At 37.9% G+C, this 121,896-nt stretch overlaps 1 protein-coding gene across 1 annotated transcript; it reads right to left on the reverse strand.

Annotated features, from left to right (window-relative positions):
- Nucleotides 1-23,539: 23,539 nt before the first annotated feature.
- Nucleotides 23,540-118,806, reverse strand: ND-PDSW (NADH dehydrogenase (ubiquinone) PDSW subunit). The gene is made up of 4 exons (XM_090381117.1): nt 118,548-118,806; nt 88,155-88,290; nt 32,733-32,872; nt 23,540-23,879 (listed from the first exon to the last, which is right to left on the reverse strand). Exons 1-4 carry the CDS (start codon nt 118,636-118,638, stop codon nt 23,770-23,772), a joined length of 477 nt encoding a protein of 158 aa, XP_090237243.1. The 5' UTR covers nt 118,639-118,806; the 3' UTR covers nt 23,540-23,769.
- Nucleotides 118,807-121,896: the final 3,090 nt, after the last annotated feature.

Below are 121,896 nucleotides of genomic sequence, written 5' to 3' on the forward strand. Positions count from 1 at the left end.
CTCTGGGGTTGCTGTTTCCCATGTGTAGTACTTTACATTTGTCAATGTTAAACTTCATTTGCCACCTCTCAGCCCATCTGCTCAACCTTTCCAGATCCTGTTGTAGCAGCATAGTGTCAGTAGTGTCCTTGACAACCCTGCCTACCTTTGTATCGTCTGCAAACTTCGATATTAAGCTTGACATACCATCATCAATATCATTTATAAATACAGAAAACAATAATGGACCCAGCCCTGAGGGACTCCACTAATTACTTTAGTCCACGACGAGCAGTGTCCATTGATTACCACTCTCTGTCTTCTCCCCCTCAGCCATTCCTTTATCCACAGCAGCAATTTGCCTCCAATGCCACACTGCTCTAATTTGTGCAGCAGTCTTCCATGTGCAACGGTATCAAAAGCCTTTCTAAGATCCAAGTATATAATATCAAAGTTATTCCCTGCATCCAGTTTCTTTGTGACTGCATCATAGTATCAAATCAAATTGGTCAGGAAAGACCCCTTAACAAAACCATGCTGTGTCCGAGCTATAACTGAAGTCTTGTCTAAATGATCCTGCAGTGCTTCTTTAACTAGTGCCTCCATTAATTTTCCTGGAACAGAAGTTAAACTCACAGGTCTATAATTACTTGTGTCAGCCTTTGATCCTCCTTTGTGGATTGGGGTCACATTTGCACATCTCCAGTCTGTGGATACCTCCCCTGAATCCAAGGAAGTTCTCATAATTATGGCTAAGGGTTTGCTTACTTCCTCTGCTGCCTCCTTTAATATAACTGGATAGATCCCATCCACCCTGGGTGCCTTTCTTGTGTTTATCTTCCACAATTTCTCCTCCACTTTACTCTCAGTTATTACAAGATTCTCTAGCTTACTGCTAGAGTTGAATACACGTCTGGCTTTCCCCTCGCTAAATAACTCCTCATGTGTGAATGTCGATGCAAAATATTCATTTAGTTTGTTAGCTACCTGAGCAGGATCAACTGTTGAACCATCAATATCAAGTGGACCAATCTGATTCACCCCCTTCCTTCTAGAGTTTACATAAGTAAAGAACTCTTTGCTGTTTTTCTTTGCCTCCCTTGCCAAAGATTTCTCGTAATCTTCCTTCGCCTGCCTAATCCCCTTGGTAACTTGGTTACAGATCAACTTGTATCTATCATAGGCTTCTGTGTCATGTGTTAATTTGTATGTATCCCATGCATGTTTCTTCTCTGCCATATGCCTCATTAGTTCATCTGACACCCATTGAGGCCTAAACCTTGAACAATATTTCTTAGTTGGTATGTAAAGCCTAGTAGCTTCCAAGATAAGTTCTTTTAATGCTTCCCATTTTGCATTTGCTGTTGGTAACATCATCAGTTGGTCCCACTGAATAGAATTTAAATACTGTCTCAGTCCATTGTAGTCGCCTTTTCGAAAGCAATAACCCTTCCCTTTACCCCTAATGGTAGTTACCTCTTTGAGTAAATCCCACTTCAGCACACTGTGATCACTGCCACCTAGTGGTTCATTTATCTGCAGATTCTTAATGCATGAAGAATCACTGCTGATAATCAAATCAAGAGTATTCCTCCCTCTAGTTGCCTCCCGAACATGCTGATGTAGAAAACAATCATCCAATAAATCCACAAAAGCCTTGCTAGTGTGTGAGTGACCAGCCCCCAAGTTCCAGTCAATATCTGGGAAATTAAAATCTCCCATTATAAGACTCTCTGATTTACTGGCCCATTCTATTTCCCTGTACAGTTTCTTATTATACTCATCAGAGTCATTAGGCCTATAGCACACTCCTACTCTCAATTTTGATCTCCCAATGCTTAAGTCACACCAAACTGACTCAACACTGCACTGTCCAGCGATGTCCACTGGCTTCACTTCCTTGGATTTTATGTATTTCTTAACTAATAGCATAACCCCTCCTCCCTTCCTATCCAGTCTATCCTTTCTGTAGACGTACTCCCCAAATTCCAGTTCTGAATTCCTTATATCTGTGTGACACCACGTCTCTGATATCCCAACAATATCTGCCTTTGATGTTTAGAGCAATACCTCAAATTTATTTACTAAACTCCTAGCATTGGTGTACATGCAACTATACATGCACCTATTTCTATTCTTAGATACCCTAACACAACCCATGTGTTTACTTGTACCGCAATGACTCCCAGCAGTCTCTGAAATATCCTGCATCTTGTTTTTCAGGCTTCTGCTCATTCCAATAGAAGCAGTGCAAGAATCTCTTTCACCTCTGCCAGTGGCTACTGCTAATCTATTCGTCTTTGTCTCCCCCCAAGCTAGCAGTTTTCCGACCCACCTAACACTGCCTCGATAGCATCAGCAAATATTCTTGCACCCTTTCTATTTAAGTGTATCCCATCCCTGTAGAAGCAATCTCTCCTGTTAACAAGTACAGTCCAGGCTGAAAAAAATTCTACCCCTTGAGCCTTGCCCACAATGTGCAGAATTTGATCTCTATACTTGTGCGTGGTCATGTTCCCATTACCAATAATGTGGAGGTCTATACAACCATACTGGCACCCCATACCAAGCAACCCACCTTGACCAACTAAATGTGGTCCTGTAGATATACAGGGTTGTTTTAAGTTCCTATTTCATGACACAGTAAGGGCCCAATATAAAAACTGACTGCAAGTGTACCAGGACTCATTTGTGAAGAGCATGCAGCACAACTCTTTTTGTCAGTCCAATTATAATGTCCAGCACTCAGTGGAACACACAACATAGCCTTCTTGCATAAAGTTCATGTCTGTATATATGATTTTGGGTGATTCTGGCTGACACCCACGTCCCTGCTGCAAAACATCCAGCAGACTCAAGCATTAAATGGAACTGATTCCACAACCTCCCAGTGGCCCTATGATATACCAGCCATCTACAACTTGGAAACTGTCTAACCTCCTGATGACTCTCCAAGTAGGACTGCAGCAAATCCATTTGAGATGACATTTTCAGATGTTTTATTATGATAAATCACAATTGTATGCTTGAATGTGCATGCTCTGTCTGTATTTGTTGGAGAATTTGGTAAATTGCATCTGCATTGGTCTGTGAATGTGCAATGTCACGGTCACGAAGGATATCAATACTACAGATTGTTCAACAAGTTGTGCAGTGATCTTAAATGTTTTGACTAGTGTATATGATGGACAGTCAAGAGAGGAGGGGCCCTTTGAAAAACAGATCACCACCTTGCAGTGCCCTACACTGAGTGATCAATGAATTATGACCACCTACCTAATACTTCTTAGGTCCTCCTTTTGCCCTCAGTACAGCAGCTATCCGACATGGCACTGATTCAACAAGATGTTGGAAGCATTCGGCATGGCCAATCAAGCTGTGTGTAATGCGGTCAGCAATGCAGGTATGGAGGTGATTGGTGTATTCAGACACTTGATATGCCTTTCCATAGTGTCCCACAAGTGCTCTATGGGATTGATATCGGAGGAGTTCGGAGGCCAATCGATATGCTGGAAGTCAGAATTGTGTTCCTCAAATAATTCTTGCACAACAAGTGCCTGATGGCTTGGTGCATTGTCATCTTGGAAGAAACCATCACCACTCAGGAAAAAGAGTAACATAGTGGTGTACGGTCAGTAAGCAGTTGACAATAGCCGAGACCACTGATACGTTGTTCCACATGCATCAGGGTTCCAAGTTCCTGCCAGTGAAACATGCCCCACACCATACAACTGCCTCCACTGGCCTGCACTTTTGATACCATGCATGATGGATGAAGAGCCTCATGTTGTTGACGCCAAATCCGCACACGACCATCCACAGTGTGGAGTAAATAACGTGACTTATCCGACCATCATACCTTCTTCAAGTCTTCTAACATCCAACTTGCATGCTCTTTGCACCAGGCGAGCTTTGCCTGTGAACCTTGGTTAATAGAGGATGCCGTAGGGGTTGTCTGCTGGTATAGCTCACATGTACGACACATGGTCATGCCAGATATTGTTCCAAGTTGGCACATGTTGTATTTGGTAGTCAACTCTTCAACAGTGCTCTGCCTGTTTGCCTGTACGAGTTGTTGGACCCAGCGTTCACCTCTAACATCAACCTTTCGCTGACCTTTGCAGTTTTGCCATTGGGTCGTTGTTTGACCATTTTGACGCCAGTCCTGATACACTTTAACAACTGCGGCTCTTGAACACCCCACCAGTTCAGCCGTTTTGGAAATCGAGGCACCCGCTCATCGAACACCCACAATCTGTCCTCTATCAAAGTCTGATAAATCTTTCCTTTCACCCATCATGCTTGGAATTTTACTACCTACTGAACCACTGACACCTTATCTATGCTACGTAGGTCGACCAACTGCGCACTCTCAGGCCTCATGTGGTCAATGGGTCGCATTCAGTTTTCATAGGGGTGGTCATAGTTCAGTGATCACTCAGTGTATGTCCAACTGCTTCAATAAATACTATATATAGCAATATGTATAAAATCCTTTATGGTCACTTTATTAAACAGGAACCACTTTTAGCAATCAGAAAGTTGCCTAATTTTAGGAATGTTAATGTTGAAATGCTGCTTATTGGAACCTCCTTTCCATTCACTCAAAAATACTTGAAAAATGGACAGAGGTAAATTGCAAACTGTGTAAAATGAAAATTTTCCACTGGCAATTTTAAAATAATACATAAAATACTAATTATATTAATTATATTTTATAAAGATAAAATATTAAAAAAATAATAATAATGATGATAACTATTTAATTTAGAAATACAGCCAGGCCTCACATAACATGAGTTCGATTAACTCGTGTTTCAGTTACCGCTATTTGAAAAAATTATACCACTTTTCGCTTTACACGATTCAAATTTCCAGTTAACGCGATCTTTTTTTTTTTATGCAATAGTTGAAAAAGATTTGAATCGCGCGTCGGACGGGCAATAAATAAATGTTTGCCTGCTGCCCGCCTCGGTGTGTTCCATCAACCACTGGAAGAAGACGTGTTACTTGTTTGTCTTCTGCTAATAAAGTCAATGCAGACTTGCATTTAAAAATTCAAATTTTTAAATGAGCCAGATAAAAATGTTACCACAAAGAAGATAACAGTAAAAGAACTAGATGAAATCTTTCGTATTGCAGAGAACCTCAAATAAAAGGTTTGAAGTTCTCTGCGATATTTATTTCGCCAGAGCCCAGAGAAGATTGTTGTCGGCTATCGGAAATTGATTGATGAAAAGAGAAAGCCAACACTGTTCAAATATTTCTGCAACAGTCATTTCTTCATTGTGTATTTTATGTCAGAGGTTCCCAAACTTTCTCGGTTCACGGCGCACCTAGACCAAAAGAAATACCTAACAGTTACGTTTAGTAGTTAGGTCCAAACAATTTAATAAGAAATGTTGAAACTGTGAACTACCTCAAGCTAGTAGTTTGTGCAGTGTCTGACAGATGTCAAGTATCGCTGTGTTTCCCTTGAAAATTTAAAATATTCCGTGGCGCTCAGTTTGGGAACCACTGTTTTATGCAATAAACATTTAATTTCATAATTATTTTCATTATATTTTACATTGTATACAGTTAAAAAGTTATTTAAAAGGTATTTTTAAAATTATAGACATTCCAGAAGGTCAAGGACCAATTATAATTTTTCCTATTAATTATTATATTCGATTAACGTGTTTCCGTTTTGTGCGATGCGCTTGCGGGACGAATTAATCGCATTAATCGAGACTAGCCTGTATGTTTGGTAATTTGTGCCATTTAAAGCGACTTTAATCAACATGAAATTGAATGCTCTCATAAATCATTTTATTAATTTGGATATAAAAATCTTTTATTATAATGATGATAAGCAGTGATTAGTAATGTTGAATTCATAGAAAAACACGTGGAAAAAAGAATTATTGCACTTTAATAGCACAAAAATTTTTTTTTTGTCTGTTTTTATTTTTTTCTTTCTTTCATACCAATGAAATATCAAGATAATATCAAACTTATGGGAAAAGCGTACTAGATAAAACTGCCCCATTAACAATTTGGTCACATCTTGGCTGTCTAGATCTAAACTAGACAGCCAAGCTTCATAAGGCCATTTTTAATATTTTCCCATCCTACCTCATTTTCTTTATGATTCAGTAAACCTCACTTTATGTTTGGACCATCAGTTTTCGTACTGCTAAATACAAGAACTGTATAATATTGAGGGGAGGAGGGATTGCACGTGTCAAAAAGTAATAAATCTTTACTGCATTCTAAAAAAAACAACATTTTGAAATGCAAGTGTATGATGCATTTAACAATTTTTTTGCAGCTGATTTCTCATTAACAGGTTTGTGGCTGAAGAGCAATACTTTCTGCCAAAATAAATCTACACTCCTTATCTTATCTAACTCATCTTTTTATCTACCAAAGAAACTAATTCCTTTAGTGGCATTGGAGTATTCACAATTCTCCCAAAATGTTAATTTTAGGACTTTAAGGAGAAAAATTAACTGCAGTATTATTCATGTAATTATTTTATACTGATTTTAAACATCTAGAAATGAGCACAGGGTATCTCATAATTTATTTATTTTTTTCTGAACTAGATTAGTGAATTGCCTTTTTCCATTCCAAAAGGATAAATTGTTGTCAGACTTTAGGAGAGCATGCAAAAACAAAACTAGGTCATGGTCATATTTTTCCCAAAAGTGAGATACAGTCAAATCTTCTAAATCTGCAAACCACCCAAGAATCAGCAAATCATTTCTCAAACAGTTCAGTCCCTGAATTTTTTTGTTATTCTAATTTTATTTTAATCAGTTACATCAACATATTCAGTGACAGAAAATCAGATTGAAAACAATGCTTATGCGATTCCAAAATTTGAGCATACCCTTTGGGACACAATGTGGCATCTCATGATATCGCAACACCCACTTTTCGAAAGCTCTGGCTAATGGGTATATTCATGAACATGATTAACAATTCATTAATAAGCAATGGATTTCTCAGAGTTTGTGTGTTTCCCAATTTGTACATGAAGCATTTAAAAAAGTGGTGATCCATGATTCACTAACTGGATTTACTGTTTAGCAAATGTTTTCATAACTTTTAGATTAATTGTCATTTGTAAACAACACCCAAATGATACCTAAAAGAAAATTAAGTGGTATAGAAGGTTGTGGCTGTTCAAAAATGTATACACAAGTCAAATTATTTATTGTGGATAAGGTTGTGTTGCCAATGATGCTCAACATTTAGACCAGTAAAACAGATGTGAAACATTTTCTGCTTTTAAAATATATCCCCCCCCCTCTACACACACTGGTATATTTATGTTTGAAATTTTAAATTGCTAGTCATTTCAGATCGAAGTGGATTGGATTTGAATTTTACCAGTGCAAAAGCGACTGAGGCTATGGTTTGCCACAATCAATTTCAGAAAAATGAATTAATGCATCAAATATTATCTATTTGGAACTGAAAAGGTTTGACACTTTCGACTCTACATTCCCACCTTGTTTCCAATAGTTCCTTCAGAATAAAATTATTCTGAAGTAAAGGTTCATTAAAATCTGCTATCCTTAAGTAGATGCAGAAAATAATACACACATCTGTTGTATAATGCTAAACAATAACACTGCAGAAAGCAATGATCTAGCCATGTTGTACGTCAAATTGTGAACCACAGGGAACATAAAATGCTCTCTGGTTCATTTTCTTACTTCTTGCTAGTAATTTTTGTGCTTCTAGCCCTTGGTTACATCCACACATAAATGCATAATGAGCATATCCTTGGTGGCAACAATCAGAAACTGATAATCCTAATACTTTCTCAACTTTATCAAGAAAACTTCTGTTAAGACAAATCCTTTTCATTGTCATCTGTTTTATAATATAATTAATCATAATTAATAACGAGAATAAAAAATAACTCAATAAAAAATAAAAAGAAAATAACCAACTTGCATGTTTCCATCCTCATGTAGTCCAGCTGATCTCACTACCCATGGTATTAACTTATTCCATTAATTAACAATGTGCTGGCTAAAAGAAAACTTCGTACAGTCTAATCTAAATCTATTTCCCTGTAATTTGAATTAATTGCCAAGAATCATTTTCACTTTATTTTACTATCTCCTCTGAGGGCTTTATGGGCCTCAATTAGAACCCCTCTAAGATGCCTGGTTGCCAAACTCTTGCCTACATATTCAATGTGCTTTTTCATACAGATGCTCTTTTGTGGATCTCAACGAAATGGGTTGGCTGTCTCTGGACCATTTCATGAAGCTCTACTTTTAGGTGCAGTCTCCACATATGTAGTAATCCAAGTGTGGTCTTATACAACTGCCTTTTACAATGGGATTACGGCCCCCCTATCTATACCAGCAAATGTTTGATAAATTATCAACGGGCCTTTCTTACTACCTGTCTACACTGCTCAGAAAATTTCATGTCTGACTATGCCATAACTCTCAAATGCCTTTCTTTCCTCCACTGATTTTAATTCAACCCAGGCAAGCATATAAGTTATTTTGGGGTTGCTATTTTCCAAATATAACACCATGCATTTTGCAGTATTAAAACATAGCTGCCACTCTTCTGACCATTCCTGAACTTATTTAAGTCGTCCTGAAGGACTTCGCTTGTTGCTCATCATTAACTGTTTTACAGCCCTTGACATCTGCAAATTTTTGATATCATGCCTTACATCCTTTTGTGGTATGTCATTTAAGAAATCAAAAACAGTGGTCTGAGCCAATCCTTGGGGAACCCACTGCTAACAGACCAATTTGAAGAGTAATCATTAATCACAACCCACTGCCTCCTCCCTGTAGCAGGATCACAACATATTCTAGCTTATATAGTAACCTCTTGCAGGGCCGTATTTACACATATGCTAAACAAGCTAAAGCTTAGGGCCTCGTATTACAAGGGGCCTCCCTCCACCTTAAAAATTCTCTTTTAATATTGTCACAGTGAAGCAGTGAAGGGTTCACTGTGATATATATGTTATAGCTTAGGGTCACAACAAGTTTAAACCTGGTTCTGACCTCGTGTGGGACTGAGTCAAATGCTTTGCTAAAATCCAAACGAATGTCAAAATTATTTTTCCTACATCCACTCGTGACTGATGCTGTCAAAATAGTTAACAGGTTGATTAAACATGATTTCCTTTAACAATACAGTGTTGTGTAGCCTTCAGGATTCCATTTATATCGAAATATACTTGTATTGCACTCTTTTTCACTGCTTCTATGATTTTTCCTACAAATGAAATCGGACTGGCTAGTCTGTAGATACACAATTTACTCTTAGAACTGCCTTTATGTATTGACCATACACCAGCACTTTTCAATCCAGCAGAATCTCTCCAGAGTCCAATAATGCTCTCAACCTCTTACAGCTCTACATTTTCTTAACGGTTCAATGCACACTCTTAATGCCTCCTTCAAAATTACTGGGTGTATGCTATTGACTACATAATTGCTTTTAGGCTTAAAAATCTTTTATTAATATAATATTAGCAGTAGCAAATGATGCAAGAAAGCATGCTTATATAGCATCAGCAAAAAAAAAAAAAAAAAAAAAAAAAACAACGATGCCTCCCATTTCACCTATTCATTCCCTCTAATAGTCTGTCTAGTTCTCCACAACAACAGATGGAAGTTTGTTCTAGCAATTAACCACCCGCTGGCCAAACACAAACTTCCGCACAACTATCCTCCCTTAATTTGAATCTGTGCCCCTTCATGTGCAATCTGAGCAAGACTGCCAACAGCACTGAGCCTGCTTAATCTATTCAAACCCCCAAAAACCTAAATCAGATCACCTCGCATGCCTAGACTCGTTGCCCTTCTTTGTACTTGTTTCAGCAGCTCTATATCTTCCTAAAATGAAGCCTCCAGACCTGTATGCAGTACTCAAGAAGTGGACTGACCATTGCTTTATGCAATGGGATAATCACCTCCTTATCCCTGCTAGACTAGCAAAATTCCTGTATATCATGGACAAAACACCATGAGCTGTCCTAGTAGCCTATCTGCACTACTCAGAGAACTTCATACCTGACTGCACAATTACCCGCAAGTCTTTTTCATTTTCCATTATTACCTTGAGTATAGTACCACACAGTTGGTATGTTAATCTGGGGTTACTGCTACCCACATGCAGTACAGTCAGTCCTCGTATAACATGTGTTTACACTACATGAATTCGATTATACGTGATTTATAAATAGGGGAACGATATCGTATATAACATGAACTGAATCCGCTTATGCACGATTCGCCTTTGTGTTTACAAGAAATGGCAGTCGAACGCGGAATCACCCCAACTGAACGCAACACGATAGGAATGAAGAGAAGATTCTGAATATGTATTTGTTTTTTATATCAGTGAAGGGGAAACACATTTCATCCTAATAACGTAAAAACCCACACAATTTCAGATATTGGTATTATTGCAAATGCAATTAGATCGAGTTTACTACCAGTTTATAACAGATTCCGCTAGCAGGAACGCAACTGGAAATTGTTTTTATTGTTTTATGTAGCAAACCCCCAGAAATGTGCTTTAGTAAAATGTGAGCTAGTGAGGTGTTCATAGTGTGTCTCTGCCTTTACGGTGTTGTTTATTCAGTTGCTACACACACACGCGCAGCTTTGTTTATGTGTATCAAGCGTGCCTCCTCATTTTGTAATTGTGCTTTATTCCCTAAAAATGAGTAAAATACTTAAAAGGCGTGAAAAGGAAGCGTCCTGGTGAAGACACTACAGATTCAGAGAGAAAAAGAAAAGCAATATCGATAAACAGAGGTGGACTGGATCAAAAATTCTTACCCAAGAAAATTTGTTGTGGCCTCATACTAGCATTTATGGCCAAAATCACACTGGTCTCCGGCCCACTGGGGTTTCCCCCAGTAAGGCTTATGGCCAGTCCGCCTCTGTCGATAGAGAAAAAACATCGAATTTTGAAATGCTTTGAGCGAAATGAAAGACCATTTGATATTGCACGTGCTACATGCCTAAATGAGGCAATGCCAAGAATTACAAAGAATGCAAAGAAAATAAAAACAACTTTCATAGCAGGAACAACTCAAAGTGTAATTAAAATCCATTAGATTAAGACACAAATAATTGGAAGAGATGGAACGGCTGTCATCTGTTTGGACAGAAAATCAAACACAAAACAAGTTTGCTTACGATAGAAGCAAAAGCATTAGCAATATTTCATTATGTAATAGTCGTAATAAAATACATAAGTATTTTATTACGATAATTTATTGTGTTTGGTAATGTTTTGGTTACAAATGTGTGTTCAATCTTGGGTAGTCGGCACATAACCCTATTTTTTCCCATAGGGCCTGTTTATATTGCACAAGGGTTTCTAGGAACACAACTATCGTGCTATACGAGGACTGATTGTACTTTGCATTTATCAATGTTAAACTTCAATTGTCATTTCTCAGCGCATCTCATTAATTTTTCTAGATCCTGTTGCAGTAGCATACTATAATTAACCACCCTGCAAACCTCTGTATCACCTGAAAACTTGGACATTAAGCCTGGTATAACTTCATCAATATCACTGACAAATATAGAAAACAACAATGGGCTGAACACCGAACCTTAGGGAACTCCACTAATAACATTAGTCCATGAAGAGCAATGTCCATTGATTACCATTCTGTCTTCTCCCAGTCAACCATCCCTTTATCTATAGCAGCATCTTGCCCCTAATGCCACACTACTCGAATTTGTACAGCAGTCTTATGTGCAACAATATCAAATGCTTTCCTAAAATCCGAGTATATGACATCAAAATTATTTTTTTCATCCAGTTCCTTTGTGACCACATCGCAGTATCCAATCAAACTGGTCAAACAGATTTCCCTTAACAAACACATGCTGTGTCTGAAGTATAACTCTGGCCTTGTCTAGATGATCCTACATTATTTCTTTTACCAGTGACTCCATTATTTTTCCTGGAACAGAAGTTAAACTAAGAGGACTGTAATTGCTCGTGTCACCCTTTGATTCCCCTTTGTGAATTGGTCACAGTTCACTTTACTGTTTCAGGTCTGTGACTTTATGTAGCACATGTAGAGTATTCTTTAATGCAAAAGAATCCACATCTGTATATACAGCATCTCCTCATTATAAAGGGGTTTTTGTCTGTAAAGATCAATATGAAGTATCTGTTCAATTTACCAACAATATTACTTCACCATCTGAGTTATCTAAAACTTTTCTACACCCATTACACAAGGGTCATATTGATTTTTCTTCTTTGTAGTCACACACACTAAAATACTATTTGTTCTCATTCTTTGTTTGATATCTCATATTAAGCCACTGTCAACTTCACTTTCTCTGTAGAACTATTGCATATACAGTAAGCGCTGGTTATACTGATCCTGTTTGCAAATTGAATTTTGATTCTAATAAACAGAGATTCTAATAAGCAAAAATTGACAAATATTATCCAGAGGCTATAAAAATAAAGATATAAAGCATAAATTTACACTTTATTACCAAAGGTTTGTTACCAATTAAAATATATATAAAAATTGGAATATTCTTCCGATTTTTACGTTCCGAACAAAATAAAAATAAATTTATACTTACGTAAGTACATAGGTTAATTAATATATATATTAATTAAACATAACACTTTGTAATATGATTATAATTTAAAATAGTCACTTATTTTAGATTGCTTTAAATTATCACTACAATGTCTATTTATAGATTTTTCAATATTGTATAACAGTCTATATTCATGATCACTCGCACCAGTTTCTTCCAACGCTCTCCTCAGGACGGCTATAGCTTCACAAATTTGCCGTTTTGTAACTGGAATTCGTTTGGGTTCATCTTTATTTTCCTCCTCCTTGGCAAAATTATCAGTAACAGACCAGGCAATTTCTTCATCTGTTAAAGCTGTAGTAACTTGTAGATCACTATCTATGTCCACCCAATCATTAAACTCCTGTTCACCCATGTCTTTAGGCTTTGCAACGTGATCAGTATCATGACTTAGTTGCCCACCATGAATAATTAATCCACATTTTTGAAACAGTTGCTAATGCAGGTTTCGGAAACTTCATTTCAGGCATTCATTGTCATATGAAGTGCATCTAGAACAGTTATCTGCTTTGCGATATCGGATGATGTTCCCAAACCTTCATCTATAGACTGGATGATTCTTCACCTCACATCGGATCTATAAAAGGTCTTAAAGGTTTTTATTATTCCCTGGTCAAGAGGTTGAATCAGTGATGTGGTATTTGAAGGTAGAAAAACTAATTCAATGTTTTTGAAAGTCAACTTTGGATGAACTGGGCAGTTGTCCAAGACCAATGCAATGTTTTTTTCTTTTCTTATCCAATTTCAAATCCCATTTATGAAGATAATCTTCAAATAAAGAAGCTGTCATCCAAGCATTGGTATTATTGGCATATCCAACAGGCAGCTGTTTTACTCCTTTAAAACATCTAGGTGATTTACTCTTGCCAATAACTAAAGGCTTCATCTTGATTGTTCCCGTCATGTTGCATGTTAAAAGAACTGTAATCCTGTCCTTGATCTTCTTTCCTGCAGATGCAGAGGAATTTTTAAAAATCATGCAGTGGTCTGGGGTAGCCCTGTAGTACAACCCTGTTTTATCTGTATTAAAAATGTCTTCAGGATTATAAGTGCTTAACACAGTTTTTCAAGAGGTTTTCAACCAGGTGTCAGCTGCAGAACTATCGGAGTCCTGTTTTTCTCCATGAAGTTTTTTGTAAATAATATCATGCCTCTCCTTTCATCTTGTCAGCCATCCATCCATCCATCACCTTAAACTCTTTGTATAGTTTTTCAGCAAAATCATTAGCTTTTTGAAGAAGAATGCTATGATTGATTGGCGCATTAAATGAGCTGGCCTGTTTGAACCAAACGAACAGAGTTCATCTACTGTTTGACATTTCCCTTCACGCTTCCTTTTTCTGGTTTCACTAATCACATTAGTGTTTAGTGGAACTACATAACGTGTGACGTGATTTTAACAATTTTGATAAAGATGACTGAGGCACTCCTAATTTTACTGCCTTCCCTTTGAGACATATTGCCTAAGTTTAATTTATCATACGTTTCTATAATTTGTAACTTATCTTTTACACTCAGATTCACTCTCTTTCTGTTCACTGACATTTTTTTGGTAGTAAAATTTAAAACACAGTAAAGAAAGATAAGCGTCAATCAATAACAAAGCACACAGCACACACAAATTGGAACTAACACGACACACGCAAGTGAGACAAAGTTTAGATATAGAAATGAAGAGCAGATTTCAGCGAAGGGAGAAACACATTTCACCATAATAATGTGAAAACATAGAATTCCAGCTATCGGTATTATTGCAAATGAATAAGATCGAGTTTACTACCCATTTATTGCACTAACAGAAAAGTCCAATAAACCTGAAACTGCAAATTGTTTTTATTGTTTTATGGTTGTGACCTCCAGAAATGTGCTTTAGAAAAATATCAGAGGCGTTCAAAATTGATTATTGGTTATTGATATTTGGTTATAAACCAAAAATGTGATTGTAGTAAACAATGAAAGTATATAAAATGAAAGTATAGTGCATTTTACTAATTTGGATCGGTTCTTTGAAATTTGATTCTATTGAGTGGCTGATTCTAATAACCAGTGATCACTATAACTAGCACTTACTGTAGTTCTACAGAGAACTTATAGCTGTACTTTTCACTTATCTGCAAATGTCCCATGATCTTTTTTTGCTATAGTAGCTCATATTCATCAATCTTGGCATCTTCCTTGCACTATATTTTATTAATGGTATATATACACTCATGGCTCCTGTAACTACTGCTTTAAAGATATTCCATAATCTAATGTATTAACCCTCTCTTTGAAAGCCCATAACAGTTCTTCACATCACTGATGGGATTTGAACCTGGGCGTTTTCCACCCGATGTGGGAAAGACAGTGATTATAACCACTGTATTACCCACAAAGACTATCAATTTCATATACAATAGAACCACATAAATCCAGCACATTTGGGACTAAGCACATATTGGATTTTTCTAAATTTCAGTTTTTTTGAAGTTATGCACATAGTCAAGGCATTCAGGGGTGATTAGTTATTTTTATTAGGTAATACAGCAGCTCAAGATCCCTGTAGTCACCAGCATTACATCAAAATGTTAACCCATACTAACAGATTGTTCCAGTGGGTAATATATTTGCCTCAGAAATGATAGTTGTTTGTTTGGGGATTTATTAGACACATCGGCAACTATGGCCATAGTGTGCCACAGAAATGATGGGTTCGAGTTTGAATTCTACCACCATGGTATGAATGTTATTATTGTCTAATATTTTTTAATATGAGGTATAAACAGTGCAATATGATTTCAATAATCGAATTTCCTTAAAAACTAAATGCAGACTACTGTGCTATTACACATCATACTGTAAGCTAGTATTAAATATGTTGCAAAATGAATAATTTTATATGTAGCAAATACATAGCAACATTGACATACAGTCTAGAACAGGGTTTCTCAATTGGGGTTTTGTGAGATGTCGCTAGGGGTTCTGCGAGAGGTCGATTGAAAAAAAAAAATAAATATAATTTTTTGAACTTTGTGTGATGCTAGCGCTCGCAGTGATGGGGTGTGACCGTGAAATTCAAGAAACCCTATATTTTCTGGCTGGTCTCTGCAGGGTTACCTGAGCACCCTGACCGAGACCATAAAAAAAAAAAAGTAGTGTGTGGGGTTTAAAGAAGAAAGGGGGAGGATAGTCAGAAATATGGGAAATTAGTTGAAGGAATCCCCAAGGAAGGTGAAATGGAATTCCACCAGGTGAAAAAGGGGTAAGGGTAAGATGATTAAAGGGCACTAGGCAAGGGAGCCTAGTGCGAGTTCGCCAAGAACTCTTGGCTGCAGTATTCTGCTGATAGATTTCAATCAGGTATTATAAGTCCAGTTGGTAATGTCTGAATCAGTGGTTGTTGGTTTCAGCAGATCTGCCTAGAGATGGTCAGGAATTGTCCTACATATAATTCTGTTACTATTGGTGGGTCTCTGGTATGGTAGGTATAACTATTGCTGTTGTGGAGCATCCTGTTCAAGTTTGTCTTTGTTGTGCTAGGAGGGTTCTTTGTCGCCATGTATGCCAGTGCACAGTAAGACAGTGTTCATTTGGTTAACCCATTCTCCGTTTTTGACACAAGATAGGAGAGGCCATTGTTAATTGGTGAGCACTGTATTGTACGGAGGGGAGAACAGTAGGCTGATGACATCAGCCTCTCAGTCCTGAATTACCTTCCCCAACTGCTGTTGTTGTAAACATTGCATAATATGGATTGTGTAGGTTAGTGAATTGTATTGTGAAGTTTTCATATTTTTTGCGATTTTCTCGTTTAGTTATTTATTATGTCCTTCTGTTTTATACTTTATTAGTGTTTCTGTTTTTCAAACATGTCTGACAGTCCAATGTGGTGATTTTTGAAGATAAGGTGTGAGATGGAAGAAGATTCTAGGTCTATGGACAATTTCTTCATCACTAACCTTATCTCTGATAAGGTTAGTGATGAAGAAATTACAATCTTTTGAGTCATTTCACTGCACTTGTGGAACTAGGGGCACAAAAAAGTCCTTCTTTACAATGAAAGCTACTTATCAATGGGTTTTTCTTCGGCTGGTAATCAAAGTTGACCTATTCCATTGTGTGTCATCTGTGGCAAACAACTTACAAATGCAGCTATGGCTCCGGAAAAGTTGAAAAGACACTTAACTACAAATCACAGCCATTTGACAAATAAAGGTGCTGATTATTTTAAACAGCTACTGGAATCTCAAAACAAAGAGTAAAGCCGTTGTTCAAAAATTCACATTCAAGAGGTTTAGTAGCAGAACTTATTGCCCAGAAAAGGAAAAGTCACACAGTTGGTGAGAACCTAATAATGCCAGCATGTAAAATTATAGTGAGTAAAATGCTAGGACAAGATGCAGTATGAGAAATTGAGAAGGTTCCACTCTCGAACAGTACGATAAGTCAACGTATTTGATGACATGCCACTGAAGAGGTTTTGTGTAATAAACCAAAAACAACATCATTCCCTTATGCAGGGAATAACTTTGATATTATATACTTGGATCTTAGAAAGGCTTTTGATACTGTTGCACATGGAAGACTGCTACACAAATTGGAGCAGTGTGACATTGGAGGCAAATTGCTGCTATGGATAAAGGGGTGGTTGAGGGGGAGAAGACAGAGAGTGGTAATCAATGGACACTGCTCATCGTGGACTGATGTTATTAGTGGAGTCCCTCAGGGCTCAGTGTTGGGTCCATTATTGTTTTCTGTATTTATAAATGATATTGATGATGGTATATCGGGCTTAATGTCCAAGTTTGCAGACGATACAAAGGTTGGCAGGGTTGTCAAGGACACTACTGACACTATGCTGCTGCAACAGGATCTGGAAAGGTTGAGCAGATGGGCTGAGAGGTGGCAAATGAAGTTTAACATTGATAAATGTAAAGTACTACACATGGGAAACAGCAACCCCAGAGCAACGTATCAACTCTGTGGTACTACACTGACAGTGGTAGAGAATGAAAGGGACTTGGGGGTGGTTGTGCAGGCAGATATGAAGTTCTCTGAACAATGCAGACGGGCTGCAAGAGTAGCTCATGGAGTATTGTCAATGATATACAGGAATTTTTCCAGCAGGGATAAGGAGGTGATTATTCCATTGTATAAGGCGATGGTCAGGCCACACCTAGAGTACTGTATACAGGTCTGGAGACCTCATTTCAAGAAGGATGTAGAGCTGCTGGAACGAGTACAGAGAAGGGCAACAAGATTAGTGAATGGAACAAAGGGGTGCTCTTACGAAGAAAGGCTTAAGTTTTGCAAATTACAGTGTCTGGAGACTAGGCACCAGCGAGGTGATCTGATAGAGGTGTATAAAGCCTTGAATGGTTTAAGCATGCTCAATGCTGATGGGATTCTTCCTCTAGCTCAGAAAAATCACCTGAGAGGGCATAAATTCAAATTGAGGAAAGACAGATGTAGGATAGACGTGCGGAAATTTGCCTTTAGCCAGCAGGTGGTTGGTTGGTGGAACAGACTTCCATCCCTTGTGGTGGAGGTTGATAGCCTAAATAAGTTTAAGGCTCAGCTGGACAGGTATTTTGAACGAACAGAGGGGTGAAGTGGAAGTGGGTTTTTTTTTTTTTTTTTTTTGGCTGATGCTGCATAAGCTTGCTTTCTTGCATCAAATGCCTCTACTAATGCTAATGCTAATCTCTAAGTTGATGAGTCAACAGATTTCACCAATAAATGTCATGCTGCAGCATTTGTAAGATTTGTAAATGATGGTAAAATTCAAGAAAACTTTTTCTGCTGCAAAAAGCTGCCCGAAACAAGCAAAGGCCAAGATATATTTCCTGTTTTGCCTTTATATCTGGAAACAAAAGGTCTGTCTTGGAGGAACTGCATTGGCATCTGTACTGATGGTGCCCCATCAATGGTTGGCTCCATGAGAGGTTTCGCCTCTCTTGTAAAAAAAACAGAAAAAAAGAAAAGAAAATCCTGATGTTGTCACATCATAATGCTTTCTTAAGAGAGAGGTGCTGGTGTCAAAAACTGTTGGAGATGAAAAGAAAAAAGTTCCCGATGATGCTACAAAAATGGTTGACTTTATTAAACAAAGACAATTTCACTTGAAAATGTTTAAAAAAACTGTGAAAACCTGGACAAAGAGCACATAAATCTTCTGCTACATCAGAAATCCAGTGGCTTAGCAGAGGAAGCATTCTCGACAGAGATTTGAGCTGAAAGGTGAATTTCAAGAGTACTTTCAAGAAAATAGTAGGCCAGATTTTGCTGAGTGCTTTGAAAGATGAAGAATGGCTGCAGAAACTAGCCTACTTTAGCAACATTTTCAAACAAGTCTCTGCAAGGCCCAGGAGAAAATGTTTTGATGTCAAGTGACAAGATTCTAGGATTTAAAAGGAAACTGAATCTTTGGAAAAATCATTGCAAAAGGCAATCTTAAAATGTTTCCACTGCTGCTTAAGAGTGAGGAAGGATATCAAGAAACTCTCAAGTCTTATTGAAAACCACCTGAAAGAACTGCAGAACAAAAGTGAACAGTATTTTCTCTCCCTTTCAACATGTGTGACTGGGTGAGGGACCCTTTCTCTGAATCTTCTGCTCAACCTAAGAACTTTACTCTCTTTTTTTGAGAGAAGAAGAACTTTGTGAGCTGCAGTCTGATTGTACACTCAAGATGAGATTTACTGATCTGCCCCTACACAAGTTCTGGATTTTTTTGAAAGAAGAATATCCTACTATTCATAGGAAAGCAATGAACATTTTGCTGCAGTTTTCAACTTCTTCCATGTGGGAGCAAGCTTCTTCTTTGTTTAACAAGCATCAAGAACAAGGACAGAAATCTTCTTGTTTCAATTTAAGATGAAATCCGTGTGTGCTTATCTGAAGTTCGATCCATAATTGAGTATTTCACAGGTTTTACATTCAAGAGATAAATTTCATTCTTTATTTTTAGTTTCAAAAATAACACTTTTTATGCATATATAGGCCTATAAAAGAGATCAAGAAACCAACACGTGTATAATTATTTTGTAACTGCTAGTCCTATATTTGAGCCTGATCAGATTTGATATTTTATCCTATATTTCACCTTGTATTTGATCCTGATCACTCAGTAAGAAAAAAGTTTTTTCAAAGTGTTGTATAAAATTGTCTTAGGCTATATTTTTATTCATATATTGCTTTGGCTTATGGTTTTAGGAGCTTTACTGTTCAACACTGTCAATAAATTTTCTTGTTGTAAATAACATTAATTAAAATCAATTTACAACCTTTATTTAAATTAAATCTGTCAAGCTTACCATTAGGAAAATTAAATCCTATTTTGGCTTATGCCAAAATTTAACAGAAATTTATTACATTTGCTTTATGAGTTTTTAAAATTTATGAAAAGGAGAGAAAGAGATCTTCAAGAAAGGTAAGCTAAGCTTAACTACCTGTTCTTTTTTTTTTTTTTTTTTTTTCAAGGTTGGCTAAAAAGTCATTTTTGGTTTTAAAGAGGGAAAAAAACTACTCTCGCACATACCATACCTCATTAGCATCTTGTATAATATAAATTTGTGATAAGAATTTTAGGCTAACTGGGATAAGGTAAAAAAATCAAGTAAGATATTAAAAAAGGCAAAAACTGAAGTTTCCTCTACCTACACTACTGATTTGCATTAGAGGTGATTTCCTTCGTGGAGAGAGAACCACACAAAAAGAGTAGGCCAATAAGTTGACCAACATAAACAGATACACGGAAAAATATCAATCTCTACTCAAAAAGAGCATTGACAGTTATTACTGGATTATTATATCTACAATTTACTGATCACACTAATATACCATGAGCTGTAGATATAATTTTTATGCAGGGGGTTCCCTGAGGCCTAAAAATTAAAATTATTTAAAGGGTTCCTCCAAGGTAAAAAGGTTGAGAAAGGCTGGTCTACAAAATATGTAAAATAAAAAAATTAGTTTTAGGAAATTATTAATGGAACATAATGCATAAATCTTGCATCTGCAAGTGCTTTTTTTTTTTTTTTTTTTTTTAAATTTGGCTAGATTTCTGCTTTGCCATTGTATGATCAACTACCCTCAGGGAAATACTCAGTGACAGATTTTTAAATGCCAATTTTTGAGGTTTTACTGTATATGATAACCCTATGGTGGTATTATACATGTGCACGGAATTATATATACAAAATGTGATATTTGAAAAATTTCTGGTCTATCACAGACACCATGAAGCAATCGAAAGTGTCAACTTTCATCAACATATCCACCCATATAGGTTACAGACTTTACTTTATGTGGCACTTCTTGTTTTGGAGAACCCTTCTGTAGAGTCCATTGCTTTGATCTTTTACCCACTCCTCAACCACAGAATAACATAGAATTAATATTGGCAAATGATACAAAGGAAGCAAGCTTATATCACATAAAAAAAAAAAAAAAACCCTATCCACCTCATCTGTCCATTGCCTCTAATAGTTTTCCAATGTTTCCTTAAATTAATTTATACTATCAACTTCTACAACATAAGATGAAAGTTCATTCAATGAAATTACTCTCTGGTTGAAGTATAAGTTCATTCCTGTCTAGATGACCTCCTGCATTACCTCTTTAACCAGAGATTCCATTTTTTTTCAAATTTTCATACATTTAACCTGCATAAGTTTATGTTCCATTATTGTGTTGTCATCAGCATTTAGTTTACTCAACCCATTAACTTCAATCAAGGTCGCCTTGTAAGTGCCTGCTTTCCAAGCACTACAATTTGCACAACTGAAATCTTTGGTGGAATGTCTTGTGTCCTTTACTAATTTTGTTGCTCTTCTCAGCACCCAAGAGTGTCACACACTTCTTAAATGAAGCTTCTAGATCAGCATGTAGTATACTCAAGAAGCACTGCCTTATAAAATGGGATAATCACTCCTCCTTACTGGCAATGTTCCTATATATCATTGACAGAATACCATGAGCTGTCTGCACTGCTAAGAGAACTTCATGTTCCAAGAGAAAACTTCTGTGCCAAGTTTTGCATCATCTGCAAAAGTAGACTTTAGGCCTGATATACCTTTATCAATAAAGCGTTTAGGGCGTAAGCCTCAAGCTATGGAAAAGTCTAGACTATGTATAAGTATAGTGCGAAAACATCAATAATACATAGCCAAATCTGAATGAACAGAATATTAGCAAAGCAGCATCGTTTTAAGTTATATCTCATATTGTGAATGCCTTCACAACGAGTTGCCATGATATGATATTGCACTACTTCGAATAAGTAATGCTTCACTTGAGGAGAAGACTAATGTTACTTATTCTTGGGGCTTACGCCCTAAATGCTTTATTGTCTAAGTACATCATACACCTCTCATATAGCGGAGTTATACTTCATAACTGTTTTGCCATCATTGCATCACTCGGGTACCTACCCACCCATCCACCAAAGAAGGGCCAAATAGCTCTGAAACGGTGCCGTCTGGGTGGTGGTATCCATCTGAGAATAAGTAACATTAGGCTTTTCCTCAGGTGAAGTGTTACTTATTCGAAGTAGTACAATATCATGGCAACTCGTTGTGAAGGTATTCACAATACGAGAACTTAAAACGATGCCGCTTTGCTAATATTCTGTTCATTCAGATTTGGCTATGTATTATTGATGCTTTCGCACTATGCTTATATATAGTCTTTATCAATATCATTAATAAATACAGAAATGGGCCCACTGAACACTGGGGGACTCTGCTAATAACATTAGTCCATGCAGTCTTTTTATTTTTTTATGTGCAACAGTATTAAAGGCTTTCCTGATATCAAAGTATATGACATGAAAATTTTTTTGCATTCAGTTCCTTTGTTTCTGTATTATAATATCCAATCAGAGTGACCAGATATGGTCACCTCTTAACAAATCCATGCTGTGACTGCAGTATAAGTTCATTCCTGTCTAGATGATCCTGCATTACCTTTTTAACCAGAAATTCCATTATTTTCCCTGGAACACAAGTTAAACTAACTGGTCTGTAATTACTTGTCACCCTTCAATCCCCCTTTGTGAATTTGGGAAACATTTACATATCTCCAGTCCATAGGGACCTCCTCCTGAATCCAAAGATGCTATAATAAGTTTTGCAAGAAACTATCCAATCATAATATAACAGCAAAAGTTTCACTTTTGGAAACTTACTGTTTAAGGAAGGTATGATGAAATTCTCATTGCACTACTGTTAGTATGATTTTTTAATTTCTTTCATTTTTAACTGATGATGATTTTAAATGATGCTCTGGACAGTTCTCTGAAATGAGAGATGTGCTATAATTACAAGTTGACAATGTTGCTTCACCATTGGATAGTGGTGAAACAACACTGTTACGCTGGAACATGGCGTGGTCTTTTTTTTTTTTTTTTTTTTTCCTTAAAGCAGAGCTGTACAATATTATATTTGAGTCTCAATGTTGTCTGATTTAAGTGGTTCTATTGTATAAAATTTAGAATGCAGCAGTGTTAACATGGTAATGACAGATCACCAGCATAAAGAATTACAGTAAGCACGGGGGGCTGTCCCAGGTAGGGGACAAAATTATTATAGCCACACCAATGATGTGGTTTTCTTATTGCTACATGGTGATTAAAGCTTAATGATTCCCAGAATACTGCTTTAGCTATCCTTCCCCTTCCTTTAGAAAATCTTGTGATTGCTCCTGATTAAGAAAATGTTTACAAATCAATTAGTATTTGATGCAGTATTTTTGCCACAACGTCAACAATTTCTGTTTATCTATTGTGGGTAACACTACATCTACGAGGGAGTGCTCTAATGAGTGATACCTGGGGAAAGTATGCATCAACTAGGTAGAACAAATTTTAACCAGGAGAAGCAGTCTCATGCTTCAACAATTTATTCTTCAACAAAAACAAATTTCTTAATAAATACATTCCCTAGTCAATTTTATCATATTTTAATGTAAAAATGCATAACATTTTTTTATGAATTGTTTTAGTCATTTAAAGGTTTTAAGGAAAAGAGAATACTGATTAAAATACAAAACTAGTTCATGATATATTTTCTTCATATATATTTCTTCCCTTTTTGTTTCTTACATAAACAATGCAGTGCTAAAGAGAAATATATTCTACATATGTACTACAGTTAACAAACAGATAGTTACTAACTTATTCTTCTGAAGCATGATTATTCTCACTATGGCGACGCTCCCAAACCATACGATGCTTCTGTTTCATATAGGCATCTTTTACAGTTCCAAATGCACCAAGGTCTCCATCTGGAAGGAAAATTCGGTTGTGGCATCAGCATCTTTAGAATATTTAAAAATACATATTACTGTACAACATGTCTCCTAATACTATGGATTTTAGTGTAGCAGAAATTATGAAGTACTCATAAAAAATAAACTGGATTTAGATGCACAAAATTTTGAACTATAAAAACATGCCCTTATACTAACAAAGTTGTGCTAACAAAATGAAATTTTTAATCAGTTCAAAATAATGGCTTCCAACAAAGAATTTGAATCTTTCACTTACGTATTTCTTATAAAAGGTTAAAAAGGTATAACAGGTTTCTATAGGGTTTCAATCCCCTCCCCTCAAATAAAAATGAAATGTGATAAATTTAAGTGAAGAAAATTCATGAACAACAGTTAATCAACTTACTGTGTGAGAATCAATGAAGTATTCTATTGCCTGAGTGATAATAGCTAATGCATCTCAGCCACTTTCTGCTTATGAACCCTTCTGGGCAGTCAATGAAGAGGTGCAGGTAAAATCCACAAGTCATAACGAATCCAATTGTCTTGAAACACTGAGGAATTTCTGTATGCTGATTGCAAAATGAGCCAGGTATTTCTCTTTTGTTGAAACCAAGTAGCCACCCGACTTAATAGCCCTAAATGTTAACCTCAAGGCATAAAAACCCTTATCCCCAGGGGACCCACATCTGGTGAGTATGGACTTGGCACACCCAGGGTCCTGAGCTGATTATCATCATTCTTCTCTCTCTCTCTTTCTCTCTCTCTCTCTCTCAGGGTAACTGAGAATTTTTTCTTTTGGCTGTTGCAGCAAAAGCCTCAGGCTTCCTTGCACCATATGGCTAATTGTAATAATAATAATACACCGAGGGAAGCTGTTTGGTTGATAGGAACCTCAAAGAAAAACAGAGAGAATCCAGTTAACAATTCCTGCATGACATTTTCACAGGATTCATATAATTTCTGTATGCCTGCATTGCTTAATTTATTAACAGATAAGAGACAAACAAAATTTCTTGCTGAGTTGATGATGTGATTTCTTATTTTAGGCATGGAAGATTTCACGTAGCTATGACTATTTCCATGATTTCTTTGATGAGTGATTCACAAATGCATTTATGACTGCACACTGTTCTGCTTGTGTTGATGATCAGGCAGATCATTAACATGGAACCAGATTCGACAGTTTCTTCTCCCAGCATAATACCATGTTTTCGGTAATGCTGCCTAACTGACTTATTCACAGAAATCATTCTGGATATTTTTCTTGGTTTTACAGTATTTCATGAAGCTTTGCTCATAACTTGCAGTAAACTACAATGAAAAAAAGAAATTACTATATCACTGAGATGAAAACTGGTGGGTAAAGGTACATGGGAGGATACAATTCCACTCTCAAATTATGGATATTCTCGATATGCTATGGAAAGAGTGTTGAGAGTCCAGTGCAGGTTCTCAATTTACATCACATAGCATATTCAGAATATCCACAATAAAATTAAAGATATTTATGAATCTTAAAACCTTTTAATTCTAGATTGAGACCTCAAACTTACCTCCAAATTAAATTGTTAAATTGTTTAAAAAAATAATAACACTATCTCTTTACAAAAAGTTTCAAATTGATCTGGATTCATTTTCTCATAATAGAGAGAATTTTCTACCAGTTAAAATTTATTTGATGTGTTTCAAACCAGATATAACTGTACCAACCTTAGCTATTCAAAGAGACTGAATTACCTGGAACAATCACTAGAAATATAGATGACACAAATTCTTTTTAGAGAATATTTCAATCTAAGCCCACATTAAGGTGTGTGGTATTTTTCTAGCATGCCAGTACAGTGGGTTTGATAATTGTATGATAGGGTTAGAATCCCAATGAGACTGGAAAAAGACATCTTATCCATTCAGGGCTATAGTTATTTTATCCGAGGCAGAGGAAGACCCCCCCCCCATGAATTATTTCATGTTTTTCAGTCTATACATATAAATTAAGCCACACAGAGAGAGAGAGAGAGAGAGAGAGAGAGAGAGAGAGAGAGAGATCTAGTACCATATGAAATATCATACCATGACCAAAGTAGTCGATATGCCAAGAATCCCCAGCTAACACTGATATTCTGTTCTGTAAATATTAAATACTGTTGCTTCATAAGCAATAAAACAGAAGAAATAAAAAAACTTATTTACATATTACGATCTGTATATTCCTAGCACCATACAATAAAGAACATATAGAGTAGACATTGAAAATGTAAATAAAATGAAACTGAACTTAAGAGAACAAAAACTAACAAAAAATATGAAGGATGATATGTTTCATATTCCAGTTTTATTTCATTTATGTTTAGCCTTTTCTTTTTCTCCCCTTTTCAAATTTTCTTTTCTTTTTTAAAGTCTCTATATTGTATTTTTTTTTCAGTCTACACATTGTAGTCATTACCAAATAGGAACATGCATCAAAAATGTATTTCTTTCTACCTCTGTTCCACTTCACATAATCCATGACTTTACTTTCTAGTCTAAATAATCTTAACTTTAATGTTGCTTTTCAAGCAACCCTTAGCCCTCCATTGCTTGCATCCTAAATGGAAGAAATACACTCACACATCTGTATAAAGCTAAAAAATCAACCTTTAGCTTTTTTACTGAATTGAAAATGTTCGCTTTTAGTTTCTGCAGAGAAGCCACATGAGTGGGGGGTTGTATACAAATGATGGTAGTCAAATGATAGCATCCATCATTTGACTACCATCTGTTAAATACCGAACAAAAAACAGATTTTTTTGTAACTAAAAGTATATTGAAATGGGGGAAAAAAAAATAAAGACAAAAGAAAAACCTGTATAATCATTTAGAGAAAATTGGCAACAAAGGTATATGGGAGGATGTGGTTTTATTTCCAAATTACAAAAAAAAACAAAAGCAGAAGCATTCTGTCAATGGCAACCAAGCAGCAGCAGTGGGTTAATATTTACAGATAATAAATTGAATGCAACAGAATTTAATTTTGCCTTAGAAGCAGTAGTTCTTGTCACATTAAATCACAATAATGTCAATAAAAAAAAAGGAAAAAAAAAGAGAGATTCCAGGGACCACCACTTTTTTTTTTTTGAAAATATAATACAGAACAATTCAAAAAGAATGGTACACTTTCATATGTTTATGAAGTAACCATTGAGCCCACAATCGTGTAATATGCATCAATCATTAAAAAAAAAACCTCTCACAATGGCATCCTGTATCACACAACACAAGTTATGTCAATAAATTCCTGCCATACTTTCTCCAATCCATCCATGTTTATGGCTGCTCCCACTGTGATGATCAGTTTTCTTAATTCCTAAAGATTATGTGGCAGTGGTGGTCTTATATAGATGACATTCTTCACACACCCCAAAGAGAGAGTAGTCACATGGGGGTCAGGTCTGGAGACCCAGAAGGGCCATGTGTGGAAGGACAGGTTAGTAGTGGTGGTAGTACATCCAATCCAGCAGTGTGGAAGAGTTTCAATTAGGTAAGGATGGCAAAACTGTATATACAACCATCTTTTTAAAATTATTTATACCAATGATAAATTTTGTTCCTATTTGGCAGATCAATTCTGAAACTGTAGAATGCAGAATTTATCTTCTTGTGGAGTCACCATTTTCGTATAAAGATGGCAAAAGAGTGAAACATTTTCCGGCATCAATTTAAACTTTGAGAGTTTTTCTAATGAATGGTGGATATTACATGATTGTAACCTCACTGGGTATTTCACAATAAACATATGAGAGTGTATCATTCTTTTTGAATTGCCTTGTATACAAAAAACATTAAATGTTACCGTTTAAATTCTAATGTCCATATTTTTTTTTTATATGAACCCCAAACATGAGAGGTATTAGAACCTATAGTACTTAGTACCATGCTTGGGTTGGAGGTTGAGAAGACGAAAGAAGATATTTGTTGACACTGGACATAAACTTCTGTAGACTGTAATTTTCAGGAAATACGTATGAAGGAAGGTTGTTCCAGAAAACAGCAGTTGAATGAATAAATGAGGAAGATGAAAAGTTGGTTCTGTGGGTTTGAAGTTGGACAGTAAATGGATGTTGGCGGTGGTGGTGGCGGCATGTGTTCGGACTGTTTTGAAAGAGAGAGCGGGAATTATAGAAGCCAATTCAGAAGAACAGTGCCCATGGAAGTATCTGTAGAAGAGGCATGCAGCAGAAACAGTACATCTATGAGAAAGCGAGTGAAGAGATTCTGTTAGAGATGAATCATTAATTAACCGAACTGCCCTCTTCTGAATGGAATCAAGAAGCTTGAGAGAGGTTTTGGGGGCACCATCCCAGATGTGGGAACAATATTCCATGGCAGGGCGGATTTGCGATTTATACAGAGTGAGCAGCTGTTTGGAAGAAAAGTAACGCCGAGAGCGAAAGAGAAAACCAAGTTTTTTAGATGCAGAGGAAGCAATATTTGTAATGTGCTTGTGCCAAGAGAGATTAGAAGTCAGGGTAATCCCCAAAAGAGATATATCGGAGTGTCACTAAAGCTAAACATAGGAGCAGAAAAATTCTTTTTTTGTCAAAATGAGATAAAGTTAGACTTATTAGCATTAGTAGAGGCATATGATGCAAGAAAGCAAGCTTATGCAGCATCAGCCAAAAAAAAAAAAAAAAAACCCCTTCCACTTCACCCTCCGTTCATTCAAAATACCTGTCCAGCTGAGCCTTAAATTTATTTAGGCTATCAACTTCCACAACAAGGGATGGAAGTCTGTTCCACCAACCAACTACCCGCTGGCTAAAGGCAAATTTCCGCACATCTATCCTACATCTGCCTTTCCTCAATTTGAATTTATGCCCTCTCAGGTGATTATTCTGAGCAAGAGGCAGTATCCCATCAGCATTGAACATGCTCAAACCATTCAAGGCTTTGTACACCTCTATCAGATCACCTCGCTGGTGCCTAGTCTCCAGACACTGCAATTTGCAAAACTTAAGCCTTTCTTCGTAAGAGCACCCCTTTGTTCCATTCACTAATCTTGTTGCCCTTCTCTGTACTCGTTCCAGCAGCTCTACATCCTCCTTGAAATGAGGCCTCCAGACCTGTATACAGTACTCAAGGTGAGGCCTGACCATTGCCTTATACAAGGGAATAATCACCTCCCTATCCCTGCTAGAAAAATTCCTGTATATCATTGATAAGACACCATGAGCTACTCTTGCAGCCCTTCTGCACTGCTCAGAGAACTTCATATCTGCCTGCACAATTACCCCCAGGTTTTCTCATTCTCTACCATTGTCAGTGTAGTACCACAGAGTTCATACGTTGCTCTGGGGTTGCTGTTTCCCATATCTAGTACTTTACATTTGTCAATGTTAAACTTCATTTGCCACCTCTCAGCCCATCTGCTCAACCTTTCGAGATCCGGTTGCAGCAGCATAGCGTCAGTAGCATCCTTAACAACCCTGCCAACCTTTGTATCGTCTGCAAACTTGGACATTAAGCTTGATATACCATCATCAATATTATTTTTAAATACAGAAAACAACAATGGACCCAACACTGAACCCTGAGGGACTCCCCTAATAATATTAGTCCATGATGAGCAGTGTCCATTAATTACCACTCTCTGTCTTCTGCCACTCAACCATCCCTTTATCCATAGCAACAATTTGCCACCAATGCCACACTAATCCAATTTGTGCAGCAGTCTTCCATGTGCAACAGTATCAAAAGCCTTTCTAAAATCCAAATATATAATATTAAAGTTATTCCCTGCATCCAGCTCTTTTGTGACTACATCATAGTATCCAATCAAATTGGTCAGGCAAGACCTTCCCTTAACAAAACCATGCTGAATTCTTGTCAAGATGATCCTGCAGTGCTTCTTTAACCAGTGCTTCCATTAATTTTCCGGGAACAGAAGTTAAACTCACAGGTCTATAATTACTTGTGTCAGCCTTTGATCCTCCTTTGTGAATTGGGGTTACATTTGCACATCTCCAGTCTGTGGGTACCTCCCCTGAGTCCCAGGAAGCTCTCATAATTATGGCTAACGGATTGCTTACTTCCTTTGCTGCCTCCTTAATATAACTGAATAGATCCCATCCACCCCAGGTGCCTTTCTTGTATTTATATTCAACAATTTCTCCTCCACTTTACTCTCAATTATTACAATATCATCTAGCTAACTGCCAGTTTTTACTTCATCTATGGCATTCCCCTTCCTGAATAACTCCTCATGTGTGAATTTAGATGCAAAATATTGATTTAGTTTGTTAGCTACCTGAGCAGGATCGTGAACAGTTGAACCATCGATATCAAGTGGACCAATCTGATTCATTCCCTTCCTTCTAGAGTTTACATAAGTAAAGAACTCCTTGCTGTTTTTCTTTGCAGCCCTTGCCAAAAAGGGCCGACCGGGCTAGCCGAGTGGGTAAAGTACCTGCCCGGTAACCCAAAGGTCGCGGGTTCGATTCCCGCCTCGGGCTTGGATCAAAGTACTTCAAAAACCTTGGGAGGTGCAATATGGCCACAGAAGCCGATGCACCAACAACTACCAAATCAAAAAAAAAAAAAAAACCCTTGCCAAAGATTTCTCGTAATCTGCCTTCGCCTGCCTAACTTCCTTATTAACTTGGTTACAGACCAACTTATATCTATCATAGGCTTCCATGTCACCCATTAATTTGTATGTATCCCATGCATTTTTCTTCTCTGCCATATGTCTCATTAGTTCATCTGACATCCATTTAGGCCTGAACTTTGAACAATATTTCTTAGTTGGTATGTAAAGCCTAGTAGCTTCGAAGATAAGTTCTTTGAATGCTTCCCATTTTGAGTTTGCTGTTGGTAACATCATCAGTTGGTCCCACTGTATAGAATTTAAATACCGTCTCAGACCATCACAGTCGCCTTTATGAAAGCAATAACCCTTCCCTTTACCCCTGATGGTAGTTACCTCCTTGAGTAAATCCCACTTCAGCACACTGTGATCACTGCCACCTAGTGGTTCCTGTATCTGCAGATTCTTAATGCATGAAGAATCACTACCAATAATCAAATCAAGAGTACTGCTCCCTCTAGCTGCCTCCCGAACATGCTGATTTAGAAAACAATCATCCAATAAATCCACAAAAGCCTTGCTAGTGTGTGAGTGACCAACCCACAAATTCCAGTCAATATCTGGGAAATTAAAATCCCCCATTATAAGACTCTCTGATTTACTGGCCCATTCTATTTCCCTGTACAGTTTCTTATTATACTCATCAAAGTCATTAGGCCTATAGGACACTCCTACTCTCAATTTTGATCTCCCAATGCTTATGTCACACCAAACTGACTTGGCACTGCACTGTCCAGCGATGTCAACTGGCTTCACTTCCTTGGATTTTGTGTGTTTCTTAACTAATAGTATAACCCCCTCCTCCCTTCCTATCTTGTCTATCCTTCCTGTAGACGTTGTATTCCCCAAATTCCAGTTCTGCATTACTTATATCTGTGTGACACCACGTCTCTGATATCGCAACAATATCCGCCTTTGATGCTTTGAGCAATATCTCAAATTCATCAAATTTATTTACCAAACTCCTAGCATTTGTGTACACGCAAGTATACATGCACCTGTTCTTTTTCTTAGCTACCCTAACACAACCCATGTGTTTACTTGTACCCCAATGACTTCCAGCAGTCTCTGAAATATCCTGCATCTTATTTTCCAAGCTGCTGCTCATTCCAATAGAAGCAGTGCAAGAATCATTTTCACCTCTGCCAATGGCTACTGTTAATCTATTAGTCCTTGTATCCCCCCAATCTAGCAGTTTTCCTTCCCACCTAACACTGCCTCGATAACCTAACTGCCCTCTTCTGAATGGAATCAAGAAGCCTGAGAAACGTTTTGGGGGCACCACCCCAGATGTGGGAACAATATTCCATGGCAGGGCAGATTTGCGATTTATACAGAGTGAGCAGCTGTTTGGAAGAAAAGTAATGCCGAGAGTGAAAGAGAAAACCAAGTTTTTTAGATGCAGAGGAAGCAATATTTGTAATGTGCTTGTGCCAACAGAGATTAGAAGTCAGGGTAATCCCCAAAAGAGATATATCATTTTGCCTAGGAATCGGAGTGTCACTAAAGATAAGCATAGGAGTAGAAGAATCCTTTTTGCGAGATCTAAGACAAGACTGAATTTTAGAAGGGTTGAAATCAACTAAGTTGTCTTTGCCCCACTGGAGAATTACCTGAAGATCGGCATTTAAGGAATTCGTAGCAGATTTTCGAGAAGTTGAAGCTGATTGAGCAGGACAAGGTTTCTCAAAATGGAAAGTGGAATGCAATGTGCTATCATCGGCAAAACTATGGATAGGATTTACAGTCAATGGAAGAAGGTCATTAATATACAAGAGGAAAAGAGTGGGGGAAAGAACTGGACCTTGGGGGACACCGGCATTAGTGGAGAAGTTAGAAGACAGAGAGCCATCTGCCATCACCCTCAGTGAGCGATCAGAGAGAAAACTGGATAACCAATTACTAAAAACAGTTGGCAAACCATAAGATGGAAGCTTGTTTAGAAGACCTTTATGCTAAACACGATCAAAAGCCTTTGAGATGTCAAGAGCAACTACTTGTGTTTCACCGAACCTTTCCATTGAATTAGTCCATAAATGGGTAACATAAGCCAGAATATCACCAGTAGATCGACACTGATGGAATCTATACTGGTGATCGTTGATATAAAAGTAATTTACAAAAAAAAAAAATAATAAAATATATTAATAAAAATTAATCATACATTTTCGATAATTCAAAGTACTGTAATAATAACAGAACTTTTTTTTTTTTTTTTTACACAGAAAAAAATGCAAACTCACACTTAATGAACCAATTTTCAACTGCATCTTCATAATCATCCACCAGTTTCTGACATCTAATTTTTTCATCTGGTCTTTCATATAGGAGACAGTCCTGTTTTCTCTGGCGTAGAATCACCAGAATTTCTGAGTCTACAGCTCTATTAAAAAATCATTCAATAATTATCATAGGGGAAAATCAATATTTATCAATTTTGTTTTTTAATTGAATAAAATAAAACCAGAACACGAACTCCATAGACATACATCCAAAATATATAAAAAGCCCATTTATCCAGCATCCAGCTAGGTCACAAGCAATTGACACATTTTCTACTGTCTCATTTACTATATCTAGCTATAGGTAGGAGTGCTAGTGATTGTACACAGTTGTCACTGTAGATATAATTAAAGCCTTGTGGGTCTATTTGAGTTTATTACTGTGAAATCTTTTCAACATTCTTTGAAAATGTCTCCTAAAATTTGCACATAACATACTGGAGAAAAAAAAGGAAGAACGCCGTGTTAATTTTAATACATAGATGAGAGAATGCCAAACAACTTGAGAAAGGTGAAAACTGAAATGAACTGGAAGAAAAAAATTAACATCAGTTCAATAACTATTTAGATATTTAGAATAAGGCAGAGAATGCACTTTCTTCTGAGACCAATAAAAGGCATACTTTACCTAAGTTAAAATCAGGATAATACAATTAATAGGATAAAATGATAAAAGAATGTTCACCCCTGCATTATAATTCTGTCTGCCTGCCTGCCTAACACTGTATTCCTTCCACTGACAGATAAACTTGGGCTTTTATTAGAAATGGAATCATTATCTATGAATTAATCTAAAATTACTAACTTCATTTTTAATTGAATAGTAGTAGTAGTAGTAATAACAAATGATGCAAAAAAGCAGCCTCATATAGTATCAGCCAAAAAAAAAAAAAAAACAGTTCACCCATCTGTACCCCCCCTCAAAGAATTTGTCTAATTCTCCCTTGAATTTATTTACCCATCCATTTCCACAACAACAGATGGAAGCCTGTTCCAACAATCAACCACCCGCTGGCTGAGGATAAACTTCTTCACATCTATCCTGCAACCATCCTTCCTCAAATTGAATTTATGCCCCTTCATGTGTGTAGTCTCTGCAAGTGGAAGCATACCATTAACAATCAGCTTACTCCATCCATTCAAAGCTTTAAACACCTCAATCAGATCTCCTGCAGGTGCCTAGTCTTGATTTGCAGAACTGAAGCCTTTCTAGGTAAAAGCACCCTTCTGTTCCCTTCATCAATCTGGTTGCTCTTCTCTGTACCCATTCCAGCAGATCTACATTCTTCCTAAAGTGAGGCCTCCAGATCCTATGGCCTTATAAAGCCTGATGTAGCCGAGTGGTCAAGAGCACAAGTGTAGTAGCACATGCTCTTTGAGTGGACTAGTGTTCAAGCTAGTGACTGCTAAATACAATTAACATTTGTATTGATTGATTTATTGTAAACTCCACTGACCTGGTAGTCGTGCCGGAGTATAAACAAGAACAAAGGGATAATCATCTCCTTATCCCAGCTAGAAAAGTTTCTGTTTATCATTGGCAAACCCCATGAGCTTTACTGGTAGCATCAAAGAATTTCATGTCTTGACTGCACAATTACCCCCAGTTTTTTCATTCTCCACAACCTTGAGTGTAGCACCACATAGATGATAAGTTATTCTGAGGTTACTGCTATCCATATGCAGTAACTTGCATTTGTCAATACAGCAGACTCTTGATTTACCGGGATCAGATTAACCGGGACACTTCAAGACTCCAAATAAAAAAAATCAACCAGAAATCATAAAATTCAAGTAATAACTGGAATAGGTATAAACAGATGTTTTGCAAGTCATAAATAAGCAACAAGAAGCATTGTTATAAGTAGTCACTGGGAGATTAGTGTTACCTATTATCTTTAGTTTAGTTTGTTTTAGTGAGTCACGTTGATTGTTGTGTTTCGTCGCACCGCAAAAGGACAAATTTTGTTTCGTTATTTGTCAGGGATGTTGGTATTTTTTTTTTTTTTTTTTGTTTAGAAATCGCAAAATTCATGGGCAAATGCAAGAGTTGTGCTTTCAATAAAACAAAAAACTTGAAGTTATTTAAAAGTTTGAAAACAGTGTATCCGTTAAATCTCTAATGAACTATTATAATGTTGGTGACCAAACCATACGCGACATTGTAAAAAAATAAAGGGAAGCTATTCAATTTAAAATGGACATCGTAAAAAATAAAGGGAAGCATCATACTGGACACGCGAGTAGTGCATGGTAAGTTTTTTTGTTTTTTATCTATTGCCATACTTTTTACGTAGTTTGCTGAACATTTTTCAACACAGTAAGTCCAAGACTTAGGTAGCTTCGGACTTACATTACATTAAACATTATGAGAAGCAGTGAAAGGATCGGCACCAATTAAGTCACATATAATAATCAAAGCTACGAAACACATATCAGTTTTTACAGTACAATAACATGCGTTTTTTTCTTCCTTTTATGTTTTCTTTTTTTATGTGCTACTCTGGCTACTTCACCGCTGTCACCAGATAATTTAATTGTAGTAATTAATAATATATAACTATTTTTCTTCATTCTTCTGAGGTTATTATGTGGTTTTTGTAATTTTGGCATATCAGGGATATAGTAGCAATATTATATTAGTCATTCCTGAGTTTATAAAACTTGACTTACATAAGAAGTCCCGTAACATACTCTTACGTATGTCAGCAACCTGGATTTTTGGATTAACAGGGGAAATCGATTATCTGGGAATTTTTTTTTTACCATCTATCCCGGAAAATCGAGATTCTACTGTATTAAACTTCAGTTGTAATTTCTCAGACTATCAACCCAATTTTCCTAGATCTTCTTGTAGTATCTCACCCTTATGACTGTTGTTAACCATCCTGCCAAACATTGTTATCATCTGCAAACAAACATACGTTCATCAATATCACTGATAAATATTGAAAACAACAACCAATGTTTGTTGATTGTTGTCAACAATGAACCCTGGAGAATTCCACTAATAACATTATTCCATGAAGAGCAGTGTCCATTGACAACAACACTGTCTTTTCCACTTAAAAACCATTTATTTATCCATAGCATTTTTATATATGTCAAGATTAAGCACATGTGGGAGAAGAATTTTTCAGCTCCAACAAACGGATAAGTTTTTCATAAATTTTTGCCATTATTTTGAATTTAGCTAGAGGTTTTTTGGTTACTACTTAATATACGTAGAAACTTTATCCGTTTGAAACTTGCCATCATTGTTATGGTATATTAGATCATACAGTATAGAGTAGGGTGTATCTTGAACTTGATAGCATAAGATAAATGTAAAACTTGATAGCGTAATATGTATCATTGCATTTAGGAATCTGTTAGCTTAGTGTAGTGTTGTCAATTGATCAATTAAATTTATTAATCTTAATTAATTTTCATTGTCAATCAATTAAATTGAATTTAAATGGAAATCATGAGCCAGACCAGAGCAGCAAAGCAACAGGCACAAAGTAGACGGAGTGCTATGGCTCGGAGGAGAACCAAAGAGGGCGATTCTCCAGCACATCATAGATTAAAAAAAATGTGCAACTTGTGAAATGTATGAGGATTTTCTGGAACAGGACATGATCTAGCCAAAGAGAATGTATTTGTGTGTGTTAGGTGCGGAGAATGTGAGAAATTAGGCACCAACTCAGTTGTTGTTATTATTTGGTTTTTAGGAGCATTAGCAACTAAGGCCATATTGCTCCGGGAATATGCAGTGGTCATTCCCTGACCTTTCTGCATTCTCCGTATTTGGTGGTGATGGGCTCGAACCCCGGTCTAATCACGAGGCGTGTGCTACGCACTGCTGCTCTTTCCCACCTGGCTACGAAGGCGCCACACCAACTCAGTGTTCTAATGGGTGTTTAGGAGAGTTGAGGAGCAGAATAGATGTCCTTGAAGAAATTAAAATGAGGGACCCATCAAGCTCTCAGCTGTCCAACTCAACACTAGCACAACTTTTGGGCATTTATTGGATGACTGTTTTCTACAGCAGCATGTTCGAAAGGGAACCAGAGAGAGTAATACTCTTGATATGATTATCAGCAGTGATTATTTGTGCATTAAGAATTTGCTGATAAAAAGTACCACTAGGTGACAGTAATAGCTGTAGACTGATGTGGGATTTAATTAAAGATGTAATACCATCAGGAGTAAAGGGAAGGGTTTTTGCTTTCTAAAGGTGACTACAGTGGTCTCAGACAGTTTTTAACTTCTATACATTGGGACCAACTGACGATGTTTCCAACAGCAAATTCTAAATGGGGAGCATTCTAGGAATTAATCTTGGAAGCTATTATGCTTTTCATACCAACTAAGAAATCCTGTTCAAGGTTTAGGCCTAAATGGATGTCAGACGAACTAATGAGACTTGTGGTAGAGAAGAAAAATGCATGGGATGCATATAAATTATCAGGCAACACAGAAGCCTATGGTAGATACAAGCTAGTCTGCAATCCAGTCACAAAGGAGGGTAGACAAGTGAAGACAGATTACGAGAAATATTTGGGAAAGGATGCAAAGACTTCTTTACTTATGTAAACTCTAGAAAGAAGTGGACGAATACGATTGATACACTTGATATCAATGGTTCGACTGTTGACGATCCTGCTCAGATAGCTGACAAACAGAATGAGTATTTTGCATATACATTCACAAACAAGGGGTTATTTAGGGAGGTGAATGTCAGATGTTTATCAAATTCTAACAGGGAGGTAAAGGATTTTGTAATAACTGAGACAAAGTGGAGGAGAAATTGTTGAAGTTAAACATAAGAAAGACACCTGGGGTGGATGGGATCTATCCAGTTATATTAAAGGAAGTAAGCTAACCCTTAGCTATAATTATAAGATCATCCTTGGACTCAGAGGAGGTCAACTGACAGGAGATATGCAAATGTATCCCCAATTCACAAATGAGGATCAAAGTGTGACACAAGTAATTACAGACCTGTTAGTTTAACTTTTATTCCAGGGAAAATAATGGAGCCACTGTTCAAAGAAGCACTGCAGGATCATCTAGACAAGAATGCAGTTAGTTATAGTTCAGAAACAGGATGATTCAAATTGTCTGATATTTTAATTGTACTTATTTCAACATTTTTCCCTTTTTAACAATTGTTTATCCTTTTTTACATACTGAAGGAACTCTTTACAAGTAAAAGAGAAATTCGCTGCAATCTGCAACTCTGCCTCGATTAATTCTCAGCAACTTCTGTTTCTGACATCTGTCCACTTTAATTTCATTAACGAAAACACCCTTTCTACAACAGCATTTGAGCCAGGAATATTTAACAAATATCCTACTATTCTACTGATATTGGGTAAATTTTCTTTAGGAACTTTGGAACAAAAATCAAGCCACTTGTGCACATTACTCCCAGTACACAACACTTTCCAGCAACTTCAATCTATTCTCAGAAAACTATTCATATAACTCTTCCAGATTGACACATTCTTGGAGTTGAAAAATATTAATTGCTGTTTCAAAATCTTGCTACTTAATTTCTTCTGTTTCCAGAGGAAAGTTGATTAACTTTCTTCTGGTTAACTATTTACTATTAACTTGGTGCCATTGCTATACGATATGTTATATCCCGTATTAGATAGCATAGCTTAGTATAGTATATAATATTATCAATTAATCAGTAAAATTTATTAATCTTGTTAAACTTCATTGTCAATTAAATTGTACTTTTTAACTAAACACATATAACTTAGATTTTACAAACGTAATACAGAAGTTATATATCAAAACTCTGAGATAATACTCAATACTGAAAAAAATTAGCATTAGCATTAGTAGAAGCATATGATGCAAGAAAGCAAGCTTAAGCAGCATCAGCCAAAAAAAAAATAAAATAATAAAATAAAATTAAAAAAAAAAAACACTCCCATTTCACCCCTCCATTCGTTCGAAATACCTGTCCAGCTGAGCATTAAATTTATTTAGGCTATCAACTTCCACAACAAGGGATGGAAGTCTGTTCCACCAACCAACTACCCGCTGGCTAAAGGAAAATTTCCGCAGATCTGTCTTTCCTAAATTTGAATTTATGCCCTCTCAAGTGATTATTCTGAGCAAGAGGGAGAATCCCATCGGCATTGAGCATACTCAAACCATTCAAGGCTTTATACACCTTGCCGGTGCCCAGTCTCCAGACACTGTAATTTCGAAAACTTAAGCCTTTCTTCGTAAGAGCAACCCTTTGTTCCATTCACTAATCTTGTTGCCTGTACTCGTTCCAGCAGCGCTACATCCTTCTTGAAATGAGGCCTCCAGACCTGCATACAGTATACTCAAGGTGTGGCCTGACCATTGCCTTATAAAAGGGAATAATCACCTCCTTATCCGTGGTAGAAAAATTCCTGTATATCATTAACAAGACACAATGAGCTACTCTTGTTGCCCATCTGCACTGCTCAAAGAACTTGATATCTGATTGCACAATTACCCCCAGGTCCTTTTCATTCTCTACCACTGTCAGTGCAGTACCACCGAGTTGATACATTGCTCTGGGGTTACTGTTTCCCATATGTAGTACTTTACATTTGTCAATGTTAAACTTCATTTGTCACCTCTCGGCCCATCTGCTCAACCTTTCCAGATCCTGTTGCAGCAGCAGCAGCATAGCGTCAATAGTGTCCTTAACAACCCTGCAAACCTTTGTATTGTCTGCAAACTTGGACATTAAGCTTGATATACCATCATCAATATCTTTTATAAATACAGAAAACAACAGTGGACCCAACACTGAACCCTGAGGAACTCCACTAATTACTTTAGTCCATGATGGAGCAGTGGTCATTGATTACCACTCTGTCTTCTCCCCCTCAACCATCCCTTTATCCATAGCAGCAATTTGTCTCCAATTCCACACTGCTCCAATTTGTGCAGCAGTCTTCCATGTGCAACAGTATCAAAAGCCTTTCTAAGATCCAAATATATAATATCAAAGTTATTCCCTGCATCCAGTTCTTTTGTGACTGCATCATAGTATCCAATCAAATTGGTCAGGTAAGACTTTCCCTTAACAAAACCATGTTGTGTCCGAGATATAACTGAAGTCCTGTCTAGATGATCCTGAAGTGCTTCTTTAATCAGTGCCTCCATTAATTTTCATGGAACAGAAGTTAAACTCACAGGTCTATAATTACTTGTGTCAGACTTTGATCCTCCTTTGTGAATTGAGGTCACATTTGCACATATCCAGTCCATGGGTACCTCCCTCGAGTCCAAAGAAGCTCTCATAATTATGGCTAAGGGTTTGCTTACTTCCTTTGCTGCCTCCTTTAATATAACTGGATAGATCCCATACACCCCGGGTGCTTTTTTAGTGTTTATCCTCAACAATTTGTCCTCCACTTTCCTCTCAGTTATTACAAAATCATCTAGGTCACTGCCAGAGTTTACTTCACCTCTGGCATTCCCCTTCCTGAATAACTCCTAATGTGTGAATGTAGATGCAAAATACTCATTTAGTTTTTTAGCTACATGAGCAGGATCATCAACAGTTGAATCATCAATATCCAGTGGACCAATCTGATTCATCCCTTTCCTTCTAAAGTTTACATAGGTAAAGAACTCTTTGTTTTTCTTTGCATCCTTTGCCAAAGAGTTCTCATAATCTGCCTTTGCCTTCCTAATCTCCTTTGTGACTTTGTTACAGACCAGCTTATATCTATCATAGGCTTCCATGTCACCCATTAATTTATATGTATCCAATCCATTTTTCTTCTCTGCCATATGTCTTATTAGTTCATCTGACATCCATTTAGGCCTAAACCTTGAACAATATTTCTTATTTGGTATGTAAAGCCTAGTAGCTTCCAAGATAAATACTTTGAATGCTTCCCATTTTGAATTTGCTGTTGGTAACATCAACAGTTGGTCTCACTGTATAGAATTTAAATACTGTCTCAGACCATTGTAGTCGCCTTTACGAAAGCAAAAACCCTTCCTTTACCCCTGATGTTAGTTACCTCTGAGTAAATCCCACTTCAGCACACTGTGATTACTGCCACCTAGTGGTTCCTTTATCTGCAGATTCTTAATGCATGAAGAATCATTACTGATAATCAGATCAAGAGTATTACTCCCTCTAGTTGCCTGCTGAACATGCTGATGTAGTAAAGAATCATCCAATAAATCCACAAAAGCCTTGCTAGTTTGTGAGTGACCAAACCACAAATTCCAGTCAATATCTGGGAAATTAAAATCCCCCATTATAAGACTCTCTGATTTACTGTCCCACTCTATTTCCCTGTACAGTTTCTTATTTTACTCATTAGAGTCATTAGGCCTATAGCACACTCCTACTCTCAATTTTGATCTCCCAATGCTTATGTCACACCAAACTGACTCGACACTGCACTGTCCAGCGATGTCGACTGGCTTCACTTCCTTGGATTTTACGTGTTTCTTAACTAATAGCATAACCCCTCCTCCCTTCCTGTCCTTTCTGTGCACATTGTACTCCCCAAATTCCAGTTCTACATTCCTTATATCTATGTGACACCAAGTCTCTGATATCCCAACAATATCTGCCTTTGATGTTTTGACCTACACCTCAAATTCATCTACAAAACTCCTAGCATCGGTGTACATGCAAGTATACATGCACCTGTTCCTATTCTTAGCTACCCTAACACAACCCATGTGTTTACTTGTACCGCAATGACTCCCAGCAGTCTCTGAAATATCATGCATCTTGTTTTCCAGGCTGCTGCTCATTCCAATAGAAGCAGTGCAAGAATCACTTTCACCTCTGACAGTGGCTACTGTTAATCTATTAGTCCTTGTATTCCCCCAAGCTAGCAGTTTTCCGACCCACCTAACACTGCCTCGATAGCATCAGCAAATATTCTTGCACCCTTTCTATTTAAGTGTATCCCATTCCTGTAGAAGCAGTCTCTCCTGTTAATAAGTACAGACCAGGCTGAAAAAAATTCTACCCCTTGAGCCTTGCACAATCTTTCCAGGGTCGAATTGATTGACAAGGCTCTCATCATATACTCCTTCCTATCGTGTCTGGGCAGAATTGCAGACACTTTCAAATTCAACCCTAATTCATGGCTTTTTTTTTCAACAGTGACCTGTACTTGTTAAAAAATATATATATAATGTTATAACTGCATTGGGATATAAGTTTAGGGTTACAATTTTGTACTGAAATTGAAATTTTATTGAAATTGAATCAAAATCATGACTCATACCAGACAAGCAAAGCAAAAGGCTCAAGCTAATGGAAGTGGTGTGGCTCACAGGAGAACTGAGGGGGGGGCAGATGCCTTCTGGATCACAGCCTTTTATAATGCACTGCTTATTTAATGTTTGTGGACAAGCAGGTTTAGTTTAGCTAGTTATGTGGTTTTTAGGAACATTAGCAACTAAGTACATATTGCTCCGTGGATATGGGGTGGTCATTCCCTGACTTTTCCGCATCCTCCATATTTGGTGGGCACAGGCTCGAACCCCAGTCTAATCAAGAAGCGTGTGCTACGCATTGCTGCTCCTGCCCACCTGGCTACGGAGGTGCCTTGCAATCAGGTATGGGACATGATATTGCCAAGGGGAATGTCTTTGTGTGTGCGCAATGTAAGGAGTGTGAGGAAAGGCGACAACTCAGAGTTGTTATGGGCCTATATGAGAACTTCAAGGACATGTTGGATGCCCTCGAAGGATCTAAATAGAGGGGCCCATCAAGCTCTTAGCTGCCCACATCAATTCGAGAGGTTGCATTTGATCATCAAGTAACACAGTGGCAACCCTCAAAGGCAGAATGCACTGGTCCCACAGGAACTAGTAGTTTTCGGTGACTCTATAGAGAAACAGGGAACATATTGTGTAAAAAGAATAGGTGGAACAGGACCAGGGTATGTCTGCCAGGGGCAAAGGTTGATGACACTGTACAGCAGATATCATCTTTTAAGGGCAAAAAAGGTGATATTGTTGTACACGTTGGCACTAATGATATTAAGAATAGCAAACTGGCGGAATTACTTAACAAGTACAGGTCACTGTTGAAAAAAAGCTGTGAATTAGGGTTGAATTTGAAAGTGTCTGCAATTCTGCACAGACACGATAGGAGGGAGTATATGATGAGAGCCTTGTCGATCGATTCAGCCCTGGAGAGACTGTGCAAGGCTCGAGGAGCAGAATATTTCTCAGCCTTGTCTGTGCTTGTTAACAGGAGAGACTGTTTCTACAGAGATGGGATACACTTAAATAGAAAAGGTGCAAGAATATTTCCTGATGCTATCGAGGCTGTGTTAGATGGGTCGGAAAACATTAGCATTAGTAGAGGCATACAATGCAAGAAAGCAAGTTTGTGCAGCATCAGCCAAAAAAACAAAAGCCTCCAATTTCACCATTCAATAGGCATTCGTTCCAAATGCCTGTCCAGTTCAGCCTTAAGTTTATTTAGGCTATTAGATTCCACAACAAAAGATGGAAGCCTGTTCCACCAATCAACTAACCACTGGCTAAAGGCAAATTTCCACACATCTATTCTACAGCTATCTTTCCTCAATTTGAAACTGTGCCCCCTCAGATTCTTAGTCTAAGCAAGAGAAAGAATCCCATCAGCATTCAGCTTGCTCAACCCATTCAAGGCCTTATACACCTCAATCAGATCACCTCACAGGTGCTTACTCTCCAGGCACTGCAATTTGCAGAACATATTGTGTAAAAAGAATAGGTGGAACAGGACCAGGGTATGTCTGCCAGGGGCAAAGGTTGATGACGCTGTACAGCAGATATCATCTTTTAAGGGCAAAAAAGGTGATATTGTTGTACACGTTGGCACTAATGATATTAAGAATAGCAAACCGCGTTATAAGCCTTTCTTGGTAAGAGCACCACCCCCCTTGTTCCCCTCACCAATCTTGTTGCCCTTCTTTTTACTCGTTCTAGCAACTCTACATCCTTCCTAAAATGAGGCATCCAGACCTGTACACAATACTCTAGGTGTGGCCTGACCATTGCCTTGCATAACAGGATAATCACATCCCTGTCCCCGCTAGCAAAATTCCTATACAGGTGACCCCCGCTTAACGCTGATCATTCGTTCCGGAAAAACAGAGCGCAAAGTGAATCCGCGCTAAGCAAGCGCCGCTTTCCCATAAGGTAACATATGTATTTATGAGCTGCGGTCGGTGCCATAGGATATTTCCTAATGAATAATAAACAGTAATGAAAAGATGCACAAATGTCGGTCAAAATATTTTATATTCAAATATTTGCACATATAAAATATTCTGCATTACATACGTATAATTATGTGGTAACTACTTGCGTATCAAAAGTAAATTTAAAATTCCAATTAAAATAATGAATTTAATTGATTTAATTTAATTGATGAATTTAATCATGAAAAATGTGTGGATTTTGAGTTGAACTTTGGCCCTCTTCCAAATAAACTAAAAGGGTATTAATTTTAAATCCCCCGCAGCGTTACCACCAACAATAAAGTCAACCGATCCTTCGCCGCTTTGAAACCTGGCATGTTTTTTTCTTCTTTCAATATGAAACTTCTTTTAGGCATTCGTTTCCACAAAAGTCCTGCTTCAGCTATGTTAAAAACTTGTTGAGAAGTATAACACATAATACCCCTCTCCAATAATTTTAAGAAGTTCTTTTTTGAAAGTTTCGGCTCCTTGATCTGCACTTGCGGCTTCTCCCTGGATTTTAAATCTATTCAACCAGCCCTTACCAGTTTTAAATGGTTCCACATTTTTTTTTTTCTTTTTTAGGCGAGTTTTCTTCAGATCATCATATTGGCTAATCTCTTTCTCTCTCTCTCTTTTTTTAATATTTAACTTAACTGAATTCTGCATTGGATATTATCTTCAATAAAATTAGTTAGTCTTTCCATTTCAATCTTAATAGCCGGCCTAGTCCTAGTTGCTTGCAGTGGAACAGCTATCTTTCCCGCTGCAAAAATTAATTCTTTATTTTTTTATAATTGTTCTTACAGTTAAAATTGCAAGTCCTAAATTATGGCACACATCCGCTTGTCGTTGACCGCAATCAATTCGCTTCAAAACGTCTAATTTAATTTTCAAATTCAGTCTTTTTCTTACATTTATTGTCTTCGTACTGCGCCCAGACATTGTTGCTTTTTAATTCCTATCAGTCATTATTAGCTCTTCGAAAATGTAACTGCATTGGCTGAATTAATTACGATACAATGTTCAAGTAAACTTTCCGTTACTCACGATGTCTAATACTGTACTGAGTGATGACTAGACTTCGGATAAATGCATATAACGCAAATATTACAAGCAATATACTTGATCAATTTTTAAAATGTTGATCTCGGGACTACGTAACAAGTCACTGTACTGCAATTAAATTAGCGTGCGAGAAAATTTCACTGAGTGTGGGAAAATTTCCCAAGTCGGTGTGGGAAACGTTTTAATGCTGTTTTGCTATTCATTTTCAAGCTATCGACTCCATCAAATGAAACAATTTCGTTAAATATGTCAAAAAAGTAATCTGTAAAAGAGCGTTATAGTCAGATACGGGTTATAATATAAGAACAGCGTTATAGCGAACCGCGTTATAACGGGGGCCTGCTGTATATCATTGACAAGACTCCATGACCTGCCCTGGCAGCTCATGCACTGTCTGCACTGCTCAGTGAACTTCATATTTGATTGCACAATTACCCCCATGTCTTTTTCACTTTCCACTTACCTGAGTGTAGGTAACCGAAGAGAAACATACCACAGAGTTGGTATGTTTCTCTTGGGTTATCGCTACCCATATCCAGTACTTAGCACTGCATACAAACTGCTAGCTTGGGGGGGGGGGTACACAGACTAATAGATTAACAGTAGCCGCTGGCAGAGGTGAAGGTGATTCTTGCACTGCTTCTATTGGAATTAGCAGCAGCCTGGAAAACAAGATGCAGGATATTTCAGAGACTGCTGGCAGTTATTGTGGTACAAATAAACCCATGGGTTGTGTTACGGTAGCTAAGAATAAGAACAGGTGCATGTATGCTTGCGTGTACACAAATGCTAGGAGCTTGGTAAATAAATTTGATGAATTTGAGGTGTAGGTCAAAACATCAAAGGCAAATATTGCTGGGATATCAGAGATGTAGTGTCACATAGATATAAGGAATGTAGAACTAGAATTTGGGGGAGTACAATGTGCACAGGAAGGATAGACAGGATAGGAAGGGAGGAGGGGTTATGCTATTAGTTAAGAAACACACAAAATCCAAGGAAGTGCAGCCAGATGACATTGCTGGACAGTGCAGTGTCAGTGAGTTTGGTATGACATAAGCATTGGGAGATCAAAATTGAGAGTAGGAGTGTGCTATAGGCCTAATGACTCTGATGAGTATAATAAGAAACTGTACAGGGAAATAGAGTGAGCCATTAAATCAATTAGTTTTATAATGGGGGATTTTAATATCCCAGATATTGACTGGAATTTGTGGGTTGGTCTCTCACACACTAGCAAAGCTTTTGTGGATTTATTGAATGATTGTTTTCTACATCAGCATGTTCAGGAGGCAACTAGGAAGAGTAACACTCTTGATCTGATTATCAGTAGTGATTCTTCATGCATTAAGAATCTGCAGATAATGGAATCACTAGGTGGCAGTGATCACAGTGTGCTGAAGTGGGATTTACTCAAAGAGCTGACTACCTCAGGGGTAAAGGGAAGGGTTTTTGCTTTCGTAAAGGCGACTACGGTGGTCTGAGACAGTATTTAAATATTTAAATAGACAGTATTCTATATATTGGGACCAACTGATGATGTTACCAACAGCAAATTCAAAATGGGAAGTGTTCAAAGATTATCTTGAAAGCTACTAGGCTTTACATACCAACTAAGAAATATTGTTGAAGGTTTAGGTCTAAATGAATGTCAGATGAGCTAATGAGACATGTGGCAGAGAAGAAAAATGGATGGGATACATATAAATTAATATGTGACATGGAAGCCTATGATAGATATAAGCTGGTCTGTAACCAAGCCACAAAGTAGTTTAGGCGGGCAAAGGCAGATTATGAGAAATCTTTGGCAAAGGATGAAAAGAAAAACAGTAAACAGTTCTTTACCTATGTAAACTCCAGAAGGAAAGGGATGAATCAGATTTGTCCACTGGATATCGATGGTTCAACTGTTGATGATCCTGCTCAGGTGGCTAACAAACTAAATGAGTATTTTGCATCTACATTCACACATGAGGAGTTATTCAGGAAGGGGTATGCCAGAGGTGAAGTAAACTCTGGCAATGTAGATGATTTTGTAATAACTGAGAGGAAAGTGGAGGAGCAATTGTTAAAGATAAACATAAAAAAGGCACCTGGAGTGGTTGGGATCTATCCAGTTATATTAAAGGAGGCAGCAACGAAAGTAAGCAAACCATTAGCCATAATTATGAGAGCTTCCTTGGACTCAGAGGAGATACCCATGGACTGGAGATGTGCAAATATGACCCAAATTCACAAAGGAGGATCAAAGGGTGACAAGTAATTATAGACCTGTTAGTTTAACTTATGTTCCAGGGAAATTAATGGAGGCAGTGGTTAAAGAGGCACTGCAGGATCATCAATAAGTCTTCAGTTATAGCTCGGACACAGCATGGTTTTGTTAAGGGGAAGACTTGTCTGACCAATTTGACTAGATAATATGATGTGGTCACAAAGGAAGTGGATGCAGGGAATAACTTTGATATCATATATTTGGATCTTAGAAAGGCTTTTGATACTGTTTCACATGGAAGACTGCTGCACAAATTGGAGCAGTGTGGCAGTGGAGGCAAACTGCTGCTATGGATAAAGGGTAGTTGAGTGGGAGAAGACAGAGTAATAATCAGTGGGCACTGTTCTTCGTGGACTAATGTTATTAGTGGAGTCCCTCAGGGTTCAGTGTTGGGTCCATTGTTGTTTTCTGTATTTATAAATGATATTGATGATGGTATATCACGCTTAATGTCCAAGTTTGCAGATGATATGAAGGTTGGCAGGGTTCTTAAGGACACTAATGACAGTACGCTGCTGTAACAGGATCTAGAAAAGTTGAGCTGATGGGCTGAGGATGGCAAATGTAAAGTACTACATATGGGAAACAGTAACCCCAGAGAAACGTATCAACTCTGTGTTACTACACTGACAGTGGTAGAGAATGAAAAGGACCTGGGGGTAAGTTTGCAGGCAGATAGGATGTTTTCTCAGCAGTGCAGATGTTCTGCAAGAGTAGCTCATGGTGTCTTGTCAATGATATACAGAAATTTTTCTAGCACTGATAAGGCAATGGTCAGGCCACACATTAAGTACTGTATACAGGTCTAGAGGGCTCATTTTAAGAAGGATGTAGAGCTGTAGGAACGAGTACAGAGAAGGGCAACAAGATTACTGATTGGAACAAAGGGTTATTCTTACGAAGAAAGGCTTAAGTTTTGCAAATTATAGTGTCTGGAGACTAGGCACCTGCGAGATGATCTGATCGAGGTGTATAAAACCTTGAATGGTTTGAGCACGCTCAATGCTGATGGGATTCTTTCACTTGCTCAGAATAATCCCCTGAGAGGACATAAATCGAGGAAAGACAGTTGTGCGGATGTTTGCCTTTAGCCTGTGGGTAGTTGATTGGTGGAACAGACTTCTATCTTTTGTTGTGGAAGTTGATAGCCTAAACAAATTTAAGGCTGAGCTGGACAAGTATTTGGAACGATGGAGGGGTGAAATGGGAGCATTTTTTTTTTTTTTTTTGGCTGATGCCGCATAAGCTTGCTTTCTTGCATCGTATGCCTCTACTAATGCTAATTTAAAACATTTATTTTTCTCACTGAAGTCAGTTTTTTCTAGGTATTGCAATGGATTTCAATAAAAATCACAGCATTCATCAACAATCTTTTATATTTAAATTTTAGCACTCAATGTAATCCTTCTCCCACATGATGGCCAATGAAAGTGAAAGAATAATATGTTCTGCGATTGTTTGATTTTTAGGAGCATTAGCAACTAAGGCCATATTGCTCCGGGATATGCGGTGGTCATTCCCTGACCTTTCCGCATCCTCCGTATTTGGTGGTTACAGGCGCGAACCCTGGTCTAATCAAGAAGCGTGTGCAACGCACTGCTGTTCCTTCCCACATGGCTACGGAGGCGCCTATGTTCTGCGACTTCTTCCTTCTTTCTCATGGTAGGCAACTGTTGAAAAAACGTTGCCAACAGTTTTTGAATAGTTGCAGCGTCATCTGATGGTTGTGTTAGCAACCAACTTTTAACTATATTTACAGGGATGTTTAAAACATTATTTTCATCGTAAAAAGGAAGAAACCTACTTACTGGCAAATAAAAAACATAAACAGTAAAATCATCCAAAAAAAACTGTAAAGCTTAAGGGACAAACGTAGGACCTGTCAACCCTAGTTAAGGAGAAGTCTTTTCTGACCAATTTGATTGGATACTATGATGTGGTCACAAAGGAACTGGATGCAAAAAATAATTTTGATATCATACACTTGGATTTTAGGAAAGCTTTTGATACTGTTGCATATGGAAGACTACTGTACAAATTAGAGGCTTTCTTTTTTTTTTCCTTTGGTAGTTATTGGCTCATCAGCTTCTGTGGCCATAATGCACCTCCCAAGGTTTTTGCAGTACTTTGATCCAAGCCCGAGGCGGGATTCGAACCCGCAACATTTGGGTTGCCAGGAAGGCGCTTTATCCACCCGGCTAGCCCGGTCGGCACACAAATTAGAGCAGTATGGCATTAAGGGCAAGTTGCTGCTATAGATAAAGGGGTGGTTAAATGGGAGAAGACAGAGAGTGGTAATCAATGGACACTGCTCTTCGTGGACTAATGTTATTAGTCTAGTCCCCCAGGGTTCGGTGTTGGGCCCATTGTTGTTTTGCATATTTACAAATGATATTGATGAAGTTATATCAGTCTCAATGTCCAAGTTTGCAGACAATATGAAGGTTGGTAGAATTGTTAATGACAGTAATGACAGTATATCTACTGTAACAAGATCTTGAAAAGTTGGGCAGACGAGCTGAGAAGTGGAAACTGAAATTTAACATTGACAAATGCAAAGTACTGCATATGGGTAGCAGTCAACCTAGAGAAATGTATCGACTGTGTGGTACTACACTCAGGCAATACAGTTCTGATATTGTTTGTATCCAAGATCCATATCAGTCTGCACGAGTTGGAGGTGGAGCCCACAAGGTTACAGGTTTCTCCACTTCATCCAGAGTTATTTATTCAAATGATGTATTACAAAAGACAGCTATAGTTGTTCTTAATTCTGACCTTCTGGTTACTTTATATACACAGGAGAATATACAGATTTAACTACTTGTGTTCTGATCTCTGCTCAGAACCTAAATATATATATACAGCATCAATCTAATTGTCCTCCAACTGAAAGAATCCATCTCGCTCTTTACAGATTTGATAATATATGCTCCAAAGTTGCATCTAAAAATCTAATTATTGCAGCAGACATCAATGCCAAGTCAAATTTTGGTTTAGTGGCTTTGCAGACCACATGGGATTGGCTTTTGAGGATCTCATTTTGAATTATAACCTTGCAATACAAAATTTACCAGGAAACCATACATTTTTTCAAATGTATGGTTTCCTGGTAATCAATGGAGAATCAAATATAGACATCACCCTTACCACCACTCCTTTGAATGGTTTAATTTTTCACTGGGATGTTATCCCTGGTCTAATTAACAGTGATCACCAAGCAATTGTTTTTGGTATCGGATCTAAACCTTCAGACCTGAGATCCCAACTTGCAAACCTTAGACACTTCTCACTGAATACCTTCAAAGAGAATAAATTCAAAGAATGTTTATCGAAAGTGTTCACACCACAGACCATCGAAAGTCTTAACTTTATGACGGCCTTGGAGTATGCTAATTTTATCCAAACAAATCTTTATTTGGCAATGGAGCATGCAGAAAAAAAGGAAGCAATCCAGTAGACCCTCAGTTCTTTGGTGGACCATTGACTTAACTAATCTCAGATCACAGGTATTGCATGCAAGAAAAGACTTTCAACGGCATAGACATTTATCTGAAAATGATGTCCAGATATAAAAAGACAACTTTAGGTCACTTAGGAAATCTTATCATAAGGTCTTATCAGATGATAAAAGATCATGCTGGCAAGACTTTGTGCAGGAAACAGGTAATTCTGAGCCGTGGGGACTCGTCTATACAGAATTACTAGGAATAAAATGATTTGTGATGAAATATATAACACAATTATTGACAATGGACAGGAATCCCAGGACTGGACCTCTACAGTCAAATCAATTATTGAAAACCTGTTTCCAAGAGATATACCTGAGCCAGACTCTCCTGAACAAGCTAGGATTCATGAGGAAAATGCATCTTACTTGGGTCCTTCAGATATCTTGCCTTTTACAATCTTAGATCTAGCCTCAGCTGTGGCAAAGCTGAACAGTAAAAAATGTCCAGGACAGGATTTAGTGAAAAACACCATTATTGTTAAGTTTTTTGATCTTTATCCCCATGTGTGATTGAACATGATGAATAAATGCCTTTTTGGAGTCAGTTTTTCATCTTCAATGGAAGACTGCCCTCTTAAAGATTCTCAAAAGCCGGGGGGAAATTACCATCAAACCCTCACGCTTATTGTCCTATTTCATTTTTGGCGAATTTGGGGAAGCTTTTCGAGCAAATGCTGGCTCCAAGAATTCAGAGCATGCTTGAGAATAAACATCTAAATTCCAACTCTCAATTTGGGTTTAAAAAAGGCAGGTCAATGGAGGACGCTATTTCTTCCCTGACAAATTACATTCAGAATACACCTGCAAAATACGTTCTAGAAGTGTTCATTGACTTTGAGGGCACTTTCAACTCACTTTGGTGGAGAGAGCATCCTTCGGTCATTAAGGTCTGCTGACTGTGATCAATACATATACGGTGTTCTTAGATCCTACTTTGATGAAAAGTTTGTAAACAGTTTGCGCCAAACATCTTACTTACATGGCCCAGATCTCCAGAGGATGTCCCAGGGGTCAGTTTTGGGACTGCTCCTCTGGAATGCTGTGTTGAACCAGTGGCTAATACGACAACATCCAGAGGTATTAAAGATTGCCTACGCAGATGATCTTCTGATTGCTATTGAAGGCCGTTCTTGAAAAATACTAGAAGAGAAAATGCAGCCATTACTTGACGATCTTGAAGCACGGGCAAGTATAAACAAGCTTAAAATCTTTGAGTAAATTCAATTTCGTGACTTTTAAAAAATCACTTCAATTATGCGAGATCCCCTAAGATTCACCTGAACCATTCACAACTACCATACTTCTCACAAACCAAATATCTTGGCTTATTATTGGACGACAACATGACCTTTTTGGCACATGCAAATAATTTGGTACATAAAATCTGAAATTTTACATCCGATCTAAACCTTCGGAAAGCTGCTGTAACAAGAATTTCTAAGAAAGAATGGGGTCTGAATAAGAAAACACTGAGACTGTATTAGAAGATGATATTCTTACCTATTGTCTCGTACACTACAAACATTTGGCATCAGAATGTTATTAAGGCTGCTGTGAAGAGGAAGTTAACATCAATTCAAAGATCTGTTCTTCTCACTGTTCACTCTCATGGTTTCAAATAATGCACTCCAAATCCTTGGTGGTGAAATGCCCATAGATTTATATATTTTATTCAGAGGCACAATCTACAAGTTTTTGGGCATAATATCAGACCCAGCAAATGACATTAAAGCAGAAAAGAAAAGAATCTGGACTGAGATAGCAGCTATTTGGCAGTCTAGATGGGACGAATCTGTGTCTAGACTGGCAACAAAAAAGTTCATTCAACAAGTGACTTTTGTGAATTCTCCGGGAATCTGTTTATGGTTCGCACCATCTATGACTACGCATATTTTTTACTAAAAGGTCACAGTTCTCTCAGGGCTAAGCTAGTTAGTTAGTTAGTTAGTTAGTTATTAGAAGTTTAATGGCGCATCAGCATCTAAGGCTATCGTGCGCCAACTCAGGGCTAAGCTCCATGAGATGGGGCTTGAGCCAGATGCATTCTGCACTTGTGGTCAGAATGAGGATTGGGAACATGTCCTGTTAATGTGTCCACTGTAATCGGAACTGAGATGACATCTTATAAATAGGGCCCCTAAACTATCGGTGGATAATGTTCATATCCTTCTAGAAAACGAACAAAATTTTACCACCCTATAGAACTTTTCAGTGTCAGTTTTTCAAAAGAGAACTGAACTTAGGAATCAACTTGTTTAATTAAATTGAAATCAAATTGGTGTACAAATTGCATGAGCTGCATTTTAATGAATACAACAGCCTACTGTGTTTCGTTGGAATACCACTTGCTATAAATAAGGCAGATATCAAGTAAACAATGTAAATAATAAAAATATCAATACTAGGAGGAAAGACCTTCTTGGAATACTATGGGGGGGGGGTGAATACTTGTAAATTGGAATACTTGTAACCTCCTGCTTGCTGGACTCTGGAAACAGATAGCATACTGATCCAACACCACATAGTAGTAGTAGTGGCATGTGATACAAGAAAGCAAGTGTATGAGCTTATGTAGCATCAGCCAAAAAAAAAAAAAAAAAAATTACAAAAAAAATCCCTCTAAATGTTTGTCCAGTTCCTCCTTATTTATTTAACCTCTCAACTTCCACAATGACAGATGGAAGTTTGTTCCAGCAATTAACCACCCGCTGGCTAAAGGCAAATTTCCGCATATCTATTCTACATCTGTCTTTCCTCAATTTGAATTTATGTCTCCTTAGGTTCGTAATCTGAACAAGTGGAAGAATCCCATCAGAATTCATCGTGCTCAACCCATTCAAGGCCTTATACACCTCAATCAGATCACCTCACAAGTGCCTAGTCTCCAGCCGCTGCAATTTGCAGAACTTTAGCCTCTCTCTCTTGGTAAGAGGATGCCTTCAATCCCCTCACCAATCTTGTTGCCCTTCTCTGTACACGCTCAAGCAAATCTACATCCTTCCTAAAATGAGGCCTCCAGACCTGTATGCAGTACTCAAGCCGTGGCCTGACCCTTGCCTTATACAGAGGGACAATCACCCCCTTTTCCCTGCTAGCAAAATTCCTGTGTATCATTGACAAAACCCCATGACCTGCCCTGGCTGCCTGCTGCATTTCTCAGAAAACTTCATATCTGACTGCACAATTACTCCCAGGTCTTTTTCATTTTCTACCACCTTAAGTGTAGTACCACACAGTTGGTACATTTCTCTGGGATTACTTCTATCCATATGCAGTACTTTTCATTTGTCAAGGTTAAACTTAGTTGCCATTTCTCAGACCATTTGCCCAAATTTTCTAGATCCTGTTGCAGTAGCACACTGCCATTACTGTCATTAACAACTCTGCCAACCTTTGTATCATCTGCAAACTTCGACACTAAGCCTGATATACCAACACCGAACCCTGTGGGACTCCACGAAGAGCACCCATTGATTTCCACCCTCTGTCTTCTCCCAATCAACCATCCTTTTATCCCTTGTAGCAACTTACCCTTAATACCATTCTGCTCCAATTTGTACAGTAGTCTTCTATGCACAACAGTGTCAAAAGCTTTCCTGAAATCCAAGTATATGATATTAAAAATTATTTTTTGCATCCAGTTACTTTGTAACCACATCACAATATACAATCAAATTTGTCAGACAAGACAAATTTTATTATCCGCATTATATAAGCAAAGCACATTATAACTCAATATAAAATTCAAATTACATGCAAAAAAATGCCACTTTTGGATTAGATAATATAAATCGTGATGTGACAGTCTCATTGTGACTGTTCACAACAACTTTCATCACTCCTAGTTTTCTTAACAAAAGATTTCCTAGACTGCATGGGAAATGATGAATTGTAAAACTGTGTATTATAGAGGCATAGTCTCAATGTGGCTGTTGACCTCATTCCTGATGCTTGAGGTTTTTGTCATCTTTATCCAGTAGATATCTACTGTGGAAGATTGAAAAGCAAAGTTTATAATTGTTGAGTACCTTTGACTGGGAGGATGACAAGGATCATTTATGCTCTTCCGTGGCAGTGGTCTCTTGTAAGGTTGATATTTCAAGTTGAGCACGTCTCTTTGGACCAGCTAATATTAATGGGCTTTGACAGTCTCATTATGACTGTTCATAAAAAACATCATCACCATTAAATTCTGATCAAATTTTCCTGAATTTGACTGCATAGCACTCAGTGCTTTATAGAGAAACAGTCTCATTGTGGCTGTTGTTTCCCTATTGATGCTACTGGCTTTATCACCTACTTCTAGTATGCCTCTTCTCGTGGAAGATTGTAAAGATGTATTTCATTGCTGTGTTCTTGGAGCAGAAGACATGAATATCAACATGCTTCCTGTGGCAGTAGTCTCATTATGACCACTTGCCACCGGCTATCCTTTTAAATGCTTTTGTATATAGTTACAGTTTTAACATTTAAAAACCTTGCAATATCTTAAAGTTAAATTTAAGTAAGGTAAAAATCAGAATATTTCTGAGTAAAATAATTAATAGGTTAATTTACACACATACACAGCTTTTTTTTTTTTTTGCTGGCTTCCTGGGAGTGGGATTGCTGGCACCCACTGGTATTGCACTATCTCCGGTGGGTGTGGGATTTTGTGTATTTCAGCACTACAGGTGATAGTGGACCCAAACCAACACATTAGACTGATACACGAGTGCCAATACTTTTTTGGGCCTGCTCTGCAGAGGTTCTGCACCAACACAGATGAACAAGATGGAGATGGGCAAATGCCTAGGAGCCACCAGCGATATCTCTCTCTCTCTCTCTCTCTCTCTCTCTCTCTCTCTCTCTCTCTCTCTCTCTCTCTCTCTCTCTCTCACACACACACACACACACACACACACACACACACACACACACACACACACAGTAGTGGAGAATGAAAAAAGACCTGGGAGTAATTGTGCAGTCAGATATGAAGTTTTCTGAGTAGTGCAGACAGGGTGCTGGAGCAGGTTACGGGGGCCTTGTCAATGAATATAGGAATTTTGCTAGCATTGACAAGGAGGTGATTATCCCTTTGTATAAGACAATGGTCAGGCCACACCTAAAGTTCTGCATACGGGTCTGGAGGCCTCATTTTAGGAAGGATGCAGAGTTGCTAGAGCGAGTACTGAGAAGGGCAACAAGATTGGTGATTGGAACAAAGGGGTACTCTTACCAAGAAAGGCAAATTGCAGCATCTGAAGACTAGTCACCTGCTAGGTGATCTGATTGAGGCGTATAAGGCCTTGAATGGCTTGAGTAGGCTCAATGCTGATGAGATTCTTCCTCTTGCTCAGATTACAAACCTGAGCGTGCATAAACTAAAACTGAGGAAAGAGTTATAGAATAAATGTGTGGAATTTAGCCTTTAGACAGTGGGTAGTTGATTGCTGAAACAGACTTCTATCTGTCATTGTGGAAGTTGATAGCTTAAATAAATTCAAGGAGGAACTGGACAAACTTTTAGAGCAAATTGGATGGGTGAAATGGGAAGTGTTTTTATTTTCCGGTTGATGCTGTATAAGCTTGCTTTCTTTGATCATTTGCCTCGGCTAATACTAATGCGGGTATTATTAATGTCAGGTGACAACTTTAATATCCACATTATATAAGAAAAGCACATTATAGTTAAAATATTTTATCATTTTTTTCGCCCAGTTTTTCTTTAACATAAATATTAGTAAATTTATAACTTTAACATAAAGATTAACATAAACTTTAATATAAACATTAGTAAATACAGAAAACCCTCATTAATTCGAGAATCTGGATTAGTGAAGCAAAAGATAGCCCTAAAAGGAAAAAAAAAGAAAAAACCTTAGAACACAAATAAATGGAAAATTTAGGCAGTACTGATGAAAATAAATAAAACAAAAGCCTTTATTTAAAAACTATAAAAAGACAATAGTTTTTATGTTGTTATTTGTCTTTTTATACATTTATCAGGTGGCGCTGGTGTCGCACACCAATGCAACTTGATCTTTGCTGTGAATACCACTTAAATACAGCTTCTTCCAGAAACACTCTTTTGACTTTTTTAATGTCTCTCTATTTAATACACTGCTTTTATCACTCCCCACATTGAATTTTAAAGGGATGTCTTTGTAGATTCTTTTTATTTTTTAATATCTAAAACAGACTGTTCGCCAATGCCAAATTCTTCAATTTTTTTTTCCTGGAACACCATTTTCAATTTAAAGTGTTTTCTTTTTATTTCACTTTTAATTCTTTAGAACTCATAATTATAGAAAATATGTTAACTAACTGTATACTTATAAAGAAGTATGCAAATGAAGCGATATAAGCAATAGCATTCATCCGACTCAGAGTCAATAACGATATTGAACAACATGCAAGACAATGTAATGTATGTACTCAACTGTGAACAGAAGTTTCATAATTCGATCCAGATTATCTGACATCCGGATTAATTGTAACCAGATTAGCGAGGGTTTACTGTAAATTCTTTATTTACTAATGTTTTATGAGCATACAGACTAAAAGACAAAATATTAAAGGTTATATCATTCCCTTTACATTCTACTAATATTCGATGCTGTTATGAACTTACATTTTATGCTCCTGTTCTAAAATAGTCATGTAGTGTAGTTTGCTGGAACTTCTGACAGTGTTTTTTTCAGTACATAATTCTTAATAGTGGTTAGATACAATAAATGAGGATGTTCACTGTCACTATGTTCTAACCACACCATCACCTCTTTAATGTTTTGAAACACTGTTAATTTCTGGTGCTTTTTCCTTAGAAAAGTCATTCACATCATCTTCTGAGCCACTCCGTACATCATTGGCCTGTTTTGTCGACTGTCTTCCCACTGTTCAGAGAGGCTGCAATTTCTTCCTTGCTCCAGTAATGCACAACTGAAGAGTCCACATCCACCTTAATCCAAGTAGCCAGATCATTTGCTCTAAGACTGCCACCAAGTACATTACAAGCAGCCTTTGCTTCTTGTTCTGAAAATGCTGCTAATTCAAGATTAGTATTAGTGTGTCTTTTCCAATAAATTTTTTCCAGCAGTTTTCAATGCTGTTGAGCTTACTTTCTCCTATGTTAATCCAATATTGTATGCAATGTCTTTCAGTGTTAATGTTTCCAGAAATTGTAGAACTTGAATTTCTAAGTTCAGAACACCAGCAAGCAGCTCACCATGACAGCAGGATTTGAAGGCTCACATAATGCCCTGATCTATGGACTGAATCATTGCAGTTAGTGATGAGATTTGTGTTTCTTTGGCAGAAACACAAATCTCATCTTGCTATCTTTCGATTTCAGATAATTTTCATCAGCCAAAGAATGAGCTGGAAAATAATCCAACAGTAACAGAGCCTTTACTTCAATTTTTTTGGAAAGCAAGTGGCATCTCACTGATGGTACAAACTCTTTCAAATCATGAAGCTAAAGTATCACTCATCATGCAAGCAATGGAGTTATTTTTTTTAAATCACAGGTAGAGATTTTGTGTTGATGTGTTAAAACACTGGGAACTTTGACTTTTACCAATGCACAATGGCTTTAGCTTGTGATTTCCAGTCTTGTTTGTGCACAGTAACACAGTAATTCTCTCTGTTAATTTTCATGCCCACTTTGTTGGGTGCCTTTTTACTATCTAGTGACTTGTCAGAGAGAAGTTTATAGTACAGCACTGTTTCACCATGGTCGTACAACTGTTGTACGACCCTTAACTCTTTGTACAACTATTGTATGACAGTTGTACAAATGTGAATTCACCATTTTGTACCACATTATGCAGAAATTCAGGAAACACTTCTACTGCTGTAAGTCAAAAATGCAGATTCATCTACAAGACTAACTTGGGATATCCCAAGACAAGCCTTCCATCTCCAAAGCTAACTTCAGAAGCTTTAAATGTGTCATCTCCACCAAGTAGCTTATGAAATTTAAGTGCCTGTGCTTTCAAAATTACACCATTTATTGGTACTCCTTCACTGTGCATCTGTAGAAACCACTTCTATAAGCACTGATCCACATCACTGTTTTCACAAAGTTTACTTTTCCTTCTCTGGAGGCCAACCATCTTCTCCGGAGTCTACAAATGAACAAGTTTTTTTTTCCTCTTTCATCCAAACATGGATTTTTCTTTCTGGAATTTCACACTTGCAAAATATGCCACATTTTGTTTCACCACCCTTAACTCTTTCAATGATCTTTAACTTTTATTCAACTGTATAATTTTTGTTTTGATGGCCATTACTTCAGTCCTACTGATTTACTAATTTTGCCGGGTATTTATTTATGATGGCCTGAATTTACCATGTTTCAAGAAAACTAAATCAAAACCAAACCAGCCTATCACAGTGGCTGAAGTGAAGTCACGTGGCTTCTCCGTAAATAACTTGTCAGTTCATATATATTCTTGCCTAGTTCAGCCCTCAGCAGTTTTTGCTAAATACAGTATGACTTCTAATCTAAGAAAGTTTGATTTGATTTGATTTGGTTTTATTGGCGCATCAGCAACTAAGGCTATAATGCGCCAAAACCTTGTCATAAAGATGGTTAAAATCTTTCAGTGACCTAACGAATTAGGTCACTAAGTCAGGGTATAAACTGTAAACGACGAATATCAGTAAACAAGGTAAAAATAATAAATCTTAAAATAATAAGATTTTTAAATATGATTAAAAAGGTTTACTGATTTCAGGAAACTAAAAATACCAGACACATGGTCATTGTCGGATAGAATCTAACTGAGTGTATAAGGCTCAGTCAGATGGTTAAAAGCGATAAAACGAGCATTACTAAAACTGGAACAGTCACATAAAATATGTTTAACGGATAAAATGGTGTCGCATTGCTTGCACATAGGAGGATCATCCGCCCTCAGCAGAAACGAATGTGTCAGATGACTGTGTCCTATGCGGAGTCGGGCAAGAACAACTTCCTCGCTCCGATTCCTGCGCAGACTGGACTGCCACGGTTCAATTACAGGCTTTATACGCTTTATACGATATAATTTATTCGCAGTCTGTCTATTCCACGAATCCTGGCATTGGGAATGCATCTTTTGATGTACTATTTGCCTGTAGTCTGTATAGGGGACTAACAGGCAGCGGTTATTATTGGGAATTGCTGATTTGGCTGCGGCGTCAGCCAAATCATTTCCCCTAATCCCAATGTGGCTGGGAATCCAGCAGAAGCGGATGTCATATTCGCGTTCATGGAGAACGTGAATCTTCTGCTGAATGCTAGACAGAACTGGATGAGGATTATACTTCACAGATATTAAAGGCTGTAATATGCTAAGAGAGTCGGAATATAAAATGAACCGTTGGTATTGGCATTCACTAATATGATCCAAGGCTAACTCTACAGCGTGCAGCTCTGCAGTAAATATGCTGCATTCAGAGGGAATCTGCTCTGATATAGTGCTGTCTGTAAAGACAGCAGCAGATCCCACATATGATTCTGACTTCGAACCGTCTGTGTAGACTGGCGCGAAGTCGGAATATTCAGTTCGGTGTGCTGAATGAAGCTGCAGGTAGACACATGATGGAGTGTCCGACTTTCCCCAGTTTCTAAGCGACAAGTCGCATGCCGGGACACGAGCATGCCAGGGTGGAAAGGGTTGCTTGGATGTCTGGGCAACCTTGTCTACCTTGATATTAAGTTCATTGAGTAGCTCTTGGAGACGAATACCAAAAGGACAATTGGCAGTCTTACGGGTATTGTACAAGTTTTCCCATCGTGGCTCAAAAACGAAGGGCCACGTAGGATGGTCTGGCAGGGATTTCAGTTTTAAAGCGTACTTTAAAGACAACTGCTTACGTCGAAACGATAACGGTGGTTCGTTTGCTTCGACGTATAAACTCTGGACAGGAGATGTTCGAAATGCTCCAGTAGCGATACGTATAGCCTGATGATGGACAGGATCCAGCCATCGAAGTACACTGTCTGTGGCTGAAGAATATACTTGGGACCCATAATCTAATTTGGATCGCACAAGTGCACGGTAAAGCCGTAGAAGGGTGCATCGGTCTGCATCCCAAGATAAGGAGGAGAGCGAGCGGAGCATATTAAGGGCTCTTGTGCACTGTGTGCGGAGTTGATGAATATGATCCAAAAAGGTTAATTTTTTATCGAATGTGAGCCCCAAGAATTTTGTGTTTGCTGCTACTGGAATAGCATTTTGTCCGAGCCTTAATTCAGGTTCAGGATGAAGATTACGCTTGCGACAAAAGTGTACGCAAACGGTCTTCTCCGGCGAGAACCTGAAGCCATTAGCTAGTGCCCGGGAATTCAGACTATCAATGGCTTTCTGCAGTTGTCTTTCGATAACCCTCATGTTGCACGACTGGCAAAAAATGCTAAAGTCATCAACATAGAGGGCACTGTTTACAGTTGGAGGAAGTTGTTCTGTGATGGAGTTGACTTTGATGGCAAAAAGCGTGACACTTAATACTGATCCTTGTGGTACTCCCTCCTCTTGGCTGAAGGGACGAGAGAGTGAGGATCCCACACGAACTTGGAAAGATCGATTGGCTAAAAAGTTTTTAATAAATATGGGGAGTTGCCCCCTAAGGCCAAGGCTATGCAGATCTTTTAAGATGCCAAATATCCAAGTTGTGTCATACGCTTTCTCCATGTCAAAGAACACCGACACCAAGTGTTCGCGTTTTAGGAAAGCATCCCGGATGGATGCTTCCAATCTAATAAGATGGTCCAAAGTGGACCGGTTCCTTCGGAAGCCGCACTGGATGTTGGAGAGAAGGTCATTTGATTCGAGATACCATATTAAACGAGAATTAACCATTCTCTCCAGGATTTTGCACAGACAGCTGGTCAGAGCAATAGGACGATAATTGGTGGTGACTTTTGGATCCTTTCCTGGCTTAGGAAAGGCAAGAACGATTGCCTTTCGCCAGGAGTCCGGAAACTGCCCTTCACTAAAGATTCTGTTATACAGAAGGAGCAGACAATCCATAGATTTTGGTGAAAGATGTTTAATCATGTCATAATGGATGCCATCTGGTCCAACAGCACTTGCTTTGGAAAGAGCGAGGGCTCTTTCCAGTTCCTGAATAGTAAAATCCCCGTTGTAGGGATAGAGGCCCTTGGACTTAAAATTAAGTGCTTCTCTTTCCAGTTTATGTTTCAGGACCAGGAACTCTGGGGAGTACGAGGATGTTGCGGAGATGTTAGAGAATGTTTCCCCAAGAGCATGGCTATTGCAGTTGGATCTGCAATAGTGCATCCATTATAATCTAGGATTGAAGAAGGGTGGGATGTATATTTTCCCTTCATTTTCCGGATTTTATCCCAGACTACCTTAGAGTTGGTAGACTGGTTAATAGATGATGTAAAACGGATCCACGATTCCTTTTGACTCTGACGACGGATGTAGCATGCTTTGGCTCGTGCACGTTTGAAGGCTATAAGGTTGTTCGTGGTAGGATATCGGCGGAATATCCCCCACGCTTTGTTTTGAGCCTTTTTTGCTGCTGTGCATTGTGAATTCCACCAAGGTTTGGGAAATGGTGGAAACCGGGCAGATGTTTTTGGAACAGCATTCGCAGCTGCTTGGACAATATTTTCTGTGATGTACTTAACTGCATCATTGATAGGCTCTTGACTGACTGTGCTAAGATCAAAATTTGCCTGATGTTGGAAGGCAGTCCAGTCAGCCTGATCAATCTTCCACCGTGGTAACCTGAAGGGAAGACATGATCTCCCGCTGTGTAACGAGGTTATCACAGGGAAGTGATCACTTCCGTATGGATTCTCCTCCACTTCCCAAGTGAGTGAAGGGAGTAGAGAAGGGGAGCAGATAGGGAGATCAATGGCAGAAAAAGTACGGGTAGGCATGTGGAAGAAGGTGTTTGTTCCAGTATTTAGAAGGGAAAGATCATTGTCATTGAGCATACGCTCTATGGCTCTTCCCCTTCCGTTGATGTTAGCACTACCCCACAGGGTGTTATGTCCGTTAAAATCCCTGAGAAGTAAGAAAGGGGGAGGCAGCTGCATTAGAAGATCATCAAGGTCTGCCTGGGAGATGTCAGTCCCAGGTGGCAAATAAATGGAGCACACAGTTAATAAAAATCCCACTGAAAGGCGAATTGCAACAGCCTCTATGCTGGTTGTAATTAGCAAGGGCTGCACTGGGGTCTGGTTACCCACAAGGATAGCCACTCCCCCGTGTACAGAGCCATCTGCAATTCTATCCTTTCGAAAAACTGTGATGTTGTGCATGGTGGGATCATCATTTGCCTTTAGATATGTCTCCTGCAAGCAAAAGCAAACTGGCTCGTGCTTTTGCAGGAGGGCCTTGATGTCATCAATATTTCGCCGGAATCCACGACAATTCCATTGTAGGAATTTAGCCATTATTTTGGCTTGGTGGGTCCATCAGGCGGCTTCCGAGGTGCTGAGGGCTTACTTTTATCAGTCTTGGATTTATCTTTTTTGGGGAAGAATGGATGCTGTCCCGTGTCCATTTCCTCCTCTGCAAAGAGTTCCAAGACTGAATCTTCGGGTACCTCCTTCTGCTCGACATCCATCTTTTCTTGGGTAAGAGGGGGGACTTCCCCTTTCTTATTCTTTTCTTTCATAATTACGTTTGTTATTTGTGGAGCATTAGGAGGTACTGATATAGGAGTGGCAGCTGATTGGTCCTTTTGTGCAGGTTTTTGAGAACTTAAGAGATACCGCGCGATGGGAGTGAAAGACTCCTTTGGAGGAATGGTCATGTCCGTCTGAGTTCCGACGGAACATCTCCCTGCTACCTTCTGGGCGTAGGTAGGTTTGTTGATATTCAGGGGTTTGACCGATTTCCTTGCCACCTGGTATGATATATTTAGCTCTGCCTTCAGCCGTTGAATTTCTTTTTCTTCTTTCCACCTCTGGCATGCTCGTGAATAGGCCGGGTGTTCGCCTTCACAGTTAATACAGGTGGGTTTTGCGGCTGAACATGCTGTTGTTTCGTGGTCCTTTGCACCGCATCAAGCGCATGCAAGGACTCCACGGCAGGCCATTTGAGAATGTCCATACTTCTGGCATTTGAAACACCATAAAGGGTTCGGAACGTATGGACGCACTGAACAGTTGATGTATCCAGCTTTAATCTCATCAGGAGGTTTAGGAGAGTTAAAAGTCAGGATAACGCTCCTGGTTTTAACAATTTTTCCATCCCTTCGCGCAGTAATTCTCTTGACGGCAGTAACTCCTTGTGGTTTCAATTCTAAGCAGATTTCCTCCTCAGTTACGTCGAGAAGGTCCCATTCCGAAATGACACCTCTCAATGAATTGAGTGTTCTGTGTGGTGTCACTGTTATGGGTATTCCTCCGATTGATGTTGCACGGAGTAGCTGCTCAGACTGCCTGTCAGTTTTGGTTTCAATTAAGAGGTCTCCAGAACGGAGCCTCTTAACTGATTTGGGTGACCCTGCTAACCCATCTAACCCTTTCTGTATGAAGAAGGGTGACATTTTGCCAATCGGTTTTTCGGTGGTAGAGTGTATAATTAAAAATCTTGGGACAGGCCCTGATGATGTTTCAGTTCGCTGCCTCTTTGTAGCAATAATGCTATCTGCCTCTAAGTCTGTATTTTCAGATAGGGACCGGGTTGGGGCCCCTGAAGGAATATGTTTATCAGGATTCATGAAGATTTTTAAATTGTTCAGTGCCCGGGCTCCCCACCCACCACGGAGCCCAAAGGGATGCCCACTACCCGGCATGCAATAAATGCGCTCGGGAGTGGGACGCCAGGGCTACCCAGACACTATACCCGCACCGCCGCCAGCCTGAATCCTGTCCCTCAGACCATGAGGGTAGGGGCGTGGCATTGTCACGGTTGACCCTTGCAGGCGAGCCTACTAGCCGAGCCTTCCAGGACCACCCGTCTTGTCGAAGCAGGGGCCAAAGTGGTGTATTGAAGCTGGGCCCCTCAACCACCAGGATCCCTCTTTCCGAATTTCCATGGGTCGCAGCGCACGGCAAACACGCCGGATTCCATTGATGTAAGCCTGGAACCTGGGCTGTGGGTGTTGGATCCCAGTGATGCTAGTCTGGAAGTTCAGCAGCGTCACTGGGAGGTCCCCTCACCGCGTACAGGTGCCCACGTCGAGGGGTCTAATCGAAGAAAGGATGTCATGTGGTGGTGTTCACAAAAATTTATTTTGCAACTCATTAGTTGCATTAGTATTAATGTAATGCATTAACTGTTATTCCCCTTCAGAAGTAGCTGTTTGTAATTAGTGTTTCACTGATATACTGTACTCTTTTATTGCATCTCTAGCTGAGTGCAGAAACTGGGTGTCTACAGTAATTAATCTGTGATGAGTCTTGTTGTTTACAAAAGTTACTGTGCAAATGAATACATTGAAGCAAAAAATATATAGCCAATTTTTAGCAAATTTCCCCTCTTGGAAATATGGCAGTAGGATGTACAGTAGGTACGAGTATAAACAGTATTTACTTTTTCAAGTTTCCAATAGGAAATTGTTAGTTCTTTGAACACAGTAATATTTTTTCATAATACGTTTTGAAGTATTTGAATGGAAAAGTTGCATTATATCATGGTTGCAGTGTAATATGAAAAATCATATTACTTTACTATACCTGCATTGGCACAAAACTCCAAGTGTACTAACATAACCTGCTAATAATGTTTTTGCTAGTGAAATATTTTATTAAGACTTATATTGAACAGTATTTACAAAATTTAGATAACTAGCTTATGCAGATAACCAGAAGATTCTATTTCCCAGCTATTCTGGATAATCAAGCTTTCATATTACAGATAATATAATACAAGTACACTAGACTCTCGATTTTCCGGGATAGATGGTAAAAAAACAATCTTGGATAATCGATTTCCCGGTTAACTCAAAAATACAAAAGCCCCCGACATACGTAAGAGATACATTCCAGGACTTCTTATGTAAGCTGAGTTTTCTGTAACTCAATAATGACTAATAACATATTGCTACTGTATTATTATTGATGAATCTGAATTCGACGCAATACTTGTTAATGTTTGACCATTTTCATACATCCTTATTATTTTAATTTTCTGATCCAAATCGATGGCGTTCTTTTTGTTGGTAGATTTACTTGTAGTGCTATCACTCTTAGTCGGCACCATGATAATGATCAAAATGAAATTTTCTGTAAAGAACTTCACAGGATTAAGGCAAAAACTCACTATTAATCACCCCACACAACTCACATTTTACTAAAGCACATTCCTGGAGGTCACTATCATAAAACAATTTGCACTTTCCGATTTACTGGGCTTTTCTGTTCGTGCATCTAATTATAAATGGGTAGTAAACTCAATCTTATTGCATTTGTGATAATACCAATAGCTGGAATTCTGTGGGTTTTTATGTTATTATGGTGAAATGTGTGTCTCCTTCAGTGAAATCTTCAGTCATATAAAAAAAACTTATTTTTTTAAAAATTTCTTCTCTTCTTTTCTATTTTTTTGCTTGTTACTCCGTATCTCACTTGTGCAATTTGTGCATGCCATGATTGTCGTTATTGATTGCTTATTATTTTTTTTTGTTTGTTTTAAATTTTACAATCCTAAAAAAAAAAAAAATTGGGTGTGAAAAAAATTTAAGTTGCGTAAGTCGGGGACTTACTGTATCAAAAAATGTTCAGCAACTTAATGAGACTCGTGGCAGAGAAGAAAAATGTACTAGATGCATATAAATTATCAGGCAACACAGAAGCCTATGGAAGATATAAGCTAGTCTGTAATCAAGTTACAAAGGAAATTAGGCAAGCGAATGCTCATTAAGATAAATCTTGGGCAAAGGATGCTAAGAAAAGCAGCAAGGATTTCTTTACTTATATAAACTCTAAAAGGAAGGGGATGAATCAGATTGGTCCATTTGATATCGATGGTTTGACTGTTGATGACCCTGCTCAGATAGCAAACAAACTAAAGAGTATTTTGCATCTACATTCACACATGAGGAGTTATTAAGGAAAGAAAATGCCAGAAGGTTATAAATTGTAGCAAGGTGCTTAATGATTTTGTAATAACTGACAGCAAAGTAGAGGAGAAACTGTTGAAATTAAACATAAGAAAGGTGCCTGGGTGGATGAAATCTATCCAGTTATATTAAAGGAGGTGGCAAAGGAAGGTGGCTAAACAAACCCTTAGCCATAATTATGAGAGCATCCTTGGACTCAGGGATGGTCCCCACGGACTGGAGATGTGCAAAATGTATCCCCAATTCACAAAGCGGGATTGAAGAGTGACACGAGTAATTACAGACCAGTTAGTTTAACTTCTGTTCCAGGTAAAATAATGGAGTCACTGGTTAAAGATGCATTGTAGGATCATCTAGACAAGACTGCAGTAATTCAGACACAGCATGGGTTTGTTAAGGGAAAGTTTCATCTGACAAATTTGATTGGATACTATGATGAGGTTATAAAGGAACTGGATGCAAAAAATAATTTTGATATCATATACAGTGGATTCCGGTTATTTGGGCCACTGGTTAATCGGGACAGCTGTTTATTTGGGCCAAATCTTAAAAAACAGAACCCAATTGAGAAAATAGCCAGGGTTTGCTTCACTTAATTGGGACAGCATGCCGTTTAATCAGTGAAGGGCAGGAGACCGCAGCACTGGAGATTACTCTATTGTCTCCGACGGTACCACGAGGCTCGGTCGAAATTCTGGAGGTCACAACCATAAAAAAATAAAAACAATTAGCAGTCACCTGTTTATTGGGCTTTTCTGTTAGTGAAATCTATCATAAACGGACAGTAAGCTCAATCTTACTGAATTTGCGATAATACCGACAGCTGGAATTCGGTGGGTTATTATGGTGAAATGTGTTTACATTTCCATGAAATCTTCAATCATATAAAAAAATTAATTTTCAGATCTTCTCTTCATTCCTATTTTTAAAGCTTTGTAACTCATTACTCCGTTCTCACTTGCGCGTATCGTGTGTTACTTGCAATTTGTGTGTGCTGTGTTCTTTGTTATTGATTGCTTATCTTTTTACTGTTTTAAATTTTAACCCCCACCCACAAATGTCAACTAGTTAGTATGTCCATATTATAGTACACATTAATTATTCCGATTATCACTTATATTCTTCCGATTTTCATGTATCATTTAATTTTTTAATTGGTAAGGTAATAAAGGGCAAATTTGTGCTTAATATATCTTTACTTTTATAGCCTGTGAATAATATTCCTCCTATTTTCTCTAATTAGAATCGCTGTTTAATAGAATTAAAATCCAATTCACAAACGTGATCAATGACCAGTGCTTACTACATCATATAGTGAATGGTACTTTACTATGATGAGTTTGTCATAACGTGATTTGATTGTACAGTGAACCAATTGTAAAGAGGGGGTCCATTGTGTTTTTAGCTATTTATGTGAAACTTCGGATAATTGGGGCAACCGCTTAAAAGGCCAAAATGCACTAGTCCCGATGTGTCCCAAATAACTGGAATGGACTGTACTTGGATTCCAGGAAAGCTTTTGACACTGTTTGCATGGAAGACTACTGTACAAATTGGAGCAGAATGGTATTAAGGGTAAGTTGCTACAATGAATAAAAGGGTGGTTGAGTGGGAGAAGACAGAAGGTGGTAATCAATGGATGCTGCTCTTTATGGACTAATGTTATTAGAGCAGTTCCACAGGGTTCGGTGTTGGGCCCACTGTTGTTTTGTATATTTATCAATGATATTGATGAAGGTATATCACACTTAGTGTCAAAGTTTGCAGATGATACAAAAGTTGGTAGGGTTGTTAATGGCAGTAATGGCAGTGTGCTACTGCAACAGGATCTAGAAAATTTGGGCAGATGGGCTGAAAAGTGGCAACTGAAGTTTAACATTGACAAATGCAAAGTACTGCATATGGGTAGAAGTAACCCCAGAGGAACGTACCAACTGTGTGGTAATACATTTAGTGTTGTAGAAAATGAAAAAGACCTGGAAGTAATTGTCCAGTCAGATATGAAGTTTTCTGAGCAATGCAGATAGGGCTGCAAGAGCAGGTCATGGGGTTTTGTCAATGATATAGAGCAATTTTGCTAGAAGGGATAAGGAGATGATTATCCCTTTGTATAAGGCAATGGTCATGCCACACACCTTGAGTACTGCATACAGGTCTGGAAGCCTCATTTTAGGAAGGATGTAGATTTGCTTGAGCATGTACAGAGAAGGGCTACAAGATTGGTGAGAGGAATGAAGGGATCCTCTTAACAAGGGAGGCTTAAGTTCTGCAAACTGCAGTGGCTGGAGACCAGGCACCTGTGAGGTGATCTGATTGAGGTGTATGAGGCCTTGAATTGGTTGAGCATGCTGAATTCTGATGGGTTTCTTCCACTTGCTCAGATTACGAACCTAAGGGGACATAAATTCAAATTGAGGAAAGGCAGTTGTAGAACAGATGTGCGTAAATTTGTCTTTAGCCAGCATGTGTTTAATTGCTGGAACAAACTTCCATCTGTCAGTATGGAAGTTGATATCTTAAATAAATTCGAGGAGGAACTGGACAAACATTTAGAGGGGATGGTTGTGTGAATTTTTTTTTGGCTGATGCTCATAAGCTTGCTTTCTTGCATCATATGCCTCTATTACTATTACTACTAACCTATGTAAAAAGTATGGCGATAGATAAACAAAAAAACTTACCACATACTACTTGCGTGTCCAATATGATGCTTCCCTTTATTTTTTACAATGTCCATGAATGATGGGTGTGAAGACAGCAGGGGTTGCAAGATAATAGGTACATTATCTCTCAATGACGACTTATAACACCGCTTCTTATTGCTTATTTACTACTTGCAAAACATCTGTTTATACTCATTCTAGCTATTACTTGAATTTTATGATTTCTGGTCGATTTTTTTTATTATTATTTTTTTTCAATTTGGAGTCTTGAACTGTCCCAGTTAATCCGATCCCGGTAAATCAAGAGTCTGCTGTATATAAGTATCCTAAAAGCAATCACTTTATAAATTGAACCAAATAAATACAATTAAAAAAAATTGAAATAGTTAATCACTTATACTAAAGATAGATTTCAGTGCACTTAACTCATTGTTGATCACATGGGAGTCATTTCAACGTACCGAGTCATCGCAAATTCAGACTATTTTTTCCCTACATTATTTATTTTGTTTATTTTCATTTTATTTAATGTTATATAATGTGCCTGGGTTTCCTGTTTTTAAATTCTGACCACTGGCCCCAGGAGTAAATGAATAAATAAGAATAAAATAATATACTTAATAAAAAAAAAATAAATAAAAAAAAAAATAATCATGTAAAGAAATGGAAAAATGTGGGTGTACATATTGCCTGTATGTTCTACATTAACCTGTGTTCAAATTTTTACACGTCATACTAGGTTAGATCCAAAAGTTGGCAACTCCAAGTTCATGTGCAGGTTTCTGGATGTGAAAATAACATACATTTGCAAGGGATTTAATTATTAACTGCTGAGAAATAAGGGAATTTGGGGATTACAACATAATCAAACATGAAACTCTTTGGGTGGAGCATAATGGCCGAAAGGAGGTCCTGTGGTGTTGTCAACTGAAGAGACAGGAAAGTTATAATTCCACTGTATACGGCAGCAGTGAGACTACACTTGAAATACTGTGACCAGTTATGAAATTTACACTTAAAAAAAAAAAAAAAAAAGACCCTAAGCATCGTGAAAAGATCCAAAGACAGAAACGAGCTCGATAATATCAGAAAAAGGGCACCCACATGAAGAGAGATTTTGAATATGCCAGTCAGAGTTCAACTAAGTATCTTAGAGGGGTAGAGAAATAAGAGAAGGTGACAATTTTTAAGTTGAATGATGCCATAAAAAGAAGCATAAATTTGAACTAAGGGGAAGGATTATATACTGGATTCTTCCAGTTTTTTGGTTAACCAGTGGGTTGTTAATTGCTGGAATAAGTTTCAGCTATGGGTAGTTAAGTAAACCCCAGAAGTCCAACCTTACATTCTTGTCATGGGTGAAGGAAGCAGCATGAAGTAGTGGTTTCCCTTGCAGGGGGAAGTACAGTAGGAACCTTGGGAGTCCTATGAATTGATGAAAGAGTTGAAGGAGATAAAATGGGACATGGACTGTCACAACAGCTATGGCCGCCAACTTTATCCTTTTGATATTGCAGAATGGCCATTAATTTTATCACAGTGAATGCGAGAGCAACTATACAAACAGAGTGGGCTTCCTAATAAATAAATCACAAAAGAATTAGATAACATTTATTAATAAAATATCAACAAGAGCATTGTATAATCAAATAAAACATTTATGCCCCAAACACAAGTCATATAGATGAAGAGTGATATAGATGGAAAATGCAATTAACAGTAGCAAAGAATTTTACATAATGATAATGGTTGATTTCAGTGTTAATTATTCATTTGCCAACAACTCAAGATCCTGATACCTGGATTCAAAAAATGTACAGAGAAAGTATTTTAAATTCACTCATATCAAACTTTTAATTTTGCAGACTTATTTCTAGTTTCATTGAGCTTGTCACATTTCTATTATTTTATACTTTTGTTAAAGCACATTCACCTATTTTATATTTCATTTTCGCTCAAATTATGTAAACCCTTTCTACCTTGGCTGTATTGGGGTATTGCCCTTACTTTATTGCATGGCAGTAAATGATTTTTATATATACAGCAGACTCTCGATTAACCGGGATACTTCAAGACTCCAAATTAAAAAAAAAAAAAAAAAAAAAAACAGAAATCATAAAATTCAAGTAATAACTAGAATAGGTATAAACAGATATTTTGCAAGTCGTAAATATGCGACAAGAGGCATTATAAGTCATCATTGGGAGATTAGTGTGCCTATTATCTTGCAGTCCTCGCTTTCTTCACACCCACTGCTCAAAAAAAAGGAGAGCCCAAATGCTTAGTTTGTTTTAGTGCATCGTGTCGATTGTTGCGTTCCTTTGCGGCACAAAAGGAAAAATTTGTTTCATTATTTATGTCAGGGATGTCGATATTTTTTTATAGTAAATTTATATTTTTTTTTTGTTTAGAAATTGTGAAAATGATGGGTAAACGCAAAAGAGTTGTTTTTTCAGTTAAACAAAAACTTGAAATTATTCAAAAGTTTGAAAATGATGCATCTGTGAAATCTCTAAGGAACCATTATAATGTTGGTGACCAAACTATACGCAACATCGTAAAAAATAAAGGGAAGCTATTAGATTTAAAATAGACACCGCAAAAAATAAAAGGAAGCATCGTATTGGACACACGAGTAGTGCATGGTAAGTTTTTTATCTATCGCCATATTTTTTTACGTAGGTTGCTGAACATTTTTCGATACAGTAAGTCCCCGACTTATGCAACTATGGATTTACGTAAATTTTTTTCGCTCAATTTTTTTTTTTAGAATTGCAAAATTTAAATCAAACAAAAATAATAAATAAATAAAATAAGCAATCAATAACGACGATCACGGCATGCACAAATGAGATAGGGAGTAACAAGCAAAAAAACAAGCAGGAAAGAAGAGAAGATTCTTACAATTTATTTATGGTTTTTTTTTGTTTTTTTTTTTTATGACTGAAAATTTCAGTGAAGGGGATAACATTTCATCATAATAACGTAAAAACCCACACAATTGCAGCTATCGGTATTATCGCAGATGCAATAAGATTGAGTTTACTACCCGTTTATAATTAGATGCACGAATAATAGTAAAGCCCAGTAACCCGGAAGGTGTAAATTGTTTAATGGCAGTGACCTCCAGAAATGTGCTTTAGTAAAACAAGTTCGTGTGAGGTGATAATAGTGTGTTTTCCCCTTAACCCTGTGAAGTTCTTTCCAGAAAATTTCATTTTTACCGTTATCATGGTGCCAAGAATAAGTGACAGCGCTACTAGTAAATCTACCAACAAAAGGAAAGCCATCGATTTGGATCAGAAAATTAAACTAATAAGGATGTATGAAAAAGGCCGAATATTAACAAATATCACGGAGAATTCAGATTTGTCAATAATAATATATTGTAGCAATATGTTATTAGTCATTCCCGAGTTACGTAAAACTCGACGAAGTAAGAAGTCATGGAACGTATCTCTTACATATGTCGGGGACTTTTGTATTTTTGGATTAACCAGGAAATCGATTATCCGGGATTTGTTTTTTACCATCTATCCCGGAAAATCGAGTCTACTGTGTGTATATATATATATTATTCTTTTCAATTTTGTTTCATTAAATTCCATTTTAAGTTTATTGTAAATAAATCTATTTGACTTGTTATAAATCTCTTTGACTGTTCAATTTTTCTATTTTAATCAATTTTTTCCACTGATTTTAAGACTTGTTATTCTCCCATTTGTTGTTAATCAAGATTTTTTTTCTCTGGCCAGCCTATTTTTCTCTGGTCACTTCCAGTGTTGAATTTATTTAGCACTTCCATATGATTTCATGATTTTTATTGTATATTTTTTATTGGTAAGAAAAAAGTCTATTTCATTGAAGACTAGTCCAGTTGGACTTCTTTGTGTTTGTTTACAGAGTTTTCATTTTTTTTTTTAAACTGTTCATCATATCCTTTTGCTTCTGTGAATTCTATTAATCGTGTTCCTCTTTCATTCCTCTCTCCTATTCCAAAACTTCCCACAGAGTTTTAATTGGCTTTTCCTTTTCTATCTTAAACCTGTCCATTCTGGAGAGTTTAGACTGAAGGGACAGACTGTCTCTGTCTGACAGTCTCGGGTAGAATTTGCTACTGATGAGATTCCAGATGCTAAGGAAGTCACTTTGCCCAGTAATCAGAGTTACAAAACACCAATTACTTTGTATTGTTACATTTACAATACAAAGTGATTGTATTTTAAATGTGACAAGCTCAATGAAACTAGAGATAAGTCTGAAAAATTAAAAAGTTTGATATGAGTGAATCTAAAATATTTTCTCTGTACACTCTGTGAATCCAGATAACAGGGGCAAGATTGGAAGAGGTGGCTATCTTGAGTCTGATGAATGAATAATTAAATCTGTCCATTCTGGAAAGTTGAGACTGAAGAGACGGAGTGGATCTGATATTGTATTCTAACTCGTAGGAAAGAGGACACGCAAACCAAAAACAATTTATTATAATCCAGGAAATTGTGAATCAGGTGTTGAGCCCTACACAATGAAATGAAAAGGCTGACACTGCCACAAGGGATTGGAAAAGCCAGGAAAATAATCAGCACAACAGCTGAAGCTTGGGTGACTTGAAAGAAAAGGAAAGCATATGGCTGTGAAGGACAATGCCAAGAGGGCTTCTCCTTGAGGCAGGCCTTGGCTAATGTTCTGAATACAGGTTGCAGATTTTTTAAAGAAAATAGGAGTGCAATCATAAAATAACTGATGAACCACTTTCAGCTGAGATCCTGAGATGTAGTAATAGGCCTGGATCAGAGACATCGGTGGATCAACAGCAACTGAGTTGAAGGCAACAGTGATATCAAGGAAGAAATGCAGAGCTACCTTTTCCAACAGGTTGTGCAAGTTATGTAAATGAGTTTAAGACATATTTCAGTTAATGTCTAGAAAGGTTTCAGGAGAATTTGTCTAAATGTTTTAGTAAAGAGGAGCAAATACAGACACCCAAAGTCATTTGGCTCCTGTGATTTTGAAGGCTTGGGGACAGGGGTGATTCTGTAGCATTTCCACTTATATAAGGTTGAGTGAGAGTGTGGTTGTATTATAAGGTTGAGTGAGAGTGTGGTTGTATTATAAGGTTGAGTGAGAGTGTGGTTGTATTATAAGGTTGAGTGAGAGTGTGGTTGTAAAGATTTGCAAAGATGGTTAGGAAGAAAAAGCTGCCAATTTTGAGGCAGCAGTTGGGGATAACATCTGGCTCATCTAGCAGCAGAGAAGTCTGGAATAGAATTGATTAGACAATTTAAGTCAAAAAATGAAATGAGATTTCAGACAGCAGGCCACAACATGAAGAATCCTTGAAAGCCGGCATTACTCGGGGGATGAGAGAAGACCAAATCTGGTAGCATAATATGCCAGGCCTCTAGCTGGAGGTCTTGAGGGATGGATGTGAATTGTTGTGAAAAGATTATCTCTCCTATTTGAGAATGATAAAGTTAATCAGTATTCAGGATTGATAAAATTAGTCAGCGCCATTTTCTATCCTTTCTGTACACATCATATGGTAAAATCCATTACAAGTAATTTCTTAGCTCTTGGGTGCATGATGCACACTCTGTTGTAACAAAATTTAATTATAGTGAATATTGCTAAAAATATTATTTTTTTAAAAAAATAATAAATAAAATAACAAAACACATACTACAGAATTAAAAATAATTCTAAAAGCATATTGTATTTATAAGAAATACTGTATTGTGTAAGACTAATAATCCATACTTTCAGAAATAAATGTGACTCATTATAACTTTGCACACATTAAAGTGTCAATTTTTGTTCTTAATATTTAAAAATTTTTCTTGTAAATTAATTGCAAAAATTCAACATTAGTACAATATCCTTCCCTATCTCTTCCATCATGCAGTATGATTGATGACTTTTTAGGTTATGATGAACATTGTGGCGAGATCCAATATTCCTTACATTTCGAGGGTACAGTTCTAAATCGGTGTTCGCAGGCCGGCCGCTAGTTAGTACACTGGACCGAACCTATTGGTAACTCTCTAGGAGGCTTCCGGATCAGCTAGTGTATAATCTTGCTACCTCTACTCTACAGATAGTGACTAGAGGGAGTCCGATTAGTGTGTATGCGGGGTGCATTGTCGAGGCCACGTTATGTCAAGGATCTGGGTATATTCTTACCATGTATACACCATATCCAAAAATTTCATTACTCCATACAGCATGTCCTACCCACTTTTTCTTACTATTGAATACACCATGAATTGTCAAACTAATAGAGCAAGATTATCTGCAAAAAGATCTAAACCTCCCAAGCACTTCCTAGTTCATTTTCACAAATATACGTGATCCCAGTTTAATCTCACTGATGTCCATTTCCACTTGCAGTCTGCCAAACCCCATGTACTTTTTCTGACAGAATCTCAGTTATCGGTTGATTCAACTACTACTCATCTCAGATGCCCAAATTATTCGCTGTATGATTGTTTTCGCCTCCAAGGTGGTACTTGTGCATATGTCCGTTCTGATATTCCCTGTCAGAGACTTGGCAATTTGGAATCTCCTCTCTTTGATCTTCTCTGGCTTAAAATCTCTCTACCTCATTGTGTCAAATTCATCTGTTGTCTCTACCGTTCTGCCAACTCTACTAATCACTTGGAGCTCTTTGACTTCCTCTCTTTGCAACTTGACTTTCTGCAGTCCAACTTTCCTAACAGTGAGGTAATTTTCCTTGGTGATTGTAATGTTCACAACTCCTGCTGGCTTCCGTTTTCTGGTCACACCGACCCAGCTGGTCGAGATGCTGAGGCTTTTGCAATTACTAATGACCTAGCATAGATTGTTCATTTACCTACAAGAATACCGGACAATCCTAATCATACAGCCAATACGCTTGATCTTTTTCTCACAACCCTTCTAAGTACACGGTCGAAGTAAGAGGTCCTTTAGGCACTTCAGATCACAACTTGGTGATTGTCTCTTCTCCATTGGAACCTTTATCTCATGGCTATTCCCAACCTCATGTTGTTTGGCATTACAAGAATGCAAAATGGGATGACCTGCGAGATTTCTTTTCTTCTTTTCCTTGGTCGGATTGCTGTTTCAAAACTTCTGATGTCAACATTTGCTCAGATCGTGTCAGTGAAATTATTCTTGCAGGAATGGAATCCATTATCCCACACGCCACTTTAAAATCTCGTCCTTTATCTAAACCTTGGTTTTCCAATAAATGTGCTAAGGCTGTTCAAGAGAAGAATGTTGCATATTGTAATTGGCTTGTTTCTAATTCTCCAGTTTCATTTTCTGCCTACACCAAATCTCTGCAAAAATTGTAAAGCAGTTATTAATCAGTCCAAACTAGAGTTTGAACAGGCTAAGAGTAGAAAACTTGCTTCTTGCCCTAATGGTAGCCGAGCATTCTGGTCTCCTGCCAAAGCTATCGGCCGCAACTTTTGCCCATCTCTGCTCCCACCTCTGTCCAAACCAGATGGTTCTGTTGTCACTTCAGCCAAGGATAAAGCTGAACTGCTAGCATCCCATTTTTCTTCCAACTCATGTATTAATGATCTTGGTATTAATGCTCCATTCAATGCCTCCTGTGGTCTTCCGTCAAAAGGATATCAGAAGGATTTTGATGAATCTTGATGCTAAGAAAGCTCCAGGTCCTGATAGTATTTCTCCACTTGTTCTCAAAACCTGTGTTCCGGAACTTACTCCTATTCTTTGCTGCCTTTTTTCACTTTCTTATTCCAAAGGTGTTTTTCCTTCTGCTTGGAAATTTGCTCATATCCAGCCAGTTCCTAAAAAGGGTGACAAATCCCTCCCATCCAATTATCGTCCCATTGCAATTACATCTATTCTTTCTAAAGTAATGGAGAAATCAATTAACCGCCAACTCTTAAACTACCTAGAAACCTTCTGTCTGATCAACGATCACCAGTATGGATTCCGTCAGTGTCGATCCACTGGTGATATTCTGGCTTATGTTACCCATTTATGGACTTAATTCAATGGAAAGGTTCGGTGAAACACAAGTAGTTGCTCTTGACATCTCAAAGGCTTTCAATCGTGTTTGGCATAAAGGTCTTCTAAACAATCTTCCATCTTATGGTTTGCCAACTGTTTTTAGTAATTGGTTATCCAGTTTTCTCTCTGATCGCTCACTCAGGGTGATGGTAGATGGCTCTCTGTCTTCTAACTTCTCCGCTAATGCCGGTGTCCCCCAAGGTTCAGTTCTTTCCCCCACTCTTTTCCTCTTGTATATTAATGACCTTCTTCTATTGACTGGAAATCCTATCCATAGTTTTGCTGATGATAGCACACTGCATTCCACTTTCCATTTTGAGAAACCTTGTCAATCAGCTTCAACTTCTCGAAAATCTGCTACCAATTCCTTAAATGCAGATCTTCAGGTAATTCTCCAGTGGGGCAAAGACAACTTAGTTGATTTCAACCCTTCTAAAACTCAGTCTTGTCTTATATCTCGCAAAAAAGATTCTTCTGCTCCTATGCTTAGCTTTAGTGACACTCCGATTTCTAGGCAAAATGATATATCTCTTTTGGGGATTACCCTGACTTCTAATCTCTCTTGGCACAAGCACATTACAAATATTGCTTCCTCTGAATCTAAAAAACTTGGTTTTCTCTTTCGCTCTCGGTGTTACTTTTCTTCCAAACAGCTGCTCACTCTGTATAAATCGCAAATCCGCCCTGCCATGGAATATTGTTCCCACATCTGGGGTGGTACCCCCAAAACCTCTCTCAGGCTTCTTGATTCCATTCAGAAGAGGACAGTTTAATTAATGATTCATCTCTAACAGTCTTTCCACTCGCTTTCTCATAGACGCACTGTTTCTGCTGCATGCCTCTTCTACAGATACTTCCATGGGCACTGTTCTTCTGAATTGGCTTCTATAATTCCCGCTCTCTCTTTCAAAACAGTCCGAACATGTGCCGCTACCAGCCAACATCCATTTACTGTCCAACTTCAAACCCACAGAACCAACTTTTCATCTTCCTCATTTATTCATTCAACTGCCGTTTTCTGGAACAACCTTCCTTCATACATATTTCCCAAAAATTACAATCTACAGAAGTTCAAGTCCAATGTCAACAAATATCTTCTTTCATCTTCTCAACCTCCAACCGAAGCACGGTACTAAGTACTATAGGTTCTAATACCTCTCGTGTTTGGGGTTCACATAAAAATAAAATAAAATAAAAAAGTGTATTCAAGTTGATCTAAATTAAATTAAGTTACTACTTCTATGATTTTTATTTTTTATTTTGACAAATAAGTGAACTGTTTTCTTCAATTTGAGCATTTTTCCTTGCTGCTAGAAATCAGTCACCTCGTAACTGCATCATTTCACATGATCCACTTTTTTTGGGGGGGGGGGATGCCTGTATGCTTTATCGAATTGGTTTTCAGTATAATACAATAAAGAGAGAGTGAAACTAAATTCTTTTACTATATTTTTTAAAACCTGCATTTCTTTCTTCAATTGAATTCTCATGTAACTGTATTTATGACTGAGAGGCATTCGCAACGTCATTTGTAATTTTAACTTTAGTAACCCAATACATTTTAGGCATAGATGGACTTTGAAAATAATTCGTTATACTGAATTTTTTGTCAGAACTATTTTGCTCAAATGAGATTTATATAACATTATTATTAAGTGAAGTCGGCTGGGACCTGGAAATACTTTTGTTATAGTGAAATCTTTGTTAAAATGGTGAAGGGATTTTATTTTTTTTAATTTAACATAATTTCCACATTGAAATTTCATATTCCCAATATCAGAGTGACAATCATGCTGACACTGTAGGTATAGCTACTTACAATGTCTGCATCTGACAATTTAACCAATACTTCAAAACTCATAATTTGTTTACTATTTTCCTATGATCAGTGTATAATGTGTTATGTAAATATAGGATTATTTGTGATTTTAGTAACTTTTAAACACAAACCCTGTACCAGTTGGTCCCATGGACCATTTTGCAGGTTATGAAACTCCTCTTTTCCACTTTAAAGTTATTACATTTCAAAATAGCAGCAATGCATCAATCAATTCCACCACTGCTTATGGTTGTCACTAAACTCTTAAGTCCTGGAAACCTTTCCCTCCCCCCCACCAATCTAACAGTTTTCTGTCTTTCCTAAAATTACCACGATAGCAACAGCAAATGTTCTTGAACTCTTCTATAGAAACAGTCCCTTCTGTTAACAAGCACTGACCATGCTGAAAAAAATGTTATTCCACAAGCATTGCAACATCTCTACAAGGTTAAACTGACTGACAAGGGCATCAAGCTGCTTCGTACCATGTATTGGAAAAATCCCAAACACCCAAATTAAGCTCTAACTCCCTATTTTTCTCAACATCACTTCACACTTGTTATATAAAACTTCATATTACTTGTACCCACCCATTGGACCAAAACGGCTAAGAAAGGAAGAGTATTGTTTTAAGTTCAATAGTAAACCGAATAAAGGGTGAAAGAGAATTGAGATACTGAAGGAGTCAAGTTTCTGATCCCCAGGTGACAAAATCGCAGGCTTGTAACTCACACTTATCCAGAAAACCAGGAGGATAACCACAAATAGAAAGCTCCTTTCTCACTTTAGAAATCTCCAATTGCTTATCTCTAACAGAACTGGAATGCATCCAGGCACAGGTAAACAAAGTAAGGGCAGTACTTCATAAGTGTCCAGGAGCATGCACAGACCCATAATTAGTAAATTGGCCTGCACACATAGGCTTCCTAAAGATAGAGGTTGTAAAACCTGTACCCACACATTGGACCAGAACGTCTAAGAAAGGACGAGTATTGTTTGTTTCCAGTTCAATAGTAAACTGAATAAAGGATGAAAAAGAATTGAGAGATACTGTAGGAGTCGAAAGATGAATATGGCTAAAACAAAAGTAATAATGAACAAGTATGCCACAGAAAGAGATATAATCATTGAAGGATCAGTAATTGAAAAGGTGGATTCATATACTTATCTAGGACAAGTTATTAACTGTAATAATGATAAATGGCTGGAAGTCAAGAGAAAGATTTAAATTTTGGATGGATAGCATTCAGAAAATATAGTCACATACTGAGGAGCAATATCCCAATTTGTCTGAAACATAAAATAATGAACCAATGTATACTCCCCACCAATACGTATGGAAGTGAAACTTGGGCACTCACCAAAAAGAATGGAAGAGAAGCTGAAAACTACACAGTGAAGAATGGAATGAATTATATTAGGAATCAAACTGTTAGATAAGAAGAGAAAAACATAGATTAGGCAGCAAACATAAATAAAGGATATTCTTATCAAAACTAAAGAACTGAAATGGATTTGGGCAGGACAAATAGCTCGAAGCATGATGAGAGATGGACTAAGAAAATAACAGAATGGTACCCAAGAGGAGCTAAAAGAAAACCTGGAAGACAACAACGGAGATGGACAGATGAAATTAATGAGTTCATGGGTAGTAAATGGATGGGAATTGCACAAAACAGAAGGAACTGAAAAGCTGCTGGAGAGGCTATCCTGCAGTGGATTAAAAATGGATGATGATGAGGAGTCGAGTTCTGATCCTGAGGGCAACAGCAAAGACATCATTGACATACCAACACCAGAGGGCGATGGGACAGGTAAGTTCAAAAATACACAACCTTCAAGTTCCTCCACAGCAATATTAGCTTTGATGGAAATGACAGGGGCACCCATAGCTGTGCCTTGGATCTGGCGAAACAGAGTTGTTAAATATGATCGTAATACCGGTCAAACACAAATTAATAGTACAAATGTCATCAATAAGAATGGGCATTGATAATTCATTGATAAAGAAGCATATATTGCAGGCCCAAAGATCTGCCCTCTTGTCTATCACTAGAGTGTGCAGAACTGTCTACAGATGCTCTCCAGGTGATTTCAGGTAGATTACATAGATTAGGCAGCAAACACAAATAAAGGATATTCTTATCAAAACTAAAGAACTGAAATGGACTTGGGCAGGACAAATAGCTCGAAGCATGATCTACAGATAGTTTTATCTGCATTGATATATTATACAAGGCATAATGTAAGGAAGATTGTCTTGAGTGTGAGTTCATGTCTGGAGGAGGGGAGGCGTATACCAGACAGGATGTTAAAGTGGAGAAAAAGAGAATATTGTCAGAACTGATGCTGAAAGTATGGCAGATGAGGTGGAAAACATCCGAAAAAGGAAGAGTTACTTATATGTTTCTACCTAAAGCGAATATTATAGAAGTAAGAAAGAAAGTCTGGCAACAGTTCAGAGTATATGCAGCCTTTCTTCTTACTGGGCATGGGCTCGTAAAGAGACTGTATGAGTTGGGTCTGGTGAGAGATCAGAACTGCACTTGTGGAGAGCAAGAAACATCAGAACACATTCTGTTTTATTGCAGCCAGTATGTTGATCTTAGGAATCAACTAGAATTATTATTGGGTGGCCTTGAGCAGAGTGTGTTATGGGCCATGTTTGTGGAGAAGTACAGATTTTGTTATTTTAATGAGTTTATACATCCTGTGTTTAAAAAAAGAGAGCATATCAAAGCTGGACAGCAGAGCCCATCTCCCAGTGGCAGGGATGGAAACCAGGTCCACTGGGATAGGCGAGGTTAACAATGAACATAATGTCTATCTTACTTGGCTTGAGCCAAGAGGCATAACAGCTCTCGTAGTTTATATTTTGAGTTATTTTAGTTGTGTTGAATTGTTAAATTGAAAGTTTATAATTTTAACAGCCAAGTTTAAGTGACGTTAAGCACCATGCCACATATAAGCCTAGGCTTGGGCAGTGGTACTTAATGGCATTTTGAATGAATGTAGTAAGAATGGGGAAGTGATCATGCCTAGTCTTCTGATGTTATACTAACCAGTGTATATATACTAGCTGACGAAGGAATGCCTTGCCCCAAAAGCTACTATTTTATTCCTTATTTTAACACTTTTATTGTATGTTAACACTTTTATCTTGTTTTATTTTTGTTTTAGTGCTTAATTTATGGATATTTCATTTAAGGATATTTTATTTTAATAAAGTCTAACTTAATCAGTTTGTTGATTGTGATAAGAAATTATAGTGATATGCAACCTGACACTTAAAGTTTGTTTTCTAATGTTCATCTAATGCAGGAGTGGCCTACTAAATTTGTGATGCGATCTACTTTTTTCCTTCAAAATGTGTTGCAAGCTACCATCTCAAAAATTACACTGCACAAATCGAGGGATGACTATATTTAAAATTCGTTGTGATCGACCGAAATTAAATCCGCAATTGACTGGTAGATTGCGATTGACTCGTTGGCCACCCCTGATCTAATGTATGTCCCTTATGTGTACGGTGTTACTGTCAGTTTGCAGAAGCTGTTTTTATCAGAAGCTCACAACAGATGACATTTAAGTTTTGTCCACTGCTGCAAAGCTTACTGCATCATTCCCAGAGGATTTAGATACAAAGAGCCATATGAGATGTGCCTGCTTTAATTTTGGTTTGAGAACTTTGGATCAGCAGTGTGTATCAAGAATTAAAGAGGATTAGCATTAATAAAGCCAGGCTCATGCAGGAGCCAAGAAGTTTAATTTCTTCCTACACTTTTTCTATTACTGTTTGTGTTTTATGCTCTCAAGCCATACATGAGACGGAGGTTTACCATTCATGTCAGCAAAACAAATTTAACAGTCTGTTACATGAATCTTATTCTGTTAGGAATACTCATGAGTTACACACGAGGAATAATTTGCAGTTTTTGAATCTGAGCAGGAAGGCAGCATATTTCACAGCATGAAATATGATATCCTCCCTTGGAAACCTCCCATCACTCAACAGTCTATGGGGGCAGAAGCTTCACTTAGCCAACTGCCTGAAGAGATAGACTGCAAATGAAATTTGCTTTAGAATTGCTTCTATCCTACAACATGTTTGACCTGCTGTTACCAATCTCAAGCGCTGCCAACAGGAAGCCCTTACCTCTTTATGCAAAGATGATAGCATTATAATCTTACCCACTGATAAGCGCCAACACACTGTTATTATGGATAAATCCAATTACATGTGCAAGGCCTTCTCCCTTTTACAAGATCGTGAGGTCCATGAACAAATACAGGATTCTCCCATTAAGGTATATTATTATTATTATCATTAGCCATATGGTGCAAGAAAGCCTGAGGCTTTTGCTGCACCAGCCAAAAAAAAATTTCTGAGTTACAGTGAGAGAGAGAAGTAGAAGGGAATCACCAAGGAAGAGAAGAATGATGATATTGAGTTCAGGATCCTGGGTGTGCCAAGCCCATACTTACCAGATGTGAGCCCCTGGGGTTATTTTGGAGAAGTTGGAATCTAAAGTCAATAAGCTTGTGCATGCCTGGTTTCTTTCTAACAAGATTACAAAAAATGTACATTGGAAACTTCATGCGACGGGTTCCCGGCTTCCACAATTTTATGGACTCCCAAAGATTCATAAACCTGGTAATCCCCTGCAACCTACTGTTTCTTGTTATAACACACCCACATATGAATTTTCCAAATATATTGCTAGGCTGTTAGCAATATATTTGGGGAGGACTGACCGTACTGTATCTAGCAGTGTGCACTTTTTACAGATTATTAAGGATTTTACCATTTCTGAGAGGAAGGTCATGGTTTCCTTTGATGAGGTCTCCCTATTCACTTCTCGCCCTATGCAACAGGCTGTTGCTTGTACAAGGCAACTTCTGGATGGGGATACTACCATGCAGGGCAGAACCTCGCTCTCTACTGATGACATTTGCACTACCCTTAATTTGTGTTTGACTGGTAGCATGATCATACAGCCATGGGTGCTTCTGTCAGTTCTGTCGTAGCTAATATTGCTATGGAGGAACTTGAAGGTGGTGTATTTTTGAACTTGCCTGTTTCCATAATCCTCTGATGTCAGTATGTCGATGATGTCTTCGCTGTTGTCCCTCAGGGATTAGAAACTCGATTCCTACAGTATCTCAATTCTCTTTCACTCTTTATTCAATTTACTATTGAACTGGAAACAAACAATACTCTTCCTTTCTTAGATGTTCTGGTCTAATGTGTGGGTACATGCTTTACAAAATTCACTTTCAGGAAGTCGACGTGTGCAAGCTAATAATTATGGGTCTGCACATGTTAGTATTAGTATTAGTAACGGCCGCATGGTGCAAGAAAGCCTATGGCTTATGCTGCACCAGCCAAAAAAAAAAAAAAAATCCGAACAAAACAATGATAAAAACAAAAAATAAATAAATAACTAAATAATAATAATTAATAAATAAAAAAAATAAAATAAAAAATAAATAAAAAGGAAATTAAACCTATCATCCTATGCGCTTCCCTTACCCGAAAGTACTATCCAGATGACCTTTGAATTTCCCCAAACTGTCGGCCTCTACCACCCATGAAGGTAACTTATTCCAGTAATTTATAATGTTCCTGGACACTTGCGTAGTACTGCTCGTACATTGTTTACCTGCGCATGGATACATTCCAGTTTCATTAGTGATAGGCAATTTGAGATTTCTAAGGTAAAAAAGGAGCTTTCTAATTGTGTTTTTCCTCCTGGTGTTCTGGATAAGTGTGAGTTACAAGCCCATGATTTTGTTGCCCGATCATATCCTCCCTGCAATAATGAGTTTATCCCCACTGCCTACATCCCCTACTATCCGGGCATGTCTTAGCATCTTGCTAAAATTTTACACTCTTACTATATATACTATATATGGTGTGTACAAGTTCATGGTAAGAAATCACATTTTATCATTTCCAGAGTGAAAACACCTATTCCTCGTTTTCTGTGACGTGGTTCCATTTACCATATTATGGGATGTGTTATGTTGGTGAGACTTCCAGGAGGTTAAAACAGGCTTTCATCCATTGTTGTGGAAGTGGATGGGTTCAAGAAAAAACTGGACAAATTCTTCGAGAGTACAGATGGGTGAAGTGCGGTTTTTTTTTTTTTTTTTTGGCCGATGCTATATAAGCTTGATTTCTTGCATCATTTGCTATTACTATTACTTCTATTTTGCAATACAGCACACTCAAGGGCCAACTCTTTAACAAAGATAAACAGAAATTCTCAAAATAAAAAATTCAAGTTTAATATAGTTTTATTTATATATTTATTATTTTTGTGAAAAGTACACAGTAAAAATGTTTTTGCAGAAAAGACAAAGAAACTCTTTGTTACTAATTATACTATGACAGTGAGAAGGGTCAAATCAAGTAAAAAAGATGGATTCTCCAAAGCAAATCTGGAGTAGCTATGTATTAGCAAATGATTCAAGAAAGCAAGCTTACAGAGCAATAGAAAAAAAAAAAAAAAAAAAACACGCTAACCACCACCGCACCAGTCTATCCCCTCCAAGAATTTGTCTATTCTTTCTTGAATTTATTCAAACTATTCACTTCTGCAACAACATATGGTAGTTTGTTCCAACAATCAACCAACTATAGTTGAAGGCAAACTTCTGCACATCTGTGCTCCAACCATCCTCCTCAAATGTAATATATCTATACTGTACATTGTAATAACAACATTACTTAAAATCTTATTGTTAAAAAAGTTTAAATATTGTTGTTACATATGTATGTGTATGTATTTTTTTTTAAATTTTTCCATCAACTGTCATTTTGACTTTAAATTACATTTAATAATATATTAAGTATACATTTTATACAATATAATAGCATAGCTTAATTTAAGCTATTATGGTACTCACCTTTTTATAATCTGCATTGATTTTAGAATAAAATGAATGATAATTTTAAATTTAAGTTAGCGTGAATAAGTTAGGATTTAAAAACAGAATTAATTGTTCTGTTTTTCAATTGTTCCAATTCAATTGAACCCAATTCAAGAACTTCAATTGTTTCAATTTCAACGTTGACAACCAAGGACGAAGACATGCACTTCTACTTCCTTGCGCATATTTTAATTCTGTTTTTAAATCCTAACTTATTCACGCTAACTTAAATTTAAAATTATCATCCATTTTATTCTAACATCAATGCACATTATAAAAAGGTGAGTACCATAATAAATTAAATTAAGCTACGCTATTATATTGTGTCAGTTATAAATGGTACTTTAAGAGATCTACAATTTTCGAATTGTATATATTTTACTTAAATCTTATGTTTTTTTCAGTTGATCATCGTGAATTTTTGGGGTGAGAATTTCATTTTTTGGAATGCATCCTACTATGATTGAATACTATGATGTAGTCACAAAAGAATTGGATGCAGGGAATAACTTTGATATTATATATTTGGATCTTAGAAAGGCTTTTGATACTGTTGCACATGGAAGACTGCTGCACAAATTGGAGCAGTGTGGCATTGGTGGAAAATTGTTGCTATGGATAAAGGGATGGTTGAGTGGCAGAAGACAGAGTGGTAATTAATGGACACTGCTCATCGTGGACTAATGTTATTAGTGGAGTCCCTCAGGGTTCAGTGTTGGGTCCATTGTTGTTTTCTGTATTTATAAATAATATAGATGATGGTATATCAAGCTTAATGTCCAAGTTTGCAAACGATACAAAGGTTGGCAGGGTTGTTAAGGATGCTACTGACGCTATGCTACTGCAACAGGATCTGGACAGGTTGAGCAGATGGGCTGAGAGGTGGCAAATGAAGTTTAACATTGACAAGTGTAAAGTACTACATATGGGAAACAGCAACCCCAGAGCAACATATCAACTCTGTGGTACTACACTGACAGTGGTAGAGAATGAAAAGGACCTGGGGATAATTGTGCAGGCACATATGAAGTTCTCTGAGCAGTGCAGACGGGCTGCAAGAGTAGCTCATGGCGTCTTATCAATGATATACAGGAATTTTTCTAACAGGGATAGGGAGGTGGTTATTCCCTTGTATAAGGCAATGGTCAGGCCGCACCTTGAGTACTGTATACAGGTCTGGAGGCCTCATTTCAAGAAGGATGTAGAGCTGTTGGAACGAATACAAAGAAGGGCAACAAGGTTAGTAAACGGAACGAAGGGTTGCTCTTACGAAGAAAGGCTTAAGTTTTGCAAATTACAGTGTCTGGAGACTAGGCACCGCCGAGGTGATCTGATAGAGGTGTACAAAGCCTTGAATGGTTTGAGCATGCTCAATGCTGTGGGATACTGCCTCTTGCCCAGAATAATCACCTGAGAGGGCATAAATTCAAACTGAGGAAGGACGGATGTAGGATAGATGTGCGGAAATTTCCCTTTAGCAGCGGGTAGTTGGTTGGTGGAACAGACTTCCATCCCTTGTTGTGGAAGTTAATAGCCTAAATAAATTTAAGGCTCAGCTGGACAGATATTTCGGTGAAGTGGAAGGGTTTTTTTTTTTTTATTTTTTTTTTTGGCTGATGCTGCATAAGCTTGCTTTCTTGCATCATATGCCTCTACTAATGCTACCATTATATCTATGGGAAAATTGCTTCCAACTATGAACTTATGCTTTGCATACTTTTTCCGGAATACAGTGTTCATAAATCAAGAGATTATTCTATATAATTATCCAACAAAACAATATTATATTAAATTTTATTACTACAGAAAAACATTAAATAAATAAATATTTAATTATATGGCAAACACAAAAAAAAAATACAAACCTGTCTCTTTTAAACTGCTCATGTGCCTCAAAGAAACACAACTTATCCCCAATTTCACACTCATCAATTGTTGGTACACGTCGAAACTGGCGGTGGTACCAATTATATTTTGGGCGGTTTGGTAGCACAATTGTTTCTATTAACAAGAATTACTATTCATATCAGAGTTATTGAAATTTGGTAGAGAATATTATTAATATAAATAAAATTCTCATATCATTAATTCATTCCATGCTCAGATTTTAACTTTATGAACTTCATTACGAAATTTCCTAAAAATGCATTTGATAAGCAATATACATGAATAATTTCACTGAGAGTGGTATACAATCAGAGGTGGATTTAACGGCGGGTGCACTGGGCGCACGCCCTGGGCCCCAACTTCTGAAGGGCCCACACAAAACCCCAACAAATTAGTTGAACATATTAGTTCAAACCTTTGTGATTATTATTATGCTATTATTAATTATATTATACATATTATATTCAAATTTTATTGGAAATAAAACATTAATAGTACATAATATTTTTTATTTATTTAAAAAATTGGTTAACGTGTATTTTTATTTTCCCTATCTCTCTTTTTTTTAAGGGGCCCAATATTTTCTTCTGCGCCCGGGGCCTCAACCGACCTTAATCTGCTCCTGTATACAATAAAAATTCACTCAAATAATGTTATCTTCATGTGAAACTATGCAACACAATACACCAAAAGAATTTTACTCAATCTAGCCAATAAACAAATTGAAGATAAATTTTTAGTTAACTGATGAAATTAAAGTTTCCAAGCTCTTATTTTATATAGCTGCAGTTAAGGGAAGAAAAAAAAAAAGTTTTTAAAATATGGTTAATGTTAATTCAAAGAAGACTGAAAAAAATATAGTATTATTACACATGCTAACATTAAATTACTTTGCTTAAATAACTCAGTAGTTTCTAAACTTGTAGGGTATGTCTCTTACTTTTAAATATTTAGAGGATCAACTTATATTATATTATTTAGATATGCTTGAAGTCAGTATGCCAAGATTATCAGTAATCTGTGATAGTCACAGCTATCAGAGAATAGAGGTTTTTTTGAAGTTATTCATTTTCATTCACTTTATTATTTTCTTTAGAAAAAGAAACTGATCACAAAGGACAACACTGATTTTGAGGCCTTTAAGCTGTCTGTGTTCAAAAATTTTTAGTATAATAAATATAAATGCAACAAGGCATAATACTATAACAGCTTAAAATTATACTATTAAATGTTGGTGTAGATACTCCATAAATAGCTCTTAAACGAAAACTACTTTTACTGTAGTGTAAAAGCATTGTTTTAGTTATATCTCATATTGTGATCATCCTTCACAACGAGTTACCATGTATTGTGCTACCTCGAATAAGTAACGCTTTACTAATATAAGACTATTGTTACTTATTCTTGGTGGGCACCACCATCCTTATCCCTGGTAGAAAAATTACTGTATATCAGTGATGGTGGTGCCCACCGAGAATAAGTAACAATATTCTCTATTAGTGAAGAGTTACTTATTTGAGGTAGTGCAATACATGGTAACTCATTGTGAAGGATGATCACAATATGAGATACAACTAAAACGATGCCTTTACGCTACGAATGTAGTTTTCATTTAGGAGTTAGCTATGGTGTATCTACACCAACATTTAATAGTATCAATTTTTAGGCACAATTACACATATATGCTTAATATAACTATTGTCTTAACCAAATAACCTCGGGGCCTCACATCTGGTGAGTATGGACTTGGCACACCCAGGGTCCTGAGCTGGTTATCATCATTCTTCTCTTTCTTGATGATTCCTTTCTACTTTTGACACACGCACACTCACTCACTCTCACTCTCTCTCTCTCTCTCTCAGAGTAACGCGGGAATTTTTTTTTTTGCTGGTGCAGCATAAGCTTCCTTGCACCATATGGCTGATAATAATAATATCTGTCTGTCTGCATGTAACAACTTGACACTAAAATCAGACAAACAGAAATCCAGCAATTATTGTTTCTTTTTTCCAATATGTTGTAGCAGAAGATATGTTTATAGTATGTGCAGTAAAGTGAAAACAATTACTTTTATATATTTTAGTTAACATATAATGAATTAACTGGCAACAGGTTAATTAGTCATTTAGTTTTCACTTCTGTTAAACATAAAATAAAAATTCAATTAAAAAAATGAACTTGTCTGAAATGTAATCACTGCAAACATTGTCTAACTTGTTCTCCAACATGCATATTTTTTGCAAAACATTATACATAAAACATATTAATATACAAGTTAGTGCTTCACATTTCAGGTGTGTTAGAAAATAGTAATAATTCATGATTTATAACAAAATAAGTTAACCTATTAACATGAAAATTGTTACAAATGATTCCTAAAATATTCTATGTAAGCACTGAAATTTTGAAATGGATCAGAGTTCCTGTTTCATATTTATAATATTTCTGTAGGAGAAAACTGGGGAAGAAATACTATGAATTGAGAAATGAACTTAGAACAAACTTAGAACCAACAAGATATATGTTGAAAATTTAGTAGCAATCTGATTTTTTTCTTGTAGATTAATGCAAAAACAGTTTCATTTATGCCAATTTTTGTTGTGGGGGGAAGAGAAATAAGAGCTGAGAAATCATAACTGGACCCCGAAATTTTCCCAAGGACCAACACAACACAGGTTGAAAATTTGACCTTGACCAGACTTTATTATAGAGTAATATGCAAAATATACTTTCATTTATATGAATAGATTTTTATGGTTTGGGGGGAGGGTGCAGAGGAGTCTATGATTGATCTTAAAAGCTTTCCAGCAACCAACAAAAGATTTACTGAAAATGTGATATTGACTGAACCTTTTCTTATTAAGCAATGTCTAAACATCTGAAACATACATTACAAGTTGGGTAATATATACAGTGCATTACCCAACTTGTAATTGAATTTTTTTTTTTTTTTTTCCCTGTATTTAACTGAAGTAAAAATTTATCTTATCAATTAATTACTAAGATTATAACTAATTGTTCAGTTAATTACAACTACATAATATTTATTACTCTTTCCTTATATTTTTAAATCTCTCTCCTCTCTTTATTATCATATCAATGTATCTCTTCACAAGCGACATGTTCACAAGTGTTACGTAACAATAAAAACAATAATGTGAAATGTGCATGGGCTATCTAAAGCTAGCAATATTGCATTAAAACTACATATAATCTATGAATTTTTTTTTCCATACAATTTGTATGGCAAAAAGCAAAAATAATTGCCAGATTTCTAATTGTCTGATTTTAATGAAATTTGGGATGGCTTGGCAAATCTTTCTATATGAACCAAATATAAAATTTCACAAAAATCCGTCCACCCCGGAGTTGAGTTGTTACATGCGGAGCGACAGACTTGGTGAAGACAACAGGAGCTGATGCATCTATACTAATAAGAAAAAAATGAAAAAATTATATATATATATATATATATATATTTTATTACAAGGTTGGCAACCATTAATTATTAATATTTTTTGATACGATCATGAACAAACCTTCCGGAAGTGCAGAGAATGCACAGTACAGAACAATACTGGTATACACCTATCACTCAATATATATATATCAGGAGTAATGGTTAATTCCAGAGGGTCACAGGATAGATCTTCCTCTTCTGGTGTTATAACCAAGGGTGCATCTTAGCCTTCTTGACAATATAGTAGTAGTGGCATGTGATGCAAGAAAGCATGTGTATGAGCTTGTGATGCAAGAAAGCATGTGTATGCAGCATCAGCCAAAAAAAAAAAAAAACACACCATTCCCTCCAAATGCCTGTCCAGTTCCTCCTTAAATTTATTCAACCTATCAACTTCCACGACAGATGGAAGTTTGTTCCAGCAATTAACCACCCGCTGGCTAAAGGCAAATTTCCGCACATCTATTCTACATCTGTCTTTTCTTAATGCCCCCTTAGGTTTGTAATCTGAACAAGTGGAAGGATCCCATCAGAATTCAGCGTGCTCAACCCATTCAAGGCCTTATATACCTCAATCAGATCACCGTGCAGGTGCCTAGTCTCCAGCCACTGCAATTTGCAGGACTTAAGCCTCTCTTGGTAAGAGGATCCCTTCATTCCCCTCACCAATCTTGTCGCCCTTCTCTGTACTCACACCCAAGCAAATCTACATCCTTCCTAAAATGAGGCTCCAGACCTGTATTCAAGGCGTGGCCTGATCATTGCCTTATACAGAAGGACAATCACTTCCTTTTCCCTGCTAGCAAAATTCCTATATATCATTGACAAAACCCCATGACATACCCTGGCAGCCTGTCTGCATTGCTCAGAAAACTTCATATCTGACTGCACAATTACTCCCAGGTCTTTTTCATTTTCTACCACCTTAATTGTAGTACCACACAGTTGGTACGTTTCAATGTTCCACCAATAAGCCCTCCAAGAAGTCAAACTTCTCCAAAGGATATATAGATTACAGTAAAAAGTAGGATATAAAATCTATGCACACTCAACATCAAGTAGAAAGGAAAAAACGGTGAGGAAGGATGGAACCTAAAGGATCTAGATCTCTTCACAGAAGGTAAAGTTCATGGGATCTAATTTTTCAGGTTTTGTAATAATGAGGTTTGAAATAATGATGTTTGCCAATATTGTCAAAACTTTACCATTTTTCTTTATTACATACATAAGCAATAGCAGTAACAGGAATATTTTTTTTATTTATAAGATGTAATAAAAATGAGAAAAGAAATAAAACTGTAGTAAAAATACATAATTAATACAACCTAAGTCATTAAAAGCAGAATCACAATAACATTAAAGGAAATTGGTGAACTCTCTATACTAAATTAATTTAAAGAAAGAATTAAATTTTATTTGCACAGCTTTTGTCTTATATGTATGCTTAGCCTGGTAATAGTAGCAGTACCCCACCAGAAGGTCTCGGTCGGTCGGTCTCTCTCTATGCTGAGAAGAAAGTATAATGCCACTATTGACAAAACTGGATTAGGTGCACACCCAACAACCATCAGGAAAACACTTCAGAGAATAGGCTAAGGCTACCAAGGTGATGCAACTACTTGTAAGCTGATTTCTCCAAGCAATGCACATCACCAACCTTGGAATCTAATCTTTTTTGGATATCAGGTGACCACAAAAGGTGGTCCTTGAGGTTGTCACAGACATTCTCTCAGATAGGCCAGACAAGCTGTACTTGCTACCTGGGAGTCTAAAACGCTGATGGAACTGATATTCAGGTGACACTCAAGTCAAGTGGACCCACTTTTGCCGAAGTCCGGACGGTCTGTGACAGCCAAATCCTCTGCTTGCACCTTCACGATGGTGGGACTGTTAGAAATCCTGGGTATAACCTCAATGCACAAGTACATGGTGGGTGACCACCCAGGTGTGAACCAATGTAAGCAGGGATCGAGGTGTGGCACCCACACCACATGGAGGAATGCCGCCCCTCTATGTTACCAGGCAGTACTAGGTGGTAGATGACTCTCATCAACCGGTGCAATACCACCACTTTGCTTATTGGAGGCTTGAAGTGGTGGAACCCATGTTTAGTCTCTAGAGCTAAGTTCTGGTCAACCCTTCCCTATTTCTTCCATCATGCAGTACAATTGATGCCTTTTGAGGTTATGATGAACATCGTGGCGAGATCCAATATTCCTTACATTTCGAGGGTACAGCTCTAAAACGGTGTTCGCAGGCCGGCCGCTAGTTAGTACACTGGACCGAACCTATTGGTAACTCTCTAGGAGGCTTCCGGATCAGCTAGTGTATAATCTTGCTAACTCTACTCTGCCAGATAGTGACTGGAGGGAGTCCGAGTAGTGTGTATGCGGGGAGCATTGTCAAGGCCACGTTATGTCAAGGATCTGGGTATATTCTTACCATGTGTATGCAATATCCAAAAATTTCAGCATGTCCCACCCACTTTTTCTTACTATTGAATATACAATGAATTGTCACATTAATAGAGCAAGCTTATCTGCGAAAAGATCTAAACCTCCCAAGCACTTCCTAATTCATTTCACAAATACACATGGTCTCAATTCTAATCTCAACGATGTCCATTTCCACTTGCAGTCTGCCAAACCCCATGTACTTTTTCTGACAGAATCTCAGTTATCGGTTGATTCAACTACTGCTCATCTCAGATGCCCAAATTATTCGCTGTATGATTCCTTTCGCCTCAAAGGTGGTACTTGTGCATATGTCCGTTCTGATATTCCCTGTCAGAGACTTGGCAATTTGGGATCTCCTCTCTTTGATCTTCTCTGGCTTAAAATCTCTCTGCCTCATTGTGTCAAATTCATCTGTTGTCTCTACCGTTCTCCCAACTTCACTAATCACTTGGAGCTCTTTGACTTCCTCTCTTTGCAACTTGACTTTCTCCAGTCAAACTTTCCTAACAGTGAGGTAATTTTCCTTGGTGATTTTAATGTTCACAACTCCAGCTGGCTTCTGTTTTCTAGTCACATCAACCCAGCTGGTCGAGATGCTGAGGCTTTTGCAATTACTAATGACCTTGACCAGATTGTTCATTTACCTACAAGAATACCGGATAATCCTAATCATAAAGCCAATACGCTTGATCTTTTTCTCACAAACAACCCTTCAAAGTACGCGGTCGAAGTGAGAGGTTCTTTAGGCACTTCAGATCACATCTTTGTGATTGTCTCTTCTCCAATGGAACCTTTATCTCATGGCTATTCCCAACCTCGTGTTGTTTGGCATTACAAGAATGCAAAATGGTATGACCTGCGAGACTTCTTTTCTTCTTTTCCTTGGTCGGATTACTGTTTCAAAACTTCTGATGTCAACGTTTGCTCAGATCGTGTCAGTGAAATTATTCTTGCAGGAATGGAATCCTTTATCCCACACTCCACTTTAAATTCTCGTCCTTTATCTAAACTTTAGTTTTCCAATAAATGTGCTAAGGCTGTTCAAGAGAAGAATGTTGCATATGATAATTGGCTTGTTTCTAATTCTCCAGTTTCATTTTCTGCGTACACCAAAGCTCGCAACAATTGTAAAGCAGTTAATAATCAATCAAAACTAGAGTTTGAACAGGCTAAGAGTAGAAAACTCACTTCTTGCCCTAATGGTAGCCAAGCATTCTGGTCTCTTGCCAAAGCTACTGGCTGCAACTTTTGCCAATCTCTGCTCCCACCTCTGTCCAAACCAGATGGTTCTGTTGTCACTTCAGCCAAGGATAAAGCTGACCTGCTAGCATCCCATTTTTTTCCAACTCATGTATTAATGATCTTGGTAAAACAATTCCCACCATTCCCAACACGCTCCATTCCCAAATGCCCGCTGTGGTCTTCCGTCAAAAGGATGTCGGAAGGATTTTGACGAATCTTAATGCTAAGAAAGCTCCAAGTCCCAATGGTATTTCTCCACTTGCTCTCAAAACCTGTGCTCTGAACTTACTCCTATTCTTTGCCGGCTTTTTTGCCTCATATCCAGCCAGTTCCTAAAAAGGGTGATAAATCCATCCCATCCAATTATCGTCCCATTGCAATTACATCTACTCTTTCTAAAGTAATGGAGAAATCAATTAACCCAACTCTTAGACTACCTAGAAAACTTCAGTCTGATCAACGATCGCCAGTAAGGATTCCGTCTTTGTTGATCCATTGGCGATATTATGGCTTATGTTACCCATTTATGGGCTAATTCAATGTTAAGGTTCGGTGAAACACAAGTAGTTGCTCTTGACATCTCAAAGACTTTCGATCGTGTTTGGCATAAAGGTCTTCTAAACAAGCTTCCATCTTATGGTTTGCCAACTGTTTTTGGTAATTGGTTATCCAGTTTTCTCTCTTATCGCTCACTGAGGGTGATGGTAGATGGCTCTTTGTCTTCTAACTTCTCCACTTATGCCGGTGTCTCCCAAGATTCAGTTCTTTCCCCCACTCTTTTCCTCTTGTATATTTAATGACCTTCTTCCATTGACTGGAAATCCTATCCGTAGTTTTGCCTATGATAGCACATTGCATTCCACTTTCCATTTTGAGAAACCTTGTCCTGCTCAATCAGCTTCAACTTCTCGAAAATCTGCTACCAATTCCTTAAATGCCGATCTTCAGGTAATTCTCCAGTGGGGCAAAGACAACTTAGTTGATTTCAACCCTTCTAAAACTCAGTCTTGTCTTATATCTCGCAAAAAGGATTCTTCTACTCCTATGCTTGTCTTTAGTGACACTCCAATTTCTAGGCAAAATGATATATCTCTTTTGGGGATTACCCTGACTTCTAATCTCTCTTGGCACAAGCACATTACAAATATTGCTTCCTCTGCATCTAAAAAACTTGGTTTTCTCTTTTGCTCTCAGCGTTACTTTTCTTCCAAACAGCTGCTCACTCTGTATAAATCGCAAATCCGCCCTGCCATGGAATATTGTTCGCACATCTGGGGTGGTGCCCCCAAAACCTCTCTCAGGCTTCTTGATTCCATTCAGAAGAGGGCAGTTAGGTTAATTAATGATTCATCTCTAACAGAGTCTCTCCACTCGCTTTCTCATAGACATACTGTTTCTGCTGCATGCCTCTTCTACAGATACTTCCATGGGCACTGTTCTTCTGAATTGGCTTCTATAATTCTCGCTCTCTCTTTCAAAACAGTCCGAACACGTGCCGCGACCAGCCAACATCCATTTACTGTCCAACTTCAAACCCACAGAACCAACTTTTCATCTTCCTCATTTATTCATTCAACTGCCGTTTTCTGGAACAACCTTCCTTCATACATATTTCTCAAAAATTACAATCTTTCATCTTCTCAACCTCCAACCCAAGCACGGTACTAAGTACTGTAGGTTCTAATACCTCTCGTGTTTGGGGTTTACATAAAAAAAAAAAAATAATAATAAAAAAGCCTGGCAAAAATTGTACAAATTGTGTGTGTGTGTGTGTGTGTGTGAGAGAGAGAGAGAGAGAGAGAGAGAGAGAGAGAGAGAGCATAACATGCAGTATATGAAGTCAAAATAAAATTATTTCCACTTTCAGAATTTACTGTCAATCATTACACTGAAGTTTCATTATCATCCAGTGTCTTAGACAATTCACCCTTTTCCACAATAGATAACGACTTGTGAGGCGCCTCCGTAGCCAGGTGGGAAGGAGCAGCAGTGCATAGCACACGCTTCTTGATTAGACCGGGGTTCGAGCCCGTCACCACCAAATACGGAGGATGAGAAAAGGTCTGGGAATGACCACCGCATATTCACGGAGCAATATGGCCTTAGTTGCTAATGCTCCTAAAAAAAAAAAAAAAAAAAAACCAAATAACAAACAAACAAATAATGACTTATGTATGTGCTTTTAAAAGACATAATCCTCTTTCCTTTTAGGTGATATACTGGCAAAAATGAATGATGGCTGTATCGATTTTGCATAGCAATCCAATGTAGCCAAGCATGAGAGTATTAGCATGTATGTTTGAATGAACTATGAATCAAGCTGATGTGACTGCTAAATACGGTTAACAATTGTATCCATTACTGTCATTATTATTAAACAGCCACATAACGTCCTTCCCTAATTAAATTGTATCCATTATTGAAACGATCAACTGTAAACTCCTCCAACCTAGTAGTACTGAGTACAAACACAATCTCAACAAAAAACATCAACTGTGAAAAGGTTTGAGTTCAATCCAGTGAGGCCAAGATCATATAACTTCAGCCACAAAAAACATTGATATCAAAACGATGTGCCAAGTTCATTGTAGGCTCAGCCATGAAACGCAGTGAGATGAAAAAGTTATGCTAAGTTTGCTATCGGCTATCCAGATTAAAAGTTTGTCATACACCATCTCAAAGATGGTGTATGACAAATTTTTCTGCTTAATCCACACTCTGACTTAATCTATGCTGTATACAGCAACAATAAAGTGCAGTAGACAGTGCTTTTAACTTACTATATGTGGCTTGGACTTGTACCATTGATTGTCATCAATGAAAAAATGCAGCTGTCTATTTTGGACAATTTCACCTTTACCTGCATTGTGGAAATTCTTTTTAGGAGAGCTGTATTTGTATGATAATGCTCATTTTATATGATTAGAATGATAATGCTCTGTATCATAAAGTATGATTAATACAACAGTAGTCATAGGCGAATGATGTGAATTTGCTATTTCCAACCTAGAGATGAGACCTGAATCTAATAAGAAAGAACCTGAACAAGATGTCCTAGTTGAAACTGAAAACCAGTCAGTCTTACAAGAGGAGTGGAGCAAGACTGCAGTGTCCACATACCAAAACTTGTAAAAAGAGTCTTCCAAAATTACCAATGTCATTAAAGCCCATATGCATCATACTCTATATTAAAAGAGTATATTTCTACACAGATGACTTTTTTTCTTAACTTGGTATCCTAATCTGATGGTATCTCTACTTGGACGTGGTGGTGGGGCTTGTGTGCTCTAGTGATACTGAGAGCTATGTCGGTGGTAGCTTAGCTACTGGTAGCACCCCCCCCCCCAAGCAGGACAGGTCAAACGTGAAGAGGAAGATGAAAAGAGGGGTAAGCGCAGGGCTGCCAACCCTGCCCTGTAAAAAAATTTAACCGTTACGTATAACTTAGATGAATGAAACTGGACAGCCCTTATGGAAACAGACCAGGCCTCAAAATAAGGACATGAGTTTGGTATTGAGATTTGGAGGAAGTTGAAATGTTTAAAATGAATATTGTTGCTCTACAAGAAGTTAGATGGAAAGGTAAGGTGTGATTAATAAGTCGAAATTTACAATGCTTTACTCTGGAATTGATGACAGACAGGAAGAACAGGGTGCAGGATTTCCGATTTCTAAGAGAATGTGCAGATCAGTACTTGCCTTCACACCAGTGTCTGGGAGAATTTGCAGCCTTAGAATTAAAGGAAAATTCCATAATGTGACCTTTATGAATGTGTATGCTCCAACTGAAGGAGTGGATGATTTACAAAGAACTCCAGACTTTGTGTGAAAGAAATCAAAGACATGACACTATTATAACTCTCAGTGACTTCAACGCTAAACTAGGTAGGGAAGTTCTCATAGGTCTATTTGGAAGACAGCCTCCATGAAAAAACAATTTGTAGCACGGTGTTTGCTGCTGTCAACAACTTTAAGGTAATGAGTACCTGATTTTCAAGAAAGAATATTCATAAAGATACATGGAAAATCCCTGGTACAAATCAGGCTAATCAGATTGATCATTGGCATTAGTAGAGGCATATGATGCAAGAAAGCAAGCTTATGCAGCATCAGCCAAAAAAAAAAATAAAAAAAAAATAAGCCACTCCCATTTCACCCCTCCATTCATTCGAAATACCTGTCCAGCTGAGCCTTAAATTTATTTAGGCTATCAACTTCAACAACAAGGGATGGAAATCTATTCCACCAACCAGCTACCCGCTGGCAAAAGGAAAATTTCCGCACATCTATCCTACATCTGTCTTTCCTCAATTTGAATTTATGCCCTCTCAGGTGATTATTCTGAGCAAGAGGAAGAATCCCATCAGCATTAAGCATGCTCAAACCATTCAAGGCTTTATACACCTCTATCAGATCACCTCGCTGGTGCCCAGTCTCCAGACACTGTAATTCGCAAAATTTAAGCCTTTCTTCGTAAGAGCAACCCTTTGTTCCATTCACTAATCTTGCTGCCCTTCTCTGTACTCGTTCCAGCAGCTCTACATCCTTCTTGAAATGAGGCCTCCAGATACCATTGCTTATACAAGGGAATAATCACCTCCTTATCCCTGCTAGAAAAATTCCTGTATATATCACTGACAAGACACCATGAGCTACTCTTGCAGCCCGTCTGCACTGTCAGAAAACTTCATATCTGCCTGCACAATTATCCCCAGGTCCTTTTCTTTCTCTACCACTGTCAGTGTAGTACAACAGGGTTGATACGTTACTCTGGGGTTACTGTTTCCCATACATCAATCCCAGGGGCTCACATCTGGTTGGTATGGGCTTGGCACACCCAGGATCCTGAGCTGGATATCATCTTTCTTCTCTTTCTTGGTGATTCCCTTTTACTTCTCCTCTCTCTCTCTCTCTCACTCACTCACACAGGGTAGTTCAGATTTTTTTTTTTTTTTTTTGGTTGGTGCAGCATAAGCCTCAGGCTTCCTTGCACCATTAGGCTAATAATAATAATAATTAATTATGTAGTACTTTACATTTGTCTATGTGAAACTTTGCCACCTCTCAGCCCATCTGTTCAATCTTTCCAGATCTTATTGCAGCAGCATACTGTCAGTAGTGTCCTTAACAACCCCGCCAACCTTTGTATCATCTGCAAACTTGGACATTAAGCTTGATATACCATCATCAATATCATTTATAAATACAGAAAACAACAATGGACCCAACACTGGACCCTGAGTGAGTCCACTAATAACATCAGTCCACGATGAGCAGTGTCCATTGATTACTACTCTCCGTCTTCTCCCCCTCAACCATCCCTTTATCCCTAGCAGCAATTTGCCTCCAATGCCACACTGTTCGAATTTGTGCAGCAGTCTTCCATGTGCAACAGTATCAAAAGCCTTTCTAAGATCCAAATATATTATATCAAAGTTATTCCCTGCATCCAGTTCTTTTGTGACTGCATCATAGTATCCAATCAAATTGGTCAGTCAACACTTTCCCTCATGCTGTGTTCGAGCTATAACTGAAGTCTTGTCTAGATGATCCTGCAGTGCTTCTTTAACCAGTGCCTCCATTAATTTTCTTGGAACAGAAGTTAAACTCACAGGTCTATAATTACTTGTGTCAGACTTTGATCCTCCTTTGTGAATTGGGGTCACATTTGCACATCTCCAGTCTATGGGTACCTCCCCTGAGTCCAAAGAAGATCTCATAATTATGGCTAAGGGTTTGCTTACTTCCTCTGCTGCCTCCTTTAATATAACTGGATAGATCTCATCCACCCCGGGTGCCTTTTTTATGTTTATCCTCAACAATTTCTCCTCCACTTTCCTCTCAGTTATTACAAAATCATCTATCTCACTGCCAGAGTTTACTTCACCTCTGGCATTCCCCTTTCTGAATAACTTCTGATGTGTGAATGTAGATGCAAAATACTCATTTAGTCTGTTAGCCACCTGAGCAGGATCATCAACAGTTGAACCATCAATATCCAGTGGGCCAATCTGATTCATCCCTTACCTTCTAGAGTTTACATAAGTAAAGAACTCTTTTCTGTTTTTCTTTGCATCCTTTGCCAAGGATTTCTCATAATCTGCCTTTGCCTGCCTAATCTCCTTTCTGACTTGGTTACATACCAGCTTATATCTATCATAGGCTTCCAAGTCACCCATTGATTTATATGTATCCCATGCATTTTTCTTCTCTGCCATATGTCTCTTTAGTTCATCTGACATCCATTTAGGCCTAAACCCTGAACAATATTTCTTAGTTGGTATGTAAAGCCTAGTAGCTTCCAAGATAAATTCTTTGAATGCTTCCCATTTTGAATTTGCTGTTGGTAACATCATCAGTTGGTCCCAGGATTAGAATTTAAATACTGTCTCAGACCATCGTAGTCACCTTTATGAAAGCAAAAACCCTTCCCTTTGCCCCTGATGGTAGTTACCTCTTTGAGTAAATCCCACTTTGGCACACTGTGATCACTTCCACGTAGTGGTTTCTTTATTTGCAGATTCTTAATGCATGAAGAATCACTACTGATAATCAGATAAGACTATTACTACTCTAGTTGCCTCCCGAACATGCTGATGTAGAAAACAATCATCCAATAAATCCACAAAAGCCTTACTAGCATGTGAGTGACCAACCCACCACAAATTCAGTCAATATCTGGGAAATTAAAATCCCCCATTATAAGACTCTCTGATTTACTGGCCCACTCTATTTCCCTGTACAGTTTCTTATTATACTCATCAGAGTCATTAGGCCTATAGCACACTCCTACTCTCAATTTTGATCTCCCAATGCTTACGTCACACCAAACTGACTTGACACTGCACTGTCCAGCGATGTCGACTGGCTTCACTTCCTTGGATCATGTACTAGTCTCTAAGATGTGGGCTGCTGCAATTGAAAATGTTTGTTCTTTTTGGGGCGCCAGCTCTGATTCTGATCATTTTCTAGTGGGAGCCAGACTGAAGTATAAAATAACCTTAGTAGCAAGAGGAAAGGCTGACAAAACCAAGCAGTGGAATGTAGAGAAATTGAAAGACACACTTGCTCAAAAAGTACCAGGCAGAGTTGGCCCGAAGACTGCAGGAAGAGGAAAACAGTGACAAGATTGAAGATGAATGGACTTGCACAAAGGAAGCAATTCTGGGTGCAGAATGCATAACCTAGGGTGAGACTTCAAGGCCGAGTAATGGGGAAATGATATGATGAAGAGTGCTGAGTAGCAGTAGAATTGAAGAGACAAGGTGAAATGTTTTCAGCAGAATAGCAGAGCGAATAGTGAACACTACAGGGAAAAACTGATTGTTGCAGCTAGGATATGTAGAAAGAAAAAGAGAGAAGGAAAAAGAAAGAGATTAAAGAAAGTACACAGGAATTCCAATCAAAAGTAACTGCATATAAAGGTAGTGAAGGAAACTTGCTGACTGAGAGAAAGGAGGTTCTGAAATGGTGGAAAGCGTATTTTGAGAGCATCTTGACAAGAGGTAAGACTGAAACAAGAGCTAATGTGCTATACAGTAGAACCGTGCATTGAAGACCCTATCTTTGAAGAACTTTAAAGCACCAGGAGCTGATGGAATAACTTCAGAGTTGCTCAAGAACAGTGGAGAGAGAGAATATGGAAAAGAATACATAATCTTATACTATTAATATGGTCTGGGGAAAGAATCCCAGATGAATGGACCACTTGGAATCATACAGCTGATTCACAATCGTGATAAACTGCTTTGCTTTAACTACAGAGATATTACATTGCTGAGTATTACTTACAAAGTTTTATCAGGAGCTATTTATAACAGACTGGCAGCATATTCAGAGAAAATCATTGGAGAATATCAATGTAGTTTCAGACCCAATCACGCAACAACTGACCAGATTTTCATCTTAAGGCAGATACGCAAAAAAAGCATTGGAGTACAATATACATTTATTTAACCTATACGTAGATTTCAAACAAGCTTTTGATTCCCTCAACAGAGAGGAAAAGATAAATGATCTCCTTCTCTTGGGCATACCTGCAAAGATTGTTAGGCTCATAAAAGCAACCCTGGCTTGCTCTAAAGCAGTTTTCTACGTTGAAAACTGCTTTAAAACGTGTGCATATGCTCAGGGTGAGAACTGACAACTCCTTTTGACATTAACGATGGTGTTAGACCCAGGCGATGCACTCTCTACTGTGTTATTTAACTTGGTTTTAGAGACAGCTGTCAGAAAATTAGAAGCGACTGGACACATTGGCACAAAGACAGTGCAGGTCTGTGCATATGCTGATGATGTTGCTATTATCAGTAGGCCTAAAGGGACACTGGAGGAAACAGTGGCCAGGCTGGATAGTGAAGCACAAAGAAGAAGACTTAGGATAAATGCAGCAAAGACAAAAGAAATGGAAGTCCAGAGAATGGCAGATAACATGGAAAATTTAAGAATCAGCGGCTGATCATTTGAGCATGTTCAGAATTTCGCCTATCTAGGTTCACAGATAAACCAGTCCAACTCTGTTACTAATGAAATTAAGTCCCGTATCCTGAGTGGAAACAGATGTTTCTATGCACATGAAAAACTAATGAAGTCCAGGTATTAAACAGACATTCAAAATTAAGAATATACAAAAGCCTCATTAGACCAGTTGTGACGTACGGTTGTGAAGCTTGGATGTTAACAAGTAAAGATGAGCAGCTATTAGGAGTGTTCAAGCATAGAACTTCACAAAACGTTTTTGGGCCCGGACAAGACAATGTATACTGTAGGATCAGAATGAACCATGAACTTGACCATCTTATTCAGGGTGCGGACATCATCAGATCTGTGAAGAGTCAGAGACTTGCCTCGTTGGGGCATGTTATGAGAATGAATGACAGCAGAATAACTAAGAGTATAATGAAATAGAAATCTACTGGTAGGAGGATGAGAGAAAGACTGTGGAAAAGATGGATGGATGACTTAGAAGAGGACTTAAAGGTCCTGAGAATAAGAAATTGGAGAAGTTTGACTTCTGGGAAGGCTTATTGGTGGAACATTGTTGAGAAGGCTAAGACCCACCCTGGGTTATAACGACAGAAGAAGAAGAATCTTAATCCATGCTGGAAGATAGCAGACTGTTAGAAAGCAGCATTCTTTATACTCTTCTATTCCACAGAGAGAATTCAAATAAATATTTATTCATTTTGTAAGTACAGGGTGGCCATAATTAAAGTATCCCTATACAGAGCTCTCTGTAGCTCTAAGTAATAAGCAGAATGCTACCAAAATTAGTAAGTAAACTATTCAAGGCATGGAGAGAAGTTCCTGTGAAAAAAAAAAAAAAAAAAAAAAAAGTTCCAAAATCTGCCGATAGGGGATAATGTGGCACTGTACAAGAGGAAAGACATGACAAAGTACCAACAAATAAATAACTAAGACAAACCCTAATGAAATTACAAATTTTTATTTGTGCTCTTTTCAAAAAAAAAAAAAAAACAGAAAAACTGAATTGCACTAGTTTTAAATCCAGACTAAAAAATAAGACACCTAAGAGAACAGAAAATTTCCATAAATCTAAATTAATGTAATTTTTCCAGCAGCAGAGAGCTATAAAGGCACAACACGAACATCGCAAGCGTATTCTGTAAGTTTACTGCTAACAATGCATCTCACTCTGTGTGAATTTAGACGCTGTAAGAACTTATGTCAAGGTCCTTTATCAGCTGCATCAGTTAGAAGGATGATTAACAAATTTGAAGAAACTAGGTCCATTGTTGTTAAGCCTGGAAAGGAAGCCTGTTTCACCTCAGGTAGCAGAGGAAGTTGCAACAGCTATTAGCATTAGTAGAGGCATATGATGCAAGAAAGCAAGCTTATGCAGCATCAGCCAAAAAAAAAAAAAAAAAAAACTTTCACTTCACCCCTCCGTTTGTTCGAAATACCTGTCCAGCTGAGCCTTAAATTTATTTAGGCTATCAACTTCCACAACAAGGGATGGAAGTCTGTTCCACCAACCAACTACCCGCTGGCTAAAGGCAAATTTCCGCACATCTATCCTACAACCGATCCAGGGATACAGCTGCTGGAACTAGTAGCAGCGCATGGGGAGTAGCGAGGCAACTGGATGTCCCATATTCCACTGTATGGAAAATTCTTTGGAAAATTAATCCACTATTATACATACAAGATCAGTCGCCAGCAACAGCTGCAAAGAGATGATCCTGAAAAACGAATGGCATTTGTTCTAACGTTTTTGGCCAAAATGGAATTGGCCAAAAATGTTAGAACAAATGCCTGGCTATGCAACATTCTTTGGAGAGATGAGGCCCATTTTTATCTCAATGGGACTGTCAACACTCAAAACTGCTGAATATGGGCTTCAGAAACACCACGTTTTACAAATCCCATTGCACTAGCCAAAAATCAATGTCTGGTGTGGTGTGACTTCAAATTTCATCCTAGGGCCATACTTTTTTAAGGAATTGCACCCAGCAGGAGCAGCCACCTGTTCCATTACAGCACAAAGATATCATCACATGCTGAGCAGGTTTCATTATTCCTCAACTGCAGCAAAGAGGATGCCTGGATGAGAATTTTTATGCATGATGGAGCTCCTCCTCATATCACACGATCAGTACAGCAGCTTCTCCAGTATCACTTTACTCAGAAAGAATCATTAAAGGACAACGTAACACAGCATGCATGGAACATTACTCCAGAGATGTTGCATTCTGCAGTCGAGCACTGTGCATCGAATACAATTTCTGGTCCAGAACAATGGCAATCACATCAAAAACCAACTCCACCATCACCGACCATCAGGAGTAAACTGTGAGTGAGTTTGGAGCTGTGAAACCATTTCCTCTGGCAGTTTAGTTTATTTTATTTTCTTTGTTTTTTTGCAAAGAGCACAAATAAAAATTTGTAATTTCATTAAACCTTAGTTATTTATTTGTTGGTATGTTGTCATGTCTTTCCTTTCGCACAGCGCCATATTATCCCCTATCTGCAGATTTTGGAACTAAATTTTTTTTTTCATGGCAACCATCTCCCCCATGCCTTGAATAGTTTACTTACTAATTTTGGTGACATTCCATTTATTACTTAGAGCTACAGAGAGCTCTGAATAGGGTTACTTTAATTATGGCCAGCTGTTTTTTATTTGGTTTTTGTGAGCGTTAGCAACTAAGGCCATATTGCTCCGGGAATATGCAGTGGTCATTCCCTGACCTTTCCGCATTCTCCGTATTTGGTGGTGATGGGCTCAAACCCCGGTCTAATCAAGAAGCGTGTGCTACGCATTGCTGTTCCTTCCCACCTGGCTAAGGAGGCGCCATTATGACCAGCCCGTACAATATGTAAACGAGACGCTACATAAATTAAAGTGATATTCTATGGAATTTGTCATAGCTTTGTCATAGAAAAAAAAAAAAAAAAAGAAAACTACAGAATTTGTTTAAAGGGTATACCATGTGTATAAGGATGAAAGTTATAACAAAATCAAAACCACAAGCTCTTCAAAAAGTTTTGAAGTTTTAAAAAAAAATGTTGCACAGTAAGAAGTCTGTCTTCTGCTATTTCCTATGGTCTGGCAAGAAACCCCCCAAAGATAAGCTATTTTTGCTTCTCTAAAGTGCAAGGCTGTATATCATCATCAGCAACCATTTTCAATCCACTGTAGGATGAAGGCCTCTCCAGCAGCTTTCCAGTTCCTTCTGTTTTGTGCAATGCCCATCCATTTACTATCCATGAACTCACGAATTTCATCTGTCAATCCCTGTTGTTGTTGTCTTCCAGGTTTTCTTTTAGCTCCTCTTAGGGTACCATTCTGTTATTTTCTTAGTCCATCTGTCATCATGTCCGCAAGCTATTTATCCTGCCCAAGTACATTTCAGTTCTTTAGTTTTGATAAGGTTGTCCTTTACTTCAGTTTACTGCCTAATCCATGTGTTTCTCTTCTTATCTTGCCATGACTTGGTTGCTCTTACCAAGATACACTTGGTGGCAGTGACTACAGCATACTGATGTGGGATTTACTTAAAGATGTAACTACCATCGGGGTAAAGGGAAGGGTTGTTGCTTTTGTAAAGGTGACTACAGTGGTCTTAGACAGTTTTTAAATTCTATATAGTGGGAACTGATGATGTCACCAACAGCAAATTCTAAATAGGAAGCATTCAAGGAATTAATGTTGGAAGCTACTAGGCTTTTCATACCAACTAAAAAATATTCAAGGTTTAGGCCTAAATGGATGTCAGATGAACTAACGAGACTCGTGGCAGAGAAGAAAAAAAGCATGAGATGGAAATTAATAATCAGGTGACACAGAAGCCTATGATAGATATAAACTAGTGTTTAATCGAGTCACAAAGGAGGTTAGGAAAGTGAAGACAGATTATGAGAAATCCTTGGCATTTTGCCAAGAAAAATGCAAAAGAAAAACAGCAAAGATTTCTTTATTTATGTAAACACTAGAAGAAAGGAAGGTTATTATTATATTAAACCACTCTTATACCAGGCGAAAATTAATAATATAGTTTGCTTTCCATTAAGGTTATTATTATATCAAAGCCACTCTTATACCATGTGAAAATTAATAATATAATTCATCATAAGAGTGATTTTAATATAATAATAACCAATATACAAGTTAGTGCATTTGCATCATTTCTGTACATAGCCAACTACACAAGCAGTTATAAATTAGCATCATTAAGTATATCTCATATTGTGAATACCTTCACGAGTTGCAATAGTATTGCACTACCTCGAATAAATAACGCTTCACCGTAGGACTACTGTTACTTATTCTCAGCGGATACCATCACCCATATGGCACCATTCCGGAGCTTATCGTATACGTGTGGGCTAATAACTCTACTATCCACTTGTCCCTATTAGACTTAGAAAAGAAAAAAAAGTAGAGGGAAAGTAATAGTAGGAGAGGAAGAAGAAACAAAACGGTGTAGAAAAACGAAAGGGACTAACTCCTTTAATTCGCACCACTCAAACTCAGACTCCTTGAATAGGCAATGCTTGAATAGGGAAGACTGTTGTTACCTATTGTCGGATACTCTGGGCAGCATAAAGCACACCCATACAGCACCGTTTTGGAGCTTATTGGCTCCTGATCTGTGTGTGTGTGTGTGGGCAGATACCCTAGTGTTGCAATGATGACAACCCAGTTGCAAAGTATAAATGCACAATATGAGAGATGCCTGATGGTGTGGAGTAATTTAGATTAGATTATGAATTAGGGCTAAAGTCTCAGGTTACATAAATAGTTTAACTAATGTACAAGTTAGTGCATTTTTTAATTTCTGTACATAGCCAACAACACAACTAGTTATAAATTGGCATCATTAAGTATATCTCACATTGTGAAATACCTTCACAACGAGTTGCCATAGCGTTAGCGTTACTTATTCAAAGTAGTGCAATATTATGGCAACTCGTTGTGAAGCTATTTCACAATATAAGATATACTTAATGATGCCAATTTATAACTACTTATGTAGATGGCTATGTAATGAAATGATGCAAATGCACTAACTTGTACGCTAGTTAAACTATTTAAGTAACCTGAGGCTTTAGCCCTAAACTATAGCCGACCGGGCTAGCCGAGTGGGTAAAGTACCTTCCCGGCAACCCAAAGGTCACGGGTTCGATTCCCGCTTCAGGCTTGGATCAAAGTACTGCAAAAACCTTGGGAGGTGCAATATGGCCACAGAAGCCGATGCGCCAACAACTACCAAATCAAAAAAAAAACAAAAAAAAACCCTAAACTATAACATAATCTAAATTACTCCACACCATCAGGCATCTCTCATATTGTGCATTTATACATTGCAACTGGGTTATCATCATTGCAACACCAGGGTACCTGCCCACCCACCGATGAGCAGCCAATAAGCTCCGAAATAGTGATGTATGGGTGACGGTATCCACTAAAAATAAGTAACAATAGTCTTTTCCTAAGGTGAAGCATTAATTATTCGAGGCAGTTCAATTCTATGGCAACTCGTTGTGAAGGTATTTGCAATATGAGATATACTTAATGATGCTGTTGTTGTTGTTGTTATTTGGTTTTTAGGAGCATTAGCAACCAAGGCCATATTGCTCGGGGATATGTGGTGGCCATTCCCTGACCTTTCCACATCCTCCGTATTTGGTGGCGACGGGCTCAAACCCCGGTCTAATCAAGAAGCATGTGCTACACGCACTGCTGCTCCTTCCCACCTGGCTAAAGAGGCGCACTTACTTAATGATGCCAATTTATAACTACTTGTATAGTTGGCTATATACAGAAATGATGCAAATACATTAACTTGTATATTAGTTAAACTATTTATGTAAACCGAGGCTTTAGCCCTAAACTATACCATATAATAATAACCTTAATGGAAAACAACCACGTATCGTCCTTCCTTAACTATATTGGATCTAGAAGGAAAGGGATAAATCAGATTGGTGCACTTGATATTGATGGTTCAACTGTTGATGCTCTTTCTCAGAGGGATTAAAAGATAACAAAATTATTACAGATCAGTTAGTTTAACTTCCAGAGAAAATAATGAAGTCATTGGTTAAGGAAGCACTGCAGAATCATCTAGACAAGATGGTTCTGAACAAGTTATTGTTCAGATTGAGCATGAGTTTGAGAAAGAGAAGCCTTGTCTGACCAATCTGATTGAATACTACAATGGGGTCACAAAGAAACTGGATTCAAAAAATAATTTTGCTATCATATACTTGGATTTCAGGAAAGCTTTTGATACTGTTGCACATGGAAGACTGCTGTATACATTGGAGCAGTATGGCATTAAGGGCAAGTTCCAGATATCGATAAAGGGAAGGCATAAAAAGTGGGAGAAAACGGAATGGTAATAAATGGACACTGCTCTTCATAATCTAATGTTTCAGTGGAGTTCTTCAGGGTTTGATGTTGGACCCATTGCTGTTTTCTATATTTATCAATGATATCGATGAAGGTATATCAGACGTAATGGCAAAGTTTGCAGATGACTGAAAGTTGGCAAGGTTGTTGATGATAGTAGTAGTAGTGGCATGTGATGCAAGAAAGCAAGTGTATGAGCTTATGCAGAATCAACCAAAAAAAAAAAAAAAAACACACCATTCCCTCCAAATGCCTGTCCAGTTCCTCCTTAAATTTATTCAACCTATCAACTTCCACAACGACAGATGGAAGTTTGTTCCAGCAATTAACCACCCACTGGCTAAAGGCAAATTTTCACACATCTATTCTACATCTGTCTTTTCTTAATTTGAATTTCTGCCCCCTTAGGTTCGTAATCTCAACAAGTGGAAGGATCCCATCAGAATTCAGCGTGCTCAATCCATTCAAGGCCTTATAAACCTCAATCAGTTCATTGCGGAGGTGCCTAGTCTCCAGCTGTTGCAATTTGCAGAACTTAAGCCTCTCTTGGTAAGAGGATCCTTTCATTCCCCTCACCAATCTTGTTGCTCTTCTCTGTACACGCTCAAACAAATCTACATCCTTTCTAAATTGAGGCCTCCAGATCTGTATGCAGTACTCAAGGTGTGGCCTGACCATTGCCTTATACAGAAGGACAATCACTTCCTTTTCCCTGCTAGCAAAATTCCTATATATCATTGACGAAACCCCATGACATACCCTGGCAGCCTGTCTGCATTGCTCAGAAAACTTCATATCTGACTGCACAATTACTCCCAGTTCTTTTTCATTTTCTATCACCTTAAGTGTAGTACCACACAGTTGGTACGTTTCTCTGGGGTTACTTCTACCCATATACTGTACTTTGCATTTGTCAAGGTTAAACTTCAGTTGCCACTTCTTAGTTCATCTGCCCAAATTATCTAGATCCTGTTGCAGTAGCACAATGTCATTACTGTCATTAACAACCCTGCCAACCTTTGTATCATCTGCAAACTTCGACACTAAGCCTGATATACCTTCATCAATATCATTGATAAATATATAAAACAACAGAGGACCCAACACCGAACCCTGTGGGACTCCACTAATAACATTAGTCCATAAAGAGCAGCACCCATTAATTACCACCCTCTGTCTTCTCCCACTCAACCATTCTTTTATCCACTGTAGCAACCTACCCTTAATACCATTCTGCTCCAATTTGTACAATAGTCTTTCATGAGCAACTGTGTCAAAAGCTTTCCTGAAATCAAAATACATTATATCAAAATAATTTTTTGCATCCAGTTCCTTTGTAACCACATCATAATATCCTATCAAATTTGTCAGACAAGACTTTCCCTTAACAAACCCATGCTGTGTCTGAATTATTGCTGCAGTCTTGTCTAGATGATCCTGCAATGCATCTTTAACCAGTGACTCCATTATTTTACCCGGAACAGAAGTTAAACTAACTGGTCTGTAATTACTCGTGTCGCCCTTCGATCCCCCTTTGTGAATTGGGGATACATTTGCACATCTCCAGTCCATGGGGACCTCCCCTGAATCCAAGGATGCTCTCATAATTATGGCCAATGGTTTGCTTAGTTGCTTTGCCACCTCCTTTAATATAACTGGATAGATCCCATCCACCCCACGTGCCTTTCTTACGTTTAACTTCAACAATTTCCCTTCCACTTTGCTCTCAGTTATTACAAAATCATTAAGCTCCCTACTACGATTCTGCCATTTTAAAACTTTAATAACTCCTCATGTGTGAATGTAGATGAAAATACTCATTCAGTTTGTTTGCTATCTGAGCAGGAACATCAACAGTCGAACCATCGATATCGACTGGACCAATCTGATTCATCCCTTTCCTTTTAGAGATTATACAAGTAAAGAAATCCTTGCTGCTTTTCTTAGCATCTTTTGCCAAAGATTTCTCGTAATCTGCCTTTGCCTGCCTCACCTCCTTTGTAACCTGATTACAGACTAGCTTATATCTGCCATAGGCTTCTGAGTCTCTTGATAATTTATATGCATCCCATGCATTTTTCTTCTTTGTCTCGAGTATCATTAGTTCATTTGATATCCATTTAGGTCTAAACCTTGAACAATATTTCTTAATAGGTACGAAACTTTTAGTAGCATCCACGATTAATTCCTTGAGTGCTTCCCACTTAGAATTTACTGTTGGTAACACTGTCAGTTGTTCCCACTGTACAGAATTTAAAAACTGTCTGAGACCACTGTACTCACCTTTATGGAAGCAAAAACCCTTTCCTTTACCCCTGATGGTAATTATATCTTTAAATAAATCCCACATCAGTACATTGTGATCACTGCCACCTAGTGGTTCCTTTATTTGCAAATTCTTAATACACGAATGATCCCTGCTGATAACAACATCAAGAGTATTACCCTCTCTGGCTGCCTCTCGAACATGCTACTGAAGAAAGCAATCATCCAATAAATCCACAATAAGTCTTACTAGTGTGCGAGTGACTAACCCACAAGTTCCAGTCAATATCTGGGAAGCTAAAATCCCTAATTATAAGACATTCTGATTTACTAGCCCACTCTATTTCTCTGTACAATTGTTCGTTGTACTCATTTCGAGTCATTAGTCCTATAACATATTCCTAGTCTTCTTTTTGTTTTCGCAGTGCTTATAGTAGTAGTAGTGGCATGTGATGCAAGAAAGCAAGTATCAGCAAAAAAAAAAAAAAAAACACACCATTCCCTCCAAATGCCTGTCCAGTTCCTCTTTAAATTTATTCAACCTATCAACTTCCACGACAGATGGAAGTTTGTTCCAGCAATTAACCACCCGCTGCCTAAAGGCAAATTTCCGCACATCTATTCTACATCTGTCTTTTCTTAATTTGAATTTATGCCCCCTTAGGTTCATAATCTGAACAATTGGAAGCATCCCATCAGAATTCAGCGTGCTCAACCCATTCAAGGCCTTATACACCTCAATCAGATCACCGCGCAGGTGCCTAGTCTCCAGACACTGCAATTTTCAGAACTTAAGCTTCTCTTAAGATCCCTTCATTACCCTCATCAATCATGTTATCCTTCTCTGTACACGCTCAAGTAAATCTACATCCTTCCTAAAATGAGGCCTCCAGACCTGTATGCTGTACTCAAGGCGTGGCCTGACCATTGCCTTATACAGAAGGAAAATCACCTCCTTCTTCCTGCTAGCAAAATTCCTATATATCATTGACAAAACCCCACGACCTGCCCTGGCAGCCTGTCTGCATTGCTCAGAAAACTTCATATCTGACTGCACAATTACTCCCAGGTATTTTTCATTTTCTACCACCTTAAGTGTAGTACCACAGAGTTGGTACTTTTCTCTGGGGTTACTTCTAACCATATGCAGTACTTTGCATTTGTCAAGGTTAAAACTTCAGTTGCCACTTCTTAGCCCATCTGCCCAAATTATCTAGATCCTGTTGCAGTAGCACACTGCCATTACTGTCATTAACAACCCTGCCAACCTTTGTATCATTTGCAAACTTCAACATTAAGCCTGATATACCTTCATCAATATCATTGATAAATATACAAAACAACAGTGGACCTAACACTGAACCCTGTGGGACACCACTAATAACATTAGTCCACGAAGAGCAGCACCCATTGATTACTACCCTCTGTATTCTCCCACTTAACCGTCCTTTTATCCATTGTAGCAACTTAACCTTAATACCATTCTGCTCCAATTTGTACAATAGTCTTCCATGTGCAACAGTGTCAAAAGCTTTCTTGAAATCCAAATATATGATATCAAAATTAATTTTTGCATCCAGTTCCTATGTAACCACATCATAATATCCTATCAAATTTGTCAGACAAGACTTTCCCTTAACAAACCCATGCTGTGTCTGAATTATTGCTGCAGTCTTGTCTAGATGATTCTGCAATGCATCTTTAACCAGTGACTCCATTATTTTACACGGAACAGAAGTTAAACTAACTGGTCTGTAATTACTCATGTCACCCTTCGATCCCCCTTTGTGACTTGGGGATATATTTGCACATCTCCAGTCCGTGGGAACTCCCTGAGTCCAAGGATGCTCTCATAATTATGACTAAGGGTTTGCTTAGTTGTTTTGCCGTCTCCTTTAATATAACTGGATAGATCCCATCCACCCCAGGTGCTTTTCTTATGTTTAACTTCAACAATTTCTCCTCCACTTTGCTTTCAGTTATTACAAAATCATTAAGTATCCTGCTACAATTTGATAACCTTCTGCCATTTTCAAACATTAATAATTCCTCATGTGTGAATGTAGATGCAAAATACTCATTCAGTTTGTTTGCTATCTGAGCAGGATCATCAACAGTCGAACTATCGATGTCAAGTGGACCAATCAGATTCAACCCCTTCCTTTTAGAGTTTATATAAGTAAAGAAATCCTTGGTTTTTCTTAGCATCTTTTGCCAAGGATTTCTCGTAATCTTCCTTCGCCTGCCTAACCTCCTTTGTGACCCGATTACAGACTAGCTTATATCTGCCATAGGCTTCTGAGTTGCTTGATAATTTATATGCATCCCATGCATTTTTCTTCTCTGTAACGAGTCTCATTAGTTCATTTGATAACCATTTAGGCCTAAACCTTGAACAATATTTCTTAATAGGTATGAAACTTTTAGTAGCATCCACGATTAATTCCTTGAATGCTTCCCACTTAGAATTTACTGATGGTAACATCGTCAGTTTATCCCACTGTACAGAATTTAAAAACTGTCGGAGACCACTGTACTCACCTTTACGGAAGCAAAAACCCTTACCTTTATCCCTGATGGTAATTAAATCTTTAAGTAAATCCAACATCAGTACACTGTGATCACTGCCACCTAGTGGTTCCTTTATCTGCAAATTCTTAATACACGAATGATCACTGCTGATAACCAGATCAAGAGTATTACTTTCTCTGGTTGCCTCTCGAACATGCTACTGCAGAAAACAATCATCCAATAAATCCACAAAAGTTTGACTAGTGTGTGAGTGACCAAACCGCAAGTTCCAGTCAATATCTGGGAAGTTAAAATCCCCCATTATAAGACATTCCGATTTACTAGCCCACTATTTCTCTGTACAATTGTTCATTATACTCATTAGGCCTATAACACACTCCTCTTATTTTTGCTTTCGCAGTGCTTATGTCACACCAAACTAACTCACTCAACAGTGCACTGTTCATCTATATCAACTGAATGCACTTCTTTTGATTTTATGTTTTTCTTAATTAACAGCATAGCACCTCCCTTTCTATCCTGTCTGTACACATTGTACTTCCTAAATGTCACACCAAACTGACTCAACAGTGCACTGTTCACCTATATCATCAGTACGTTACTGCAATAGGATCTATAAAAGTTGAGCAGATAGGCCAAAAGGTTAATTGAAGTTTAACACTGACAAATGAAAAATACTGCATATGGGTAGGAGTAACCCCAGGTAATGTACCAACTGTGTGGTTCTACACTCAGGGTAGTGGAGAATGAAAAACACCTGTGGGTAATTGTGCAGTCACATATGTTTGTTGTTGTTTGTTGTTTGGTTTTTAGGAGCATTAGCAACTAAGGCCATATTGCTCCGGGAATATGCGGTGGTCATTGCCTTGACCTTTCCGCATCCTCTGTATTTGGTGGTGATGGGCTCGAACCCCGGTCTAATCAAGAAGCGTGTGCTCCTTCCCACCTGGCATCAGATATGAAGTTTACTGAACAGTGCAGACAGGCTGCCAGAGCAGCTCATGGAGTCTTGTAAATGATATACACCGATTTTGCTAGCAGGAATAAGGAGGTGATTATCCTCTTGTATAAGGCAATGGTCAGGCCACAGCCTTGAATACAGTATACAGGACTGGAATCCTCATTTTAGAAAGGATGTAGAGTTGCTGAAACGAGTAAAGAAGGGCAACGAGATTGGTGAGGGGAACGAAGAGTTGCCCTTACCAAGAAAGGCTTAAGTTCTGCAAATTCAGTGTCTCTAGGCACTTGCGTGGTGATCTGATTGAGGTGTATAATGCCTTAAATGGTTTGAGCAGGCTCAATGCTGATGGGATTCTTTCTCAGATTACAAACCTGAATGGGCATAAATTCAAATTGAGGAAAGACAGTTGTAGGACAGACTTCCATCTTTTGTTTTGAAAGTGGACAGCTTAAATAAATTCAAGAAAAAATAAAAAGTTTTGGAGTGAATGGATGGGGTTTTTTTTTTTTTTTTTTTTGGCTGATGCTGTAGAAGCTTGCTTTCTTGCATCATATGCCTCTGCTAATGCTAATGACAAGTACGGATGGTATTTATCCTTCACTGTTCACTTTGGTTAAAGACTGGCAAATACTGAACATAAAGGACGTGGGTTAATTAGCATTAGCAAGGGCACATTATGCAAGAAAGCAAGCTTATGAAGCATTAACCAAAAAAAAAAAAAAAAAAAACACGCACACCCTTCTCATTTCTCCCATCTACTCACTCCAAATGTGTCTAGTTCTGCCTTGAATCTGTTTAAGCTATCAACGTCTACAACGACAGATGGAAGTTTGTTCCAGCAATCAACCATTCGCTGGCTAAAGGTAAACTTCCATACATCTATCCTACAACTGTCTTTCCTCAATTTGAATTTATGCCCTCTCAGGTGATTATTCTGAGCAAGAGGAAGAATCCCATCAGCATTGAGCATGCTAAAATCATTCAAGACTTTATATACCTCGATCGGATCACCTCACAGGTGCCTAGTCTCCAGACATTTGCAAAACTTAAGCCTTTCTTCTTAAGAGCAACCCTTTGTTCCATTCTCTGTACTCGTTCCAACAGCTCTACATCCTTCTTAAAATGAGGCCTCCGGACCTGTATACAGTACTCAAGGTGTGGCCTGACCACTGCCTTATACAAGGGGATAATCACCTCCTTATTGCTGCTAGAAAAATTACTGTATATCGCTTAATGACACCATGGGCTACTCTTGCAAACCACCTGCACTGCTCAGAAAAATTCATATTTGTCTGCACAATTACCCCCAAGTCCTTTTCACTCTCTACCACTGTCAGTGTAGTACCACACAGTTGAACAATAACGTGGGGTACTGCTTCCCATATGTAGTACTTTACATTTATCAATGTTAAACTTTATTTGCCACCTCTCAGCCCATCATTAGTAATATAAGTGCCAATCTCTCTTTTTTTTTTAGGAGCATTAGCAACTAAGGCCATATTGCTCCGGGATATGCGGTGGTCATTCCCTGACCTTTCCGCATCCTCCGTATTTGGTGGTGACGGGTTCGAACCCCGGTCTAATCAAGAAGCGTGTGCTATACACTGCTGCTCCTTCCCACCTGGCTACGGAGTCGCCTTAGTAATATAAGTACTAATTAATCCACTTCCATTAGTGGTATAATTAGTAATGTATATTCTACATATAAAAATGTGCAAGTGTTTTAACCTGCCAGTAATTCAAAAGACCATATATGTGACTTTACATATATGATGGAATTAAAGTTTGTTGATGAAAGTGCGTCAATGCAACGGAACTTGATGCAGAAGGGGTGGAAATACAGTGTGATCGAAACCTGTTTGTTTTTTTTAAAAATTCGTTTAATGTATAACATCAGCTTCAGTCATGGTATCGGCAGAATGCAACTGAATACACACTTGTACATATGTAAATAAATTTAACCCCGGGGGCTCACATCTGGTGAGTATGGGCTTGGCAAACCCAGGGTCCTGAGCTGGATATCATCATTCTTCTCTTTCTTGGTGGTTCCTTTCTACTTCTCTCTCTGTCTCTGTCTCTCTCTCTCTCTCTCTCTCTCTCTCAGGGTAACTCGGGAATTTTTTTATTTTTTTTTTTTTTTTGGCTGGTGCAGCATAAGCCTCAGGCTTCCTTGTACCATATGGCTAATAATAATAATAATAATAATAATAAATCAATGCACGATACCTAAAACATCTGATGTCCAAAAAATTATGACCATGACCAACAGTAATAAATTAATGGTAAATCTTTACCAGCATATTCTCATAAATTTAAGCATAACGTGATAAACGAAATTTTTGTGCGATTATATAATCAGTAGATCTTGCTGCTTGGAACCCACGTTTAGGAAGGGGACCGCCGGGAAACTACCCAGCAGGACAATCCTCCTTTTGGGTCGATTGAGCTGGAGAAAAAAAAAATACATCGATGATTACCACCACAGTTCTAAGTATTACCTTTACTTTAACATTTGCAACTAAAATGTTAAGATATAGTGACCATTATTCCAATACAAAAGAAAAAATAGGCGCCCACCTCTAAACCACGTTACTGGAGCATCAAGGGCATAAAATACGGCATTAAAAAAAGATTCCACTACATTTCTTGGTGGACTACTCTTATCCATAATCACAAACAAATAATTAGCAAAATATCATCTCACAATTATCCTAACAAATAATAGAATTCGCCTGTAAAAACAAACTAAACTAAACAACGAAAGCACAGTATATATCCAACTAGTGTAAAAAGTACAATTAGGAACAGCACACAGCAATGAAAACAACCGACTGTTTGAGAAGCAATCGAATGAAAATTATCGGTTGTTCATATGTTTCAAAGAAACATCGAATGAAAACAATCGAATTAATTCATTCGCTTTTTCATTCAGAGAAATTAACCAATCAAATACACGCCATGTGACGAAACTTACTATAACCAACAGAGTAGTACTCTGTGCTATAAACCGAAGTGTGTGGCGCGCTCTCTGGGAGGGTGGGCTCGTTTATTTTATTTGGAGAATTTTTTTTTTTTTTTTTTTTTTTTTTTTATAGCAATACAGTGTACTAGTGCTGAAAAAACAATTTTAACGTTTCAAAGTTTGAGAAGACCAATTGGACAGGTGTGTGTGTGTGTGTGAGCAGAGGGAAAGTACATTGAACGTGGTCAAGTTGGTAAGCCCAACTGTTCACTCAACAAACTGAAGTGAAACTTCTTTAGGCGAGCTTCAGGCAGTTTTCACATGGGAGTAACTTGCATTCGTGGAAATCGGAACGAAAATGCTACACGGCAATAAGCCATAAGTAAACGCACATTACAGGTGTTTTGAACAGCCAACTATCATAGTAGGCTGAAATGACTTGAATAACCGTGAAAATAATTGCATTTTACTCAGGGGCGTAAATAGAAAAAGTGGGCTCCATGCAAAGTTGTTTTGGACCAAAACAAATATATTCAAGGCGGGGGGGGGGGGGGGGGGCACGCTAAACAAATAGGAAGTATTCCATCGATTTTACAACTACACCCTAAAAATAATATTCACTTATTTAAAAAAAAAATTATATATAAAAAAGCTTCACATACAAAATATAAATTATATACATATTATGTACATCGTTGAACTAAACTTATAAAATAAAAAATCACACATCTTAAAAAACAAAAAAACAAATATAGACTATATATTTGTTTTATTTCACAGAAACACCTATATTATCATTAACTGAAAGCAAAGTGGAGGAGAAATTGTTGAAGTTAAACATAACTCCAGGGGCTCACATCTGGTGAGTATGGGCTTGGCAAACCCAGGGTCCTGAGCTGGATATCACCATTCTTCTCTTTCTTGGTGATTCTTTTCTACTCTCTCTTTCTCTCTCAGGGTAACTCGGGAATTTTTTTTTTTTTTGGCTGGTGCAGCATAAGCCTCAGGCTTCCTTGTACCATATGGCTATTAATAATAATAATAATAATAATAAGAAGAAGAAGAAGAAGAAGAAGAAGAAGAAGAAGAAAAGCACCTGGGGTGGATGGGATCTATCCAGTTATATTAAAGGAGGCGGCAAAGCAACTAAGCAAACCCTTAGCCATAATTATGAGAGCATCCTTGGATTCAGGGGAGGACCCCACGGACTAGAGATGTGCAAATGTATCACCAATTCACAAAGGGGGATCGAAGGGTGAAACGAGTAATTACAGACCAGTTAGTTTAACTTCTGTTCTGGGTAAAATAATGGAGTCACTGATTAAAGATGCATTGCAGGATCATCTAGACAAGACTGCAGCAATAATTCAGACGCAGCAGGGGTTTCTTAAGGGAAAGTCTTGTCTGACAAATTTGATAGGATATTATGATGTGGTTACAAAGGAACTGGATGCAAAAAATAATTTTGATATCATATATTTGGATTTCAGGAAAGCTTTTGACACTGTTGCGCATGGAAGACTATTGTACAAATTGGAGCAGAATGGTATTAACGGTAAGGTTCTACAATGGATAAAAGGATGGTTAAGTGGGAGAAGACAGAGGGTGGTAATCAATGGGTGCTGCTCTTCGTGGACTAATGTTATTAGTGGAGTCCCATAGGGTTCGGTGTTAGGTCCACTGTTGTTTTGTATATTTATCAATGATATTGATGAAGGTATATCAGGCTTAATGTCGAAGTTTGCAGATGATACAAAGTTTGGCAGGGTTGTTAATGACAGTAATTGCAGTGTGCTACTGCAACAGGATCTAGATAATTTGAGCAGATGGGCTAAGAAGTGGCAACTGAAGTTTAACCTTGACAAATGCAAAGTACTTCTTATGGGTAGAAGTAACCCCAGAGAAAAGTACCAACTGTGTGGTACTACACTTAAGGTGGTAGAAAATGAAAAAGACCTGGGAGTAATTGTGCAGTCAGATATGAAGTTTTCTGAGCAATGCAGACAGGCTGCCAGGGCAGGTCATGGGGTTTTGTCAATGATATATAGGAATTTTGCTAGCAGAAAGAAGGAGGTGATTGTCCCTCTGTATAAGGCAATGGTCAGGCCACGCCTTGAGTACAGCATACAGGTCTGGAGGCCTCATTTTAGGAAGATTGTAGATTTACTTGACTGTGTACAGAGAAGGGCAACAAGATTGTTGAGGGGCATGAAGGTATCCTCTTACCAAGAGAGGCTTAAGTTCTGCAAATTGCAACAGCTGGAGACTAGGCACCTGCACAGTGATCTGATTGAGGTGTATAAGGCCTTGAACGGGTTGAGTACGCTGAATTCTGATGGGATCCTTCCACTTGTTCAGATTACGAAACTAAGGGGACATAAATTCAAATTAAGAAAAGACAGATGTAGAATAGATGTGCGGAAATTTGCCTTTAGGCAGCGGGTGGTTAATTGCTGGAACAAACTTCCATCTGTCGTTGTGGAAGTTGATAGGATAAATTAATATAAAGAGGAACTGGACAGCTGGTTAGGGGGATTTTTTGTTGTAATTTTTTTATTTTGTTGATGCTTGATAAGCTCATACACTTGCTTTCATGCATCAAAAGCCACTTCTACTAATACTACTACTACATCTACACATATGTATTTTGGCTGCAAATTTCGTGTGTTCTATGGTCGGGTTGCCTGTTTTGCTGGACGAAAAACCCTAATTCCTGGAGGGGGAACCTTGCTATCTACGCCTGAGACCGGCTTACTCAGCAACGGAGAGAGAGAGAGAAGAAAGCCCATTAAAGTTTCTCTCGTCATCGACAGCATTCGAACCGGGCCATTTCCACCTGGTTTGAGGAGGACTGTGACGATACCACTGTGCTTCTCGCGCAGTCGAGCAGCATAGGACGCTATAGGTAAGAACTGCCTTGTGATATCAGTAAAGAATCTGTGTCCAAGCTCCTAGTCAGTTCTC

Source organism: Mastigoproctus giganteus, chromosome 9, assembly GCF_048544385.1.
Source record: "Mastigoproctus giganteus isolate SK-2022 chromosome 9, ASM4854438v1, whole genome shotgun sequence".
NCBI lineage: Eukaryota > Metazoa > Arthropoda > Arachnida > Uropygi > Thelyphonidae > Mastigoproctus > Mastigoproctus giganteus.

Coding starts and splice junctions, on each gene's coding strand:
- ND-PDSW (XM_090381117.1), bottom strand. CDS start 118,638: ATGGATAAGAGTAGTCCACCAAGAAATGTAGTGGAATCTTTTTTTAAT. Junction 32,873..88,154: donor GAGCAGTTTAAAAGAGACAG/GTTTGTATTTTT, acceptor ATTTTTTAATAG/AGCTGTAGACTCAGAAATTC. Junction 23,880..32,732: donor TGAAAATTGGTTCATTAAGT/GTGAGTTTGCAT, acceptor TTTTCCTTCCAG/ATGGAGACCTTGGTGCATTT.